Source organism: Salmo trutta, chromosome 28, assembly GCF_901001165.1.
Source record: "Salmo trutta chromosome 28, fSalTru1.1, whole genome shotgun sequence".
Taxonomy (NCBI): domain Eukaryota; kingdom Metazoa; phylum Chordata; class Actinopteri; order Salmoniformes; family Salmonidae; genus Salmo; species Salmo trutta.
The window spans coordinates 6,916,263-7,060,441 of record NC_042984.1 but is presented as its reverse complement, the minus strand read 5'-3'; the positions used below and the strand labels follow the sequence as shown (position 1 = coordinate 7,060,441).

General features: G+C 43.6%; 3 protein-coding genes and 1 long non-coding RNA gene across 6 annotated transcripts; 3 read left to right on the top strand and 1 right to left on the bottom strand.

Moving 5' to 3' along the window:
• Positions 1 to 5,972: 5,972 nt before the first annotated feature.
• Positions 5,973 to 11,412, bottom strand: LOC115165347 (pepsin A). The gene is made up of 9 exons (XM_029718418.1): positions 11,310 to 11,412; positions 11,036 to 11,177; positions 10,490 to 10,607; positions 10,011 to 10,129; positions 9,471 to 9,667; positions 9,150 to 9,266; positions 7,583 to 7,727; positions 6,500 to 6,598; positions 5,973 to 6,278 (listed from the first exon to the last, which is right to left on the bottom strand). Exons 1-9 carry the CDS (start codon positions 11,366 to 11,368, stop codon positions 6,141 to 6,143), a joined length of 1,134 nt encoding a protein of 377 aa, XP_029574278.1. The 5' UTR covers positions 11,369 to 11,412; the 3' UTR covers positions 5,973 to 6,140.
• Positions 11,413 to 54,386: 42,974 nt separating this feature from the next.
• On the top strand, positions 54,387 to 57,872 carry LOC115165346 (ragulator complex protein LAMTOR5-like). The gene is made up of 4 exons (XM_029718417.1): positions 54,387 to 54,536; positions 54,624 to 54,685; positions 56,294 to 56,411; positions 57,194 to 57,872. The coding sequence occupies exons 1-4, from the start codon at positions 54,502 to 54,504 to the stop codon at positions 57,252 to 57,254; spliced, it is 276 nt and encodes a 91-aa protein (XP_029574277.1). The 5' UTR covers positions 54,387 to 54,501; the 3' UTR covers positions 57,255 to 57,872.
• A 1,479-nt stretch (positions 57,873 to 59,351) lies between these two features.
• LOC115165345 (monocarboxylate transporter 5) lies at positions 59,352 to 136,676 on the top strand. 3 transcript variants are annotated; one of them, XM_029718415.1, is made up of 10 exons: positions 59,352 to 59,956; positions 76,147 to 76,286; positions 95,023 to 95,167; positions 95,515 to 95,647; positions 95,969 to 96,112; positions 98,095 to 98,256; positions 98,428 to 99,123; positions 126,089 to 126,300; positions 130,837 to 130,930; positions 135,991 to 136,676. In XM_029718415.1, exons 2-10 carry the CDS (start codon positions 76,264 to 76,266, stop codon positions 136,215 to 136,217), a joined length of 1,836 nt encoding a protein of 611 aa, XP_029574275.1. In that variant the 5' UTR covers positions 59,352 to 59,956; positions 76,147 to 76,263; the 3' UTR covers positions 136,218 to 136,676. The 3 variants fall into 3 exon arrangements, with proteins under 3 accessions (XP_029574275.1, XP_029574274.1, XP_029574276.1); XM_029718414.1 differs by lacking the exons at positions 59,352 to 59,956; positions 76,147 to 76,286 and having other exon boundaries at positions 94,904 to 95,167; XM_029718416.1 differs by lacking the exons at positions 59,352 to 59,956; positions 76,147 to 76,286; positions 135,991 to 136,676 and adding an exon at positions 131,176 to 131,636 and having other exon boundaries at positions 94,904 to 95,167.
• Positions 136,677 to 138,837: 2,161 nt separating this feature from the next.
• Positions 138,838 to 142,973, top strand: LOC115165344 (uncharacterized). Its single transcript, XR_003870133.1, has 2 exons — positions 138,838 to 141,633; positions 141,712 to 142,973. It is a non-coding gene; the product is annotated as an uncharacterized LOC115165344 (long non-coding RNA).
• Positions 142,974 to 144,179: the final 1,206 nt, after the last annotated feature.

Below are 144,179 nucleotides of genomic sequence, written 5' to 3'. Positions count from 1 at the left end.
ATCAAATCCACAAGCGGCTCCGGGCATTATACCTAAAGGTGGACATTGCCACGGAGTCGCAATAATAGAAATCTCACGCAGCTTTGTTTACAAGTTTGAACACTGCAATGTGAGATGTAATCTACACCTCAATTAGGCTGATAATTATTTTTAATTTGAGCGTCATTATTTCTGTTTATAAACTGGGTGGTTTGAGCCCTGAATGCTGATTGGCTGACAGCCGTGATATATCAGACAGTATTCCCCGGGTATGACAAAACATTTATTTTTACTGCTCTAATTACGTTGGTAACCAGTTTATAATAGCAATAAGGCACCTTGGGGGTTTGTGATATATGGCCAATATACCACGGCTAAGGGCTGTGTCCAGGCACTCCGCGTTGTGTCGTGCTTAGAACAGCCCTTAGCCGTGGTATATTGGCCATATACCACACCTCGCCGGGCCTTATTGCTTAAATAGCCTACATATTCTTGCTTTGAACTTCTAACAGGAGTGGGAGCGAGTGGGACGGGTGCGACTATTTGTTATGGGTGTAAGATGGCACAGTGATGCCATCTGTTGGTAAATGTTAATTACTGCAACTCCAGTGTTTTACCGGTGTGCTTGAAATACCCGGATGTATTGCAATATACTGAACAAGACTGGTTACTCGCATCCATGCCTCTGTCTCGTCATTTAACATTCAAACATGGTGTCAGAGTCGGATAACTAACCATGCTTTCCGCAAATTAGAGTCACCTGTTCTGGTTTACCCCCTAAAAATGCTTTTCTGAGGTAAACTTCGCCTGACGCCGGAATTGTCCTTAGCTAGAGTGAGTTTGCTAGTTAGCTTCAGTGTTGTTAGCACCGATTAGACATGGCAGCGAACATTCCCCCTCCCGCCGTTATGAAGCTTAGCGGAGACTGGAGCACAAACTGGGATACGTTTAGAGGTGAATGGGAGGACTATGCACTAGCAACGGGACTTCTGGAAAAGGACGATGAGGTAGTGGCTGCCACTTTGAGGACTATAATGGGAACAGAATGCCGACACGTATACAAACACAACCTGAACCTAACAGCAGCTCAGCAAGGTAACGCTACAGCTATTCTTGATGCTCTTGAACATTACTTCAAGCCAGCAAAAACGTTATCTACGAGCGTTATGTTTTCGGTTGTTGCAAACAGGAGGACGGGGAGTCCATTGACAGCTTTGTCACTAGGCTAAGGGAAAAGGCAGCTACATGTGACTATGGTGCTTTAAGAGATGAACTGATCAGAGATAAGCTAGTGCTTGGCATAACTGATGAGGGCACCCGCAGACGTTTGCTGAGAGAACGCGACCTGACGCTGGTCTTGGCGGTGGAGACATGCCGTGCAGCAGAGCTTACTGATATACGGGTAAGGTCCATGGAACTAGAAAGACAACATATGGACAATGTCAATGCTACATTCAGGCAGCCAGTAAGGAAATTCCCCTTTGCCACTGCTAAGGCTAATACTACAGCCAACTCTGCAGCAGACAACCCCAATACGTGCAGATATTGTGGCATTTCTCATGGACGAGGAAAAGAATACTGCCCAGCCTATGGAAAAATATGCAAATCCTGTGGTACAGCTAATCACTTCGCAAGGGTCTGCATGAAAAGCAAGAGAAAGGAGGGTAAAGTGCACTCCATTGAAACAAACACAGATGAAGGGAACAACAGCACAGAGGATGTATATGCTAGCGAGTGCATAGGGGCAGTGAGGGCAAAAGGACAAAAGTGGTTTGTCACTCTGCTACTTAATAATAAACCACAGCAATGCCAGCTAGATTCAGGGGCCACATGTAATGTTATGAGCCTTAGAGACAAAAGGAGGCTCGCGCCCAGAGACAAACTCACACAGAGTAGCACCAAGCTGAAACTGTATTCGGGACAGTTCATGACCTCTTTAGGCCTGTTTGTGACAGAGTGTGTTTTACGTGGCCAGAAACACACCCTTGAGTTTGAAATAGTTGAGGCTAGTCAACAGCCATTACTGTCAGGTTCTACATGCGAGCGCCTTGGACTCATTAACTTCACCATCCCAGCTGATCTTAACATTGTAGACAATGTCCAGGCTGGGCCCCTGAGCAAGGAGACACTCCTGAGCAAGTACCATGATGTCTTCAATGCACCGGTCGAGTCAGTTCCCGGCGAAGTCCACTTTGAGTTGGACGCAGCAATCCAGCCTGTCCAGTGTGTACCCCGCAATGTACCAGTGGCCATGAAAGCAGCTACAAAGGCTCAGCTTGACAAATACGAAGCAGATGGCCACATGATATCCGTCACCGAGCCTACAGACTGGATAAGTAATATGGTCATCGTCAAGAAACCAGACAAGCTACGGATATGCATTGATCCTAAACACCTCAACCGGGCTCTGAGACGCTCACATTACATTATGCCCACGTTGGAGGATGTTCTTTACAAGCTCCCAAAGGCCAGAGTCTTCACGCTCGTGGACGCCAGAGATGCCTTCCTGCAGTGCAAGCTCGACGAGCCCAGCAGCTACATGACCACCTTTTGGACACCCTGGGGCAGGAAGAGGTGGTTGAAGCTCCCGTTTGGTGTCTCCGTGGCTCCAGAGGTGTATCAGCGGAAACAGCATGAGCTGTTGATGGGACTCAGTGGCGTGGAACCCATAGCAGATGACATCCTCGTAGTGGGCTGTGGGGACAGTGATGAGGAGGCAGAATGTGACCATGATGCCAAGCTGCTGGCCCTGATGGTCAGATGCAGACAGGTCAAGCTAAGGCTAAGCATAAAAAAGCTTCAGTTTAAAGTGCCAGAGGTCCGCTTTCATGGGCACATCTTGTCCTCCACTGGATTGAAGGCGGATCCTGAAAAAAGTGAAGGCTGTCTTGGAAATGCCCCACCCATCTGACGTGAAGGCAGTGCAGCGCTTCGTCGGATTCGTCACCTACCTGGCCAAGTTCCTACCGCGGCTCTCTGAAGTGTGTGAGCCACTAAGGAGGCTCATGGACAAGGACACCATCTGGCATTGGCTCCCAAAACATGACGCAGCGGTGAGGGAAATAAAACAACTGGTCACCCAGACACCTGTACTGCGATACTACGATGTGTCAAAACCTGTCACGATTCAGAGTGACTCAAGCCAGTATGGACTTGGCTGTTGCCTCATGCAGGAGGGCCAGCCTGTGGCATTCGCTTCTAGGGCACTCACCCCAACAGAGCAGAACTATGCCCAGATAGAGAAGGAGTGCCTCAGCATTGTGTTTGCATGCCAACGCTTCCACCACTATCTGTACGGGCGCGACAATATTACCGCAGAGACAGATCACAAGCCCCTTATTGCTATATTCAGCAAGCCTCTCCTGAATGCCCCGAAACGACTGCAGAGCATGCTACTGGCCCTACAAAACTACAACCTCAAGGTGGTGTATAAGCCAGGGCCAGAGATGTATGTGAGTGACACGCTCAGCAGGGCTACTGCATCAGGCACTCACACACGCTCCATGCATGAACGACACGCAGTGTGCAGCTTGCAAACAGAGCAAGTGGATGTTGAACACATCAACCAGGCTGACTACCTCAATGTCACGGACCAGCGCCTGATACAAATCAGACAGCACACAGACAGGGACGAGCAACTCCAGGCATTGAGGTCTGTGATTCTGATGGGCTGGCCCGACTGCAAGGAAGAAACTGCTTTAGCCGTCAGAGATTATTGGCCAGTCAAAGAGGAGCTCAGTGTTCAAAACGGAGTAATATTCAAGGGTCAGAGAGTCGTTATTCCCCGGTCTCTGCGCCCTGAGATGTTGGCGCGCGTGCACTCAAGTCACATAGGAGGTGAGGCCTGTTACAGACAAGCACGTGACACACTGTATTGGCCAGGAATGCAGAGTGAAATCAAAGACTATGTCAGTAAATGCACAATCTGCAATGAATATGCCACTGAGCAACAGAGAGAGACGATGATGTCCCACGAGCTACCGATGCGCCCCTGGCAGATAGTAAGTCTAGATCTCTTCCAGCACAGTGGCAAAGACTTTCTGCTGGTAGTCGATCATTACTCAGACTTCTGGGAGATTGACCTCCTCCCCGACCTCTCAGCAGAGACAACAATCAAACGCTGCAAGGCTCAGTTTGCCCGCTATGGCCAGCCAGATAGGGTAATTTCAGACAATGGACCCCAATTCTCCGGGGTTGAGTTCCGAAAATTTGCTGCAGATTGGGAATTCGAGCACGTCACTTCATCACCACGACACCCAAAAGCTAATGGGAAGGCGGAGTCCGCAGTCAAAATCGCAAAGAACCTCTGCAAAAAAGCTCTGCGAGAGGGCAAAGATGCCTGGAAAGCAATCCTGCAGTGGCGCAATACCCCGACAGAAGGCATGGATAGCAGCCCGGCCCAGCGCCTCATGGCACGGCGCTTAAAAGCAGCTCTGCCAGTAGCCAGCACTCTCCTGGAGCCATGTGTGGTGACAGACGTGCTGGTGAAGCTACGTCACAGAAGACAGGTCTCCAAGTTCATCTATGACAAATCAGCAAAAGACTTACCTGAGCTCAGGGTGGGTGAAACGGTGCGGATGAAGCCACTACCAGGGGACCGGACTGGCCTCTGGAGACTCGGATCCTGTGTACAGAAAGTGGCACCACGCTCCTACTTGGTCGAGGTGAATGGATCACGGTACCGTCGTAACAGGGTTGACCTTCGGATTGCTGAGCCAGCACCTACTCAGAACCCTGATGGTCAAAGGGGTCGCATGACAAAAGACAGAACCCCAGCAAGTCACATGGGGCCTGAGGCACTGGGCGAAGAGCCAGGGGATCACAGGTCGGCCGCTCCCTCGCCCATCAATACTCCCCTTAGACAGTCAGGAGACACGCCTGTGCGGGAACCCGCAGTCCTCGCAGACAAGCCCCCTGTCTTTTCACGCTGTGGGCGTCTGTCCCAGCCACCAAAAAGACTTAATCTGTAGGTTTCCCATTAGGGATTGTTGACAGACAGAGATAAAAGTGAAGAGAGTATCAAAATGTGTTAAGTTGTTACCTGAAAAAAAAAAAAAATAATAAAAAATAAAAAAATACTAAACTGTTCATGTTGGAAATTATTACTAGGTTTGTTTTGTTAGTGAATTGACAGCTCCTGTCCTATTTTATAAAAGGAAAGATGTTATGGGTGTAAGATGGCACAGTGATGCCATCTGTTGGTAAATGTTAATTACTGCAACTCCAGTGTTTTACCGGTGTGCTTGAAATACCCGGATGTATTGCAATATACTGAACAAGACTGGTTACTCGCATCCATGCCTCTGTCTCGTCATTTAACATTCAAACACTATTGTCACGCAGGCACAACAGCAGCCTCTCACCGGTTTGACCGCTCCGACTAGGTTCCGACACCGCCAAAACATCAGCGCTGCGGGTGTCGGCTATCGCCAGTTGACGCTTGATTTGATTGAATCTAAGTTTTATGCCATCGTGTTGATATCATGGATGGTCCGTCGTTGCATCCACAGCTCTGTCTATTAATTTGAGAGGTTATATTTCTCCAGCTCCATCCGTCAGCTTTTTTATCGAAACAGAGGAGGGGTGACCACTTTGTTTCAGATAAAGATTCTAGCTTTAAGGTGATTGATTTATATCTATTTTGACTTATAAACCATACAAATAAAGGATTTTCTTTTGAGTTTGATATCAGACTGTCTTTTAACAAGCTGGTTCAGTTGACAGGCTGAGATATCTATCTGGACTTCAGGTTATCTGGCATCCAATCACCAGTCCTTATCCGTTTCCTCTGGAGAAAACCCTTACAGCCAGAGCGTTCTCGTACACCGAGTCCTATAGGAGATGGTTATCTATGGTTCTGGGCCTACCTGCCTTCACCATGTCCAGATCTATATTCTATAGTATTCTATTATTTTTCTCACATTAAGAGGTTCCACAAGAGGATAGTTTCACTTCAGGGAAAAAGAGCTACAGACAACCAAACACACACTATATTCCCAATGCTAAAATGTATTTTATTCTTTGGCAACTGTGCACATTTTCACAATCTACAACATTTCCCCAACCATGCCAATTCTAGTGCTACAATCACATATATAACATATTACTATTCATAACTGGAAGACTTAGATTCAATCCAGACTTATTTCACAGTAGATATCTTATGCGATCTGGGCCAGACCGACATTGTTGTTCTGTCTGTCAAAGATGGCATAGTACTGCCTTATGAAGACATCTCCAAGGATCCAGAGCTGCTGAGTTCCACCGTTACCAAAACCAGTCATACAGCCGTAGGAGTTCTACACAGAGAGAGAGAGGAGGAAAATCAGGCATGTGAGGCTCTTTGCTTCTAGGATCTAAAAGAAAGCTTAAGTCTCAGATGTACATGTGTTCTGATGAAGGTGCTCTGAAAGACAGCAGCATTAAAGATCAGATGGGTCATATAGATTGTATGTAACATGTGTTTCTGTAGACTACCTGGGAGGTGATAGGTTGTATGTAATGTGTTTCAGTAGACTACCTGGGAGGTGTAGGCAGAGGCAGGGATGGTGAAGGCGTTTCCGTTGAGGGTGAAGGTCACCTCGGGCATGTTGGGGATGTTGTTGCAGTTCACGGAGGCCTATGAGAGGAGTAATAACATGTTATCATTTATTCTGTGGTTCATCGAAGAGGAGGCGGCGATTGAGGGGGAAAAACATCAAGAACAGATTTACATCCTTTTCACACTACCACGCTGGTCCCAACCCAAATATTTTTACATTTACATTTAAGTCATTTAGCAGACGCTCTTATCCAGAGCGACTTACAAATTGGTGCATTCACCTATAATATCCAGTAGAACAAACACTTTACAATAGTGCATCTAAATCTTTTAGGGGGGGGGGGGGTTAGAAGGATTACTTTATCCTATCCCAGGTATTCCTTAAAGAGGTGGGGTTTCAGGTGTCTCCGGAAGGTGGTGATTGACTCCGCTGTCCTGGCGTCGTGAGGGAGCTTGTTCCACCATTGGGGTGCCAGAGCAGCGAACAGTTTTGACTGGGCTGAGCGGGAACTGTGCTTCCTCAGAGGTAGGGAGGCGAGCAGGCCAGAGGTGGATGAACGCAGTGCCCTTGTTTGGGTGTAGGGCCTGATCAGAGCCTGAAGGTACGGAGGTGCCGTTCCCCTCACAGCTCCGTAGGCAAGCACCATGGTCTTGTAGCGGATGCGAGCTTCAACTGGAAGCCAGTGGAGAGAGCGGAGGAGCGGGGTGACGTGAGAGAACTTGGGAAGGTTGAACACCAGACGGGCTGCGGCGTTCTGGATGAGTTGTAGGGGTTTGATGGCACAGGCAGGGAGCCCAGCCAACAGCGAGTTGCAGTAATCCAGACGGGAGATGACAAGTGCCTGGATTAGGACCTGCGCCGCTTCCTGTGTGAGGCAGGGTCGTACTCTGCGAATGTTGTAGCAACAATTTTTAGCAACAATACGGTCGTTTCAACAACTAACAAGGCCAGGCAGATTGGTTTGGCTTGGTTCCGCTGAGTAGTGTGAAAAGCCTTATAGTTGGACACGTGTGTGTGTGTGTGTGTGTGTGTGTGTGCGTGCGTGCGTGCGCATAACTCACATCTCCATACTGGTCAGTGGTGGCTCCGACCCAGCTGTTCATGTTGCTGATGTCAGTGGTTGGCCCAACGATCTGGGAGGTGCCAGTATCAATGATAGCCTGACACCCACCATTGCAAGCCACTGTGTTGCCGTTGATGGTAACGCTGGAAGGACAAATACTAGCTGAGTTTACCTGTTCTACCTCTATTTGGTTGTATGTATATTTCTTGACGTTTTTTTGTTTTTTTGTTGTGAGCAAATAAACTTGAAGTGCACAGCAACATTTAGTCATAGGCTCCAGACAGGAAGTAGGTATGTTCATTTGATGTACTAGTCCAATGTGTTCTGGGTGATGGCATGAAGGGATGATACAAAAGTTGATAACATGATGGACAGGGACATAATGCTCTGTGTAGAGGGAATATATATATATAGTGCATTCAGAAAGTATACAAACCCCTTGACTTTTTCCAAATTTTGTTACATTACAGCCTTATTCTAAATTGGATTAAATAAAACATCTTCCTCGTCAATCTACACACAATACCCCATAATGACATCACAATACCAAAAAATGACAAAGCGAAAAACCCCATGACAGCAGGTTTTTTTTTAAATTTTAGCAAATATATAAAAAATCTGCATCATTGAAGGTCCTCAAGAACCCAGTGGCCTCCATCATTCTTAAATGGAAGAAGTTTGGAACCACCGAGACTCTTCCTAGAACTGGCTGCCCGGCCAAACTGAGCAATTGGGGGAGAAGGGTCTTGGTCAAGGAGGTAACCAAGAGCCCGATGGTGACTCTGACAGAGCTCCAGAGTTCCTCTGTGGAGATGGGAGAATCTTCCAGAAGGACAACCATCTCTGCAGCCCTCCACCAATCAGGCCTATATAGTAGAGTGGCCAGACGGAAGCCACTCCTCAGTAAAAGGCACATGACAGCCCGCTTGGAGTTTGCCAAAAGGCACCTAAAGACTCTCCGACCATGAGAAACAAGATTCTCTGATCTGATGCAGCATTGAAGGAAACAAGATTCTCTGGTCTGATGAAACCAAGATTGAACTCTTTGGCCTGATTGCCAAGCGTCACGTCTGGAGGAAACCTGGCACCATCTCTACGGTGAAGCAGGTGGTGGCAGCATCATGCTGTGGGGATGTTTTTCAGCAGCAGGGACTGGGAGACTAATAAGGATCGAGTGAAAGATGAACGACACAAAGTACAGAGAAACTCCCCAAATACAGGTGTACCAAGCTTGTAGCGTCATACCCAAGAAGACTCAAGGCTGTAATCGCTGCCAAAGGTGCTTCAACAAAGTACTGAGTAAAGGGTCTGAATACTTATGTAAATGTCTAATAAATATATATATATATATATTATATATATATATATATATATATATATATATATACACACACATCAGGTTTCTAAAAACCTGTTTTTGCTTTGTCATTATGGAGCATTGTGTGTAGATGGATAAGGGGGAAAAAAACTAGGGGTCTGAATACTTTCCGAAGGCACTGTATAGACATGAATCTTGGTATGGATATGGACCAGGATATAGGCTCTATGTGGACTAGTGTACCTACCTGTCCATGTTGATCTGCCAGTAGGTCTCAGAGGACAGGGGGATCCAGGTGATCTGTCCAGTGTAGTAGTTAGACTCAATGTCTCCGAAAGACACCACACTACCCTCTGCTGAGTTTCTATTGGAGGAGAAAAAAGGTCAACAAGGTTGTTTAATCATCAACACATGTTGAAATGGATGTCACCTTTCCTTCAAAGACATTTAAAGCAGTTGTATAATTGTATTAAATATTAATTCACAGGTACATTCTTGCTTTATTAATATCACAGCTAAGATAAAAGGCCAACTCCCATCCAGTTGTATTTGTAAGTTACTATGTTACCCGCTCAGGTAGACAGAGAAGAGGTTCTGAGAAACGAGGCCCTGGGTCATCATGTTGTCAAAGACGGGTGTGGCCCCAGAGGCCGCCAGGTTGGGGAAAGCCAGGCCCAGGATACCGTCGGCAACCATGTTGGCCATGAAGGGAGCCTCGGTCTGACTGGCACCAAAGATCTGCTTAGTCACAGAGATACCGCCCACCTGGGAAAAACAAAACAGCATGCGTCAGTCACTGGGCACCTTAGAAATAGAATTACTGAATATGATTTACCCATTCAAGTGAATTGTTTGGGGACGTGTGGACCGGTGGCCATATTGAGTGTACCCAAAATAGTAATTATATTTCTTTGCTGACTGTGCTGGAGTCAGTTACTAATATACTTTTTAGCATGTGATGATATAAAACAGGACTGCTTTGGGATGGCGGGTGCTGAGTGGAAGATTATTTGAGGGGTTGCATTGTATGTAATGTACAGTATGTTGTAAATGAAAGTGTCAATTAAACATGAATCACAATAATGTGTAGCTAGCTACATTTACATACCGAAACAGTGTCGTATGCCAGCTGTCCAGTCATGCTGCCAGTTCCGTACTGAATGGAAACAGGCTTGTTGGCCCACGTGAAGGTGCTGGACTGTGCAGGATTGAATTTGGCATGATTCTCTATTTAAAAACATGAACATGTTCATTACAGACCAAGTACATACTGTGCCATTGCAAAACTGAACATTAATTTATTCATTGGTATTGATCTATTCTCTACCATTCACGCTCTTATGGGGACAATATAAAAAATGCATTCATGCTATTCTATTGTTTAATTGTGTTAAGCCAACCCTCTTATGCTGTACACCCTCAGCCCCTAACCTCAACCCACAACCAAGTCTCCCATTCTCTGGCTAAGTACTCAATATGAAACTGTATTTTGCAACTCTGTCACAAGAGACTACTAGTAAACAATTTTTGGAATATAGCTATTCTCCAATGCCACCAGTATTGTACAGACCCCTACAGTATACTCACGGCAGGCCTGGCTGGAGCAGTAGACAGAGGGAACCCACAGGTTAGAGGAGCCAGTGTCAAAGATGACGTTGAAGGACTGGGGAGGGGTTCCAATGGAAATCACTCCGTAGTAGGACAACTGCAGAGAGACGGTGAAACAGAGATGTACTGGAAGTCAGGGTCTCACACAAGTGAACATTTCAGAGTCCTATGAAGAAACAGACATTTGTCTAACAACGTAGCTAGTTACATGCTAAGAAGCATGGCTGGTTATATGCTCATCTGTAAGCTCATAATTAATCTGACCATGCCAGTGTACATTTCATTTAAGCAAGACATGAACACAAACTGTAGAGCCAATGGGTTCAAACTATACAGTCACAATATCCAACATGTAATGACGTTTTTGAAACAATAATCATATAGCCTATAGACTAGCCTGGTCCCAGGTCTGTTTGCGCTGTATAGACAACTCCCATGGCCATTAGCTATAGAGCAAAAACTGATCTGGGACCAGTCACCAGGCTAATACAGTATATCACCATACTGCTTCTGTCTGTGCCTTACGTCAGCGTCGTTGGTCATAGCCTCATCACCGGTCTGGTAGAACTTGGCCATCGGGTTGTAGGGGAACTTCAGCCTGGTCTCCTCCCATAAACCCTTCTCCATCAGGGTCTCTCTGGCAGTCTTCCCCTTGATCAGAGAGATCCTGAAAACACACAATCACAATCACAATCCCCTTTATTCGCCACAATTATATGTACCATGAATTGGACCTGGTGTCAGGTGCTGACAACAATAAACAGAATATGCAGACTGAGAAGAGAAGAACGGAACTTACTTGATATTACACTCGGACAGGGCCACTAGGGCACACAGGAGGACAGCCCAGTTCATCATGGTTGCTTCTGGTTCTTCTTGCACAGAGAGAGTGAAGTTAGGAGGAGAACCCAGACCTTATATACAGTCATCCTGGACACCAGGACCCAATCCCACAGCCAATCGACCAGGTTAATGCCCTCCTTCAGCACACAATGTCAAAGCTATGGGTTTGTCCCAAAATGGCATGCTATCCCCTATATAGTGCACTACTTTTGAACAGGGCCCATATACCTCTGGTCAGAAGTAGTGTCCTATGTAGGGAACACAGTGCCATTTGGAACTGATAACACAACTTCAGATAAGAAAAGTGTGAAGTGGTTACAATATAAAACGCCTATGTAGCAAAAGTAAATATGCTTCAGGAACAATGTTAATGAACAGTCTGGCATCTAATCTTGGAAAGCAAAATATATCTGGATACTAGTCTGTGCCACAGTGGGGTCAGTTCAGCTAAACCTAGAGTATGGGGGGGTCAATTCAGATAAACCTAGAGTATGGGGGGGTCAATTCAGATAAACCTAGGGTATGGGGGGTCAGTTCAGATAAACCAAGAGTATGGGGGGGGTCAGTTCAGATAAACCTAGTATGGGGGGTCAGTTCAGATAAACCTAGAGTATGGGGGGTCAATTCAGATAAACCTAGAGTATGGGGGGTCAGTTCAGATAAACCTAGAGTATGGGAGGTCAGTTCAGCTAAACCTAGAGTATGGGGGGTCAATTCAGATAAACCTAGGATATGGGGGGGGTCAGTTCAGATAAACAGGATATGGGGGGTCAGTTCAAATAAACCTAGAGTATGGGGGGTCAATTCAGATAAACCTAGGATATGGGGGGGGTCAGTTCAGATAAACCTAGAGTATGGGGGGTCAGTTCAGCTAAACCTAGAGTATGGGGGGTCAATTCAGATAAACCTAGGATATGGGGGGGGTCAGTTCAGATAAACCTAGAGTATGGGGGGTCAATTCAGATAAACCTAGGATATGGGGGGGTCAGTTCAGATAAACCTAGAGTATGGGGGGTCAATTCAGATAAACCTAGGATATGGGGGGGGGGGGTCAGTTCAGATAAACCTAGAGTATGGGGGGTCAGTTCAGATAAACCTAGAGTATGGGGGGTCAGTTCAGATAAATCTAGGATATGGAGGGTCAGTTCAGATAAACAGGATATGGGGGGTCAGTTCAGATAAACAGGATATGGGGGGGATCAGTTTAGATAAACCTAGAGTATGGGGGGGTCAGTTCAGATAAACCTAGAGTATGGGGGGGTCAGTTCAGATAAACCTAGAGTATGGGGGGGTCAGTTCAGATAAACCTAGAGTATGGGGGGGTCAGTTCAGATAAACCTAGAGTATGGGGGGTCAGTTCAGTTAAACAGGATATGACAAAGTGGGGACTTTTTGGAAAGTTGAAGCTCATTTACTGCATTTCTACACAGTTTAAAAACTCTAAAATACTATTTGGAGAACAGCAAAAACAAACAAAAATTACCCCAACCATTCATTATAACTGCAATATTAGGTTTAAAGGTCTGTGGACTGGCATATACACTGGGTTTACAAAACATTAGGGGCAACTACCTAATATTTTGTTTTTTTTGTAGGGTCATGGACTCTACAAGGTGTCGAAAGGGTTCCACAGGGATGCTGGCCCATGTTGACTCCAATGATTCCCACAGTTATGTCAAGTTGGCTGGATATCCTTTTGGTGGTCGACCATTATTGATACACAGGAAAAACTGTTGAGCATGAAAAAGCCAGCAGCACTGCAGTTCTTCACACACTCAGGTGCGTCTGGCACTTACTACCATGGCCCCGTTAAAAGGCACTTAAATATTTTATCTTGCCCATTCACCCTCTGAATGGCACACATACACAATCCATGTCTCATTTGTCTCAAGGCTTAAAAATCGTTCTTTAACCTGTCTCCTCCCCTTCATCTACACTGATTGAAGTGGATTTAACAAGAGACATCAATAAGGGATCATAGCTTCCACCTGGATTCACCTGGTTAGTCTGTCATGGAAAGAGCAGGTTTTCCTAATGTTTTGTAACTCGGTGTATAACGTCGACCACTACTCAACCTCATCATATACTGTCTCATTTACTTGTGGAACGACATATACAACGTCGACCACTACTCAACCTCATCGCATACTGTCTCATTTACTTGTGGAACGGCACATTCAGTGCAACATGAAATAGACTCATAATACACATGATCAAATCACAACATGGCCGACTTCAAATGCCGACATGCGTAGGTGGAGCGCGAGTTTCAAGTTTAGGGAGCTCTTTTCGTTCACCATAAAATGTAACCTTTATAAAAAAGGATATCATAGCAAAAAGTTATGTAAGATAGGCTACCATTCTTTATGTGATGAATAGATCGCATAGTCATAATTTAGGCTAATTACATAACTCAATCACTGTTTTGTGAAACGTGAGCCGACAAGGAGGAAAATCTGTCGTTAACCCTAATTTGCTCCTGGGGCGCCGTACTACTATGTCTGACCCTCAAAAACTACATATTTCACTGCACCTATATGGGACTAAGTAATGCTGAATGTACCTTTTCATAATCTTATCAAAATGTCCCAAGTTTCCATTTGGAAAGTAGACTAGCTTGCCATTGCAAAAGTTACTTGATAACAGCGTTCAACAACAACACAGCAATATATGAAGAAAAAGGTCAATGTCCTAGACAATACACAGAATATTGACTGACCAACACAAGTTTATCTACATCATTAATGAACAATTGGTCTGTAATCTGCCGTTGGTTATCAGCACATTAAACAGAATGTCTGAAGGTGTAGTAGAGGTAGTCTCTGACAAACCATTTAAAGATCAAATTTTAACCAGTTTAAAGATGAAAATGCTCATTTCTATTTCTAATTTAAAACAATAACATAAAGATGACGTGCAGGATACAATTCGAACTCTTGAAAGGATATATACTGCTTCGGTATGGCACCCTCCACAATATAAATAAAACGGTAATATTTTTTATTTAACTAGGCAAGTCAGTTAAGAACAAATTTTTATTTTACAATGACTGCCTACCCCGGCCAAACCCGGACGACGCTGGGACAATTGTGCGCTGCCCTATAGGACTCCCAATTACGGCCGGATGTGATACAGCCTGGATTCGATCCAGGGACTGTAGTGACGCCTCTTGCACTGAGATGCAGCACCTTAGACCGCTGCGCCACTCGGGAGCCAAATGATGATGATGATGATGATGATTATGAGGAATGTGTAAGGAACAGTACAGTGTTTAACTATGACGCTTTCTAATTGACTGATTGGCTGGGAAAACATAGTTTGTTAACAAACAGAATGCAACTATGAATATATAACTAAAAACTGTTTTCTGAGTCAGAGTCACGACTTGTTTTGACAATCGGATTGTTCCCAATTATGTTTCTATAGCCACAACATATGTTGAATACAACCTTAGTTACGGACTCATTTGACATTGAATCTCACGTGTCAGTCATAGGAAAGGCAAGGGCTCCAGGAGGGTTTTGAAGAGGCTGATTACGGCCACGTGATACTCAAGTAAAACAGAGGCATGGACTTTCACTAAGAGATAAGATATTACACTGAACAAAAAAACATGAACACAACATGGAAAGTGTTGGTCCCATGAGCTGAAATAAAAGATCCCCAGAAATGTTCCATACCGTACGCACAAAAAGCATATTTCTCTCAAATGTTGTGCACAAATGATTTTACATCCCAGTTAGTATTTCTCGTTTTCCAAGATAATCCATCCACCTGACAGATGTGGCATATCAAGAAACGGATTAAACAGGATGATCATTACACAGTAGCACTTTCTGCCACTCTAAAATGTGCAGTTTTGTCACACAACACAATGCCACACGTTTTGAGGGAGCGTGCAATTGGCATGCTGACTGCAGGTATGTCCACCAGAACTGTTGCCAGAGAATTTCATGTTAATTTCTCTACCATAAGCCACCTCCAATGTCGTTTTCGAGAATTTGGCATTACAGCCAACCGTCCTCACAACCGCTGCCCACGTGTAACCACTCCAGCCCAGGACCTCCACATGTGGTTTCGTCTGAGACCAGCCACCCGGACAGCTGATGAAACTGAGGAGTATTCTGTCTGTAATAAAACTAATTCTGATTGGCTGGGCCTGGCTCCCCAGTGGGTGGGTCTATGCCCTCCCAGGCCCACCCAGGGCCTAATTTATCTATTTAAATTGTCTGATTTCGTTATATGAACTGTAACTCAGTAGTCATTGAAATTGTTGCATGTTGAGTTTATATTTTTGTTCAGTATATATAACTTACATAATTACTTACATAACAACAACAGACACAACACACAGTGTAAGTACATGTTTTTCACAGTGGTATGATACAGTGGTATGATACAGTGGTATGATACAGTGGTATGATACAGTGGTATGATACAGTGGATTTAATTTGCAGAAATGTTGATAATAAATAAAAACATTACATTTGCATATGAATAAAACAGTAAATTATTCCGAGTTGCATCAAGCTTTTGACAGGCCTGTGTATTAAAACTACAGTCTGCAATTGGTACACACATAAAAAAAAGAAAACATTTAGCTATGTATCTTTCTTGGCACAGTTTAGCATGTATATATTGTCTTGGCATGTCTTTGGTGGCCAGTGGGGCACAGTGAGGTGTATTTACAGATGTTATAATCTCATGAAATATAACAGTTCCTATAGTACATAGAACAAAGACTAAGTAAGGGGAATAGAGTGAAGGTGGTGTGTGACTGAGGGACTAAGTAAGGGGAAGAGAGTGAAGGTGGTGTGTGACAGGAACTAAGTAAGGGGAAGAGAGTGAAGGTGGTGTGTGACTGAGGGACTAAGTAAGGGGAATAGAGTGAAGGTGGTGTGTGACTGAGAGACTAAGTAAGGGGAAGAGAGTGAAGGTGGTGTGTGACTGAGGGACTAAGTAAGGGGAAGAGAGTGAAGGTGGTGTGTGACTGAGAGACTAAGTAAGGGGAAGAGAGTGAAGGTGGTGTGTGACTGAGGGACTAAGTAAGGGGAATAGAGTGAAGGTGGTGTGTGACTGAGGGACTAAGTAAGGGGAAGAGAGTGAAGGTGGTGTGTGACTGAGGGACTAAGTAAGGGGAATAGAGTGAAGGTGGTGTGTGACTGAGGGACTAAGTAAGGGGAAGAGAGTGAAGGTGGTGTGTGACTGAGGGACTAAGTAAGGGGAAGAGAGTGAAGGTGGTGTGTGACTGAGGGACTAAGTAAGGGGAATAGAGTGAAGGTGGTGTGTGACTGAGGGACTAAGTAAGGGGAATAGAGTGAAGGTGGTGTGTGACTGAGGGACTAAGTAAGGGGAATAGAGTGAAGGTGGTGTGTGACTGAGGGACTAAGTAAGGGGAAGAGAGTGAAGGTGGTGTGTGACTGAGAGACTAAGTAAGGGGAATAGAGTGAAGGTGATGTGTGACTGAGAGACTAAGTAAGGGGAAGAGAGTGAAGGTGGTGTGTGACTGAGGGACTAAGTAAGGGGAATAGAGTGAAGGTGATGTGTGACTGAGGGTGCTGCTGTCATTGTTTCCCATCTTTCTCCTCTTCTTCTCTCTCCTCTTCTTCCTCCTCTGTCATCAAAAGTCTAGGTTTTTGAAGTCTTTGGTACACCTGTATGTGCTACCTGTGTAGCTGGTACAGACCAAATGAGGAAGACATGGACAGGTGTGATGCTGTCTTTTTCCTGGATAGGGCACCTGGAAGAAAGATACATTATCTACATTTGATTCAACTTTATTGATCTCCCTTAGGATCCATTAAATCACATTGAGCCAACAGCTCTAGGGCTAAATGAACAGACTTTGTCAAATGTCACCAGAGATTATCGAACTATTCCAGTGGGAAACGGAGAACCATGATGAAAGCAAGTCAATAACTTCTGAAGTTATCATACTAAGCAACAATTATGTGTTTGTGCATGTGTGTTTATCTGCACTTCTGTGTGTTTGTGTGTGCGCTTGTGTGTGTATTCCTGTGTGTGTGAGTGTTTGCGCATGTGTGAGTGCGTGTGCCAGGCAGTATGTGCCATCAAGCATATGCATGCGTGTTTGCGCGCGTGTGTGTGTGTGTGTGTGCCCGCGTGCGTGTGTGTTCCTCACCTTGTGACTGAAGGGGTGGCACTCATCCCCCTCTTCCCCTCGTGGTATACACATCCGCAGTCCCCTAAGCCACAGACTGACAGCACAGCATAGACCAAACCCACACTGAACATCTCTATCACACGCCTGACAGAGATGGGGGGAGAGAGAGAGAAAGAGAGAGAGAGAGAGAAAGAGAGAGAAAGTGAGAAAGATAGAGAGAGAAAGAGAGAGAAAGAGAGAAAGTGAGAAAGATAGAGAGAAAGAGAAAGTGAGAAAGAGCGAGAGAGAAAGAGAGAGAAAGAGAGAAAGTGAGAAAGAGAGAGAGAAAGAGAGAGAGAAAGAGAGAGAGACAAAGTGAGAAAGTGAAAAAGAGAGAGAGAGAAAAAAAGAGAAAGAGAGAGAGAGAGAGAGAGAGAGAGAGAGAGATGACCGTCACACATTTTTTTACTCAGTTTGGGTGCAGGTTTTCTGTAACGGTCTGGTGTTGTAGTAAAGCTCTGACTCTGGACCACACATACCCACTGGAAACAGGAAATACACCCACTGGAAACAGGAAATACACCCACTGGAAACAGGAAATACACCCACTGGAAATAGGAAATACACCCACTGGAAACAGGAAATACACCCACTGGAAACAGGAAATAAACACACTGGAAACAAGAAACACACCCACTTGAAATAGGAAATACACACACTGGAAATAAGAAACACACCCACTGGAAACAGAAAACACACCCCCTGGAAATAGAAAATACACCCACTGGAAACAGGAAACACACCCACTGGAAACAGGAAATACACCGACTGGAAACAGGAAACACATACCCACTGGAAACAGGAACACACCCACTGGAAACAGAAAACACACCCCCTGGAAATAGAAAATACACCCACTGGAAACAGGATACACACCCACTGGAAACAGGAACACATACCCACTGGAAACAGGAACACGTACCCACTGGAAACAGGAACACGTACCCACTGGAAACACGAACACGTACCCACTGGAAACAGGAACACGTACTCACTGGAAACAGGAACACGTACCCACTGGAAACAGGAACACGTACCCACTGTAAACAGGAAACACGTACCCACTGTAAACAGGAAACACGTACCCACTGGAAACAGGAACACGTACCCACTGGAAACAGGAACACGTACCCACTGGAAACAGGAACACGTACCCACTGTAAACAGGAAACACATACCAACTGGAAACAGAATACACACCCACTGGAAACAGGAACACGTACCCACTGGAAACAGGAACACGTACCCACTGGAAACAGGAAACACGTACCCACTGGAAACAGGAAACACATACCAACTGGAAACAGGAACACGTACCCACTGGAAACAGGAACACGTACCCACTGGAAACAGGAACACGTACCCACTGGAAACAGGAACACGTACCCACTGGAAACAGATACACACTGTAAACAGGAAACACGTACCCACTGGAAACAGGAACACGTAACCACTGTAAACAGGAAACACATACCCACTTGAAACAGCATTCACATAACCACTGGAAACAAGAAACACATACCGACTGGAAACAGGAACACATACCCACTGGAACCAGGAAACAGGATATTTTTGCAGAATTCTGCATGCTGTCGTGGACGAATCATAATTAGTTGGGTAACATAGATAATTAAGATGTTTTATTAGTATAATATGCTTATTTGAGGTACTTGTCATTAGAACGTGTCCATTGGACTCTGGTGTCTTTTCTGTTGCACATCTACCTTAACTGGGTCTCAGACACTTGGGGCCCAGAGAGGGGAGAGGTCAGATTTGTCTTCATATGTGAATGTGTCTTTACTTATTCTTAAACCATGTGAAGGGATGGCGTGATTAATGGGGAACCAATGACTTGTCTCCACAATGTCTGTGAGCAAGTCACTCCCACCTTTTCTTTATTGTGGGGAGGATTATGGCAGTAAATGGACCCTTGTATGTCCTCTCTTAGATCTCACACTTATCCTGGGATATTATATGGCCTAGAGGCTCACTCCCCTGTCCAGCAGTAGGGTCAAGAGGGGGTTTGCTTGAGATGGGAGTATCTAGAGTTGACAATTGATATATGCCATTGGATGAAATAGTTCTGTTCAATACCGTACCAGGGAGGGACAGTTCTAAGGGGACCAGATACTGGGCTATTCAATGAACCCTGTTGACATAGCAGTTACTGTCTGATGTGTTTTATGGATATCTGTCATACAAAACTTAACCATTGTGAACTGTTACTAAGTATCTGTGGTTTGTCAATGTACGTTGAAGGGGCTGTATCGTTGCTATAAAAGATCCCTGTAGCCATTCTGTAATCACCTCATACAATGATTCATTCGAGAGAGTGCATTATTGGGGGTCAAGAACTTTTGCAAAAGTATCTTAAGTATTAAAGATGTAGTTTAACTCGGACTGGTGTGTTTTGTAACTCCTCATTTGGTAATGCGGAAATTAGCCACCACAATGCAGAGTCTCAATTTGGTGTTTACTCTCTCTGTCTCTCTCTACCTTCCACCTGTCACTTCTAATGACCCCTACTCTCTCTATATCTGTCTCTCTCAGTGGTGTAAAGTACCTAAGTAAAAATATGTTTAAGATGTACTTAAGTCGTTTTTTGGGGTATCTGTACTTTACTATTTATATTTTTGACAACTTATACTCCACTACATTCCTGAAGAAAATAATGTACTTTTTACTCCTTACATTTTCCCTGGCACCCAAAAGTACTTGTTACATTTTGAATACTTAACAGGACAGGAAAATTGTCTAATTCACGCACTTATCAAGAGAAAATCCCTGGTCATCTACTGCCTCTGATCTGGCAGACTCACAAAACACAAATGATTCGTTTGTAAATTATGTCTGAGTGTTGAATTGTGCCGCTTGCTATCCGTAAATTAAAAAACAATAAAATCATGTCGTCCGGTTTGCTTAATATAAGACATTTTATATTATTTATACTTTTACTTTGATACCAAATACTTTTAGTAGTATTTTACTGGGTGAATTTTACTTTTATTTGAGTCATTTCCTTTTAAAGGTATCTTTACTTTTACTCGGGTATGAAAATTGGGTACATTTTCCACCACTGGTCTCTCTCGCTACCTTCCAACTGTTACTTCTAATGACCCCTACTCTATATCTGTCTCTCTCTACCTTCAATCGTACGTTTCACAATGACAACTCTATTAGTAAAAATGTCCACACAGTACATGAACGAAAGGTTTGTCACTCACCCCAGTAATGACAGCCCCCCTGGACCAGTTGAAAGAAATCATTAAGATGGAGAGAAGCAGGACCCTGGTCCCCATGGCCGTACCAGCAACAGTAGCACAGGATAGTGTAGGCTACCACTCTCTCTTCAACAGCAATACTGTAGCCCCCTTCAGCGCAGTAGCTACTTTCTGTTGTCAGTCTCTCCTCAACACAGTAATACTGTAGCCCCCTTCAGCGCAGTAGCTACTTTCTGTTGTCAGTCTCTCCTCAACACAGTAATACTGTAGCCCCCTTCAGCGCAGTAGCTACTTTCTGTTGTCAGTCTCTCCTCAACACAGTAATACTGTAGCCCCCTTCAGCGCAGTAGCTACTTTCTGTTGTCAGTCTCTCCTCAACACAGTAATATTATCGCCCCCTTCAGCGCAGTAGATACTTTCTGTTGTCACCCTCTCCTTCTTGTGCTGTCCGTCTGACTCACTGTGCCTGGTGTCATGTCCAAGCTCTCTCTCTCTTTTCATCCTCTCCCTCTCCGCTGCCCCCCCCCTTATTTACATAAGTATTCAGACCCTTTACTATGAGACTCGAAATTGAGCTCAGGTGTATCCTGTTTCGTTGATCATCCTTCAGATTTTTCTACAACTTGATTGGAGTCCACATATTGATTGGACATGATTTTGAAAGAAACACACACCTGTCTATATATGGTCCTACAGTTGACAGTGCATGTCAGAGCAAAAACCAAGCCATGACGTCGAAGGAATTGTCCGTAGAGTTCAGAGACAGGATTGTGTCGAGGCACAGACCTGAGGAAGGGTACCAAAACATTTCTGCAGCATCGAAGGCCCCCAAGTGCACAGTGGCCTCCATCATTCTTAAATGGAAGAAGTTTGGAACCACCGAGACTCTTCCTAGATTTGGCCGCCTGGCCAAACTGAGCAAATCGGCGGAGAAGGGCCTTGGTCAGGGAGGTGACCAAGAACCTGATGGTCACTCTGACAGAGCTCCAGAGTTCCTCTGTGGAGATGGGAGAACATTCCAGAAGGACAACCATCTCTGCAGCACTCCACCTATCAGGCCTATATGGCAGAGTGACCAGACGGAATCCAATCCTCAGTAAAAGGCACATGGCAGCCCGCTTGCAGTTTGCCAAAAGGCACCTAAAGACTCTCAGACCATGAGAAACAAGATTCTCTGGTCTGATGAAATCCAGATTGAGCTCTTTTCCCTGAATGCCAAGCGTCACGTCTGGAAGAAACCTGCCACCATCCCTACGGTGAAGCATGGTGGAGGCAGCATCATGCTGTGGGGATGTTTTTCAGTGGTAGGGACTGAGAGACTAGTCAGGATCAAAGGAAAGATGAACGGCGGAAAGTACAGAGAGATCCTTGATGAAAACCTGCTCCATAGCACTGAAGACCTCAGACTGGGGCGAAGGTTCATCTTCCAACAGGACAACGCCCGTAAGCACACAGTCAAGACAACGCAGGAATGGTTTTGGGGAATGTCCTTAAGTGGCCCAAAAAGAGCCAAGACTTGAACCCGACAGAACATCTCTGGAGAGACCTGAAAATAGCTGTGCAGCAATGCTCTGCATGCAACCTGATAGACCTTGAGAGGATCTGCAGGAAGGAATGGGAGAAATTCCCCAAATACAGGTGTGCCAAGCTTGTAGCATCATACCCAAGAAGACTCGGGCTGTAATCACTGCCAAAGGTGCTTCAACAAAGTACTGAGTAAAAGGTCTGAATACTTATGTAAATATGATATTTCAGTTTTTTAGTTGTAACAAATTTGCCAAAATGTATAAAAACCTGTTTTTGCTTCGTCATTATGGGGTATTGATGTAGATAGATGAGGGGGGGAAACAATTTAAACAAGTTTTGAATAAGGCTGTAACGTAAAAGAATGTGGAAAAATTAAAGGGGTCTGAATACTTTCCGAATGCACTCTTCCTGCTCTTCCTGCTCCAAGTATAGCTCCGTATTCTGAGTAAGTGACCAGACCAACAGTGGTGACTGACTGACCAGCATGTCTGTTGAATGGACTTTATGAATACACACTAATACAGTATGTCACGAGACTCGTCTGAAGGTAACCCGCTACTGGGCCAAAAAATGTATTGCCGTGAATAGGGCATTTCCACGTCGAAGGTATACGTGTCATTCCACTATAAATTATTATAAATATATAGAGAGATAAGAAAGCTTACAAAAATATATATATATATTTTTTTTATAAGCTTTCTTATCTCTCTCAGATACTTCAAAACGTTGTTTTGATATATTTTCTAATCTGTTTTTCCATATATGAATTTCTTATTCGATGTGTTTCTATGGGCTAATAGCAGTAAGGCCAAATTCAATGTTTCATCAAATATGTTTTTTTGATACCTACAAGGCTCCTAAAATCAAATAGGTAAATGATCCATGGTATGACCATCTTAAAACAATTCCATATGTTAGTTTAGTAGAAACCCAGCCAGGGGCCTTTAGACTGTAATGGGATTTATGTGACATCCTGGTCCCAAGGTGTCCATCTGTTTGTCTGGGCGGAGACAGGACCAGCCGTCATAGAAAACCCCAAAGTTATTGCCATAGAAATAGAATGTCATCGCAGCTCACTCTTCCAGTCGGTCCATCGTCTCATTCTAAGATGAGGCTTTCAGGTAAATCGCTACATATCGATCACAACTTTCTACTGAAGACAACGAGGCCTGGGAAAACACAGTAATCTGATCTCTTTTGTCATGCACCCATAAAATCATATACAGTTGAAGTCGGAAGTTTACATACACCTTTGCCAAATACATTTAAACTTAATTTTTCACAATTCCTGACATTTAATCCTAGTAAAAATTCCCTCTTATTCCCTGTATTTGGTAGCATTGCCTTCAAATTGTTTAACTTGGGTCATACGTTTCGGGTAGCCTTCCACAAGCCTCCCACAATAAGTTGGGTGAATTTATCCTGACAGAGCTGGTGGTAACTGAGTCAGGTTTGTAGGCCTCCGTGCTCCACACGCTTTTTCAGTTCTGCCCACAAATGTTCTATAGGATTGAGGTCAGGGCTTTGTGATGGCCACTCCAATACCTTGACTTCGTTGTCCTTAAGCCATTTTGACACAACTTTGGAAGTATGCTTGGGGTCATTGTCCATTTGGAAGACCCATTTGCGACCAAGCTTTAACTTCCTGACTGATATCTTGAGATGTTGCTTCAATATATCCACATAATTTTCCTCCTCATGATGCCATCTATTTTGTGAAGTGCACCAGTCCCTCCTGCAGCAAAGCACCCCCACAACATGATGCTGCCACCCCCGTGCTTCACGGTTGGGATGGTGTTCTTAGGCTTGCAAGCCTCCTCCCTTTTTCCTCCAAACATAACGATGGTCATTATGGCCAAACAGTTCTATTTTTGTTTCATCAGACCAGAGGACATTTCTCCAAAAAGTACAATCTTTGTCCCCATGTCCAGTTGCAAACCGTATTCTGGCTTTTTTTATGGAGTAACTGCTCATAGAGAGAAACAGAGAAAAATGACTTAAAAGTTATTTTTATTGTCCAGCCGAATGAGTTGTAGGCAGATCATTGGAGATGTGGTTATCTGTTGTCTTACTATGAGGTCATTTTTTAAAATTCATATCGACCAGTGACATGACCTTTGACCCAAAAAAGGCAGTTACTGCCTTCTTGCTTGGTACAGCCACTGGAAAACTTCTCCATTACGATTTAATTTAATTTTTTTAATTTTTACAAACTTGTGTTAGTATATTTCATTGTATGTGGCTGTCAGTGTCATATAGTTTGATACTTGTATTAGCAAATAACAATAAATAATATCAAAGTTTACCGTAGACACTGCAGCCCAAAGCTCAGTGAAACCAAGGTAAAAGGCAGTAAATGATGTGAGTAATGCCAGTGCATGCCTTTTTCCATGGTTTCACTTTAACTTCTTGCAGTTACTGCAAACATGACCCCCAATTTTCTCCATAATACAACACAATTGAGTCATGATATTTATCCACATGATAAAGCATGTATTTCAAGTATTAAATATTTTTTTGAACAACAAATTTTTGACCAAATGTGCAGTTACTGCTCTTTCACTTGGTAGGGCAGTATAGTGCACTAAATATAATAATAATAATAAATGTAATTTGAATAGCGCTTTTCATTACAGAGTTATTTCAAATCTCTGGTCAAAAGTAGTACACTAGGGTGCTATTTGGGAAGCAGCCCAGGATCTCTGTAGACTAGACTGCCCTTTAAATGGGACGCAGCCCAGGATCTCTGTAGACTAGACTGCCCTTTAAATGGGACGCAGCCAAGGATCTCTGTAGACTAGACTGCCCTTTAAATGGGACGCAGCCCAGGATCTCTGTAGACTAGACTGCCCTTTAAATGAGACGCAGCCCAGGATCTCTGTAGACTAGACTGCCCTTTAAATGGGACGCAGCCCAGGATCTCTGTAGACTAGACTGCCCTTTAAATGGGACGCAGCCCAGGATCTCTGTAGACTAGACTGCCCTTTAAATGGGACGCAGCCCAGGATCTCTGTAGACTAGACTGCCCTTTAAATGAGACGCAGCCCAGGATCTCTGTAGACTAGACTGCCCTTTAAATGGGACGCAGCCCAGGATCTCTGTAGACTAGACTGCCCTTTAAATGGGACGCAGCCCAGGATCTCTGTAGACTAGACTGCCCTTTAAATGAGACGCAGCCCAGGATCTCTGTAGACTAGACTGCCCTTTAAATGGGACGCAGCCCAGGATCTCTGTAGACTAGACTGCCCTTTAAATGAGACGCAGCCCAGGATCTCTGTAGACTAGACTGCCCTTTAAATGAGACGCAGCCCAGGATCTCTGTAGACTAGACTGCCCTTTAAATGAGACGCAGCCCAGGATCTCTGTAGACTAGACTGCCCTTTAAATGAGACGCAGCCCAGGATCTCTGTAGACTAGACTGCCCTTTAAATGGGATAGAGAGGTACAGTATAGCATGACAATTTTCATGACAAAATGCCATATTGTGTGACACATATCATATACTAGTGTGATGACTCATTGTGAGTTAAAGGTCAATCAAGGGACCGTCTGTAGACAGATAGGTGCAGTGCTGATTGATATACAGTAACTAATAGTAGTTAAGACACCTATTCCTTTTCACCAACTCCCTCTGGCCGTAATGTGGACGAGGATGGACTATCTGTGTGTGTGGGCGAAGGGGGTGAAGAGGGGTGTGTGTGTGATGGTAATGGACAGGGAGGTATCAATAGGATATGCAGGTTTCTGATTTAGGGACGTAGAGAGGGATGAGAGGCGAGGAAGTATACCCCATGGGTTAGTCAGCAACGCATTACCCAGAATGCTGTGTAGCAGGTGATGGATTTCTCTGAAGGACTCCTGGCTACATAATTACATTCCCTTGTTTCTGCCGTGTCAGCAGAAGAGAAGCAGCAGGCCTCTGCTTCTGAGGACCGATAGGACATAAATCATCCAAAGAGCCCTGTCCTCCCTGGCTTGGGTAAAGTACAGTCGTGGCCAAAAGTTTTGAGAATGACACAAATATTAATTTCCACAAAGTTGTGTCTTTAGATATTTTTGTCAGACGTTACTATGGAATACTGAGGAATAATTACAAGCATTTCATAAGTGTCAAAGGCTTTTATTGACAATTACATGAAGTTGATGCAAAGAGTCAATATTTGCAGTGTTGACCCTTCTTTTTCAAGACCTCTGCAAACCTCTGCCTCCCTCCAGACCTCTGCCCTGACATGCTGTCAATTAACTTCTGGGCCACATCCTGACTGATGGCAGGATTCTCGCATAATCAATGCTTGGAGTTTGTCAGAATTTGTGGGTTTTTGTTTGTCCACCCGCCTCTTGAGGATTGACCACAAGTTCTCAATGGGATTAAGGTCTGGGGAGTTTCCTGGCCATGGACCCAAAATATCGATGTTTTGTTCCCCGAGCCACTTAGCTATCACTTTTGCCTTATGGCAAGGTGCTCCATCATGCTGGAAAAGGCATTGTTCGGCACCAAACTGTTCCTGGATGGTTGGGAGAAGTTGCTCTCGGAGGATGTGTTGGTACCATTCTTTATTCATGGCTGTGTTCTTAGGCAAAATTGTGAGGGAGCCCACTCCCTTGGCTGAGAAGCAACCCCACACATGAATGGTCTCAGGATGCTTTACTGTTGGCATGACACAGGACTGATGGTAGCGCTCACCTTGTCTTCTCCGGACAAGCTTTTAACCGGATTCCCCAAACAATCGGAAAGGGGATTCATCAGAGAAAATGACTTTACCCCTAGTCCTCAGCAGTCCAATCCCTGTACCTTTTGCAGAATATCAGTCTGTCCCTGATGTTTTTCCTGGAGAGAAGTGGCTTCTTTGCTGCCCTTCTTGACACCAGGCCATCCTCCAAAAGTCTTCACCTCACTGTGCGTGCAGATGCACTCACACCTGCCTGCTGCCATTCCTGAGCAAGCTCTGTACTGGTGGTGTCCCGATCCCGCAGCTGAATCAACTTTAGGAGACGGTCCTGGCACTTGCTGGACTTTCTTGGGCGCCCAAGAAACATTTGAACCGCTCTCCTTGAAGTTCTTGATGATCCGATAAATGGTTGATTTAGGTGCAATCTTACTGGCAGCAATATCCTTGCCTGTGAAGCCCTTTTTGTGCAAAGCAATGATGACGGCACGTGTTTCCTTGCAGGTAAACATGGTTGACAGAGGAAGAACAATGATTCCAAGCACCACCCTCCTTTTGAAGCTTCCAATCTGTTATTTTAACTCAATCAGCATGACAGAGTGATCTCCAGCCTTGTCCTCGTCAGCAATCACATCTGTGTTAATGAGAGAATCACTGACATGATGTCAGCTGGTCCTTTTGTGGCAGGGCTGAAATGCAGTGGAAATGTTTTTGATGGATTCAGTTCATTTGTATGGCAAAGAGGGACTTTGCAATTAATTGCAACTCATCTGATCACTCTTCATAACATTCTGGAGTATATGCAAATTGCCATCATACAAACTGAGGCAGCAGACTTCGTGAAAATTAATATTTGTGTCATTCTCAAAACTTTTGTCCACGACTGTATACTAGACACCTTTATGGGGAAAAATGCAGCAATATGATGAGAGAAGACAAAATACTTCCACCTCTCCTATCAGAGTCATTAGTTCATTTATTTTGGTACTGTCCATATGTATCTTGTTTTTGGTCGCTGGTTCAGGAATGGTTGAAGAATTGCAACATTTACTCTGCAGATAACACTTCTGGGTGATCAGAAAAGTCATAGTCAATCGATCAATAATATAATAATACTTTTGGCAAAAATGTTTATCTTTACTTTACAATCTGTAGAAACTATCAGAATAGAAAGGTTCAGTACTTTTGTGAAACATCACAGCACCGTTGAAAAATATATGGCAAATAGAAATCCAACATGGATGGTGTTGAGACAGATTGGAGGGGTTGAATGGAGCAGAAGGTTGGGACTAATAACAACAAGATAACCAACGTAAAACATACAGGGTCTGTAAAATGTTTATAGGTTTAGAACTTTTGTGAAATAGCACAGTTACAAATAGAAATCAAACTGTATGGACATCAGAAATAGATGGGAGAGGTTGAGGAGGGCCAGGACTAAAAACAAACAAAATATAACTATTGTAAAATAGATTGTCGATAAATTATATATAAACTCAGCAAAAAAATAAACATACTCTCACTGTCAACTGCGTTTATTTTCAGCAAACTTAAAATGTGTAAATATTTTTATGAATATAACAAGATTCAACAACTGAGACATAAACTGAACAAGTTCCACAGACATGTGACTAACAGCAATGGAATAATGTGTCCCTGAACAAACGGGGGTCAAAATCAAAAGTAACAGTCAGTATCTGGTGTGGCCACCAGCTGCATTAAGTACTACAGTGCATCTCCTCCTCATGGACTGCACCAGACTTACCAGTTATTGCTGTGAGATGTTACCCCACTCTTCCACCAAGGCACCTGCAAGTTCCCAGACATTTCTGGGGGGAATGGCCCTAGCCCTCACCCTCCGATCCAACAGGTCCCAAACGTGCTCAATGGGATTGAGATCCGGGTTCTTCGCTGGCCACGGCAGAACACTGACATTCCTGTCTTGCAGGAAATCACGCACAGAACGAGCAGTATGGCTGGTGGCATTGTTACGCTGGAGGGTCATGTCATGATGAGCCTGCAGGAAGGGTACCACATGAGGGAGGAGGATGTCTTCCCTGTAATGCACAGCGTTGAGATTGCCTGCAATGACAACAAGCTCAGTCCGATGATGCTGTGACACACCGCCCCAGACCATGACGGACCCTCCACCTCCTCCATCAATCCCGCTCCAGTGTACAGGCCTTGGTGTAACGCTCATTCCTTTGACGATAAACACAGATCCGACCATCAACCCTGGTGAGACAAATCAGCGACTCGTCAGTGAAGAAAACTTTTTGCCAGTTCTGTCTGGTCCAGCGACGGTGGGTTTGTGCCAATGGGCAACGTCATTGGCGGTGATGTCTGGTGAGGACCTGCCTTACAACAGGACTACAAGCCCTCAGCCTATTGCGGACAGTCTGAGCACTGATGGAGGGATTATGCGTTCCTAGTGTAACTCGGGCAGTTGTTGTTGCCATCCTGTACCTGTCCCGCAGGTGTGATGTTCGGATGTACCGATCCTGTGCAGGTGTTGTTACACGTGGTCTGCCACGTCCTGTCTCCCTGTAGCACTGTCTTAGGCGTCTCACAGTGCGGACATTGCAATTTATTGCCCTGGCCACATCTGCAGTCCTCATGCCTCCTTGCAGCATGCCTAAGGCACGTTGACACAGATGAGCAGGGACCCTGGGCATCTTTCTTTTGGTGTTTTTCAGAGTCAGTAGAAAGGCCTCTTTAGTGTACAAAGTTTTCATAACTGTGACCTTAATTGCCTACCGTCTTTAAACTGTTAGTGTCTTAACGACCGTTCCACAGGTGCATGTTCATTAATTGTTTATGGTTCATTGAACAAGCATGGTGTAACGGTTGTCGTCGGGAATAGAAGACCAAAACGCAGCAGGAATGTGGATGCTCATCTTGATATTTATTTTAAATAAAGAGAACACCAAAACAACAAACGCACGAACAACAAAACAGTCTTGTCATGCTCACACAGGCAAAACAAGAAACAATCTCCCACAACACTACACCAAACAATTACCCATATATAGGACTCTCAATCAGAGGCAATGAGAAAGCACCTGCCTCCAATTGAGAGTCCAACCCCCCATTAACCTACACATAGAAATACCACAAACCAGAAAGAACATAGAAATACAAAACATAGAACATAGACCAAAACCCGGAAATAATAAATCAAACACCCTACTACATAAATCACCACCCCGAACCACAAACAAAATACCCTCTGCCACGTCCTGACCAAACTACAATAACAAATAACCCTTATACTGGTCAGGACGTGACACATGGGAAACAGTGTTTAAACCCTTTACAATGAAGATCTGTGAAGTTATTTAGATTTTTACGAATTATTTTTGAAAGACAGAGTCCTGAAAAAGGGACGTTTCTTTTTTTGCTGAGTATAGTCAGTATAAGCTTTAAGTAGAAGCCTAAGTGTTGTTGTTTATTTGTTTACTCAAATTAGGGGAGAGGTGGTAGGGTTTGCTGAAATAATAAAGGAAAATCTATTTTTAAAATATATGTATATATGTATGTGTATTTGTATGTATGTCTATGTATGTATATAAATATATTTACTCAAAAAACATATGGGGGATTGGAAATGATGCAGACAATTACATTGATGGAAACTACAATCTATTCGCAATAATAAAGCTGATCTATCCCCTAAAAAAAACAAAAGAGAGATAGATAGATTTTTTTGTATATACTTTATTGGCCCAATTGTTACAAACCTCTTGAATGATAGGGCAAAATGTAGATTTCTGCCTAAATAGACATACCCAAAAGAAAGTATGTTTCATGAGATGACCATAAACAATAACTAGCAATGCTGCATAGTTCTAGAAAGGTCTGGAACTAACCTTTCTGGTAAGAAATAGTTATAATTGCAGAGGTTTACTCACTTTTAAGGACACAAGCTCAAGTAGATATTATGAAAAACAATCTACAAAAGTGGGGCAATAGGGCTTGAAATGACTGAACTGCTTTCTAAATATAGTTACAATCAAATTATAAAACGACTTACGATAACATTTCACATTCCTTATAACTGTAAAATAAACATGATCATACTTATTGACAGTACAATATAGGCCCCATATTACTGACAAGAGACTTTTCTCCTAAATGTCCACTGAGCGGCACTGAGACGCCATTCAAATGTTTGCCCTAACCATAACCCTAAACCTAACCCTAACCCTAACCCTAACCCTAACCCTAACCCTTTACGCACAAAGTTATGTTGTCTTTCTGTGACCAGGAGAAAGTGGTCTTGTTTAAATTCAATGAAATTATTTACAATTTTTTTCATGTTGAGAGCTCTAAATCCGAACTGAGAATATCACAGTTGCTAAACTGTCCCCTTTAATATGCCGGTGGGCTGGGCTAGTCTGCTCAGAGGGAGAGCAAATCGATTCTTTGTCTGGATAGGCCAGAAAATGTGACACATCACTCCCTATGCAAATGAGGAGTCTGAAACCTGACACTTCAAGTCAGCTCTACTGAGAGAGTGGAAACAGAGAGCTGACAGATGGGTCTTTCTGACACTATAAGGCCCGGGACCCGACGATGTTCACAGAGAGCTTTGTACACCAAAATGTCACTCGGAACTGGTCCAGAACCACCCAATAGTCCCCCCATATAGGGGACTTAACATCTAATTAAAAGCACACACTTTACTTAATTTTAACGCAACTAGAAAGTTAGAACCAAGCACCCCTCCTCGTCCCCTGTACATAGAACCCCCCTAACGCTCCACACCCGTAAAAAGTCCCCCTAACAGTTCACCAGCCCCCAAATACAGGCTCCAGTGTGAACAAGCCTGCACCAACCCCAGCAGCACAGCTCTGGGTTCCATACACCCGCCCTCTGCATCTCATGTTTCCTGGTCTTCCACACTGCCGTTTTTGCCTGACCCAACAAGTAGTTTACTAGGCAGTCCCTTTGTCTTGTTGGCTACGCTCTACCTACTGTAGGCCCTCTAACACTTAGGTCCAGTCAGCCCCAACCCTAGGCCCACCCCGGACAGAATACAACCCGAACCAGCCTGGAACAAGAAAGAAAAAACAGATGCTGCATTGTCTCCTCCTCTCCACAGAACAGACCCAGTGATGGATCAAGGTGCGACGTGTATCTGTTGGAAGTGATAGCCCTGTGAACAGTCCTCTCCTCTAGATCAGCAATACGCTTCTCTGTGGGAGGCTTATACAGGGAGCTCCAATATCCTCTCAGAGAAGAGCCCGGTCCCAACCCCCTCCGGCCACCCCGTTGCCCTCAGCCCATGCAGATGGTATTTCTGAGCTACCTTCACAGCCACCCCATTCCCCTTAGCCCATGCAGATGGTATTTCTGAGCTACCTTCACAGCCACCCTATTGCCTTCAGCTCATGCAGATGGTATTTCTGAGCTACCTTCACAGCCACCCCATTCCCCTTAGCCCATGCAGATGGTATTTCTGAGCTACCTTCACAGCCACCCCATTCCCCTTAGCCCATGCAGATGGTATTTCTGAGCTACCTTCACAGCCACCCCATTCCCCTTAGCCCATGCAGATGGTATTTCTGAGCTACCTTCACAGCCACCCCATTCCCCTTAGCCCATGCAGATGGTATTTCTGAGCTACCTTCACAACCACCCTATTGCCTTCAGCTCATGCAGATGGTATTTCTGAGCTACCTTCACAGCCACCCCATTCCCCTTAGCCCATGCAGATGGTATTTCTGAGCTACCTTCACAGCCACCCTATTGCCTTCAGCTCATGCAGATGGTATTTCTGAGCTACCTTCACAGCCACCCCATTCCCCTTAGCCCATGCAGATGGTATTTCTGAGCTACCTTCACAGCCACCCCATTCCCCTTAGCCCATGCAGATGGTATTTCTGAGCTACCCACGTACAGAGTATTTTTGCTGGCTGTGCAAAAGGTCCCTAGCTCCGGAGTCTTGAACGTCACAATAATAACCTCACACTGCTGGTGTTCCCCTGCAGCAGCAATGGCTCCTCCATTATCAATGCTCCTAGCTGTGAAACGTCTCTGTGAGCGCCCAAAGCACAGCGCGGTAGAACGGAGTAATGGCTGACATATGGTCCTGCTCCAGATCCATCAGGAACAAGTGCCTGTCATATCCAAGGTCCCCTGCATTGTTGGTTAAGGGCTTGTAAGTAAGCATTTCATGGTAATACCTGTTGTATTCAGTGCATGTGACAAATACAATTTGATTTGATTTTGATTTGCTCTCCTCAGAACACACCAAGCAGTGTCTCTTCAGCACCCCCTTCTGGTACAGAAGTCTCTGTGCAGCTTATAGATGGAAAGCTGTCACTTTGGACCCAATGTCCACTGGTCCTTGCCCCCTTCCCATGCAAAAGGAAGTGTAATACTGCTTCGATTGTCCAGTGTTGACCAAAATAGATCCACCAGTAACCTCTGCAGTTGCTTGATGATACTCTGTGGGCAATCCAACACCATCAGCCAGTGCCTGAGCATTGAAGCAACCAAGTTGTTAGTGACCAGGACCTTAAAAAGGTCCAATATGCAGGAATCGATCAGCCATTTCCTGGTTGCTAAAATTCTAATAGTTTGCCTAATGTCAATTTATGTGGCAAAACAAGCAGTCATTGTGTAGAGAATCCTTGTATCATCTAAACCACTGTGAAATATATTTTCCATAACCCAAAATATTGTATTTTCAGGTGTTTGAAGCTGGTGTACAAAACTGAAAGTAAAAGATGCAAAACTGAATCTTAAGAACGGGAAGCATAGGAATAGCGCACATAGAACAGATATACCACTTCTTAGACTTGATTTCATTGAGAAGGATGGATCTATAACTTACATTTCTATGAATTTTGTCAGGTCACCAAAAAAAGTCACATATTGCAGCTTTAACTAAAAGACATCAATGGCAACAACCATTTAGACAACTTAGCTGTAACTTTGTCCACCAGACCCGCCCAGTTCCTCTCTTAAACTCTGAGGTCCCCAAGAACACCCCCAAAGAACTTCCTCCCTACTCTGCCCCACTGAACCCCCCCCCCCCCCCCCCCCCCCCCAGAAAGTCTAGGAGATCCTTCTCTGGCCCATCCCCATAAATCAGACCCTCACTCTTCTCCCAGTTCACCTTAGCTGATGCCAGTATATGCCAGTAAAACCCTGTTACAGCTCCAATTACTGACATAAAACCTACATAGCCTCGCTGCACTAATCCTCTTGCCTGGCTACCCAGACTTCTTGCTCCGGCCAAAATGCCCCCCCCCACCACCACAAATGGGAAGAGCTCCAAAACAAGGCCAACGAAGAACTTAACTCTTTCCCTGAACAAGGCAACCCTGATCAAGATAATGAAACTCTAGTAGACAGTTTAATGAGAGCAGCTGAAGAATCCATACCAAACTCTAAATCATTCGGAAAGGGCAAAGCTGTCCCCCGGGGGTCAAGTGAGTGCTATACAGCTGTCAAGGAGAGAAACCGAGCCTTTAAAGCCTTAAAAGAACTCACATAGGTTCACAGAGCTGATTGAGCATCAAAGAAAAAGAGCAATAGCAAGAATAATCATACGGTAAAACAGTCTTATTGGATAAAGTACTGTGACATCACACTTATTGGAGAAAGTATTGTGACATCACACTTATTGGAGAAAGTACTGTGACATCACACTTATTGGAGAAAGTATTGTGACATCACACTTATTGGAGAAAGTACTGTGACATCACACTTATTGGAGAAAGTATTGTGACATCACACTTATTGGAGAAAGTACTGTGACATCACACTTATTGGAGAAAGTACTGTGACATCACACTTATTGGAGAAAGTACTGTGACATCACACTTATTGGAGAAAGTACTGTGACATCACACTTATTGGAGAAAGTATTGTGACATCACACTTATTGGAGAAAGTATTGTGACATCACACTTATTGGAGAAAGTACTGTGACATCACACTTATTGGAGAAAGTACTCTGACATCACACTTATTGGAGAAAGTACTGTGACATCACACTTATAGGAGAAAGTACTCTGACATCACACTTATTGGAGAAAGTACTGTGACATCACACTTATTGGAGAAAGTACTCTGGCATCACACTTATTGGAGAAAGTACTGTGACATCACACTTATTGGAGAAAGTATTGTGACATCACACTTATTGGAGAAAGTACTGTGACATCACACTTATTGGAGAAAGTATTGTGACATCACACTTATAGGAGAAAGTACTCTGACATCACACTTATTGGAGAAAGTACTGTGACATCACACTTATTGGAGAAAGTACTCTGACATCACACTTATTGGAGAAAGTACTGTGACATCACACTTATAGGAGAAAGTACTCTGACATCACACTTATTGGAGAAAGTACTGTGACATCACACTTATTGGAGAAAGTACTGTGACATCACACTTATAGGAGAAAGTCCTGTGACATCACACTTATTGGAGAAAGTACTGTGACATCACACTTATTGGAGAAAGTACTGTGACATCACACTTATTGGAGAAAGTACTGTGACATCACACTTATTGGAGAAAGTACTGTGACATCACACTTATTGGAGAAAGTATTGTGACATCACACTTATTGGAGAAAGTATTGTGACATCACACTTATTGGAGAAAGTACTGTGACATCACACTTATTGGAGAAAGTACTCTGACATCACACTTATTGGAGAAAGTACTGTGACATCACACTTATAGGAGAAAGTACTCTGACATCACACTTATTGGAGAAAGTACTGTGACATCACACTTATTGGAGAAAGTACTCTGGCATCACACTTATTGGAGAAAGTACTGTGACATCACACTTATTGGAGAAAGTATTGTGACATCACACTTATTGGAGAAAGTACTGTGACATCACACTTATTGGAGAAAGTATTGTGACATCACACTTATAGGAGAAAGTACTCTGACATCACACTTATTGGAGAAAGTACTGTGACATCACACTTATTGGAGAAAGTACTCTGACATCACACTTATTGGAGAAAGTACTGTGACATCACACTTATTGGAGAAAGTACTCTGACATCACACTTATTGGAGAAAGTACTGTGACATCACACTTATAGGAGAAAGTACTCTGACATCACACTTATTGGAGAAAGTACTGTGACATCACACTTATTGGAGAAAGTACTCTGGCATCACACTTATTGGAGAAAGTACTGTGACATCACACTTATTGGAGAAAGTACTGTGACGTCATTGGCCAGGAGACAAACATAAGGGACAGGTTGGGAATGATCAGGAAAATGAACGGCATCAATAGAAGACGGGCCATCCCGGCACTAAAATCTGACGAAAAGACTGCAATTCACAGATGAGGAGCAATCAGACATGTTAGTGCAGGCCTTTGCAGGTACCTACAGCACTGCATCCCTAAGCCCTGAACAAGCTAAGAAGAAGAAGGGAGACCATGCTGGAGACAAACTGAACTACACACCAGAGGACGATCATTAACTTAAAACACCAACCCGCTGGACGCAGAATAACTGAGATAACGAAGGCGAGAAAAGCAGCTGGCTGACCCAATATGCTATGAAATGTTTCCCGACACCTATCAGACAATTTCATACAAATAATTCTCAATTAAAAATTTGTTTAAAATACAGATTATGGGAAACAGTAATATTACCAAAGCCCTGAAAAAACACGCTATAGCAGTCCCTATAGCTAAACCAGGAAAAGACCCATTATCTATCGCTCACCTCAAACACATATAAAGATATGGATTGTATAGTCAAAAACAGACTCTTGTGTGTCCTGTACAAACGGACTTTAATTGTTTTACTAGATCGGACAATACAGGTCCGGATCGGTTCTACTCTCTCAACCAGTCATGAAGTGGAGAATGGGACGGCCCAGGGAAGAGTGATCAACTGACATTTTCAACCTCTCCTTGATCGAGTCTGTAATACCTACATGTTTCAAGCAGACCACCATAGTCCCTGTGCCCAAGAAAGCAAAGGTAACCTGCCTAAATGACTACCGCCCGTAGCACTCACATCTGTAGCCATGAAGTGCTTTGAAAGGCTGGTCATCGCTCACATCAATACCATCATCCCATTAACCCTAGATCCACTCCAATTCGCATACCGCCCCAACAGATCCACGATTGACACAATCTCACTGCCCTTTCCCACCTGGACAAAAGGAACACCTATGTGAGAATTCTTCAAAAAGAAAGGAGGACCAAGGAATCTACATCTGAAGGCCTGGTACAAGCAAAACATCTCTCCAACTACAGACGCCAGTGTCTCAGGTCAGGCAGTTTCTGTTCCCTCAAAAACACCTTTTAAGCCCAAGTCCACCTTTTGTCCCATTGTCCAGAATGCCACACTAAATACATTTGCCAAGAAGGTGAATTTTGATGTGGAAAATCTGTTTAAGGGTAAAATTGACTCCAACCAATCACGACGTAACCTTTCTAAGATAGAGAGGGATGCAGTTGAATCATTGTCCAAAAATGAACGGGTTGTGGTTAAAAAAGCAGACAAAGGTGGCGCTACAGTAGTGTGGAGTAAAGACAAATATGTGACAGAAGCCTACCGTCAATTAGACAATGATGAATTCTACCAATCTCTTACCTTCAACCCTACAGAGGACCTAAAAACTGAGTTGAAAGGGATCCTCACAGAAGCTAAGGAGAATGGCTACATTTCAGACAATGACTTCAAATGTCTTTTCAATGGCAGTCCACGTATGGCTTCTTTTTACCTTCTTCCAAAAGTCCACAAAAATCTTGAAAATCCCCCAGGCAGGCCAGTCATTAGTGGTAATGAAAGTCTGACAGAACCCATCTCTAAGTACATTGACTACTTTATTAAGCCTTTTCTGACGTCACTCCCAGCCTATCTTCAAGATACCACAGATGTGTTGAACAAAATTAAGGAATTGAATAATATAGGTACAGCTTCCTTTTTAGTCACCATGGATGTGGAGTCTCTTTACACCACCATTGAACATGAACAAGGTTTGGCAGCTATGCACCATTTCTTGAGTACCCGACCTGAAACTGAGATGCCTCCTACATAATTCATTGTCTCACTGACTGAATGGACTCTTAATCATAACATCTTTATCTTTCAGGACCGTATTTTTAAACAGGTCAAAGGATGTGCCATGGGAGCTTGCTATAGCCCTTCCTATGCTGGTTTGTACTTAGGTAAATGGGAAAATGACTTCATTTTGGATCCTTCTAATAAGCATTTCTTTGACCGGATTATATGGTGGGGACGCTATATTGATGATGTTTGCCTTTTTTGGTCCGGCTCAGAAGATGAACTTATTTCCTTCCACCAATACCTTAACAGCATTAACCCTAACATCAAACTAACTATGGAGTATAGCAAGGATAACATTCATTTTTTGGACCTCGACATCAGTAAAAATGACAAAGGTTGTTTGCACACATCAATCTTTAGGAAGCCTACAGATGGGAATACCATTCTGAGGGCAGACAGCTTTCACCCCAAAAGGCTAAAAGAGAATATTCCATATGGCCAATTCCAAAGAGTCCGCAGAATTTGCGATCAGGAAACAGACTATGTTGTCAAATCTGCTGAATTGGAGAATCGTTTCTTGAATCGGGGCTACAGCGTCCAGGTCCTGAAAGATGCAGGTATAAGGGCTGGATTACTTGACAGAGAGAACTTGTTGCGAAGGGGAGTGCCTCGTGATGCATCAGAGAGAGTGTATTTTGTTACAAAATACAGCACTGAAGCAGAGAACATTAAAAGAATCATTAAAAATAATTGGGGAATCATCCAAAGTGATACGCTACTACGCCAAGTCTTTCCTGAGCCACCAGTCATAAGCTTTAAGAGATGTCCTACCCTAAAGGACAAATTAGTCCACAGTTATCTTCCGGGTGACTCTCAAAAAACTTGGCTTGGCCACAAACCCAAGGGCTCTTTTAAATGTAACCAGTGCAACCATTGCAGAAATATTGCACAGAAAAAGTATTTCGTTGAAACAGCTTCCAAAATGGAGTATTACGTCAAGCATTTCATTAACTACAAAACCACTCATGTCATCTATAGATTGGAATGTCCACAGTGCAAGGTGTTCTACATTGGACGGACAAAGAGACGCCTTCAAGATCGCCTAGCGGAACACAAGTACGCCATACGGGTAGGCAATGAAGACTACCCTATGGCAAGGCACTACAAGTCCTTACACCATGGCAACCCTGCCTCCCTACAAGCTATGGGTATTGATCATATCCCGGCCTCTATTAGAAAAGGGGACCGCCTTAAACAGTTAAACCAAATGGAAAGTTTTTGGATTTACAAACTACAGGCCACTAAATACCCGGGTTTAAATGAAGATATGGATTTCTCACCCTTCCTGTAGGGTTGTGATGGGTACATTTGCTGTCAACTAGTGGATATTTTTGCTCAATTGCCCTCAGCTATGTTTAGACTCTTGTTGTTCATGTTTTGCTGTGTTCTAGTGTACTATGGAATGTATTGCTTTCTTATTCTTGACACTTCGCCCAGACATATTTAAGGTTAGAACTACCTTTCTAAGTGTTCTGATACTTCTAGTTTGGAGTTATATTTTTATGATAACATAGCTACAGCATTTCACTTTAAAGTGTGTATACTATTGCTTACTAGGTGTGTCCAATCAATTTTAACCACTCCCTCTTCTAATTAGGGTTAATTGGAAAAGCTGTTAAACAGAGAACATTGTATTATTTCTTTGTACACCCTGATGAAGGCCATGCAGCCGAAACGCGTCGGTTTTTTAAAAACATTGTTTCTATTGAACATGCCATACTAATAAAGGCATTTTAATTAATTATATGAAGAGTGCCTTGGTCCTCCTTTCTTTTTGAAGACCAACTCAACCCTTTTACCAAAGAGCACCTTCTGTCTACCAACATTTACTATTGTGTACCTTAGTAGCGCTTCCCTTCCTCCTCTTTCTACCTATGTGAGAATGCTGTTCATTGACTACAGCTCAGCGTTCAACATCATAGTGCCCATAAAGCTCATCACTAAGCTAAGGACCCTTGGACTAAACACCTCCCTCTGCAACTGGATCCTGGACTTCCTGACGGGCCGTCCCCCAGGTGGTAAGGGAAGGCATCAACACATCTGCCACGCTGATCCTCAAAACCAGGGCCCCTCAGGGGAGCGTGCTTAGTCCCCTCCTGTACTCCCTGTTCACCCACGACTGCGTGGCCAAGCACGACTCCAACACCATCATTAAGTTTGCTGAACAGTGGTAGGCCTGATCACCAACAACGATGAGACAGCCTATAGGGAGGAGGTCAGAGACCTGGCTGTGTGGTGCCAGGACAACAACCTCTCCCTCAATGTGAGCAAGACAAAGGAGCTGATCGTGGACTACAGGGAAGGAGGGCCGAACAGGCCACCATTAACATTGACGGGTGGCCTCCCGAGTGGCGCAGTGGTCTAAGGCACTGCATCGCAGTTTCTAGCTGTGCCACTAGAGATCCTGGTTTGAGTCCAGGCTCTGTCGCAGCCTGGCCGTGACTGGGAGACCCATGGGGCGGCGCACAATTGGCCCAGTGTCGTCTGGGTTAGGGGAGGGTTTGGCCAGCAGGGATGTCCTTGTCCCATCGCGCTCTAGTGGCTCCTGTGGTGGGCCGGACGCATGCACGCTGACACAGTCGCCAGGTGTACGATGTTTCCTCCAACACATTGGTGCGGCTGGCTTCTGGGTTAAGCGGGCATTGTGTCAAGAAGCAGTGCGGCTTGGTGGGTCGTGTTTTGGAGGACGCATGGCTCTCGACCTTCGCCTCTCCCGAGTTCGTACGGGAGTTGCAGTGATGAGACAAGACTGTAACTACCATTTGGATACCACAAAATTTGGGGAGAATAAGGGGTAAAAGTAAAAAATATATATATAAAAAAAAAAAATAATATTGACGGAGCTGTAGTGGAGAGGGTGTCCACATCACCAACAAACTAACATGGTCCAGACACACCATGACAGGTGTGAAGTCGGCACAACAACACATTTTCCCCCTCAGGAGAATGAAAATATTTGGCATGGGTCCCCAGATTCTCAAAAAGTTATACAGCCGCACCATCGAGAGCATCCTGACCGGTTGCATCATACAGACTGAGGCAGCAGACTTTGTGAAAATTAATATTTGTGTCATTCTCAAAACTTTTGGCCACGACTGTACATTCATCTCTAGGAGACAGAATGCGTCTCCTTCCTGAGCGGTATGACGGCTGCGTGGTCCCATGGTGTTTATACTTGCGTACTGTTGTTTGTACAGATGGACATGGTACCTTCAGGCATTTGGAAATTGCTCCCAAGGATGAACCAGACTTGCGGAGGTCAACAATTGTTATTTTGAGGTCTTGCCTGATTTCTTTTGATTTTCCCATGATGTCAAGCAAAGAGGCACTGAGTTTGAAGGTAGGCCTTGAAATACATCCACAGGTACACCTCCAATTGACTAAAATAATGTCAATTAGCCTATTAGAAGCTTCTAAAGCCATGACATCATTTTCTGGAATGTTCCAAGCTGTTTAAAGGCACAGTCAACTTAGTGTATGTAATCTTCTGACCCACTGGAATTGTGATACTGTGAATTATAAGTGAAATAATCTGTCTGTAAACAATTGTTGGAAAAATTACTTGTGTCATGCACAAAGTAAACCGACTTGCCAAAACTATAGCTTGTTAACAAGAAACTTGTGGAGTGGTTGAAAAACGAGTTTTAATGACTCCAACCTAAGTGTATGTAAACTTCCGACTTCAACTGTATGTACACTAGGCGGTGTCAGAGGAAGGCCCAAAAAATTGTCAAAGACTCCAGTCACCCAAGTTATAGACTGTTCTCTCTGCTACCGCATGACAAGCGGTACCGGAGCGCCAAGTCTCGGTTCAAAAGGCTCCTTAACAGCTTCTATCCCCAAGCCATAAGACTGCTGAACAATTAATCAAGTGGCCACCAGACTATTTACATTGACCCCCCCCCCCATTTGTTTTTACACTGCTGCTACTCACTGTTTATTATCTATGCATAGTCACTTTACCCCAACCTACAAGCTACCTCGACTAACCTGTACCCCCGCACATTGACTCGGTACCGGTACCCCCTGTATAAATCCTCGGTCTTGTTACGTAATTTTGTGTTACTTTTTACTTTCGTTTATTTAGTAAATCTTTTCTTAACTCTATTTCATGAACTGCATTATTGGTTAAGGGCTTGTAACTAAGCATTTCACAGTAAGGTCTACGCCTGTTGTATTCTGCGCATGTGCCAAATAAAATTTGATTTGATTAAGTCCAACCCTTTTTAACATTATGATTAATTATATTTTTTTCACTCTATCGGTCATGGAATTAAGCCATCATTGTATGCTGACGACGGAGCAATATGGATGAGAAGCCGTAATTTTCCCCTTTTGTGACACCAAAAAATATATATAATTACAGGAAGAGATCACAGGAGTGGAAGAATGGTCCAAGAAGTCTAAGTCTTTTTCACCAGGAAGAGCATTACAGCAAACGTGACTGTCATTGTATGGACAGACCCTGGAGCAGGTTCCAGTAAGTCAATATTTGGGGATCTGGTTTGACACTAAAACGGCAACACCACATACAACAAATAATATTATAGTGTAAAAAAGCTCTAAACCGGGTACTCATGGGAGGCATCCTGATCGTCAGATGTAAATGTTATTGTGGATGCAGGGAATATGGCTCAGCGGCTACAGGGATATTTAAAAAAGTTGGACGTTATCCAAGCCGCCGCCCTAAGAATAAGCTGTGGTGTATTTAAATCATCCCTCATATTCTCCCTACAGGTGGAAATGAGTGAAATACCCTTAAGACTACAAATATAATCTCTCTATTGCTTTAAATGGGTATCACACCTCTACTCACACTGGGAAGTCTATCCAGGAAGGATTGCTGGGAACAGTCAACCCCCTTAAAAAAACGTCATTGGATGGAAGATAACAAAAATTTGTTCAGGTCCTAGGGCTTTAGGAGACCTAGAGTGGCTTCGGAAAGTATTCAGACCCCTTCACTTTTTCCACATTTTGCTACGTTGCAGCCTTATTCTAAAATGGATTAAATAAAAAACCTACACACAACACCCCATAATGACAAAGCGAAAACAGGTTTTTAGAAAATGAAATACCTTATTTACATAAGTATTCAGACTCTTTGCTATGAGACTCGAAATTGAGCTCACGTGCATCGTGTTTCCATTGATCATCCTTGAGTTGTTTCTACAACTTGGTAAATTCAATTAATTGGACATGATTTGGAAAAGCACACACCTGCCTATGTAAAGGTCCCACAGTTTACAGTTCATGTCAGAGCAAAAACCAAGCCATGAGGTTAAAGGAATTGTCCGTAGAGCCCTAACCACTAGGCTACCTGCCGCCCCATTTAAGGTCCCCAATAACACAGTGGCCTCCATCATTCTTAAATGGAAGAAGTTTCCAAGACTCCTCCTAGAGATGGCTGCCCGGCCAAACTGAGCAATCGGGGGAGTAGGGCCTTGGTCAGGGAGATGACCAAAAACCTGATGGTCACTCTGACAGAGCTCCAGAGTTCCTCTGTGGAGATGGGAGAATCTTCCAGAAGGACACCCATCTCTACAACACTCCACCAATCAGGCCTTTATGGTAGAGTGGCCAGATGGAAGCCACTCCTCAGTAAAAGGCACATGACAGCCCGCTTGGAGTTTGCCAAAAGGCACCTAAAGGACTCTCAGACCATGAGAAACAAGATTATTTGATCTGATGAAACCAAGGTTGAACTCTTTGGCCTGAATGCAAAACGTCACGTCTGGAGGAAACCAGGCCAATACCATCACTATGGTTAAGCATGGTGGTGGCAGCATCATGCTGTGGGGATGTTTTTCAGTGGCAGGGACTGGGAGACTAGTCAGGACAGAGAGATCCTTAAAACCTGTTTGGGATAGGGGGCAGTATTGAGAATTTTGGAAAAAATATGTGCCCATTTTTAACTGCCTCCTACACCAACTCAGAAGCTAGAATATGCATATTATTGTTCAGGTTTGGATAGAAAACACTCTGAACTTTCTAAAACTGTTTGAATGGTGTCTGTGAGTATAACAGAACTCTTATGGCAGGCCCAAACCTGAGAAGGTTTCAAGCAGGAAGTACCCTGTCTGACAAGGAGTGGTGCGTCTTGCATCTGTTTATTGAAAAGTAAGGATCTTAGCTGTAACGTGACAATTCCCAGGGCTCCGATAGGCTCTCAGAACCCGGGAAATACCTGAAGGTTGACGAGGGAGCCTCAGGCTGAAACACATTATCGGCTTTGGCAAGTGGCGGCTCAGAGGACCTTTGAATGAGGCGCGTGCACGATTCGCTCCTGAGGAGAAATTTAATTTGGCTGTTTAGGCTCAATGCATATTCCCGGTCGGAATATTATCACTTATCTACGAGATAAATGGCATAAAAATTGGTTTTAAACAGCGGTTGACATGCTTCGAAGTACGGTAATGGAATATTTAGACATTTTTGTCACGCCAATGCGCCATGCGCGACACCGTGATGAAGCATTCTGATAGTGTCTAGAACTCACGAACAAAACGTCGCTGTTTGGATATAACGATGGATTATTTGGGACCAAACCAACATTTGTTATTGAAGTAGAAGTCCTGGCAGTGTATTCTGACGAAGAACAAGCAAGGTAAGAACATTTTTCTTATAGGAAATGTGATTTTGGTGGAGGCTGACCTGGGTGAAATAGCTAGCCCTGTGATGCCGGGCTATGTACTTAGATTATTGCAAAATGTGCTTCATCCGAAAAGCTATTTTAAAATCGGACATATCGAGTGCATAGAGGAGTAATGTATCTATAATTCTTAAAATAATTGTTATGCTTTTTGTGAACGTTTATCGTGAGTAATTTAGCAAACTGTTAGTAAATTCCCCGGAAGTTTGCGGGGTTATGCTTTTTCTGAACGTCACATGCTAATGTAAAAAGCTGTTTTTTGATATAAATATGAACTTGATTGAACAGACATGCATGTATTGTATAACATAATGTCCTAGGTGTGTCATCTGATGAAGATCATAAAAGGTTAGTGCTGCATTTAGCTATGGTTTGGGTTTATGTGACATTATATGCTAGCTTGAAAAATGGGTGTCTGATTATTTCTGGCTGGGCACTCTGCTGACATAATCTAATGTTTTGCTTTCGTTGTAAAGCCTTTTTTGAAATCGGACAGTGGGGTTAGATTAACGAGATCCTTGTCTTTAAATAGCTGTAAAATAGTCATATGTTTGAGAAATTGAAGTAATAGTATTTCTAACGATTCAAAAATCGCGCCACTGGATTTCAGTGGCTGTTACGTAGGTGGGACGAGTTCGTCCCACATGCGCCAGAGAGGTTAATGAAAACCTGCTCCAGAGCGCTCAGGACCTCAGACTGTGTCCAAGGTTGAACTTCTAACCGGACAACGACCCTAATCTCACAGCCAAGACAACGCAGGAGTGGCTTCAGGAAAAGTCTCTGAATGTCTTTGAGTGGCCGAGCCAGAGCCCAGACTTGAACCCGATCGAACATCTCTGGAGAGACCTGAAAAAAGCTGTGCAGCGACGCTCCCCATCCAACCTGACAGAGCTTGAGAGGATCTCCAGAGAAGAACGGGAGAAACTCTCCAAATACAGGTGCGCCAAGTTTGTAGTGTCATACCCAAGAAGACTCAATGCTGTAATCGCTGCCAAAGGTGCTTCAACAAAGTACTGAGTAAAGTGTCTGAATACTTATGTAAATTTGATATTTACCTTTTTTTATTTGATACATTTGTAAAAATGTATAAAAACCTGTTTTTCTTTTGTCATTATGTGATATTGTGAAGATTGATGAGAAAAAAACAACAATTGAATCATTTTTAGAATAAGGCTGTAACGTAACAAAAGGTGGATAAAGGGAAGGGGTCTGAACACCTTCTCAACGTCCTGTAAACATTGTTAAAGCTACCTGTGTTCAGTGTCTCTATATGTAAAGGGCAGCAGCTTCTAAGGTGCAGGGCAGAGTACCAGGTGGTAGCCGGCTAGTGATGGCTCTTCAACAGTCTGATGGCCTGGAGATAGAAGCTGTTTTTCAGTCACTCGGTACACCTGTACTGTCTCCGATGGTAGCAGGGTGACTAGGCCACAGTTCAGGTGGCTTAGGGAGGCTCACAACCAGCTCCCGCAAGAAAGAGAGAGAGAACATCCAGCGAGGTGAGTCCTGTCATACTTTAACTGACCTGGCTACTAGGTAAAATGATCATGTTTGTATACCTTTAGGAATAACACAGCAGTAACAGAACAGAAACGTGAGCCCTGTCATCATGTCCTGGTTACTGGGTCAAGGATACTGTTTACCTTCATTGGGAAAAACACATGAAATATGAGCATAGGGTGAAATAACAGGAGGGATAGAGATCGCCATAACCAAATCATTGCCTAAAGGCTACTGGCTGCCTTGATAGCAACAACAACACAGTGATATGATTAGACAAAACAAAATGATTTACACACTGAGTCATGAGGAATAATCTGCTTTAAACTCGACACTATAGACTGCTGTAGGCTCTACACTATAGACCCTACACTATAAACTGCTGTAGGCTATACACTATAGACCCTACACTATAGACTGCTGTAGGCTCTACACTATAGACCCTACACTATAGACTGCTGTAGGCTCTACACTATAGACCCTACACTGTAGACTGCTGTAGGCTATACACTATAGACTGCTGTAGGCTATACACTATAGATCATACACTATAGACCCTACAATATAGACTGCTGTAGGTTATACACTATAGACCCTACACTATAAACTGCTGTAGGCTATACATTATAGACGCTAAACTATAGACTGCTGTAGGCTCTACACTATAGACCTTACACTATAGACCATACACTATAGACCCTACAATATAGACTGCTGTAGGTTATACATTATAGACCTTACACTATAGACCATACACTATAGACTGCTGTAGGCTCTACACTATAGACTGCTGTAGGCTCTACACTATAGACCCCACACTATAGACTGCTGTAGGCTCTACACTATAGACTGCTGTAGGCTATACACTACAGACCCTACACTATAGACTGCTGTAGGCTCTACACCACAGACTGCTGTAGGCTCTACACTATAGACTGCTGTAGGCTCTACACCACAGACTGCTATCTACAATATAGACTGTAAGGGCTCTACACTATAGACTTCTGTAGACTATACACTATGGACTGCTGTAGGCTCTACACTATAGACTGCTGTAGGCTCTACACCACAGACTGCTGTAGGCTCTACAATATAGACTGTAAGGGCTCTACACTATAGACTTCTGTAGACTATACACTATGGACTGCTGTAGGCTCTACAATATAGACTGTAAGGGCTCTACACTATAGACTTCTGTAGACTATACACTATGGACTGCTGTAGACTCTACACTATAGACTGCTGTAGGCTCTACATTATAGACTGCTGTAGGCTCTAATTTATAGACTGCCTTAGGCTCTACACTATAGACTGCTGTAGGCTCTACACTATAGACTAAGGGCTACACACTATAGACTGTAAGGGCTATACACTATAGACTGCTGTAGTCTCTACACTATAGACTGCTGTAGGTTGTACACTATAGACTGATGTAGACTATACACTATAGACTGTAAGGGCTACACACTATATACTGATGTAGACTATACACTATAGACTGTAAGGGCTATACACTATAGACTGTAAGGGCTATACACTATAGACTGTAAGGGCTATACACTGCTGTAGGCTCTACACTATAGACTGCTGTAGGTTGTACACTATAGACTGCTGTAGGCTCTACACTATAGACTAAGGGCTACACACTATAGACTGCAAGGGCTATACACTATGGACTGCTGTAGGCTATACACTATAGACCCTACACTATAGACTGTTGTAGGCTCTACACCACAGACTGCTGTAGGCTCTACACTATAGACCCTACACTATTGTCACGCCCTGACCAGGTGAACTCTTCTATTTTGGTCAGGGTGTGGCATTTCTATAGTTTATTTTCTATGTTTTGGTATAGCCTTGCTTTAGGGCGTATTTCTGTGTTGGGTTATGTCGATTCCCAATCAGAGACAGCTGTCGCTAGTTGCCTCTGATTGGGGAATCATATTTAAGTTCCTTTCCCCCCACGATGTTTGTGGGTTGTTGTCTCTTTTTGTTGGAGCAGTAACGATACGTTTATGCTCTGTTTTGACCGTGTTATTTCAGTCTGTAATAAATAACATGTGTTCGCTCCCAGCTGCGCCTTGGTCCACTTCTTCCTTCCTGCACAACGATCGTTACAACTATAGACTGTTGTAGGCTCTACACTATAGACTGCTGTAGGCTCTACACTATAGACCCTACACTATAGACTGTTGTAGGCTCTACACTATAGACCCTACACTATAGACTGTTGTAGGCTCTACACTATAGACTGCTGTAGGCTCTACACTATAGACTGCTTTAGGCTCTACACTATAGACTGCAAGGGCTATACACTGTAGGCCAAACACATCCATTTAGGGGATAGAGAATAGTTAGATAAAATGTGTTGATAGGAACATTTTCAGCAATGTTATGAGACTTTATGTCCTGACTAGGGTTGCAAAGGGTCGGAAACTTTCTGGTAAATATTCCAGAATTTTCCTATTTTGGGAGAGAGTGGTAAGCACTCCTGAAACCTATAGCAGTAGCCATTGCACAGATTGAGGGAGACAATGCCATCCTGTCTGGTGTTCAGACTCTGCTTGCAGATGTAAGAGAAGAAATCCGTACTGCCCTGCCCACTTCACTGTTGCTCCAAGCAGAGGAAACTGCAGTTCTGAAATACATCAAAAAGCGTGAAGACTTCTGCCTGAAGCGGCAGGTAGACTAGTGGTTAGAGTGTTGGACTAGTAACCGAAAGGTTGCAAGATCGAATCCCCTAGCTGACAAGGTAAAAATCTGTTGTTCTGCCCCTGAACAAGGCAGTTAACCCACTGTTCCTAGGCCGTCATTGAAAATAAGAATTTGTTCTTAACAGACTTGCCTAGTTAAATAAAGGTTACATTAAAAAAAGCCCATACACACTGCAGTGTACATGTTGGACCCCAAGTATGCTGGCAAGAGCATCCTGTCTGGTGCAGAGATCAACAAGACCTATGGTGTCATCACTACTGTGTCTCGCTGCCTGGATGAGGGCAAGGTTCTTGGCAGTCTGGTGTACACTTCCAAGAAAGGGCTTTGGGATGGAGATGCAATATGGCAGTCGTGCCAACATATCTCATTAGCCACCTGGTGGAAGGGACTTTGTGGATCTGAGGCTCTTTCCCCTGTTGCCTCCATCATCCTCCAAATCCCACCAACATCAGCTGCCTCAGAGTGCAACTGGTCCTTGTTTGGGAACACGCACACCAAAGCACACAACAGACTGACCAATACAAAAGTTGGTGGCCATCTGGGCAAATTTTAGGCTTTTTGAACCTGACAACAAGCCATCCTCAACAAGGTTGGAAAGTGACAGTGAAGATGAGGCCTCAGAGTCTGATGTTCAAGAGGTGGACATTGAGGAGGTCCAGGGAGAAGACATGGAAGCCTGAGAGGAAGACAACCAAAGCTTTAGTTTCTAGACTATCATTTTACAGATGTATGTTGAAAAAGTTTTTAGGAGATGCGATGGATCATTGGGGATCATTCAATATTCCCTTTATTTTGTTGTTCAGTGAAATCATCCCATGTGAAGAGTCAATTCATAACTAAATAGTTTTTTTTGTTTCTATTGGAAGTATTTAATAATTTGCAATTATGTCTACTTATGGTAAAATGTTTATGTTCCTGTCTCCATATCATATGGTAAATATATCCAATGCAAAAAACATCTACATTTAAATTGAATTAATATTAATTTGCATATATTTCTGTTAATTCCCATATATTCCCGTGAATTCCCATATATTCCCGTTAATTCCCACGGAAAGTTTCCATCTCTGAATATTCCCCAAAATGTTGCAACCCTAGTCCAGACTGAAACCTAGTGACTCATCCTCTGGTGTCTTGGCTATGTGATGGGAGAGTGTGCAACATGCTGACATTTTGCTGGAGGTCAAAGTCTATTTCCTTTTGTGACACTTCTTTCAAATCGCCATTCATTCCTGCTGCCAATCATCACTCTGTATTCCTGCGAGACAGTTGATGTCGGCCTGCCTGAAAAGAATCTGGTTCAACTTGGGTTACGGTCAGTTTTCTTAGGAACTTGTCTAGGTGACATAATGGGTGATCTCTAAGAAACTGATAAAGACCCAACCTGCCAATGGATATGCACGCATGAACAAAGAATTGGTGATGAATGTATTATTATTATTATATGAAGCTTCTAGGGGTTAATGTTTAGTCGTAATCTCACAGGACACAGGAGAGGAAGACATTATCATAGCTTATTCAAGTTATTCATCAAATAGACGGGGAGAAATGTGTATACTATATACGGTTAATCTCAATAAAATGACACTTTCTAAATAGGAAGAATCATATGATTTGGTATTTATTTTAAACCTTGTATTAGTACGTATTGTAGGCTTCTCATTAATGCATGAATCAATGTGCGAAGTAGGGCCTACATGAATATTGTCTTCATAAATGACATTCTATTTCCATGATTTTATAGAGGTTAAAACTGAACCCTGAGATCAGAGTTCATAACAACACAAAGAGAGAGAGAGAGACATTGTTGCCGTGGCAACAGCAGGAAGTTAGCTTGGCCGGCCTGCTGCTTTTGTCCAGATAACGATCAACATCCCTTTTCAAATATTTGCCAGACACTTCTGTTAAGCTGAATAGAGTAGGTGTTTTTATAGCACCGTGATAAGGACACAGATTGGTGGTGGCTCAGATATGATCCTATCATAGAGGATATACCTAACAGCCTGGCCATCACCTGTTGAGAGTCAAGACATCACTGTCAGATGCGAGACGGCCTTAATACGAAATGTTTGTAAAATTACAAATATGGTGATGATTGTGGTAGAAGAAGCAGACTGTAGCATACACCGGGTTAATTGTTTATACTGTAAAACATACACACATACGAAACATTAAGAAGTCAATATTAGGAAGGTGTTCCTAATTATTTTGTTTTTAAATTCACCTTTTATTTAACAAAGAAAGTAAGTTAAGAACAAATTCTTATTTACAATGACGGCCTACCCTGGCCAAACCTGGATGACGCTGGGCCAATTGTGTGCCCACCCCTTGGGACTCCCAATTACGGACGGATGTGATACAGCCTGGAATCGAACCAGGGACTGTAGTGACACCTCTTGCACTGAGATGCAGTGCCTTAGACCGCTGTGCCACTCGGAAGCCCATGTTTGGTATACTCATTGTCCGTTTCATATATACGTCAAAACACTTCTTTCATGTTAAGAGATTGATTTGTTAAAGTTGAGATGCTGAGAGGAGACTTTAAAACGTTGCAAATGCACTAAACAAGTGATGGGATTTCAGTCCTGGCCCGCAACAGGTAACCCTCATTGACTCTTGTTTTAAGTCACGTCCTCGTTAGAGGTATAGGCGTGGATCAGAAAACCAGTCAGTATCTGGTGTGACCAACACTTGCCTCATGCAGCGCGACACATCTCCTTCTCATAGAGTTGATCAGGCTGTTGATTGTGGCCTTTGGAATGTTGTCCCACTCCTCTTCAATGGCTGTGTGAAGTTGCTGGATATTGTTGTGAATTGGAACACACTGTCATACACGTCGATCCAGAGCATCCCAAACATGCTCAATGGGTGACATGTCTGAGTATGCAGGCCATGGAAGAACTGGGACATTTTCAGCTTCCAGGTATTGTGTACAGATCCTTGTACATCATCTTGCTGAAACATGAGGTGATGGTGGTGGATGAATGGCATGACAATGGGCCTCAGGATCTCGTCACGGTATCTCTGTGCATTCAAATTGCCATCGATAAAATGAAATTGTGTTTGTTGTCTGTATCTTATACCTGCCCATACCATAACCCCACCGCCAACCATAGGGCACTCTGTTCACTCTGTTCACAACGTTGACATCAGCAAACCGCTCGCCAACAAGACGCCACACACGTCGTCTGCGGTTGTGAGGCCGGGTTAGACGTTCTGACAACTTCTCTAAAACGACGTTGGAGGCGGCTTATGGTAGAGAAATTAACATTCAATTCTCTGGCAACAGCTCCGGTGGACATTCCTGCAGTCATCATGCCAATTGCACGCTCCCTCAAAACTTGAGAACTCTGTGGCATTGAGTTGTGTGACAAAACTACACATTTTAGAGTGGCCTTTTATTGTCCCCCTGCACAAGGTGCACTTTTGTAATGATCATGCTGTTTAATCAGCTTCTTAATAAGCCACACCTGTCAGGTAGATGGATTATCTTGGCAAAGGAGAAATGCTTACTAACAGGGATGTAACAGGCTATGTTAGAGATGCAATTTAATTTTGTTGCCTAACAGAATTCCCTGGTTGGTTTAAAACTTGCACTAAATACATGTTGTTCTCTAATTCCCGCAATAATTATTGGTTGATCAATTGGTTTCCCGTCTATAAATATCTGGACATTTGGATTGAGAAGCGTTGAATGTTTAAAAAAACATACAGATGAGGTTAAAAAAAATACGATTAAAATAAAAAAAAAGATCTTACCTCTCCCTAAATAGTAGGAAGCAGATTGTACAGTCAACTTTCCTGCCAGTTCTTGACTATGGTGTCAACATTTATCAGATTGCAGCAGCCACTGCTCTTTTTAACCCTTTGGATGCTGTCTACCATAGCGCCCTTAGCTTTATCACAGGTGACTGTTTTTGTACTCACCACTGCATCCTGTATCAAACGGTTGGCTGTTCCACATTAAAGTCCAGTAGATCACTTCACTATTCCCTTTTTATTTACAAAGCTCTACTACACAAGCTTCTGACTTACCTAACTTCACTGTTAAAATATAAAAACATGAGATATCAAACCTGTTCACAAGGTTAGTTAACTCTTGAGGTCCCTCAGGTTTCCAAACTAGGGAAGTCCTCTTTTAGTTTTAAAGCCCCTCATTGCTGGAACCAACTACAAAATACATTACAATTGGATGTTCTGGTGCCGCTCGGGCAATTTAAAAAATTGATTGGGGACCTTCTTATTGAGGACTGTAATTGTTTTTTCTAGAATATTTATGTTGTGCTGTATTTTACTGATTTTATATTTGATTTGATTTTTGAAATTGTATATGCAGGACTCCCTTTTGAAAGAGACCCTGGTCTCAATGCTGACTCCCTGCTTAAATAACGGTAAAATGGAGTGTAAATTAAATCTGTTATGTAGGCTGCAGTCAATCCGTCAGGGTGGTTGATGGCACTGCAATCCCAGAGAGCTCTTCTCGTTTCGCTTACTGTAGCTAAATGCACAGTGGCAGCCAGGCTGTAATTCAGGGTGGGACATACACAGTAACCTATTTATAGAAAAGGGTAAAATATGAGTTTGGAATCATTTTCACCAGGTGAATCACTCTGGGATGTAGGCCTATTTTGTTTATTTATCAATTGCTGAAGGCCTAGTTCAGGGGTATTCAACCTTAGGTCTGCGATACTCCAGGGGGTCAGCAATTTTTATTTATTTATTTATTTAAAGTGGGAAATGTTTTTATTTTATTTCAATGTTTTTATGAATATCAATAGCAGAATAAATGCATTTTGAATGACATACCAACAGTAGAAAAATATGAGAATATCTTCTTTAAACTATATTCTTTCAACTATTTATAAATTCCTTTTGAGCAAATTACACTCAGTGTAGCTAATTACACTCACTGGCCTACCAGTAACAGGAAAAATGCTGCTGGCTGCTGGTCAGCTTTCTTGTCTTGGACATACATTTTTACCAACACATGGCTAACCTTTGTTTAACCAGCTAAACAGCTGCTATTTGCAAAAATGCTTTTGGAGTTACCTTTCCAGCAATAGGCTATGTTAGAGTTTACACTTCCTCTTCCAATTATAAATTGGAGACTACCAAATCTATACATTTGTTAAATGTTCATTATGTCTACTTTTCCTTGACACCATCATTCACCTGATAATAAGACAAGATATGCGATCAACATTTTTCTTGCTAAAATGAGGCGGGTCCCTGGGTCATCAGTTTGCTTGGATGGTGGTCCCTAAACTAGAAAAGTTTGAAGACCCCTGGCATTGTTGGTAAAGGATAGCCACTTACCAAAAAGATAGTAAATTGTTGACATTGTATATCTATTGCTTTTGGGAGAAAAAAGACAACTGTTCTTGCGTTGCTTTACCACCGATGTCTGTTGAAATGTTGGTAACATTGTGTTATTTCTCCCCCTCCTTTCCCACTACAGAAAAACCAGAAGGAATCGCGGTTGGTGTAATTTAGCCTTCGCGAGTTTCCGTAGGAATGCGTATCACGTGAGTTCGAGAAAAGTCAGGAAGCAGACAATCACAAACATTTTCTTGCAAAATATCAAATGTGTTAACTGCAGTTAACTCGATTTAGGCTTTTGTTATCATGGAGTCGACCCTCGAGCAACATCTTGATGATACGTAAGTGATTATTTGATCGAGACTCGTACAAAACCGTTTCATTTTGTGTAAACATTCCTGAAATGTGTATCCGTGTCGTTTTGATAGCATGAAGAATCCAGCATTTGTCGGAGTTCTCTGCACGGACCAACAGGGACATATTCTAGGCTGTAAGTAAAGTTAGACCAATTTCTTGTTGTTTTCATTATTTATCTTATTATTCAGCAGGCAAACATTTGACTGACGACCGCACACAGTCGTGATCATCATAGTGGGTGTTTGAAAAGTGTGACAATGTCCCCTTGAAATGGCAGTAGCTACAAATATTATTGTAATAAGTAAAATGAAGAGCAGTAATAGCCCTGTTCTCTGGTAGAGGGTAAATCCATTTGAATTCAATCACTTTTTTGACAGCACCCCTCTTTGATTTGAATGAAACCTTCCATACATAATTTACCATTGTAGAATTGCTAATAAAGTGACTTTTTGGACCTGAATAACAAAACATTCAAGAGAACTGTGTACAAAGTAGACCTATTTTGCATACCCCACCATAGCCCAATAATGTACTCCTAAAGATGTGTAGGCGAGCAAAACATTACTCCTTAAAGGTAGACTCAGCGACATGAAATAGATGCAGAAGGTAAACAGCATAGTGTGGAAATTTCCACAACTAGGAGTGTGTGGCTCAACTTCTCCCCTATTTTGGTGCCCTGGCCACCACGCTGTGAACGAAGTCATGCATCTCAATAGCTGCTCGTTGTAATGTCATTTCATAAAGTCTACCTTGGACCTTGTTATTTTCAGAGGTAGACTGGCTCTAGCAGCCAAAACATCAAAATACTCAATCTAAATGTGAATCAATTCTCAATACTGATACTGTTCTATAAACATAAAGCCCTCTTTCATATCACGTCAAAATAATTTCACAAATGCAAAATACACACTGTTTTAACCGTCTTTATCACAGTTGCAGCCGACTGTATTTTTCTATTCCAACACGTTTCTGGCGGCATTCTTCTGTTAGACACACATGTCAGGAGTATGCTATAGATAATTAGCCTCTCTTCTGTCTGTCTTCCGTAAACATATTCCGTAACATGGAGATATGGCCGTGTGGGAACACTAGCCCTATGAAGGTGTGTAGTAATTGAACCTTTTTAGTTAAAAAAATATATATTTCTCGCTGATATGATAGATATGTTCCTTTTGTTTTGAAAAACCGCACAGCAAGCGATGTGTGTTCACGTTTAGACCGAGCGTCAGGTTTATTAACGAAAACCACCTGGGAAGAAGATACCTTCATCCATAGGCACTAAAGGTAGTCAGCGTCTATCAGAGGGGTAACCCCACCATACCATGAGGTATTCATGTCTTTATCACTGGAAAAGATAAATGGTTGAGATTGATATCATTTAAACGTTTATAAACAGGGTTGTCAAACTATTTCATACATTTTTTTACAAACTATTTTTTTTGTTTGTAAACATGTCATTTTTTTTTACCTTAAATGTAAATGTTCTAAAAACATGTAAAATCTCGCCAAAAATTGTTCATATTCGCTGGTATGTTGAAGCTTAGACCCTATTTTATATCATCTGAGGTTTTTGTGTTGTGCCCGCAATCAGTTGAGACATGCTATTGAATACAGGGCCTAGCTAATGTATCAGGCCCACTTTCAATACTAGTGATCTTACCACAAGATCACCCTACATTTTGCTCTGTTCTTCCATATGACTGAATCTGAGTCTACTTTTGTCTTCTTGTGTTTATTTCAGGTCGTGGCTCTCTGTCTGATGAGCATGGTGGGGTGGTGTCTGTACTGGCCAGACAGGTAGCCTCTCTCACCAGAGACCCTACAGACAGCCCCACAGTGTGTCTGGAGTCAGATTCAGGGTGAGGAACCGCATCCAATCAGGAGTCAATATTAGGGGCGAGTTCCTTTTGCATCGTTTGGTGCGCCGGGTTGGTAGAGATTTCAAATGATTTCACCTTAGAGATTTCACCTTAGTTATATAACCAGTTTAACTGGTCCAGTTACTATTTACATATAGAGTTTCTAGCACCTTCCTCTTTGCCAATTGTATGGATTGTAAACTATTGGATAGATAATGATGCAAAGTCTGCCCAGCCTTTCCATCAGAGGGAAAGGCCTGACATATTATCATGTTGCTGATACCTTTGCAAGTCTACATGGCGGGCATAGGTAGGAACTAGGGGTGGATTTGGGACTCGACTGGGAGCTTATCTGCAAAGTGCATGTCTTGTTGTCTAGTTAGGTTTTCTTTGACTGTGCTGCCACCTTGTGGACATCATAGGTATGTGCATGGTTTCATACAGTTCCCTGAACTTCACCTTTACATTGCACTGTGCATATCTGAGCAGTCAAAACAACTAATTTGAAACTATGTTCAAGACATAGGCATAAAACACTGATCCCCAGCAGGCAACATGCTATATTTATAATGATGGACAGCTTAAATGGGAAAAGATCATATGGCAGCATCCTGTAGATGCAAATTACACCATGACATGCTGCCTATGGTATTTAATGGCATGTCGAGCAGAGCCAGAGTTGGTCAGTTTCTGCTGATCTAGGATCAGTTTTGTAGTTTAGTAATGTCTTGATTGAAATGCAATTGATTGGCCACGGGCCATATTGTTTGTTTTTCCCACAGGAATATTCTAGTGAGGGCACATGGAACCATCACAGTAGCTGTTCATAAGATGTCGTCATGAAGTCGCCTGATGAAGACGGAGGAGTCTGTTTCTGTTTGTAAAGCTGTTTGTTCACTAATGCTAAATAATCCCACACAATACTGCCCTACCAAGCAAAAAGGCAGTAACTGCTTGGAACTGAGAAAAATGGCTTTTATTTACCTTGGTTTAGCAGTTACTGCTAACATGACCCCTATTTTCTCTAAAACGCAATACAATGGAGGCAGGATACTTGTCTACATGATTTAAGCATGTATTTAATGTAGCAAAAATGACTGACTCATTTTGGACCAAATGAGCAGTTACTGCCGTTTTGCTTGGTAGGGCAGAATACCTGGTCTGTATCTAGGAGGTCACATTCAGGTGTTAGAAGATTCCATTTCTTCCTCTTCAACTGTCTGTTTGGCTAAGAGTCATATTTTATCTGTCCGTTCGGCCAAGAGTCATATTTAAAAGTCGAGTCCATACTATTTGAGTTATGTTTTGTGTATGTTAATAGGTCTGATCAGTTTTTGTAGCGAATATTTGTTGACCTGGCAATTCCTTTTTGGGACATTTTTAATCTGCTATCATGTCTGATTTCAAATTCCTGTAGAGATATTGTAATTGTATTCATATTAAAAGCAATGTAACATCCAATATGACATTTTTCACTTTTGTTATGGCGTCTGTTCTGTATTAAAATGCATACTACCATGTCAGGGGGGACTTAGTTATGTCACACTGTACTGGCTGGACTGATGTCCTAGTTTTTAGTGCAATTGTGAAGTATGCCAAATGAATGTACCACTTGTTGGGATACTTGACCTGAGACAGATGAACATTGAATCCTCATCACAGTTCACTCTCTTAAGTGCTGTCTGTTTTGAAATGAGTGGTATGACACATTTCCCTGTTGTGGGATGAGTAAGTAAACTTGACCTACAAGCCTACAGGAGTTGAACATTGAGTCTGGGCCACCTCTCACAGTCTCCATAACAGCCTGAAGGTCACCACTAAATCAAAATCAAATCACATTTTATTAGTCACATACACATTTAGCAGATGTTATTGTGGGTGTAGCGAAATGCTTGTGTTTCTAGCTCCAACAGTGTAGTAATATCTTAAGAATTCACAACAATACAAACAAATCTGAAAGTAAAATAATGGAATAAAGAAATACATAAACATTAGATCGAGCGATGTTGGAATGGCATTGACTAAAATACAGTAGAATAGAATACAGTATATTCATATGAGATGAGTAAAGCAGTATGTAAACATTATTAAAGTGACTAGTGTTCCATTATTAAAGTGGCCAGTGATTCCATGTCTACGTATATAGGGCAGCAGGGTTGCGTAACGAGGTGGAAGCCGTCTAGTGATGGCTGTTTAACAGTCTGATGGCCTTGGGATAGAAGCTGTTTTTCAACGGCATCCTATTCCCAATTAACTATAGTTAAGTAATTAGTGCATTAAATAGGGAATAGGGTGCTATTTGGGACGCATATGCATTCTGTGTGTTCATGACCAGTACAGTGCTCACTCAAGTATCTCAAGTGTGTAACATGTATCACAGCCCCCCAGTTTGATCTATGTGTATCCTGAAAATATTTATTTGAGTGATGAGTTAATCCACAGATATGGAATTTAAAAAAAAATTGTTGTATGAGCCTCTGAATGTGTTTTATGTATTGTTCAGCTGCTCTCTCTCTCTTTCTCTCCCTTATAATTGTTATATGTGTTTTCCTTTTGTAAACATTCACAATTCACATGTCCCAACAGGTGTCCATGCTTCCAGCGAATGCATTTCCAGTTCAATGCATTTATTTCTAGGGCGTTACAGGTGGATAAACTTTAACTGGAATATGGATTCATCTTCTGACCTCCATGTCAAGTCTTTTATTTTCTCCTTTAGATGGTTCAGCATTTCTCTTAGCAAGCGCGTCCTGCAGAGGTAATTCTGTGCAAATAATAGGCCTAGGTGTGGTAGGTGGTATTCGTGTCAAAACCTAGAAAAATTATATGGTTTTATACCATTATATCATCTCTCATTATTACACAATTGGAGTTCAGGTCACCCAGATAAGATCTTGCGCTAATGTTCCTCTGCAGTGGATGGGATGTCCCGTTAGCTGCAGAGAGAACACCGCAGTCAGCGATTCCGCCTGGGCTGGCTGGCTGGCTGTCTGGCTGTCTGTGTCAACCTGCAGAAAGACTCACCCCAATCTCCGACTCTGTAATGCTTCTCAGCTTATAGCCTAGCTCTACATTAACCTACTGGCCAAGTCTTTTAGCATGATGTTTTGACAGCAGAGCAGACGTTGTTTTTCTACGTTGGGAAGTTTCCAGAGAGAGCTCCACGTTTCAATCACGTGTCAGTCCCTGTGGAGGGCGGCTTTGGTTCACGCGACCTCTCTCACTTCATCGCCAAAGTGCTGTTGACTGTTGAGGTGCTGGAGTTTGAGTCGCAACTCCGAGGACGGAATTCACACGCTGAACTCAGCTTATTATGGCGCCTTCACCCGCAGTGCCATCAAGTGAACGGGTCCTGTTGTGTAGAATTATATGCAAAGGAAACTTCTCCAAGTAGGCCTCATTTCAAGTGCACTATCAAAAGGATGAATCGCGCACCTCAAGTGTAGGAATCTCCATCTCCTCGGGCGCAGAACACCACCTTTGTTTACTGAAGTTCCTATGTAAAATCAACAGGGAAATTGGTTAGAATCTGATTGAAAATTAAGGTATGTATATAAATATACTAAATAGATTGTATTTCAGTCATAATTAATCAATAGTTATTGTTCTAGACAAGTGTTTTTGCAGGTATGTATTTATTTTATATAGGGTTTTAGTGATATGCTTTAATATATATATATTTTTTACTCACAAATACACAACAATTTAGTGTTTTCCCACCGGGCACAAATTGATTGCATCAACGTTGTTTACACGTCATTTCAACGACTCAAAATGCAATGGGGTTACGTTTAATCAACGTGAAAAACTGATTGGATTAGCGAAAAGTAATCGATGTAAAGGAATTTTGGGAATGTTGGTGTTCTTTTTACCCGACTTTTAACCTACGGTGAGCTCCAAAAGTATTGGGAGAGTGACATATTTTTGGGGGTTTGGCTCTGTATTCCAGCACTTTGGATTTAAAATGATACAATGACTATGGGGTTTAAAGTGCATACTGTCAACTTTAATTTCAGGTTATTTTCATCCATATTGGCTGAACCGTTTAGAAATTATAGCACTTTTTTTGAGGACAAAAAGTATTGGGACAAATTCACTTATACTGTATGTGTATTAAAGTAGTCAAAAGTTTAGTATTTGGTCCCATATTCCTAGCACGCAATGATTACATCAAGCTTGTGAAGCTCAAACATCATACCACCAAGACCTGCTAACCTCTCACCCTTACAATAGGGAGGTTAAGATATTTGTGTGTCTGTAACTTTTTCAATCATCATTATTCATGGTTCATTCAGGACTATCCGTAATCATGGTAGGATCCACATTAATGTCGAAGTGTTAAGAAACATATTATAATCTTATTTACAATAAAAGTGACTCTAAAATTACATTATTTACCATTCATTTATTATAGGCACAAAATAATCTGAAACCAAAACAAACAGCAAATGCATCCAACAAGTTTGTAGAGTCACAAGCTTGATGTAGTCATTGCGTGCTAAGAATATAGGACCAAATACTAAACTTTTGACTACTTTAATACACAAGTTAATTTGTCCCAGTACTTTTGGTCCCCTAAAATGGGGGGACTATGTACAAAAAGTGCTGTAATTTCTAAATGGGTTAGCCAATATGGATGAAAATACCCTCAAATTAAAGCAGACAGTCTGCACTTTAACCTCAGTCATTGTTTCATTTTAAATGCAAAGTGCTGGATTACAGAGCCAAATGTTTTTTTTTTAAATGTCTCACTGTCCCAATAGTTTTGGAACTCACTATAAATCCAATGATATGGTTCACATTTTGAAAAGCATTCCATGTGAAGCTGGTTGAAAGAATGCCAAGAGTGTGCAAAGCTGTCATCAAGGCAAAGGGTGGCTAATTTAAAGAATCTCAAATATAAAATATATTTTGATTTGTTTAACACTTTTTTTGGTTACTCCATGATTCCATATGTGTTATTTCATAGTGTTGACGTCTTCACTATTATTCTACAATGTAGAAAATAGTAAAAAATAAAGAAAAACCCTGGAATGTGTAGGTGTATCCAAACTTTTGACTGGGACTGTAGGTTGTAATCTCATTGATCATCGTCTCAACCAAATACTACCCAATTATCCACGTTGAAATGACGTAGGGTGCCCAGTGGGATATTTGTTCCTCTAACTAAATCCAAACAGATAGTGGGTAGTGATGATCTGTTTGTTCCAAACAGAGTTGTATGATGTCAGGTGAGTGAAGGGGCAGTAATGCAGCAAGAAAACTCTGATCTGAAGAGAGCAACTGGTCCAACATAATTACATTTACATTTTAGTAATTTAGCAGAGAATTTATCCAGAGCAACTTACAGTAGTGAGTGCATACATTTCATACATTTACATTTTTTTCTCCGTACTGGTCCCCCGTGGGAATCAAACCCACAACCCTGGCATTGCAAACACGATGCTCTACCAACTGAGCCACACGGGACCAAAACAGAGTTTTATACAGTACAAGACCTCTCTATGAGTTCAAATTTACAATACTGTGGTGTTGTATGGTCCAGATCTGGGTTCAAATAATATTTGAAATCATTTCAAAAATGTAAGCTGTGCTTGATTGCCTGGGCATACAGATCTGTCCACTACCTCCACTGACCACATGGCTATGAGCTTCCAGATCTTGTCTAGACTGCGGCTGCCCATCCGGAGGCTTCAAGAAGTACTCGAGCTGACTTGGATCTATCTGATCTAGCTACTGTTGTAGCCTACACTTCTTTTTACATGACTTCTGGTTGTTTATTTAGCTTAACAAGCGCTTTGAGATTCTGTCTGTAATGAAAGCGCCATAAAAGTTTAATTTATTATTATTATTGTTGATTGAACTCTCCCTGTTGCAATGGAACTAATAGAAACGTCCCAAAAGTGCAAACCCTGTGCATTTGGCACTCCAGACGAGCTAATGCAAACACTCAAAGTATGTGGAAGATTTAAAATAGTACTTGAACCCTTTTGAATACTGTGGTGTATGGTCGTTCCGTTCTCTTTTTCAGGGATAATAAACTAAGCCAAAAGCTTTTCAACTAACCACCAAGCAGCTTTTTAGCGACGTAATCTCACCATTCCTCATGACTAATGTATTTTGCTTTTCTTATTAACACCGAAAGAGAACGTGAGAATGTCGGATTGACTTTTAGTATGGTATTGTATTACTGTAACATGGAGTCCACTGGGGAGGCAGAGCTTCAGTAATTGTAGCTATGGAGCCGTGGTCACAAATCTTGTTCGTACAGTAATGCCAATTGAAGTAAACTGATACAGTATCTCATTGTATTCAACACTTAATAATGTCTTAAGGTCTTCATTTCAGTTATTTGCTCTCACATAATGAAATAATTGAACTTTCGTATCGCCTGATGACCAAAAACCCTCTTTTCCAACCCGGTCTACTCAGGCACAAACTAATCTACATGCTTAGTTCATTGTAATGGATTGCCCTAGTTGACAAAACACTACAGAAGAAGTTGGATGTTGTAACTGTAGGTAACTGAACCCACTGGCCATAGCCAACGTCAATTCAACGTCTATGTGAATTCAAGTTAAATCAATACAAATTTGAATCATGTCTTTGGATTTAGGTAAAAAGTTGAATGAGAAAGAAATACCCAAATTCTCTAAATTCGTTTACGTCGATGGCTTTTTGGTAAATCCAATTAGTTTCCCATTTTGATTCAATGTCATGAGAAGGAAAAACTGAATTTTTGCTGAAATGACGTGGAAACAACAGTGATTTATCCAGTTTGTGCCCATTGAGAAAGCTTCTAACCACAGGAGGTTGGTGGCACCTTAATTGGGGAGGACTGGCTCGTGGTAATGGTTGGAACGGAATATTTTAGCTATTTTTACTATTACAATTCTAGGCGCACTTGTTGGCCTTGGCGTGAAAGGGCTCGGTTTTGATGAATAAACAAGTTGTGGGTGTGTCGAGGCTTGGCCCCTCACTGGCCAATCAGTGCTCCATGGCGAAATATGTAGCTGCTTCAACTTTTTTTTTAATGTATTGCCTTGGAATCAACTCCAATTCCAATGTTAGTCCGTTATAGTTTGTTAAATGGCTTACAGAAACGAAATTACAAAATGTAGACCTATATTTGCAAAATACGTTAACTTGAATCCATTTGCAGTCCACATTGTTCTAAGCAATTGCATGGCTTCAATAGCATTCACACTGATATAGGGGCTAGACCTACTGTAAATTACATAATGGCTGAGCATGGACATGCCAAACATTGTCAGTAAGCAAGATTAAATTAATTATTGATAAGGCCTAAAAAGAGAACAAATATTTATAATCAAATTCTTATCTAAACAGCTTGTTTTAAATAGGCTATGTCACACTTACAGGCACCATCATTTCTCCCCATGGGCATATAATATTAAAAACGCAGACTATGGCGGCTTTTCACAGTAGCTGGACCAATGTTCAATATAAAGAGAAAGGGAGAATGTCCACTCACCGTTATACTGCTCCCAAATAGGCCTGTGTTTTATGAATATAATCGGAACCGTTTTACAGATCAGATCGTATTCACACATCTCTAGAAGTTGCATTGTAAGTGTGAAAAACAAGCAATCATTTAAAAAAACAACAACAATAAATAAATGTAATGATGTGTCATGACGTTGGCCTGTGGGTAAGGTTTATGACCCCCCCATAAATACCTTTCTCCCTTCCCCTCTCTCTCTGATCCTACTGAAGGACTTTTGAATAGCCGTTGTTAAATATAGAGAGTCTGGGAACATCAAACAAGTGGGGGGAAAGGAACCATATTTCGGTAATAGAACCAGTTGAAAATATGCGTTGGAACTTAATGAGTATGGATGTCAGTTCGGTTGTCATCTGAGACATTATGACTGATGACAGGACGACATAAACTGTACCTGGGAAAGTCCACACATTCTAGTTATCAGATTCACATGGAAATGTTGTGCAATTTAAGTGTTTGATATTGAAACTGTTTGTTAGAAGATTAAATGTAATTTTAGCTTCCAAATGAGAGAATTGGGTTTTCATAAGGAAAGTGCCCTGCTTAATCAGTGGCCCACCCCTGCGAAGAGACAGGGGTTATAAACGATGAAACACACCCTTCTCCCCTCGCCACTATATAAGACAATGACACAATGTAACCAGCAGTTCCGGTACGTGAGGTCTGCAGCCTCTGCGTTAAAAGGACACACATGTCAAGTACAGAACTAAGTCAACCTCAGCGTGAGCTTTGGTTGCGAATGGTATGAACTTTGAACTCTCATTCACTACAGAAGTGATATTTCCTAGCCGTTGAGTTAGCAGCGGCCACTGTAGACGTGGGCTAGAAAAGGACGGATGGCGTATCCAGTCTAACACACGACGAAGATACTACAACGTATCATTTTACCACCAGTGACATTCTTCCGAGGATAGAAAGATCTCTGTTGGCCAACCCGGCCAGCGTCTACGACCAACCTACCGAAGCGCAGGTCAGAGTAAATATTTATTGCATTTTCCTTTTCCAAATGGGCGGTGATTTAGAATGCATATGATTCTGTATTTACGATGGCATAGCTGCAGTCTTGGTATCACAGTCTTCCCGCTCTTTCATTCAAGCCCTTTCTTTGTGTAACAAGCCGCCATGCCGGTTTAGCCCACTAGGGCACATTCTATCATTTCCTTGTAACCATATCTGTTTGTTTTGCATTTCTGTGAATTATTTAGTTAATAAAATGTTGTATTGCTGATTCAACTTGTTAGCCAGGGTTCATGAAGATAACCAACAATTTACGACGTTTGGAATGAGACTGGCGTGAGGTAAACTAACATATCATTAATCAGAGGACTCATGGATCAGATATTATAATATCTGAAAGTTATATTAGGAAAATTATAACTTTGTAATCTGAATATTTTCCTTGGTGCCCCGACCTTGGTGCTCCGATGTCATAAAATCTCCGGGATAAAAAAGACAGGCGTTGCTGTTGAACCAGCCTTCATTATAGTAGACCTAAGGGACTGTCACGTTCACTGTCCTCAAACTCCCTGTCATAGATCAGCCAAGGCGCAGCGTGCCAGTAATTCCACATACTTTATTAGTGAAACTGAACAAAACAAAAAACAGGTAAAACAGAAACTAACGTGACACAACTGAGGCGCACACAAAACACTCACAGAAAGAATAATTACCCACAGCTACAGGTGGGGAAAAGGCTGCCTAAGTATGATTCCTAATCAGAGACAACGATAGCCAGCTGCCTCTGATTAGGAACCATACTCGGCTCAACACAAAGAAATAGACAAACTAGATTGCCCACCCCACATCACACCCTGACCTAACCAAACTAGAGGAAAATAAACGTCTCTCTAAGGTCAGGGCGTGACAGTACCCCCCCAAAGGTGCAGACTCCCGGCCGCAAACCTGAACCTGGCTGGGCATCTATACTTGGCGGCGGCTCTGGTTCGGGGCGTAGCCCCCACTCCGCCCGCTGATCCCCCCGCTTCTGTGTCGCCGGAGGAACCAGACCGTGGATCATCGCCGGAGGCTCTGAACTGTTGACTGCCGCTGAAGACTGGGCTGCAGGTCGCCGCTAAAGACTCTGGGCTGCAGGTCGCCGCTAAAGACTCTGGGCTGCAGGCTGCCGCTGAAGACTCTGGGCTGCAGGCCGCCGCTGAAGACTCTGGCCTGCAGGCCGCCGCTGAAGACTCTGGGCTGCAGGCCGTCTCAGGAGGTTCCGGACTGTAGGCCGTCTCAGGAGGTTCCGGACTGTAGGCCGTCTCAGGAGGTTCTGGACTGTAGGCCGTCGCTACAGGCTCCATGCCATGGATCATCACTGGAGGCTTCGTGCCATGGATCATCCCTACAGGCTCCGGGCTGGAACAGGTCTCACCGGACTGCGGAGACGCACTAGAGACTGGGTGCGCAGAGCAGGCACAGGGTATACTGGGCCGTGGAGGCGCACTGGAGGTCTGGAGCTTAGGGCTGGCACAACCCGTCCTGGCTGTACGCTTACTTTAGCCCGGCAAGGGCGAAGCACTGGCACAGGACGAACTGGGCTGTGCAGGTGCACTGGAGACATCCTGCGCCAGTTCTACGCACTGTATACTGGGCCGTGGAGGCGCACTGGAGGTCTGGAGCATATGGCTGGCACAACCCGTCCTGGCTGGACGCTTACTTTAGCCCGGCAAGGGCGGAGCGCTGGTACAGGATGAACTGGGCTGTGCAGGCGCACTGGCGACACAGTGCGTAGAACTGGCGCAGGATATACTGGGCCGTGGAGGCGCACTGGAGGTCTGGAGCGTATGGCTGGCACAACCCGTCCTGGCTGGACGCTTACTTTATCCCGGGAAGTGCGGGGCGCGGGCACAGGACGAACTGGGCTGTGCAGGCGCACTGGCAGAAACCGTGTGAATCACCGCATAACACGGTGCCTGACCAGTCCTACTTTCCCCACGGTAAGCACGGGGAGTTGGCTCAGGTCTGAACCCTGACTTAGCCAATCTCCCCGTGTGCCCCCCCCCCCCCAATTTTTTTGGGGGGGGGATGCCTCTTGGGCTTCCGTTGTTGGGCTAGCTCCTCGTAATGTCGCCGTTCCGCTTGCGCCGTCTCTACCTGCTTCCATGGCAGGGTCTTGTCCCCTGCCATTACCTCCTCCCAGGTCCAGGACGTCCTCCACTCTCTCTTCTCCCTAGCCCAGGATCCCTGCTCCTCCTGGGCACGCTGCTAGGCTTTCTTGTGGTGGGTAATTCTGTCACGTTCACTGTCCTCAAACTCCCTGTCATAGATCAGCCAAGGCGCAGCATGCCGGTAATTCCACATACTTTATTAGTGAAACTGAACAAAACAAGAAACAGGTAAAACAGAAACTATCGTGACACAACTGAGGCGCACACAAAACACTCGCAGAAGGAATAATTACCCACAGCTACAGGTGGGGAAAAGGCTGCCTAAGTATGATTCCTAACCAGAGACAACGATAGCCAGCTGCCTCTGATTAGGAACCATACTCGGCTCAACACAAAGAAATAGACAAACTAGATTGCCCACCCCACATCACACCCTAACCAAACTAGAGGAAAATAAACGTCTCTCTAAGGTCAGGGCGTGACAGAGAGGGCTTGGGTTTTGAACATATGAATCGGAAAACAAGCAATTTTTTACAGGTTACAGATAACTTATAAATATGAGGTTCACCTTTATCTTTCGTTTCATAATGGGCATGGATTTATTGGTCTAAAGGAGACAAATAAGAAAAAAAGACTTGCTTGGGCCACACTCTTTCCAAGATGGCATAGCAGTCAGACGTCCGTTGTCCTCCTCTTGTCGTGTCCCGTGTATATATATATATATATACACTGCTCAAAAAAATAAAGGGAACACTTAAACAACACAATGTAACTCCAAGTCAATCACACTTCTGTGAAATGAAACTGTCCACTTAGGAAGCAACACTGATTGACAATAAATTTCACATGCTGTTGTGCAAATGGAATAGACAATAGGTGGAAATTATAGGCAATTAGCAAGACACCCCCAATAAAGGAGTGGTTCTGCAGGTGGGGACCACAGACCACTTCTCAGTTCTTATGCTTCCTGGCTGATGTTTTGGTCACTTTTGAATGCTGGCGGTGCTTTCACTCTAGTGGTAGCATGAGACGGAGCCTACAACCCACACAAGTGGCTCAGGTAGTGCAGCTCATCCAGGATGGCACATCAATGCGAGCTGTGGCAAGAAGGTTTGCTGTGTCTGTCAGCGTAGTGTCCAGAGCATGGAGGCGCTACCAGGAGACAGGCCAGTACATCAGGAGACGTGGAGGAGGCCGTAGGAGGGCAACAACCCAGCAGCAGGACCGCTACCTCCGCTTTTGTGCAAGGAGGAGCAGGAGGAGCACTGCCAGAGCCCTGCAAAATGACCTCCAGCAGGCCACAAATGTGCATGTGTCTGCTCAAACGGTCAGAAACAGACTCCATGAGGGTGGTATGAGGGCCTGACGTCCACAGGTGGGGGTTGTGCTTACAGCCCAACACCGTGCAGGACGTTGGCATTTGCCAGAGAACACCCAGATTGGCAAATTCGCCACTGGCGCCCTGTGCTCTTCACAGATGAAAGCAGGTTCACACTGAGCACATGTGACAGATGTGACAGAGTCTGGAGACGCCGTGGAGAACGTTCTGCTGCCTGCAACATCCTCCAGCATGACCGGTTTGGCGGTGGGTCAGTCATGGTGTGGGGTGGCATTTCTTTGGGGGGCCGCACAGCCCTCCATGTGCTCGCCAGAGGTAGCCTGGCTGCCATTAGGTACCGAGATGAGATCCTCAGACCTCTTGTGAGACCATATGCTGGTGCGGTTGGCCCTGGATTCCTCCTAATGCAAACAATGCTAGACCTCATGTGGCTGGAGTGTGTCAGCAGTTCCTGCAAGAGGAAGGCATTGATGCTATGGACTGGCCCGCCCGTTCCCCAGACCTGAATCCAATTGAGCACATCTGGGACATCATGTCTCGCTCCATCCACCAATGCCACGTTGCACCACAGACTGTCCAGGAGTTGGCGGATGCTTTAGTCCAGGTCTGGGAGGAGATCCCTCAGGAGACCATCCGCCACCTCATCAGGAGCATGCCCAGGCGTTGTAGGGAGGTCATACAGGCACGTGGAGGCCACACACACTACTGAGCCTCATTTTGACTTGTTTTAAGGACATTACATCAAAGTTGGATCAGCCTGTAGTGTGGTTTTCCACTTTAATTTTGAGTGTGACTCCAAATCCAGACCTCCATGGGTTGATAAATTGGATTTCCATTGATTCTTTTTGTGTGATTTTGTTGTCAGCACATTCAACTATGTAAAGAAAAAAGTATTTAATAAGATTATTTCTTTCATTCAGATCTAGGATGTGTTATTTTAGTGTTCCCTTTATTTTTTGAGCAGTGTGTGTATATATATATATATATATATATATATATATATATACACACACACACACACATCTTTTCTTCGCATATCTTTTTATATATTTTTTTTCTAAAAACTGAACCTCAAAACACTCTCCTGAAACCGCCTCACCAATTAAAAAAAAAAAATGATTTATTTACTTCAAATCTGAAATCCACAACAGAAGCTAGCTAGAGGTTAGCCAGAGGCTGGCCAGTTCACTGGCTAACGTTGGAGTTCAGCTAGCCACGGTTGGCGGTCATCAGCTATCCCTTAGCTCGAAAAGCTATCGTCAGTTCTGTACAGCGCGACTCAGACCAGAGCATACCGGACCTATTTTTCTCTCCATATCTCTGGATTTCTACCGCAGGCTCTGGACATTTACACCTGGATCTTGCAGCTAGCTAGCTGCTACCCGCGTGACTATTGGCTAACGTCGGTCCCGGAGCTAACATCAATTATTCCGGAGCTAGCCAGCTGAAGAGTTCCATCAGCCACTCCTGGGCTACAATCACCAATCTGGACCCGTTTTACTGCCGATGCGGAGCCCCATCGGGCCTTCATGACTGGACTACCGACGTTATCTGCCCGAGGGAGTTATCCAACTTGCCCCTCCATCGCGACGTAACCTGAACGCCCATCTGCGGCCCGCTAATCGTTAGCTGTCTTATCGGCTGCTGTCTTAATAGGTCTATCGGACAATTTTCTTGGGCCACTATAACTATAACTATTTTGCCAATTGGACTGGTCCCCCTACCACACGGAACCCCACTAATCTACAGATGAAAACGCACGAGGTGGCTAAAAACAGACCTCCCTCCATCTTCTGCCAACTTGCTACCTATGGCCCGGCTAGCTGTCTGAATCTCACTTGGACATTTATGATCATTGGGCTAAGCGTGCCTCTCCTTAATGTCAATATGCCTTGTCCATTGCTCTTCTGGTTAGTGTGTATTGGCTTATTTCACTGTAGAGGCTCTAGCCCTGCTCATTATACCTTATCCAACCTTTCAGTTCCACCACCCACACATGCTATGACATCTTATGGTTTCAATTATGTTTCTAGAGACAATATCTCTCTCATCATCACTCAATACCTAGGTTTACCTCCACTGTATTCACATCCTACCATACCTTTGTCTGTACATTATACCTTGAAGCTATTTTATCGCCCCCAGAAACCTGCTCCTTTTACTCTCTATTCTGGACGTCATAAACGACCAATTCTCATGGTTTTTAGCCGTACCCTTATCCTACTCCTCCTCTGTTCCTCTGGTGATGTAGAGGTGAATCCAGGCCCTGCAGTGCCTAGCTCCACTCCTATTCCCCGGGCGCTCTCTTTTGATGACTTCTGTAACCGTAATAGCCTTGGTTTCATGCATGTTAACATTAGAAGCCTCCTCCCTAAGTTTGTTTTATTCACTTCTTTAGCACACTCTGCCAACCCGGATGTCCTAGCCGTGTCTGAATCCTGGCTTAGGAAGTCCACCAAAAACTCTGAAATCTTCATCCCTAACTACAACATTTTCAGACAAGATAGAACGGCCAAAGGGGGCGGTGTTGCAATCTACTGCAGAGATAGCCTGCAGAGTTCTGTCCTACTATCCAGGTCTGTACACAAACAATTTTAACTTCTGCTTTTAAAAATTAATCTAGCCACAGTGTCTGATTTCAAAAAGGCTTTACGGCGAAAGCATACCATATGATTATGTTAGGTCAGCGCCTTGTCACAAAAAAACAGCCCTTTTCCAGCCAAAGAGAGGAGTCACAAAAAGCATAAATAGAGATAAATTTAATCACTAACCTTTGATGATCTTCATCAGATGGTACTCATAGGACTTCATGTTACACAATACATGTATGTTTTATTCGATAAAGTTCAAATTTATATCCAAAAATCTCAGTTTACATTGGCGCATTATGTTCAGAAATGTTTTGCCTCTAAAAAACATCCGGTGATTTTTCAGACAGCCACATCAATTTACAGAAATACTCATCATAAACTTTGATGAAAGATACAAGTGTTATGCATAGGATTATAGATACACTTCTCCTTAAAAAAAGAGTTGCATAACAGTTTGTAGAAACATGTCAAACGATGTATAGAATCAATCTTTAGGATGTTTTTATCATAAATCTTCAATAATATTCCAACCGGGCAATTCCTTTGTCTTTAGAAATGAAAAGGAACGCAGCTCACGCTCACGGCCGCGCACGTGACTTAGCTCATTGCATTCTGCCAGACACCTGGTTCAAACAGCTCTTATTCGCTCCCCATTCACAGTAGAAGCATGCAACAACGTTCTAAAGACTGTTGACATCTAGTGGAAGCCTTAGGAAGTGCAATCTGACCCCACAGACACTGAATATTGGATAGGCAATCACTTGAAAAACTACAAACCTCAGATTTCCCACTTCCTGGTTGGATTTTTCTCAGGTTTTCGCCTGCCAAATGAGTTCTGTTATACTCACAGACATCATTCAAACAGTTTTAGAAACTTCAGAGTGTTTTCTATCCAAATCTACTAATAATATACATATCCTAGCTTCTGGGCCTGAGTAGTAGGCAGTTTACTCTGGGCACACTTTTCATCCGGACGTGAAAATACTGCCCCCTACCCCAAAGAAGTTAAACAGCATAATCATTACACAGGTGCACCTTGTGCTGGGGACAATTAAAGTCCACTCTAAAATGTATAGTTTTGTCACAAAACTCAATGCCACAAATGTTTCAAGTTTTGAGGGAGTGTGCAATTAGCATGCTGACTGCAGGAATGTCCACCAGAGCTGTTGCCAGAGAATTTAATGTATAATTTTCTACCATAAGCCACCTCCAACTTTGTTTTAAAGAATTTTGCAGTACGTCCAACCAGCCTCACAACCGCAGACCACGTGTAACCACGCCAGCCTAGGACCTCCACATCCGGTTTCTTCACCTGCGAGATTGTCTGAGACCAGCCACCTGGACAGCTGATGAAACCGTGGGTTTGCACAACTGAAGAATTTCTGCACAAACTGTCAGAAACCGTATCTGGGAAACTCATCTGCGTGCTTGTTGTCCTCACCAGGGTCTTGACCTGACTGCAGTTTGGCGTCGTAACCGACTTCAGTGGGCAAGTGCTCACCGGTTTCAACTTTCAACTGTATGGCGTTGTGTGGGCGAACGGTTTGCTGTTTGTGAACAGAGTGCCCCATGGTGGCGGTGAGTGGTATGGGCAGACATAAGCTACGGACAGCGAATACAATGGCATTTTATCAATGGCAATTTGAATATACAAAGATACTGTGACGAGATCCTGAGGCCCATTGTCGTACCATTCATCCGCCGCCATCACCTCATGTTTCAACATGATAATGCACGGCCCCATGTCGCAAGGATCTGTACACAATTCCTGGAAGTTGAAAATGTCCCAGTTCTTCCATGGCCTGCATACTCAGACATGTCACCCATTGAGCATATTTGGAATGCTCTGGATCGACGTGTACGACAGTGTGTTCCAGTTCCCACCAATATCCAGCAACTTCGCACAGCCATTGAAGAGGAGTGGGAGAACATTCAACAATCAACAGCCTGATCAACTCTATGAGAAGGAGATGTGTTGCGCTGAATGAGACAAGTGGTGGTCACACCAGATACTGACTGGTTTTATGATCCACGCCCCTACCTTTGTTTTAAGGTATCTGTGACCAATCGATGCATATTTGTATTCCCAGTCATGTGAAATCCATAGATTAGGGCCTATTGAATGTATTTCAATTGACAATTTCCTTATATGAACTGTAACTCAGTAAAATCTTTTAAATTGTTGCATGTTGCGTTTATATTTTTGTTCAGTGTAGATACATGCAGCTTCTCTTCTGTCTAATGTTATCCTAGAAGACTAAATAAATCCTTGCTCATCAAAATAATGTCATAAATCGATAGAATGAAATGCTTCAATCTAGTTGACATCTGTAAAGTTCTCTGTCATCTCTGCTTCTTTCGCAACGCAAAGATGTTTAGGGACCGGGGAGAAAATGCAATCACCCCCAAAAAATTGTGAACAATATTCTGTGTAAAATGTCCAAATGACATCAGTTTGACCAGTTGTAAGGAAATAGAAAGCTGTGAAAACGACCCAACATTTTTCTGATAAGATTTCAATTTGGCTTGGATATGTGATTGAAGTAATATCAGCTTTAATGATGCTGATAAAGACAGCACTTCTACAGACGATCCCTTAACTGCACATTTGCATTCTCTGAAGACGCTGAAAGCAATAAATCATATTTCTCCACTCCTGTTCCAAAGTCCAAATTTTGCCTACATTAGGTGTATCATTATGCTCGATTCTGCAGGAGTTAATATTAAGGCTATGTGAGAGGGTAGACCAACAGTCAGTCCACATTGTCCTTTTTGTCTCCGCAGATTGACATGATCTTTTTCTGCCCATTCCCTAAAGCAATTGGCGGGTAGGCTATTTGGCGTACAGTTATAGGCCTTGAGGCCACGGGTTAGCAATGAACCCTGAGACGGGATTGCTAGCAAGGCTGGAAATTCAAAACATCAAAAATCTAATAATTTCAATTTCTCAAACAATCAACTATTTTACACCATTTAAAAGATAAACATCTCCTTAATCTAACCACATTGTCCGATTTTCAAAGAGGCTTTACGGCAAAAGCATAAAGTTAGATTATGTTAGGACAGTACATAGCCACAAAAGTACAAACATCCATTTTCACTTCAAGGTCAGGCGTCACCAAAAGCAGAAACCAGCTAAAATTATGCACCAACCTTTGACAATCTCCATCAGATGACACTCCTAGGACATTATGTTATACAATACATGCATTTTTTGTTCCATCAAGTTCATATTTATATCCAAAAACCGCATTTTACAGTAGCTGTGAAATTCTGATTTTTTTCTTCTCTGAAATGCTTCCGGTGAACAACGTTACAATTTTCAAAATTACTATTCGAAAACATTGGTAAATTATAATATTGTCATTCAAATAATTATAGTTTAACATTTCGTAAATGATACTGTCTTGCCAGATTTCAAAATAACTTTACTGGGAAATCACAAGTTGCAATAAACCAGGTGCTGTGCTTAGAACAATAAGCTAGCCTAATTAGCTTAGCATCATCTTGTAACCATGTAATATCAATAATACTATTGTCAATAATCCATTACCTTTGATTATCTTCATCCATTGGCAGTTCCAGGAATTCCAGGTCCACAACAAATGTGGTTTCTTTTGACAAAGTTCATAATTGATGTCCAAAGAACTCCAAGTTGTTCCATGTTGTTAGCGCTTCGGTGGCTACTAAAAAGTAGCGCGGGGGGGTGTGTGAAGTCACGGCAAAAAGTTAAAAAAGTTACAAAAATAATCTATTTATGTTTGTTCAAACATGTCAAACGTTGTTTAGCATCAATCTTTAGAGCCATTTTTAACGTGAAACATCAGTAATGTTTCAACCCGACCTCACCTGTGTCTAGAAAAACGTTTTTGAAAAATGTCCCGTGTCTCATGATTGCGCAGGTGCAGGCCATAATGGAAGTGACGACATCCCACGGACGTCAACTTCAATGCATTCTTATTTGCTCCCTGTTAATCATGGAAGCTTCAAACAACTTTATAAAGATCGCTGACATCTAGTGGAATCCGTAGGAGTTGCGAACTGAATCCTTTCTCACTATGGTATCTAATAAACAATGACACTAAATAGTACAGCCACAAAATTCTCATTTTTTTAAAATCTATTTTTCTCAGGTTTTTGCCTGCAATATGAGTTTTGTTATACTTACAGACACCATTCAAACTGTTTTAGAAAATTCAGAGTGTTTTCTATCCGAATGTGTTAATAATATGCATATCCTAGCTTCTGAGTTGGTGTAGGAGGCAGTTAAAAATGGGCACGTATTTTTTTCAAAATTCTCAATACTGCCACCGTGGCCCGTAGAGGTTAAATCATATGCACTAATGCCAGATAGCCTAAAATAATTCAATCAAAACTTTCATGTAGCCTGTAGATATAAATTCCACAAGAATTATACATTTATGGATTTTTTAAAGGTATTGTTTTCACCTTTATGCAACCCGCTTGTCACCCACCCGCCCTTCATCCACACAATATGTCATGAACTTAAACCCGCTCGCCCTGTGGATTAAACACACATATAAACACACCCACACAATACCTCATCCTCTTGCACTATGGGCTCTGTACCTGGCTGGTTTAACCCTACAGATTGCAGCACCAGGGTTGTGGTGGTTCAGTGCATGTCATGCATGCCAGAGGTAACATTTAGCTTACCTTGTAGGAAGGAAAGGATCTAGTTTGAACCAGCTTTGCTCTTAAGGCAAAATGTGGAGTTACATTAGATGCAGTGCGATGAGTTGACAGTACTTGTGGGACAACTTCCACATTTTTTCTTACATTTTTAAATTATTTTTATTTTATTATCTGAGGACTATATATAGTTCATCCTGAGTGATCTTTTAGGCCTATGATAACTCTGGGAAGACATTAAGAACGTTTACCCATCCTGTCATGATGTGTGGTTATGTGTGGTTATTTTAGTATGAAACTGTCTTCAGTCAGGGAAAAACTTCTGTAAAGACAAGTCACACTGTTGCCATGATTTTCAATTTTACCTAAACTTTATCTAACTTGCCTAGTTAAATAAAGGTTAAATAAAAAATATAAATAAATTGTCGAACCAGAAAAGTCCCTTGAGGTTAAAAACCTGTTATGCAAAGGGAGATTTTCATGTTCTTTCTAACTTGTGTGTGCCTGTTTGTCGTTGCAGGTTAACCTTGAGACAGCTGTAGATTTATCACCCTATCCACACACCAGAGGAAGACGCTACAATACACAGTAGACAGTTTTCAATTCTCTGCTGCTGCTTCACAGCCCACCTTTCACCATGCTATCTAAAGAGCACAACAGGTATAGCACCGTACACCCACACCTGTCTTTCACCTGTCTTTCACGTGTCCTTCCCCCTACCCGTTCTACCTGTCCTAATACCTATCCGTTCCCCCTGTCATTTTCCCTGTCCTCCCTGTCCTTCCACCTATCCGTTCTACCTGTCCTTCTACCTGTCCCATGTCCTCCCTGTCCTTCCACCTATCCGTTCTACCTGTCCTTCTACCTATCCTTTTCCTCCCTGTCCTTCTCCCTGTCCTCCCTGTCCTTCCACCTATCCGTTCTACCTATCCTTCCACCTATCCTTTCCTCTGACCTTCTACCTGTCCTTTTACCTAACCCTCTACCTGTCCTTACCCCTGTCCACCCTCCTGTTCTTCTGCCTGTCCTTCTCCCGGGGCTTCTACCTATCCTTCTACCTATCCTCCCACCTGTCCTGCCCCCTGTGCTTTTCCCTGTCCTTCTCCCTGTCCTTCTACCTATCCTCCCACTTGTCCTTTCCCCCTGTCCTCGCACCTGTCCTTCTACCTGTACTCCTCTTGTGCTTCCCCCTGCCCTTCTATCTATCCTATTACCTGTCCTCCCCCTGTCCTTCTCCTGTCCTTCACCCTCCTGTACTTCACCCTCCTGTACTTCACCCTTGTGTCTTTAGCTACTTTTTGAAGAAATGACTGATGGCTAACTAGTGTAAATCTGTCACGTCTGTTGATGTGTTTATGGTAATGTTCTCTGTAGTGTTTTCTCATCATCCCAGTACTTAGTGTCTCTGTGTCCACTCATAGTGATTCATATTCCTTCAGCACTTTAACCTTTAGAAGCTGTATATGTTCTGTCTCATTCCTAACTCATGCACACACACACTCATACACATTCCCTACCATTGAACTAACCAGCATCATGTTCTAACGAGTCTGTTCCAAACATTCACAGATCTAATGTTTATGTGGATAGTAGTAGCACGGCGACGGTAGACTTGAAATAATACTTTTTGTTGGTGGCCCACTCTTTGAAGGTATGCACAAATTAAGGAGTGTGGCTTTAATGCTTTGTCTACAGCAGTGGTAGATGGTGAACATTTCTTAAAGAGGAAAAGTCTCTCTCTCTCTCTCTCTCTCTCTCTCTCTCTCTCTCTCTCTCTCTCTCTCTCTCTCTCTCTGTCTCTGTCTCTGTCTCTGTCTCTGTCTCTGTCTCTGTGTGTGTGTGTTTCCTGATCATCGTTCATTAAATGCCTGGGCTTGCTTGTGTTCAAACTAAGCTATTGGCTCACTGATGATGATATCGCCTGCTCGCCCCCTCTCAACGTTTGAGTGATGGAATTCATCCAAACAGAGTTGCGGTTTGCAACGCTGATGCAATCTGGTATAAGTGGCGCTGAAAATAATCTCACTCCGGTGTGAGCAGTAGCCTCGGTTATTGTGCTGTAGGTACATATGTAGGATCTTAATTTGAGCCAGTTTGCTACAGCAGGAAAATAATCCCGCAGTAACAGGAAACGTTAATTATTATGTGGATTATAATTAAATGGACATTTTTGAATGGTTTATAGGGGCAAATCAAGCCTGACATTTCAGAGTGGAAATTCCAAACATTAGAAGCCTTTTGAAAACTCGAATACATTGTCAGCAACACAAGAGTGATCAAATCAAGATCCGACATCTGTAGGCTACAATTGTTAATGCAGAATCACTCTGTAGTAGGTCTGAAACACTTTGAGTCCCACCGTCACGTCGGCGTGATTTATGGCTTCTAACCCCTTTTAAACATTGTGTGTTTGAGCTACAGACTGCTGGGTTGTTGCATTGGATTAGTCTATTTCTTCTGCATAGATACCAGACAGTAGTCTGTTATTAACAGGAGCTGAGTTAGAGCGGTGTCTGTGAGACAAGGGCGGATCCCGAAAATGGTTCTTCTCACAAAAACGGCTGTATAGTCCGGACAGTTTGAGCTACAAACTATTATGGCCCATCTATGAAGATCTGAGACTCTCACGAACACGCACTGTTTTGCCCTATGATGCTCACAAGCTACACAAGAGTCTTTAGAAGGTAAAGGGTTATTCTACATAGATCATAGTAAATCCCAGGACATAGTGTCTATAATACTGTAAGGGGTTCTTCTACATAGACCATAGTAAATCCCAGGACATAGTGTGTATAATACTGTAAGGGGTTCTTCTACCTAGAAGATCATAGGAAATCCCAGGAAATGGTGTCTATAATACTGTAATGGTGTCTATAATACTGTAATTAGCTCACATAGTTGCTGTCAAAATTACAAACTCACTGACTTGTTGGATATTAATTTCCCACTGAGCAAACAATTTATGTACTTACAGCATTCTTTAGATTTATTTGTATCAGGTTTTTGCTTGGTGAACCAGCTACAGGACTGTTTCGCTAGCACAGACTGGAATATCTTTCGGGATTCATCCGATGGCATTGAGGACTTTAGTCTCAATTCATTAATAAGTGCATCGACAACGTCGTCCCTACAGTGACCGTATGTACTTATCCCAATCAGAAGCCATGGATTAAAGGCAACATCTGCACTAAGCTAAAGGCTAGAGCTGCCGCTTCCAAGGAGCGGGATACTAATCCGGACGCTTATAAGAAATCCCGTAACCTCCTCCGAACCATCAAACAGGCAGTGTCAATACAGGACTAAGAACGAATCCTACTACACCGACTCTGACACAGATGTGGCAGGGCTTGCAAACTATCACAGAGTGCAAAGGGAAACCCAACCGTGAGCTGCATAGTGACGCGAGCCTACCAGATGAGCTAAATGCCTTCTATGCTCGCTTCGAGGCAAGCAACACTGAGCCATGCATGAAAGCACCAGCTGTTCCGGATGACTGTATGGTCACGCTCTCTGTAGCCAATGTAAGACCTTTAAACAGGTTAACGTTCATACTGATTACCAGGATGTGTACTCAGAGCATGCGCTGACCAGCTGGCTAGTGTCTTCACTGACATTTTCAACCTCTCCCTGACCCAGTCTGTAATACCTACATGTTTCAAGCTGACCACCATAGTCCCTGTGCCCAAGAACGCCAAGGTAACCTGTCTAAATGACTACCGCCCCGTAGCACTCACATCTGTAGCCATGCAATGCTTTGAAAGGCTGGTCATGACTCACATTACCACCCTCATCCCGGAAACTCTAGACCCACTCCAATTCCCATACCGCCCCAACAGATCTAACGATGACGCATTCTCAATCACACTCCACACTGCCCTTTCCCACCTGGACAAAAGGAACACATATGTGAGAATGATGTTCATTGACTACAGCTCAGTGTTCAACAAAGCATACCTGGTAGTAGTTGTAGTTTTTTAAACAGTACCCCCAAGACCAATTTGTGAGTTAATTTGACCATTGAAAAAAGAAATACTGCATAAATACTGTATCACATTTCAGGTAAGACCAAAGTACAGACTGTGTTGAAGTAATAATGTATATTACAACAACAGGGGTAGGCAAACGACAGGTCAAGGCAGGCAGAGGTCGTAATCCAGAGTAGGGGCAAAGTCACCAGATGGCAGGTAGGCACAGGCTCAGGGGCAGGCAGAGTGGTCAGGCGGCGGGGCTTAGAGTCAGGACAGGCAATGGTCTAAACCAGGAGGGCGAGAAAAAGAGAGACTGGGGGAAAAGCAGGAGCTGAGAAACACAACGCTGGTTGACTTGACAAACAAGACGAACTGGCAACAGACAAACAGACAAACAGACAACACAGGTATAAGTTCCCAGGAGATAATGGGGAAGATGGGCGACACCTGGAGGGGGTGGAGACAAGCATAAGGACAGGTGAAACAGGTCAGGGCGTGACGCACTGTAATGCAGGTTGGATTGAATTGAGCTCTAATCAAAGTTTTCAAGGTGATGATTGCACTTTTCTTCCCAACACAATACTGCAATAAATGTGAGTCCACGTTACAAAAATGGGTTTTGTGCTACATGTGGGATTCGAGTTTACACTGCAAGTTGGCAATAGATGTCAGGAACTCAGTGCCTTACCACTGTGGGCTAACTGTCCAGAGCCTTACCACTGTGAGCTAACTGTCCAGAGCCTTACCACTATGAGCTAACTGTCCAGAGCCTTACCACTATGAGCTAACTGTCCAGAGCCTTACCACTATGAGCTAACTGTCCAGAGCCTTACCACTATGAGCTAACTGTCCAGAGCCTTACCACTATGAGCTAACTGTCCAGAGCCTTACCACTGTGGGCTAACTGTCCAGAACCTTACCACTGTGGGCTAACTGTCCAGAGCCTTACCACTGTGGGCTAACTGTCCAGAACCTTACCACTGTGGGCTAACTGTCCAGAACCTTACCACTGTGGGCTAACTGTCCAGAACCTTACCACTGTGGGCTAACTGTCCAGAGCCTTACCACTATGAGCTAACTGTCCAGAGCCTTACCACTGTGGGCTAACTGTCCAGAACCTTACCACTGTGGGCTAACTGTCCAGAGCCTTACCACTGTGGGCTAACTGTCCAGAGCATTACCACTGTGAGCTAACTGTCCAGAACCTTACCACTGTGGGCTAACTGTCCAGAGCCTTACCACTGTGAGCTAACTGTCCAGAACCATATATATGCTTATGATGCGCGTCATTTTATTATCACAGCGCCAGGATAAAGTGACTAAGTGGGCAGTTGAAGTCAGCGAGGAGGCAAATATTTGTGGGGTTCTTGCATTGGAATTGTATTGAATTCTGCTTATATCATGCTACACCATTATAAACACAAAGTTCAAATGTTCAAATTTCCGAGATTGTGAGTGCTTTTGAAGTGACAGGTTGCCGCGAAATCTGTAGCCCATCTCTGTAGCCTTCTAGTAGTGGTGAGGACAAAGATTCAGCAGGAGGCAGGCAGGTAGAGGTGGAAATGAGTGTTTACACAGTGCTGTTGTTTCAAAGATGATGTTAATATTTACAAGTGCATATATATACGAAGTTCTGTCTTTAAAATGTCAGCATTCAAAAGAAAAAGTCTCTCATCAGGCAAAACCTGTCTGAACCAATAAAGCACAGGCTCAGATACAGCCTCTCCATGAGTTACCCAACCCTGAACTAAAGTAACAGCAGCAACCGTAAACAGGAACTTAAATACATTTGGCCACACCTATTCTTGGCGTACAGGCCAGATACTGTATATCTATGCATGCTAAAGCCTGTGTTCAGACAACATTAAACAGACACATACTCCCCAAAGAAACACAATGAAGAAATTGACAGCAAACAGACAGCAAACAGACAGCAAACAGACAGTAAACTGACAGTAAACCGACAGTAATTTGACAGTAAACCGACAGTAATTTGACAGTAAACTGACAGTAATTTGACAGTAAACCGATAGTAATTAGATAGTAATTTGACAGTAAATTGACAGTAAACTGACAGTAAATTGACATTAAACTGGTAAATTCAATTAAATAAACCAAAAGTTGTGCTGTTTGTGAGCTCTCCAAACAACATTCCCACTTGGAGAATGAGAATGGTATGAATGTATATTATATTTAATGAATTATAAACATTTCCGTAACTAAACATTATAAATGAATGGGGGAATATGTTGCAAGAGGACAAGTACATTAGAGTGTCTAGTTTGAGAAACAGACGCCTCACAAGTCCTCAACTGGTAGCTTCATCAAATAGTACCAACAAAACACCAGTCTCAACGTCAACAGTGAAGAGGCGACTCCGGGATGTTGGCCTTTTAGGCAGAGTTCCTCTGTCCAGTGTCTGTGTTCTTTTGCCCGTCTTAATCTTTTTCTTTTTATTGGCCAGTCGGAGATATGTCTTTTTCTTTGCAACTCTGCCTAAAAAGCCAGCATCCTGGAGTCACCTCTTCACTGTTGACGTTGAGACTGGTGTTTTGCAGGTACAATTTAATGAAGCTGCCAGTTGAGGACTTGTGAGGCATCTGTTTATCAAACTAGACACTCCAATGTACTTGTCATCTTGCTCAGTTGTGCACCGGGGCCTCCTACACCTCTTTCTATTCTGGTTAGAGCCAGTTTGCGCTGTTCTGTGAAGGGAGTAGTGCACAGCGTTGTATGAGATCGTCAGTTTCTTGGAAATTTCTCGCATGGAATAGCCTTTATTTTTCAGAACAAGATTAGACTGACGAGTTTCAGAAGAAAGTCTTTGTTTCTGGCCATTTTGAGCCTGTAATCGAATCCACAAATGCTGATGCTCCAGATACTCAACTACATTTCAACTAGTCTAAAGAAGACCAGTTTTATTGCTTCTTTAATCAGCCCAACAGTTTTCAGCTGTGCTAACATAATTGCAAAATGGTTTTCTAATGATCAATTAGCTTTTTAAAATGATAAACTTGGATTAGCTAACACATCGTGCCATTGGAACACAGGAGTGATGGTTGCTGATAATGGGCCTCTGTATGCCTATGTAGATATACCATAACAAATCAGCTGTTTCCAGCTACAATTGTCATTTACAACGTTAACAATGTCTACACTGTATTTCTTATTCATTTGATGTTATTTTAATGGACAAAAGATGTGCTTTTCTTTCAAAAACAAGGACATTTCTAAGTGACCCCAAACTTTTGAACGGTAGTGTATGTTTAGGTATAATATCAAGGATATGTATTTTCATGAATATAGAGGACATGTATCTTCATATTGAGAGATTATGTACATACAGTGCCTAGTCAAAGTCGACCACTCAACACCTCTTGGAAAGCTATTCTGGTGTGTCTTTGGCATAAGCATTTGTGTAATTGTCTCGCTGAAAAAATAAAACTCTATTCCAGGGTTAGGTTTTCAAAAGACTGAGATGTGTTTTACTTTACATTTTTACCTGGACTTCACTCCTTTCATATTTATTTTGATCCTGACAATCTCCCCAGTCCCTGCCGATGACAAGCATACCCATGACATGATGCTGCCACCACAATAATTGAAAATACAGAGGGTTTCACGGATTTGACCCAAACCTGTAGTTTTTAAATTAGGCCGAAAAGTTGGTCTTAATTATCCCAGTAAGGACATTTGGTTTGCTGCTCTGTGCATACATCAAAACACATCGTCAAGCATAGACAAGGACATTTACAGACAATGAACAAAGATAGAAAAAGTGCAGTTCATGAGTGATTCAGTGATAATCAGTACACTATATACACATCAGTACACTATACACATCAGTACACTATATACACTATACACATCAGTGCACTATATACACTATACACATCAGTACGCTATTCACATCAGTACACTATATACACTATACACATCAGTACATTATATACACTATACACATCAGTACATTATATACACTATACACATCAATACACTATACACATCAGTACATTATATACACATCAGTACACTATATACACTATACACACCAGTACACTATACACATCAGTACACTATATACACTATACACATCAGTACACTATACACATCAGTACACAATACAGATCCGTCCACAATACACATTAGTACACTATATACACATCAGTACACTATATACACTATACACCTTAGTACTCTATATACACTATACACATTAGTACACTATATACACAATACACCTTAGTACTCTATATACACTATACACATCAGTACACTATACACATTAGTACACTATATACACTATACACCTTAGTACTCTATATACACTATACACATTAGTACACTATATACACAATACACCTTAGTACTCTATATACACTATACACATCAGTACACTATACACATTAGTACACTATATACACTATACACCTTAGTACTCTATATACTCTACATACATCAGTGCACTATATACACTATACACATAGGTAAGTTATATACAGTTCTGTACACTATACACACTATATACACTATACCCAATAGTACAATATATACACTATACACATCAGTACACTATGCACATCAGTACACTATATACACTGTAAACATCACTACACTGTCAACTACAATAGATAGACAGAGGTCGTGCACCTTTCCACTGAGACTCACGTCCAACTCTCACTGAATTTCCTCACAGATAAACAGATAATCCCCTCTAACTGAACTGTTGACCCTGAAGCCAGTTCCACTGCGTGTTTTCAATGTTCCCCTCTAATCAGGGACTGATTTAGACCTGGGACACCAGGTGTGTGCAAATTCATTATTAGGTAAAACAGAAAACCAGCCCCCTCTGGAACTCGTAGGGTAATATTTTAATACCCCTGAGATAAACCATTGGTCTTTAGCATGATCTTTACGCTGCAATACCATTCAATGCATTTAGAACCTATTGTCATTTATGGCCTTGTATGTCTGGCTGTTCGTTCGTCTACCTTTGTGGAAAATATTTCAGTGTTGCACGATGTAAAGTATCATCCGAGGACAGCAGAGGAATTCCGGTGAGTCATAGGGGAGCAGAAACTTGGGTAACTGCCCGAAAATGGCCGTGTTTTCCAGTCTACCTCCTGGCCATAAGGATTCTGGAGTTCCTGTACATTCCCTTGTGATTCCGGGACTCTTCCAACTGGGATTCTCTGGAAACCTGGGAATTTTGTGGAAGTTACTGCAATTTTGCACCCCGGTCAGTCAGCATTCAACCCCTATGAGTGTACTGATTTGAATGTCCCTCTTTGACCTCTGTCCTTAGTCCTTTGCTGTATCAGCAGTCAATGAAGTATGGAATATGTTGCAACGTGTTGGTGGTTGTATGAGAGGATATATATTTTACTTGAAGACATGCAGACTCAGCACTTACAGAGAGAATTGTTTATTGATGATACGGGATCTGCAGGCAATGTCTAACAGAGATGTCTAACAGAGATGTCTAACAGAAAAAAATAAGCATGTGTAGCTACCAGTCAATGTAGTTGCTGGGAACTAGGATAGGCTGGCAATATTCTTGGAAATTGTGTTTTTTCTTCAAATGCTTTCAAATCAAATTGTATTTGTCACATGCGCCGAATACAACAGGTGTAGACCTTACAGTGAAATGCTTACTTACAAGCCCTTAACCAACAATGCAAAGAATAATAATTAACAAATAAGTAGTAAAGTAACAATAGTGAGGCTATATACAGGGGTACTGGTACAGAGTCAATGTGGAGGCTATATACAGGGGGTACTGGTACAGAGTCAATGTGGAGGCTATATACAGGGTGTACTGGTCCAGAGTCAATGTGGAGGCTATATACAGGGGGTACTGGTACAGAGTCAATGTGGAGGCTATATACAGGGGGTACTGGTACAGAGTCAATGTGGAGGCTATATACAGGGTGTACTGGTACAGAGTCAATGTGGAGGCTATATACAGGGTGTACTGGTCCAGAGTCAATGTGGAGGCTATATACAGGGGGTACTGGTACAGAGTCAATGTGGAGGCTATATACAGGGTGTACTGGTCCAGAGTCAATGTGGAGGCTATATACAGGGGGTACTGGTACAGAGTCAATGTGGAGGCTATATACAGGGGGTACTGGTACAGAGTCAATGTGGAGGCTATATACAGGGTGTACTGGTACAGAGTCAATGTGGAGGCTATATACAGGGTGTACTGGTACAGAGTCAATGTGGAGGCTATATACAGGGGGTACTGGTACAGAGTCAATGTGGAGGCTATATACAGGGGGTACTGGTACAGAGTCAATGTGGAGGCTATATACAGGGTGTTACGGTACAGAGTCAATGTGGAGACTATATACAGGGTGTACTGGTACAGAGTCAATGTGGAGGCTATATACAGGGTGTACTGGTACAGAGTCAATGTGGAGGCTATATACAGGGTGTACTGGTACAGAGTCAATGTGGAGGCTATATACAGGGGGTACCGGTACAGAGTCAATGTGGAGGCTATATACAGGGTGTACTGGTACAGAGTCAATGTGGAGGCTATATACAGGGGGTACTGGTACAGAGTCAATGTGGAGACTATATACAGGGAGTACCGGTACAGAGTCAATGTGGAGGCTATATACAGGGTGTACTGGTACAGAGTCAATGTGGAGGCTATATACAGGGTGTTACGGTACAGAGTCAATGTGGAGGCTATATACAGGGGGTACTGGTACAGAGTCAATGTGGAGGCTATATACAGGGTGTACTGGTACAGAGTCAATGTGGAGGCTATATACAGGGTGTACTGGTACAGAGTCAATGTGGAGGCTATATACAGGGGGTACTGGTACAGAGTCAATGTGGAGGCTATATACAGGGGGTACTGGTACAGAGTCAATGTGGAGGCTATATACAGGGTGTACTGGTACAGAGTCAATGTGGAGGCTATATACAGGGTGTACTGGTACAGAGTCAATGTGGAGGCTATATACAGGGTGTACTGGTACAGAGTCAATGTGGAGGCTATATACAGGGTGTACTGGTACAGAGTCAATGTGGAGGCTATATACAGGGTGTACTGGTACAGAGTCAATGTGGAGGCTATATACAGGGTGTACTGGTACAGAGTCAATGTGGAGGCTATATACAGGGTGGTACTGGTACAGAGTCATGTGGAGGCTATATACAGGGGGTACTGGTACAGAGTCAATGTGGAGGCTCTATACAGGGGGTACTGGTACAGAGTCAATGTGGAGGCTATATACAGGGGGTACTGGTACAGAGTCAATGTGGAGGCTATATACAGGGGGTACTGGTACAGAGTCAATGTGGAGGCTATATACAGGGGGTACTGGTACAGAGTCAATGTGGAGGCTATATACAGGGGGTACTGGTACAGAGTCAATGTGGAGGCTATATACAGGGGGTACTGGTACAGAGTCAATGTGGAGGCTATATACAGGGGGTACTGGTACAGAGTCAATGTGGAGGCTATATACAGGGGGTACTGGTCCAGAGTCAATGTGGAGGCTATATACAGGGGGTACTGGTCCAGAGTCAATGTGGAGGCTATATACAGGGTGTACTGGTACAGAGTCAATGTGGAGGCTATATACAGGGTGTACTGGTACAGAGTCAATGTGGAGGCTATATACAGGGTGTACTGGTACAGAGTCAATGTGGAGGCTATATACAGGGGGTACTGGTCCAGAGTCAATGTGGAGGCTATATACAGGGTGTACTGGTCCAGAGTCAATGTGGAGGCTATATACAGGGTGTACTGGTCCAGAGTCAATGTGGAGGCTATATACAGGGTGTACTGGTACAGAGTCAATGTGGAGGCTATATACAGGGTGTACTGGTACAGAGTCAATGTGGAGGCTATATACAGGGTGTACTGGTACAGAGTCAATGTGGAGGCTATATACAGGGGGTACTGGTACAGAGTCAATGTGGAGGCTATATACAGGGGGTACTGGTACAGAGTCAATGTGGAGGCTATATACAGGGGGTACTGGTACAGAGTCAATGTGGAGGCTATATACAGGGTGTACTGGTACAGAGTCAATGTGGAGGCTATATACAGGGGGTACTGGTCCAGAGTCAATGTGGAGGCTATATACAGGGGGTACTGGTCCAGAGTCAATGTGGAGGCTATATACAGGGTGTACTGGTGCAGAGTCAATGTGGAGGCTATATACAGGGTGTACTGGTACAGAGTCAATGTGGAGGCTATATACAGGGTGTACTGGTACAGAGTCAATGTGGAGGCTATATACAGGGGGTACTGGTCCAGAGTCAATGTGGAGGCTATATACAGGGTGTACTGGTCCAGAGTCAATGTGGAGGCTATATACAGGGTGTACTGGTACAGAGTCAATGTGGAGGCTATATACAGGGTGTACTGGTACAGAGTCAATGTGGAGGCTATATACAGGGTGTACTGGTACAGAGTCAATGTGGAGGCTATATACAGGGTGTACTGGTACAGAGTCAATGTGGAGGCTATATACAGGGTGTACTGGTCCAGAGTCAATGTGGAGGCTATATACAGGGTGTACTGGTACAGAGTCAATGTGGAGGCTATATACAGGGTGTACTGGTACAGAGTCAATGTGGAGGCTATATACAGGGGGTACTGGTACAGAGTCAATGTGGAGGTTATATACAGGGTGTACTGGTACAGAGTCAATGTGGAGGTTATATACAGGGTGTACTGGTCCAGAGTCAATGTGGAGGCTATATACAGGGTGTACTGGTCCAGAGTCAATGTGGAGGCTATATACAGGGTGTACTGGTCCAGAGTCAATGTGGAGGCTATATACAGGGTGTACTGGTCCAGAGTCAATGTGGAGGCTATATACAGGGGGTACTGGTACAGAGTCAATGTGGAGGCTATATACAGGGGGGTACTGGTACAGAGTCAATGTGGAGGATATATGCAGGGTGTACTGGTCCAGAGTCAATGTGGAGGCTATATACAGGGGGGTACTGGTACAGAGTCAATGTGGAGGCTATATACAGGGTGTACTGGTCCAGAGTCAATGTGGAGGCTATATACAGGGTGTACTGGTACAGAGTCAATGTGGAGGCTATATACAGGGTGTACTGGTACAGAGTCAATGTGGAGGCTATATACAGGGGGTACTGGTACAGAGTCAATGTGGAGGCTATATACAGGGTGTACTGGTCCAGAGTCAATGTGGAGGCTATATACAGGGGGTACTGGTACAGAGTCAATGTGGAGGCTATATACAGGGGGGTAGTGGTACAGAGTCAATGTGGAGGATATATACAGGGTGTACTGGTCCAGAGTCAATGTGGAGGCTATATACAGGGGGGTACTGGTACAGAGTCAATGTGGAGGCTATATACAGGGTGTACTGGTCCAGAGTCAATGTGGAGGCTATATACAGGGTGTACTGGTACAGAGTCAATGTGGAGGCTATATACAGGGTGTACTGGTACAGAGTCAATGTGCGGGGGCACCGGTTAGTCGAGGTAATTGAGGTAATATGTACATGTAGGTAGAGTTATTAAAGTGACTATGCATAGATAATAACAGAGTGTCATGGGTGTCGTAAGGATTGGACCAAGGCGCAGCGGGTAAAGTGCTCATCTTCTTAGTTTATTAGAATTAACACTTGAACAAAAGAAACAAATGACGAAACAGTCCCATAAAGTGCACAGACTATACAGGAAATAACCACCCACAAAACAACAACAACCAGCTGCTTCTAATTAGAGGTCCTACCAAAACCCCAACGTAGAAATAGAAAACTAGATTTAAACATAGAAATAGAAAACATAGAACCTAAACCAAAAACACCGAAACACACAATACAAACACCCCCTGCCACGCCCTGACCAAACTACAATGACAAATAACCCCTTTTACTGGTCAGGACGTGACACAGAGAGTAGCAGCAGCGTTAAAGAGTGTGGGGGGGGGGGAATGCAAATAGTCTGGGTAGCTATTTGATTAGATGTTAAGGAGTCTTATAGCTTGGGGGTAGAATCTGTTTAGAAGCCTCTTTGACCTAGACTTGGCGCTCTGGTACCGCTTGCCATGCGGTAGCAGAGAGAACAGTCTATGACTAGGGTGGCTGGAGTCTTTGACAATTTTTAGGGCCTTCCTCTGACTTCCTCTGACATAGATGTCCTGGATGGCAGGAGGCTTGGCCCTAGTGATGTACTGGGCCGTACGTAGTGCCTGTAGTGCTTTTTGGGTTAATCTACAGAGTTTCACCAACACAAAACATTGGCCATGTTCCAGTTGATGTTTAATATAACCCGACTGTGCAGTCAATGACGTGGCACAGAACCATTGGTTGATCTAATGGAACATCTGCAATGTAGTCGGCCTGGAACCAATACCTTCCAAGTCTGTCTCCATATGACTGCGTTTTTACACGGAACACAAATATAAACTCAACATGTAAAGTGTTGGCCCCATGTTTCATGAGCTGGAATAAAATATCCCCATATGCACAAAGCTTATTTCTCTCAAATGTTGTGCACAAATGTGTTTACATCCCTGTCAGTGAGCATTTCTCCTTTGCCAAAATAATCCATCCACCTGACAGGTGTGGCATATCAAGAAGCTGCACAAACAACATGATCATTACACAGGTGCACCATCTGCTGGGGACAATAAAAGGCCACTCTAAAAGGTGCAATTTTGTCACACAACACAATGCCTCAGATGTCTCAAGTTTTTGAGGAAGCGGGCAATTGGTATGCTGACTACAGGAATCTCCACCAAAGCTGTTGCAAGAGAACTGAATGTCCATTCCTCTATCATAAGCCGCCGCCAGTACATCCAACCGGCCTCACAACCACAGACCACGTGTAACCACTCCAGCCCAGGACGTCCACATCCGGCTTCTTCCCCTTTGGGATCGTCTGGGACCAGCCACCCGGACAGCTGATGAAACTGTGGGTTTGCACAACTGAAGAATTTCTGCACATACTGTCAGGAACTGTCTCGGGGAAGCTCATCTGCGTGCTGGTTGTTCTCACAAGATTCTTGACCTGACTGCAGTTTGGCATCGTAACCGACATCAAATGAAATTAAATGTTATTGGTCACATACACATTGTTAGCAGATGTTATTGCGAGTGTAGCGAAATGCTTGTGCTTCTAGTTCCAACAGTGGAGTAATATCTAACAAGTAATCTAACAATTCAACAGCAACTACCTAATGCACACAGATCTAAGGGATGGAATAAGAATATGTACATATAAATATATGGATGAGCGATTACCGAGTGGCATAAGCAAGATGCAATAGATGGTATAAAACTCAGTATATACATATGGGATGAGTAATGCAAGATATGTAAACATTATTAAAGTGGCCAATGATTTCAAGTCTGTATGTAGGCAGCAGCCTCTCTGTGTTAGTGACGGCTGTTTAACAGTCTGATGGCCTTGAGATAGAAGCTATTTTTCAGTCTCTCGGTCCCAGTTTTGATGCACCTGTACTGACCAAGCCTTTTGGATGGTAGCGGGGTGAACAGGCAGGGGCTCGGGTGGTTGTTGTTCTTGATGATCTTTTTGGCCTTCCTGTGACAACGGGTGCTGTAGGTGGCCTGGAGGGCAGGTAGTTTGCCCCCGGTGATGCGTTGTGCAGACCGCACCACCCTCTGGAGAGCCCTGCGGTTGTGGGCGGTGCAGTTGCCGTACCAGGCGGTGATACAGCCCGACAGGACGCTCTCAATTGTGCATCTATAAAAGTTTGTGAGGGTTTTAGGTGACAAGCCAAATTTCTTCAGCCTCCTGAGGTTGAAGAGGCGCTGCTGCGCCTTCTTCCCCACACTGTCTGTGTGGGTAGACCATTTCAGTTTGTCCGTGATGTGTACGCCGAGGAACTTAAAACTTTCCACCTTCTCCACTGCTGTCCCGTCGATGTGGATAGGGGGGTGCTCCCTCTGCTGTTTCCTGAAGTCCACGATCATCTCCTTTGTTTTATTGAAGTTGAGTGAGAGGTTGTTTTCTTGACACCACACTCCGAGTGCCCTCACCTCCTCCCTATAGGCTGTCTTGTCGTTGTTGGTGATCAAGCCTACTACTGTTATGTCATCTGCAAACTTGATGATTGAGTTGGAGGCGTGCATGGCCACGCAGTCGTGGGTGAACAGGAGGAGGCTGTGCACGCATCCTTGTGGGGGCCCCAGTGTTAAGGATCAGCGAAGTGGAGATGTTGTTTCCTACCTTCACCACCTCAGGGCAGCTCGTCAGGAAGTCCAGGACCCAATTGCACAGGGCGGGGTTGAGACCCAGGGCCTCAAACTTAATGATGAGCTTGGAGGGTACTAATAGTGTTGAATGCTGAGTTGTAGTCTATGAACAGCATTTTTACATAGGTATTCGTCTTGTCCAGATGGGATTGTGCAGTGTGATGGCGATTGCATCAGTGGGCAAATGCTCACCTTCGATGGCTACTGGCACGCTGGAGAAGTGTGCTCTTCACGGATGAATCCTGGTTTCAAGGCAGACAGTGTGTATGGTGTCGTGTGCGTGAGTGGTTTGCTGATGTCAACGTTGTGAACAGAGTGCCCCATGGTGGCGGTGGGGTTGTGGTATGGGCAGGCATAAGCTATGGACAATGAACACAATTGCATTTTGAATTCACAAAGATACCGTGACGAGATCCTGAGACCCATTGTCGTGCCGTTCATCCGCCACCATCACCTCATGTTTCAGCATGGTAATGCACTGCCCCATGTCACAAGGATCTGTACACAATTCCTGGAAGCTGAAAATGTCCCAGTTCTTCCATGGCCTGCAAACTCACCAGGCATGTCACCCATTGAGCATGTTTGGGATGCTCTGGATTGACGTGTGCGACAGCGTGTTCTGGTTCCTGCCAATATCCAGCAACTTTGCACAGCCATTGAAGAGGAGTGGGACAACATTCCACAGGCCAAAATCAATATCCGATCAACTCCATGAGTATGAGGCAAGTGGTGGTCACACCAGATACTGACTGGTTGTCTGATCCACGCCCCTGCTTTTTTTTTTATAGTTATCTGTGACCAACCGATACATGTCTGTATTCCCAGTCATGTGAAATCAATAGATTAGGGCTTAATGAATTTATTTCAATTGACTGATTTCCTTATATAAACTGTAATTCGGTAATATCAGTGTAGTATACACGTCAAAAGTCCCAATGCAAAGTTATGCCGGAAAATGTTATTTTGCGGGGTGTGACATAATACGGTGGACCCGGCAAGCCAGCCTATTCCCAATCATTTAAACGCCAACTGAAATAACTTCAAATGTATAACTTCAAATTATACCAAATCGTTTGCACTCATGATTATTGCTTTCAATTACATTTTCTGCCAACTTACAAGCAAAAACTTTACGAATGTATTGTTACAAATCAACTTACAAGGTTGCTCACCAACTAGCCTGCTAACATTAGCCCTACCAGCCTGCTAACATTACCTTAGCACTACATGAGTCAGCCAGTTGCTATCAACATCTAGCTTACAGCAACATTAAAGTAAATCAATGTTTTAGAAATGCATAACGCCATTTAACCAGTTATAAAAGTATGTTAGTTATATGCAGTTATCTTAGCCAGCAAGCTAGCCAGCCAGCTAGCTAATGTTAGTTATTTAGCCATTAAGCTTGCCAGCCATCTAACATGAGCTATTTAGCCAACTAGCTATTAGCATAGCCAGCCTAGCCAACCACCATGGTTATGGTCGGTAAGCCAGAGCCAAACAGCTGGAGACCAGCTAGAACACAACTAACACAACACAGCTAAAACATAACGGCAGAGCAAAAGCAAAGAGAGAGCAGAGACTTACAGATTGATGGCTGGGACTCATCTGATAGTAAAACTTTTATAAGAGCACAGGCTGAGTTAGCTACCAAAGCGAGGGGAAGGCAGGCGCTTCACCGGGCTAGGGGAGAGTCAGGGAAATACAATAGCTATATAGCGAAAAAAATCTCAAATAGATACACTACATGACCAAAAGTATGTGGACACCTGCTCGTCCAACATCTCATTCCAAAATCATGGGCATTAATATGGAGTTGGTCCTTCCTTTGCTGCTATAACAACTTCCACTCTCCTGGGAAGGCTTTCCACTAGATGTTGGAACATTGTTGCAGGGACTTGCTTCCTTTCAGCCACAAGCATTAGTGAGGTTGGGCACTGATGGTGGGCGATTAGGCCTGGCTTACAGTCGGCGTTCCAATTCATCCTAAAGGTGTTCAATGGGGTTGAGGTCAGGGCTCTGTGCAGACCAGTCAAGTTCTTCCACACCGATCTCGACAAATAATTTCTGTATGGACCTTGCTTAGTGCACGGGGCATTGTAATACTGAAACAGGAAAGGGCCTTCCCCAAACTGTTGCCACAGAGTTGGAAGCACAGAATCATCCAGAATGTCATTATGCTGTAGTGTTAAGATTTCCATTCACTGGAACTAAGGGGCCAGAACCATGAAAAACAGCCCCAGACCATTATTCCTCCTCCATCACTTTACAGTTGGCGCTATGCATTCGGGCAGGTAGCGCTCTCCTGGCATCCGCCAAACCCAGATTTGTCCGTTGGACTGCCTGATGGTGAAGCGTGATTCATCACTCCACTGCTCCAGAGTCCAATGGCGTCGAGCTTTATGCCACTCGAGCCGACACTTGGCATTGCACATGGTGATCATGAAGCTCCCGACTAACAGTTCTTGTGCTGACGTTGCTTCCAGAGGCAGTTTGGAACTCAGTAGTGAGTGTTGCAACCGAGGACAGATGATTTTTATGCGCTTTACGCTTCAGCACACAGCGATCCCGTTCTGTGAGCTTGTGTGGCCTAAAGTATAACATATGGATACGGTTTACTTTGAAAGTGTGGCCATGTTACAGTTTACTTTAACAGTGTTGTCATGTTACGGTTTACTTTGACAGTGTTGCCATGTTACGGTTTACTTTGACATTGTTGCCATGTTACGGTTTACTTTGACAGTGTTGCCTAACATGTACACAGCCCATCTGTAAATAGCACACCCAACTACCTCATCCCATATTGTTATTTATCCTCTTGCTCTTTTGCACCCCCGTATTTCTACTTGCACATCATCATCTGCACATTATCACTCCAGTGTTAATGCTAAATTGTAATTATTCTGCCTCTATGGCCTATTTATTGCCTTACATCCCTACTTTTCTGCTTTTGCACACACTGTACATAGATGTTTCTATTGTGCTATTGACTGTACGTTTGTTTATGTGTAACTCTGTGTTTTTGTCACACTGCTTTGCTTTATCTTGGCCAGGTTGCAGTTGTAAGTGAGAACTTGTTCTCAACTGGCCAACCTGGTTAAATAAAGGTGAAATAAAAAACATGTTACAGTTTACTTTGACAGTATTACATATGGATATGGTGTACTTTGAAAGTGTTGCATTGTTGTGGTTTGTTTGCAGCGAGCCCAAGGCTGCCAAGGTTAACCTGTTCAGGAGAAGTAATACCTGTATGAAGACTGAGGATGAGAAGAAAGAGAAGGAGATCCAATATGAAGACCCCCCGGATGGTGGCTGGGGCTGGATGGTCGTACTTCACTGCTTCCTGGTACGGCTTCTTCTTTCCTCATCTTTGGGTGTTTTTGGGAGGTTTACGAGATGTTTATCTATTAGTCACGCTTCTAGCATTTCTTGAAATAATTGTTGATATGTTATGCAATTACACAGGGTTGTGGTCAATTTGGAAAGTAAACCAAAGTCCAATTCCAGCATTGAAGTGAATTAGAATTGTAGTGTACTGTACTTCCTGAATTGAAAAGGAATTGACCTTAACCCTGCATGGTTGTAGTGTGGCAGACCATGTTGGTTTGTGCTTGTGTGTGTGTTTGTGCCTGCGTGAGTGCGTCTGTCTGCCTGCCTATCTGTGTTCCTCCCTCCTTTTGCCTATGCCTCCAGGTGAATGTGCTGGTGATGGGGACCCTAAAAAGCTTTGGGATCTTCTTCGTGGCGTTCCAGGATGAGTTCGGAGGGTCAGCAGAGAGTATCAGCTGGATCGGCTCCATCATGTCTAGCCTGCGGCTCTCAGGAGGTCAGAGTTCACATGACAGGAAAACATTCAGACTTCTACTGATGTGTGTGTGTGTGTGTGTGTGTGTGTGTGGAAGTCATATTTGTTTGTGTGTTTGTGTGTCTCGCTCAAGGTCAGAGTTCACATGAAACCAAAGTCTGACCACATCACTCATCCCTCTGGGGTCTGGCTCTTGTGTTGCATCGCCTTAACCGCTGACAACATCTGACACCTGTCTTTCTAACTAAGAAGTTAGTGGATGGATGGATGAATGAATGAATGAATGAATTATCAAATTATGGGACACATTTTCAAGTTTATCTGTTTGTTTATCCTGTGCAGGTCCCCTGGCCTCTGTAGCTTGTGCGAAGCTGGGTAACAGAGTGACCTCTATAGCCGGGGCTGTGCTGGTCAGTGTTGGCTTCCTCATGAGTATCTTTGCCACCAGCGTGGTATTCCTCTATATCAGCATGGGGCTGATTGTAGGTAAGCTAACAAGTTAAAAGCTCAACCTTTAACCTCTTTTAACTGTTTAACTTCTATGGGCTACGTGGGACGCTACCTGCGGGACACAGCCAGTGAAATATCAGGGCGGCAAATTCAAAAACAACAAAATGTCAAAATTCAACTTTCTCAAACATACAACTATTTTACACCATTTTAAAGATACACTTCTCCTTGATGTAACCACATTGTCCGATTTCAAAAAGGCTTTACAGCGAAAGCAAAACATTAGATTATGTTATGAGAGCACATAGACACAAATAATCACACAGCCATTTTCCAAGCAAGGACATGTGTCAATAAAACCCAAAACGCAGCTAAATGAAGCACTAACTTTTGACGATCTTCATCAGATGACACTCCTAGGACATTATGTTACACAATACATGTATGTTTTGTTCGATAAAGTTCATATTTATATCCAAAAACAGCATTTTACATTGGCGCGTGATGTTCAGAAAATGTATTCCCACCAAATCTTCCGGTGAATGTGCACATCAATTTACAAAAATACTCATCAATGACATTGACAAAATATATAACAATTATTTAAAGAATTATAGATAGACTACTCCTGGATGCAACCGCTTTGTCAGATTTTAAAATAGCTTTACGGAGAAAGCACATTTTTCAATATTCTGAGTACATAGCTCAGCCATCACAGAGAGCTATACAGACACCCGCCAAGTTCGGGGCAACCTAAACTCAGAATTAGTATTAGAAATATTCTCTTACCTTTGCTGATCTTCGTCAGAATGCACTCCCAGGACTGCTACTTCCACAAGAAATGTGTTTTTTGTTCGAAATAATACATATTTATGTCCAAATAGCTCCGTTTTGTTCGTGCGTTCAGAGCACTATCCAAAGGCATAACGCGCGAGCGCGGTACCAGAGACGAAAAGTCAAAATGTTCCATTACCGTACTTAGAAGCATGTCAAACGCTGTTTAAAATCAATCTTTATGGTATTTTTTACGTAAAATTGCGATAATATTCCAACCGGACAATAGCGTATTCATTCAAGGAGAAAAAGAAGGAACGGCGCGCGTCACTGCGCATATCCAATCCCTTTGTCCACAGGCAGTCCACTCAGAAACTGAACTCCTATTATCTGCCCAGTAACAGGAGAAGGCTGAAACAACTTTCTGAAGGCTTTTGACAGCCAATGGAAGCCTTAGGAAGTGCAACGTAACCCCACAGATACTGTAGTTTCGAAAGGGACTAGAAAGAAGAACTACAATTCTCAGATCCTCCACTTCCTGGTTGACTTTTTCTCAAGTTTTTGCCTGCCATATGAGTTCTGTTATACTCACAGACACCATTCAAACAGTTTTAGAAACTTCAGAGTGTTTCTATCCAAATCTACTAATAATATGCATATTCTAGTTTCTGGGCCAGAGTAGTAACCTGTTTAAATTGGGTACGTTTTTCATCCGGCCGTGAAAATACTGCCCCCTAGCCCAGACAGGTTAAAGTGCAGCCGCTAGCCGTGCTACAAAGCAAAGTAGCCCTGGTTCCTAATTCTTAATAGTATACTTGCAAATATTTGTCTTGAGATATTTGATATACTAGAACTGAGGGGTTTTTCTGTCTAGCGTTTGTATTTTGGTGACAAATCACAGGTTTCTAATGAAGAATTTTGAATCATAAGTATATGATTAAGCAATAAGGACTGGGGGGGTGATATATGGCCAATATACCATGGCTAAGGGCTGTTTTTATGCAGGACGCAACGCGGAGTGTCTGAACACAGCCCTTAGCCGTGGTATATTGGCCATATGTCACAAACCCCGAAGTGCCTTATTGCTATTATAAACTGTTTACCACCGTAATTGAGCAGTAAAAATACATATTTTGTCATACCTGTGATATATAGTCTGATATACCACGGCTTTCAGCCAATCAGCATTCAGGGCTCGAACCACCCAGTTTATGATCATAAACATATCATGTATCCCCTCTCAGGCCTTGGTTTTGCGCTCCTGTACCAAGCCACCTCAGTTGTCACGGCAACATATTTCCGTAAGAGGTTAGCGACGGCATACTCCATCGGAAGGTCTGGGATGGGCTTGACCTTCGCCCTTGCCCCCTTCACTCAGCTGCTGCTGGAAAAGTACGCCTGGCAAGGTACACACAGACACACACACTATGCCTGTTGGGGTGTGGGAAGTATTTAATGATTCATTATTTAATGATGTGAATATTATGCATATCTCTGTGTCTGTCACACGTCTACTGTATGATTATTATAGATTGAACCTGTAAAGAGCCTGTAGCACGCCTTTGTTCTTTCCACAGGAGCTCTGCTGATCCTGGGAGGCCTGATGTTGAACCTGGTGGCCTCTGGGATGCTGCTAAGACCCATCCACGTGAAGCCTGCACCACCCCCTTCCTTATCCTCATCTTCATCCATCCAAAAAAGCCCTCTGATAGGTCCAGAGAAGGAGAAGGACCGCCCTCAGAATGGATGCTGCCTTAACGGATGCACGCCGTTAACCAATGGCATCGCCAAATCAGACTCTTCTCGTTCAATTCCTCCACCCCTCCACTGGGACGCTGAGACCCAAGAGAAGGCCACGACCCCTGGGCTGGGTCAGAGCAACCACGGCCACCCACCTCCACCAAACCCTGAACTGACCAAACGTGTCCAGAACAGGCAGGTGAACGGGAACGTTCAGGAGCAGTCCCCCACCACGCCACTCACAGACACCTCCAGTCCTGTGGAACAGAACGGTACCATTAGCATAAACGGTTCCGCTGTGGTTGGGTTCTCCTCGCCGAACAGCACCACCACCGTGGATGACCCCATCCCACCATTCGTGAAAAACCGAGTCCTGGACTTCTCCCTGTTAAAGAACCCCTTCTTCTGCATATATACCTGGTCCCTGGTGTTTAGCCAGCTGGCTTACTTCATCCCCTACTTCCACCTGTCTGCCCGGGCAAGGAACCTGGGCATCGACGCCATGGACGCTTCCTTCATCATCTCTGTGGCAGGTTAGTTTCACCTGGTCAAATTTATAAATCAACCAACAGGCAGAATCTTGTGTAACATTTGTATTTTGAGAGTCCCACATCGGTGTTGAGTTTTAGTAGATGAGACAGGAATATTGTATTTTATTTGAACCAGACCCTCATTTGTCAATAAAATATATAAATCCAAATGAACACCATCAAGCAATCAATTGACAATCAGTCTGGAAAGCTACACTGTTAGAAAAAAGGTTATTTGGCTGTCCCCTTAGGAGAACCCTTTTTGTTTCCCTCTGTCTAAATGGGTCTACCTGGAACCAAAAGGGTTCTACCTGGAACCAAAAGGGTTCTACCTGGAACCAAAAGGGTTCTACCTGGAACCAAAAGGGTTCTACCTGGAACCAAACTACCTGGAACCAAAAGGGTTCTACCTGGAACCAAAAGGGTTCTACTTGGAACCACCAAAAAGGGTTATTCAAATGCTTCTCCTAGGGCGACAGCCAAAGAACCTCTATAGGTTATAGTTAACTCCTTTTTTTCATAGAGTGCAGTAATAGAATCATGGGCAGGGGGTTCGACTATTCCTCTTCGGAATGTAACCTACTGTAGCTTAACATGTATTCTTTTCAGTCTACTTAGTCAGAGGTAGAACCAGGCAACTTACTTTTCTTTGCAGTGCTGTGGTAGGACAGATTTTGTTTTAGAAGTGATGAAAAAAAGTCCTAATTTAGCCTTAGCTAGGGTATGAATTATGTATGAGTTATGTAGCAGCTCAGACCCTGCAGTAGTCTTACAGCTCAGACTCAGACCCTGCAGTAGTCTTACAGCTCAGACTCAGACCCTGCAGTAGTTGTACAGCTCAGACTCAGACCCTGCAGTAGTCTTACAGCTCAGACTCAGACCCTGCAGTAGTTTTACAGCTCAGACTCAGACCCTGCAGTAGTTTTACAGCAGACTCAGACCCTGCAGTAGTTTTACAGCAGACTCAGACCCTAACTGAAGTAGTTTTACAGCTCAGACTCAGACCCTGCAGTAGTTTTACAGCAGACTCAGACCCTGCAGTAGTTTTACAGCAGACTCAGACCCTGCATTAGTTTTACAGCAGACTCAGACCCTGCAGTAGTTTTACAGCTCAGACTCAGACCCTGCAGTAGTCTTACAGCTCAGACTCAGACCCTGCAGTAGTCTTACAGCTCAGACTCAGACCCTGCAGTAGTTTTACAGCTCAGACTCAGACCCTAGCTGAAGTAGTCTTACAGCTCAGACTCAGACCCTGCAGTAGTTGTACAGCTCAGACTCAGACCCTGCAGTAGTTTTACAGCAGACTCAGACCCTGCAGTAGTTTTACAGCAGACTCAGACCCTGCAGTAGTTTTACAGCTCAGACTCAGACCCTGCAGTAGTTTTACAGCTCAGACTCAGACCCTGCAGTAGTCTTACAGCTCAGACTCAGACCCTAGCTGCAGTGGTCTTACGTAACACATGCCATTATATAAAACCTGAACTTTGGCCCAGTGGCCCGAGCCGTGGGGTTCAGCTCAGTAGTATTCCCATTGATGAGGCTGAGGCCACTCTGTATGAAAACCAGGTATGCATCCCCAATAGCACCCTATTCCCTATATACGTCCCTGGTAAAAAAAACTAGTGCACTAAATAGGTAATAGTGTACCATTTAGGGAGCACTCCAATAATAACATGTCTCTCGGCCAGCCCAGACCGTCCGCTTGTACACACATGCATACTGTAGTTAAAACAGGGTGGTTAAACGTACTTCATGAATTATCGAATTACACACCGGTGGTGAATGGAGTACTGAGTTGTGGAGTGGTGAATGGGGTACTGAGTGGTGGAGTGGTGAATGGGGTACAGCGTTATGGAGTGGTGAATGGGGTACAGCGTTATGGAGTGGTGAATGGGGTACTGAGTTATGGAGTGGTGAATGGGGTACTGAGTGGTGAATGCGGTACTGAGTTGTGGAGTGGTGAATGGGGTACTGAGTGGTGAATGCAGTACTGAGTTATGGAGTGGTGAATGGGGTACTGAGTTATGGAGTGGTGAATGGGGTACTGAGTGGTGAATGCGGTACTGAGTTGTGGAGTGGTGAATGGGGTACTCAGTGGTGAATGGGGTACTGAGTTATGGAGTGGTGAATGGGGTACTGAGTTGTGGAGTGGTGAATGGGGTACTGAGTTATGGAGTTGTGAATGGGGTACTGAGTGGTGAATGCGGTACTGAGTTGTGGAGTGGTGAACGCTTTACTGAGTTGTGGAGTGGTGAATGGGGTACTGAGTTGTGGAGTGGTGAATGGGGTACTGAGTGGTGAAGTGGTGAATGGGGTACTGAGTTGTGGAGTGGTGAATGGGGTACTGAGTGGTGAAGTGGTGAATGGGGTACTGAGTGGTGAAGTGGTGAATGGGGTACTGAGTGGTGAAAGGGGTACAGCGTTATGGAGTGGTGAATGGGGTACAGCGTTATGGAGTGGTGAATGGGGTACAGCGTTATGGTTGTCAGTTACTAGTTCTGCCAAATGGTTTCCAAGATAATGTCTGTTGCCACAGTCTGCTCCGTGTGTAGTAATGGAGGGAATGTAATGATAAGAGATGTGTAGTGTGTTGTGACAGACTGTCACGTCGAGTAGCTAGCTAGCTAGTGCACAAGCTTTGAGTTCTGGGTTCTGAGATCAGGAATGGGAGTGTTAGGATGGGTGCTGGTACGTGTATTAATGTAGGTCTAACACAGACGTTTATGTGCCGGGGTCCAGTAGAGTCAGTGAGTGCCAGCCAGACAAAGCCAACAGTGGGTATGGATGTCTCTATTTTCATCTTGACCCCTGAGTACTCCTATAAAAAAAAAAAGCAGAGGGCTGACGATCCGGGTGCCGCAGAGATCATTAGTGGATGGCCTGTCCTCTGAGTTAACCCTATCGGTCCTTAGATCACATCTAAAATTGGCTTTTCATTTAATCTGACTTTCATTTATCTGCACATCCAGCCCTTATATTTAGCCTCACAATGAAGTGTTTTACCATTTTATTTTCAGGATAACCAGGGCACAAAACAATTTGACATAAACAGTTGCATTAATGAGTTTTATTGACAAATGTCAAATAGAAAAATAAGGTCCATATGAATTCATATGAATGCTTTAAGTACAGAACTTGTTTGCTCAGTGGGAAATACATTTCCAACTAGTCAGAGAACACTGTGTGGAGTTTGTGACAGCAACTATGTGAGTTTGTTACAGTATTATAGACACTATGACCTGGGATTTACTATGGTCTATGTAGAAGAACCCCTTACAGTATTATAGACACTATGTCCTGGGATTTACTATGGTCTATGTAGAAGGACCCCTTACAGTATTATAGACACTATGTCCTGGGATTTACTATGATCTATGTAGAAGAACCCCTTACAGTATTATAGACACTATGTCCTGGGATTTACTATGATCTATGTAGAATAACTCCTTACAGTATTATAGACACTATGACCTGGGATTTACTATGATCTATGTAGAAGGACCCCTTACAGTATTATAGACACTATGTCCTGGGATTTACTATGGTCTATGTAGAAGGACCCCTTACAGTATTATAGACACTATGACCTGGGATTTACTATGATCTATGTAGAAGAACCCCTTACAGTATTATAGACACTATGTCCTGGGATTTACTATGGTCTATGTAGAAGAACCCCTTACAGTATTATAGACACTATGACCTGGGATTTACTATGATCTATGTAGAAGAACCCCTTACAGTATTATAGACACTATGACCTGGGATTTACTATGATCTATGTAGAATAACTCCTTACAGTATTATAGACACTATGTCCTGGGATTTACTATGATCTATGTAGAAGAACAACTTACAGTATTATAGACACTATGTCCTGGGATTTACTATGATCTTCTATGTAGAAGAACCCCTTACAGTATTATAGACACTATGACCTGGGATTTACTATGATCTATGTAGAAGGACCCCTTACAGTATTATAGACACTATGACCTGGGATTTACTATGATCTATGTAGAATAACTCCTTACAGTATTATAGACACTATGACCTGGGATTTACTATGGTCTATGTAGAAGGACCCCTTACAGTATTATAGACACTATGTCCTGGGATTTACTATGATCTATGTAGAAGGACCCCTTACAGTATTATAGACACTATGTCCTGGGATTTACTATGATCTATGTAGAAGAACCCCTTACAGTATTATAGACACTATGTCCTGGGATTTACTATGATCTATGTAGAAGAACCCCTTACAGTATTATAGACACTATGACCTGGGATTTACTATGATCTATGTAGAATAACTCCTTACCGTATTATAGACACTATGACCTGGGATTTACTATGATCTATGTAGAAGAACCCCTTACAGTATTATAGACACTATGACCTGGGATTTACTATGATCTATGTAGAAGAACCTTTTACAGTATTATAGACACTATGTCCTGGGATTTACTATGATCTATGTAGAAGAACCTTTTACAGTATTATAGACACTATGTCCTGGGATTTACTATGATCTATGTAGAAGAACCCCTTACAGTATTATAGACACTGTGACTCTTGTGTAGCTTATGACTGTGTTCATGAGTCTCAGCTTTTCATAGATACATTTTAGTAGTTTATAGCTCAAACCATTCGGACACAACAGAAGTTTTTGTGAAAATACCTGGCACCAGGCCCCTTCAGGATCCGCCCCTTGTCTCAGAAACACAACTCTAGCTCAGCCCCTGTTAATCACACAGACTAGTGGCTGGTATCTACGGATGCAGAAGTATATAATGGTACAACCCAGAAGTCTGTAGCTCAAATGCACGTTTAAAGGGGGTTAGAAGTCCAAAACACGCAAGCGTTATGGTGAAACTCATTGGGATAAAGGGTTTAACACAGTGAGGTGGAGAACATTAGAGGATGGTCTATGCTCCTCATGGAGTTAAAGGGTTTTAATAAGTAGGTCTGTGATTAGGGGGGATGATGGCATTAGGGTATTCTCAGCACACATTTGTTCTGTCTCACATTCTGCTGTCATGTCATTCCCAGAGACAGAGACAGAGACAGAGAGAGAGACAGAGAGAGAGACAGAGAGAGAGACAGAGAGAGAGACAGAGAGAGAGAGACAGAGCCACCCACAACAAACCCAACATATCCCCAATGTCCCCCAGCCTCCGCCCTCCCTCCCTCTCCTCCCCACATCAATTGAAAGAGGCCCTTTCAGCTAGCTGAGCTCAGACAGAGAGGAGGGCCACCATAGTCCAGACCATAGAAATTGAATTACTAGAACGCACATTCCAATTCCAGTCCATGTTCATTCATTCTATTATTTCTATTTCTATGCTCCAGACAAGGCCTCATGTCAGGCCATCGTCGCTGCTCCACTGGGGTTGCTAGGCAACGGCTTACTGAGTAAAAGTGGCTGCCGTGGCGACAGGAGGGCATCCCGATTATCATTTTTTTGTCCAATGTTGAAGTGGCTGGTTGATATTGTTCCCTCAGAATCGCTGAGGCGGAGATGTGTACAAATGGAGAGGCGAGATGAGCCAACAGAGCTTGTTTAGTAATGAGAAAGACTGGGGGAAAGAGGAAGGACTAACATGTGTTTTAAAACCCTGCTTTAACAAGGGGACCTCACTAAGGGAATCATGTGTTTTATAACCCTGCTTTAACAGGGGGACCTCACTAGGGGAATCATGTGTTTTAAAACCCTGCTTTAACAGAGACCTCACTAGGGGAATCATGTGTTTTATAACCCTGCTTTAACATGGGGACCTCACTAGGGGAATCATGTGTTTTATAACCCTGCTTTAACAGGGGGACCTCACTAGGGGAATCATGTGTTTTATAACCCTGCTTTAACAGGGGACCTCACTAGGGGAATCATGTGTTTTATAACCCTGCTTTAACAAGGGGACCTCACTAGGGGAACCATGTGGTTTAAAACCCTGCTTTAACAAGGGGGACCTCACTAGGGGAATCATGTGTTTTACAACCCTGCTTTAACAGGGGGACCTCACTAGGGGAATCATGTGTTTTATAACCCTGCTTTAACAAGGGGGACCTCACTAGGGGAATCATGTGTTTTATAACCCTGCTTTAACAGGGGGACCTCACTAGGGGAATCATGTGTTTTATAACCCTGCTTTAACAGGGGGACCTCACTAGGGGAATCATGTGTTTTATAACCCTGCTTTAACAGGGGACCTCACATAATGCCAAGATGGCGTAGCAGTGCAGACCTTGTTTGTCGTTCTCCCGTGTAAATTTGTTATTTTTTGTCTTTTTTGTATATATTTAAATACATTTTCAATCTCTTTTTCCATTATTAAATTCAATATACCTTCCGGCAACCCGCCTCACCCAATGTGATACGGATCTGCTATTTCTAGACCTTATCGCCAGAACTTCCATCAGCAGCTAGCTACTAGCTATTTAGTCATTGTTAGCCACTGTTAGCGGCCTTTAATTTTATCACAGACACCAGCCGCTTTTAGCCTGGATAATACTTGCCAGCCTGCCAGTCGGCTCAGCCCGTTATCAACCCTGAGCACATCGGACTGTTTTTCTCCACGACAACACCGGATTTCTGCCACAAGTCCTGGACCATTACTCCAGATCATCGCAGCAAGCTAGCTGCCACCGAGTGGCCCAGCCCCGAAGCTAGCCTTGAGCCAGGCCCATCTCCCGGCCTGCTCAGTGGACCCTATGATCACTCGGCTACACAGCTGATGCCACAGCTGACACACTCTTCACTAACACGACTAGAATCCACTACACCACCGGATTCTTGCCGTAAGCTCAGGACCTTTGCATCGGATCATCGCTGCTAGCTAGCTGCTACCGAGTGGCTATAGTGGCTAACGCCCTTGTCTCAAAGCTAGCACCAGTTAGCCGCGAGCCAGGCGCATCTCCCGGCTAGCAAATGAAATTACTCCAGCTGCAAAACCTCTTTTTCCAACTGGCCTGGACCCTTTGTCAACACGGAGCCCCGCCGTTCCGTCACGACTGGTCTGCCGACGTAATACGATCCGCTGTGCCCTCAACCGGCCTTTTCCGGGCGTCGGAGCAGACGCTTCTACTAGCCCCGGCCTGCTAACTTTCTTTTTTAACTCTGTGTCTCCCGCTTGCTAGCGTAATAACGACTACCCCGCAGCTTCCCTGTTTCATCTATTGCTGTTCACTGGACCCTATGATCACTTGGCTACATAGCTGATGCCTGCTGGACTGTTCATTAATCACGGTACTCCATTTAGTTTATTTAGTTTATCTGTCGGCCCCAACTCAGGCCCTGTTTGTAGTTAACTGACACTCTCTGCCCATTCATCGCCATTTTACCTGTTGTTGTTGTCTTAGCTGATTAGCTGCTGTTGTCTTACCCATTGTTGTCTTAGCTAGCTCTCCCAATCAACACCTGTGATTGCTTTATACCTCGCTTTGTCTCTCTCTAATGTCAATATGCCTTGTATACTGTTGTTTATCATTGTTTTAGTTCACTGCGGAGCCCCCAGTCCCACTCAACATTTACATTTAATTTACATTTCAGTCATTTAGCAGACGCTCTTATCCAGAGCGACTTACAGTAGTGAATGCATACATTTCATACATTTTTTTCCCCGTACTGGTCCCCCGTGGGAATCGAACCCACAACCCTGGCGTTGCACACACCATGCTGGCGTTGCAAACACCATGCTCTACCAACTGAGACACAGGGAAGACCTGTGGCTCAGATACCTCAGATACCTCTTTTGTCCCACCTCCCACACATGCGGTGACCTCACCCAGTATAACTAGTGTGTCCAGAGATGCAACCTCTCTTATCGTCACTCAATGCCTAGGTTTACCTCCACCCTACCCGCACCCTACCATACCCCTGTCTGTACATTATGCCCTGAATCTATCCTACCACGCCCAGAAATCTGCTCCTTTTATTCTCTGTCCCCAACGCACGAGACGACCAGTTTTGATAGCCTTTAACCGTACCCTCATCCTACTCCTCCTCTGTTCCTCAGGTGATGTGGAGGTTAACCCAGGCCCTGCATGTCCCGAGGCGCTCTCATTTGTTGACTTCTGTAACCGTAAAAGCCTTGGTTTCATGCATATTAACATCAGAAGCCCCCTCCCTAAGTTTGTTTTACTCACTGCTTTGGCACACTCCGCCAACCCTGATGTCCTTGCCGTGTCTGAATCCTGGCTTAGGAAGGCCACCAGAAATTCTGAGATTTCCATCCCCAACTACGACATTTTCCGTCAAGATAGAACTTCCAAAGGGGGAGGAGTTAGCCTGCAGATTTGTGTCTTACTTTCCAGGTCTATGCCCAAACAGTTCGAGCTTCTAATTAAAAAAATTAATCTCTCCAGAAATAAGTCTCTCACTGTTGCCGCCTGTTATAGACTCCCCTCAGCTCCCAGCTGTGCCCTGGACACCATATGAATTAATTGCCCCCCATATATCTAAAGAGTTTGTTCTGTTAGGTGACCTAAACTGGGATATGCTTAACACTCCGGCAGTCCTACAATCTAAACTAGATTCCCTCAATCTCTCACAAATTATCAAGGAACCCACCAGGTACAACCCTAAATCCGTAAACATGGGCACCCTCATAGATATTATCCTGACCAACTTGCCCTCCAAATACACCTCTGCTGTTTTAAATCAGGATCTCAGTGATCACTGCCTGATTGCTGTGTGCGTAATGGGTCCGCGGGCAAACGACCACCCCTCATCACTGTCAAACGCTCCCTGAAACACTTCTGCAAGCAGGCCTTTCTAATCGACCTGGCCCGGGTATCCTGGAAGGATATTGACCTCATCCCGTCAGTAGAGGATGCCTGGTCGTTCTTTAAAAGTAATTTCCTCACCATCTTAAATAAGCATGCCCCTTTCAAAAAATGTAGAACTAAGAACAGATATAGCCCTTGGTTCACTCCAGACCTGACTGCCCTCGACCAGCACAAAAGCATCCTGTGGTGGACTGCACTAGCATCGAATAGTCCCTGCGATATGCAACTTTTCAGGGAAGTCAGGAACCAATACACGCAGTCAGTTAGGAAAGCAAAGGCTATTGTTTTCAAGCAGAAATTTGCATTCTGTAGCTCTAACTCCAAAAGTTTTGGGACACTAAAGTCCATGGAGAATAAGAGCACCCCCTCCCAGCTGCCCACTGCACTGAGGGTAGGAAACACTGTCACCACCGATAAATCCACAATAATCGAGAATTTAAAAAGCATTTCTCTATTGCTGGCCATGCTTTCCTCCTGGCTACCCCAACCCCGGCCAACAGCTCCGCACCCCCCGCAGATACTTTCCCAAGGCCCCCCAGCTTCTCCTTCACCCAAATCCAGATCGCAGATGTTCTGAAAGAGCTGCAAAACATGAACCCGTACAAATCAGCTGAGCTAGACAATCTGGACCCTTTCTTCCTAAAATTATCCACCGCCATTGTTATAACCCTTATTACCAGTCTGTTTAACCTCTCTTCCGTATCATCTGAGATCCCAAAAGATTGGAAAACTGCCGCGGTCATCCCCCTCTTCAAAGGGGGTGACACTCTAGACCCAAACTGTTATAGACCTATATCCATCCTGCCCTGCCTTTCTAAAGTCTTCGAAAGCCAAGTTAACAAACAGATCACTGACCATTTCGAATCCCATTGTACCTTCTCCGCTGTGCAATCCGGTTTCCGAGCTGGTCACGGGTGCACTTCAGCCACACTTAAGGTACTAAACGATATCATAACCGCCATCTATGAAAGACAGTACTGTGCAGCCGTCTTCATCGACCTGGCCAAGGCTTTCGACTCTGTCAATCACCGTATTCTTATCGGCAGACTCAACAGCCTTGGTTTCTCAAGTGACTGCCTTGCCTGGTTCACCAACTACTTCTCAGACAGAGTTCAGTGTGTCAAATCGGAGGGCCTGTTGTCCGGACCTCTGGCAGTCTCTATGGGGGTGCCACAGGGTTCAATTCTCGGGCCGACACTTTTCTCTGTATATATCAACGATGTCACTCTTGCTGCGGGTGATTCCCTGATCCACCTCTACGCAGACGACACCATTCTGTATACATCTGGCCCTTCTTTGCACACTGTATTAACAAACCTCCAAATGAGCTTCAATGCCATACAACACTCCTTCCGTGGCCTCCAACTGCTCTTGAACGCTAGTAAAACTAAATGTATGCTTTTCAACCGATCGCTACTCGCACGTTCGACTAGCATCACTACTCTGGACGGTTCTGACTTAGAATATGTGGACAACTACAAATACCTAGGTGTCTGGCTAGACTGTAAACTCTCCTTCCAGACTCATATTAAACATCTCCAATCCAAAATTAAATCTTGAGTCGGCTTCCTATTTCGCAAAAAAAGCCTTGTTCTCAACTGGCCTACCTGGTTAAATAAATGTGAAATAAAAATGTTGAAATAAATAAAAGGGGAACCATGTGGTTTAAAACTCTGCTTTAACAGGGGGACCTCACTAAGGGAATCATGTGGTTTAAAACTCTGCTTTAACAGGGGGACCTCACTAAGGGAACCATGTGGTTTAAAACCCTGCTTTAACAGGGGGACCTCACTAAGGGAATCATGTGGTTTAAAACTCTGCTTTAACAGGGGGACCTCACTAAGGGAATCATGTGGTTTAAAACCCTGCTTTAACAGGGGGACCTCACTAAGGGAATCATGTGGTTTAAAACTCTGCTTTAACAGGGGGACCTCACTAAGGGAATCATGTGGTTTAAAACTCTGCTTTAACAGTGACTTCACTAAGGGAATCATGCGGTTTTAAACCCTTTAACTCTATGAGGAGCATAGTTCATCCACTTCTCCACATCACTGTGGGAGCTTGCTCAGTCTGATACTCTTTGTTTATGACAGTTTGCGGTGGAACACATGAACATGTACTTTCAGAATTGGGCTGCGACCTGTTGGAGACGCCTGATTTACACACACACACACACACACACACACACACACACACACACACACATATATATATACATACAAAGGTATGTGGACACCTCTTAAAATGAGTGGATTCGGTTGCTGACAGGTGTATAAAATCGAGCACACAGCCATGCAATCTCCATAGACAAACATTGGCCATACTGAAGAACTCGGTGACTTTCAACGTGGCACTGTAATACGATTCCACCTTTCCAACAATATGTAATAAAATGTCTGCACTGCTAGAGCTGCCCCGGTCAACTGTAAGTGCTGTTATAGTGAAGTGTAAACGTCTAGGAGCTACAATGGCTCAGCCGCTAAGTGGTAGACCACACAAGCTCACAGAGCGGGAACGCCGAATGTTGAAGCGCCTAAAAATCGTCGGCCCTCGGTTGCAACACTCACTTCCGAGTTCCAAACTGCCTCTGGAAGCAACGTCAGCACAAGAAGTGTTTGTCGGGATCTTCATGAAATGGGTTTCCATGGCCGAGCAGCAGCACACAAGCCTAAGATCACCATGTGCAATGCACAAGTGTTGGCTATAGTGGTGTATAGCTTAATGCCATTGGACTCTGGAGCAGTGGAAACGCGTTCTCTGGAGTGATGAATCACGCTTCACCATCTGGCAGTCCGAAGGACAAATCTGGGAATGCTACCTGCTCCAATGCATAGTGCCAACTGTGAAGTTTGGTGATGGAGCAATGATGATTCGGGCTCCTTAGTTCCTGTGAAGGGAAATCTTAACGCTACAGCATACAATGACATTCTAAACGATTCTGTGCTTCCAACTTTGTGGCAAATGTTTGGGGAAGGCCCTTTCCTGTTTCAGCATGAAAATGTCACCGTGCACAAAGCGAGCTCCATACAGAGATCGGTGTGGAAGAACTTGACTGGCCTGCACAGAGCCCTGACCTCAACCCCATCGAACACCTTTGGTATGAATTGGATAGCTGACTGCAAGCCAGACCTAATTGCCCAACATCAGTGCCCGACCACACTAATGCTCTTGTGGTTGAATGGAAGCAAGTCCCCGTAGCGATGTTCCAACATCTATTGGAAAGCCTTCCCAGAAGAGTGGAGGTTGTTATAGCAGCAAAGGGGGACCAACTCCATATTAATGCCCATGATTTTGGAATGAGATGTTCGATGAGCAGGTGTCCACATACTTTTGGTCATGTAGTGTACATGTAGCTAAATAATCTGATTCTACCCCCCCACTTCGCAAAGAAATCACATTAGACGTCAAAGTCCATCATAAATACCTTCCAAACACACTGCTCTGGCCTCCCATTACCCCGACAGTCCTTGTAATGACTTTCTCTGCACAATTTTTCTGCTAACTTATTTCAGTAGGCTAATATTTACCAATGTATTTTGTTATTTCATATTGAAATTCAGGAAGTAGATTAGTGTGCGCCATGATTCGGGACCTAGGTCTGGACTGCTTATCAGTATTACGAGTAATGGAAAAGGGAATTGAATCACAAAGCAAAATAAAAACAAAATAGTCAGTAGGATTATGTTACCATTACAGTAGCAAGCCAAATACAACACGAGCAAAGAAATAACGTTAGAAATTACTTTGTAGTGACAACAGGTTTTAGCAATTTAACTTGCAATCTACCTCGAATGGTTGGAGCTTTCCCGTTTATGGTGGAAAGACGGTGGGAATAGAAGCCGGTTTCAACCGGTCCCAAAGTGATCACTTTAATCCCAAAGTGATGAAAGTGATCACTGCAAACGGACAACCGCCGCTGGTGAGTCACTTGAGGCTTTGTATCGACACCATAAATCAGGATGTCAGATGGACTGCAGCCATGCCCGACACATAGTTCTATCGTGGACAGGAAAAGAGTGAAAATGTGCAATTTATTTGTATCTGACAGGGACATTATTGCACCCGGGTACAATGCCCCCGAATTCTGGACAGATATTCTGTCTACTTACTACTTACTTCCCTTCAGCTACTCGAGTATGATTCGCCTGCAACTTTACTTCAGAGATTGGAAACCACTACTAACCACTAGCCTAGCTAATTTGTTTACTTCTCTTTGTTTATTTCCTGTCGTCCTTACTTCCTTTCTTGAAGACCAATAGTAACATGCTCCTTCATCCTGCCTCGTGTAATTATCAATCTTAAAACTACGAAGAAGAAAATGAACGGATTACAGACGATACGGAAGACCTTCGCGCTAGCATAAAGTCTTATTTTAAAAAAACTACTTTTTACATATAAAACACATTTATTTGGCAAGTCAATGCCGAGTCACCAATTGTTGTTTATGTAACGATAAATACACATTGTTTTTAATGCATATTTAGGTAATTTTTTTAAAGTAGCATGTTTGTATAAAAATACAGAAATCTGCGTACTCAAGCAATGTACCTAGAAACTGTCTGGGGTACTGACAAACTTCCAGGCAAGTGTTATAAAGGGCCCAGAAGTGTTTTTGGATGAACTTCCCCTTTAAGGTTTATCGTTGAGCGGCATGGTGCACTAACACCTGCCTGTCTTATCTGTCTGTGTGACTGTCAGAGGTGAGAGCCCCACAAACATCAAGGCCACAGACAAAGCCTTGTGACTTCCCATTCCCAAGCGTTTGACTTCCAGGAAGAGTAGAGTGGAGAGATCTGTTTGTGCTGTCTTGAGTTGGCAAGTCTGTTCTGGGTTGGCAAGACAGCACAAACAGATCTGGGACCAGGCTAGAGAGAGCGAGGCAGCTTTATTGAAAGCCATTGTGCTGCGTTTCTACAGAAACAGCTGTTGAACAACTTCCACCAACCTGCTGCGAGTAAAACACACAAACAACCTCAGGGCTAGTCTGTTCTCCGGAGGGGGACCGTGGGGGGGGGAACGCTCTCTGGTCACTAGGAGAGGACAGATAAACAGGAACAGGGGAAAGACAGCTGTCTGGACTCGTGGCATGTCTTTAATCATTACTGTGGAATATTCCACAGTAGAGATAGTAATGTTCTGTTACAAGACATAGAGCTCGCTAGCTTGTAGTCCTAAAAAACGTAAATGAGTTAGCCATGGCTCGTTGGTCAAAGCTTACGGGGAAATGAATAGGGGTTTTGTTAGGTTTTTGGATAAACGCTGAAAATAAGGTCTGTGGTAAACACAGGTTTAGGAGATGTTATACGTTCTATGAGATAATATCGGTCAGTTAACATGACCTTCATGAATTATGAACCCTTTATGTGCTTTGAATACATCAATTCTTCAAAAGGCACAAAAAGTGACGTTAACTGATGAAGATTATCTCATAGAACAAAACGTATTAGATATCCTAAGCCTGTGTTTACCACATACCTTATTTTCAGCATTTATCCAAAACTCCTCCAAAAAAAAAACGACTTTTATTTCCCCGTAGGCTTTGACCAACGAACCATGGCGGCGCTAGCCTCAGTTAGTGCCGTCAAAAAGACGCCATTACTATTGCTCTGTAGTTTTAGTCATGTTTTTATGATGGTCTTTCTTCAGCAAGAAAAAAAGACCATCACACAGCTGCAATCACATCCTGGTATAAAAGCTGTTGACGTTTTTACCCAATAAAGACTTAGAAAAGTCTAGCAGCTTTAAAATCTATAATGCTGCAGAGTATCTGAACTGAAGTCCGTAGTAGATTCAAGTCACTAAATGTAGCGTGTCCCAGCACTGCACCTTTATCACTGCAGTACTGGATTTATAGAGGAAATCACTATGGCTGTATCCCATAGGTCACCCCCATGTGTGCCCTGGTCAAAAGTAGTGAACTATATAGAGAATAGGCTGCCATTTGGGATGCAGCCTAGTAATGGTCAGACTGCATTTCGTTGATCAATGGGATGATGATGCTGCCCGTCTGTCTGCCCTGAGCTATTCCTGAACCCAGGATCAATACAGCCACTGCAGCGGCGGCGGCTATCACATTCACATTGACCTCAGAAAGATAGGGGAGGTCACGTCCAAAATGGCACCCTTTTCCCTATATAGTGGACTACTCTTACCCAGGGGCCATAGAGCTGTGTTCGAAAGGAGTGCACTTTATAGGAAATAGGCTGGCATTTTTTGATGTACCGTCATCATCGGCCACTAGAAGCAATCAATTAAAAACGTAATCAATAGATTGTGGTGTGACAGATGATCGTGAATACAGTACTTGATGCAGATCTTATCTACTCATTAGATGTTGCTGTTATCTACTGATTGTCTCTATCGTGTTCAGCTGTTGGAGTAAGCTGTTGTCAGTCATGGCATTATGAATGAACACCCTGTTGCTTATGATAAGCCACTGCGCTAATCAACCTCTGTGTCCCATTGAGTAGGCAAACGGTGTGTAACCCTGTAGATTAAAAACATCACAAATAGAACTGATGTGATTCCCGAATTCTATATAGTTTGTTTGTAGCCTGTTCAAAGATCTTTGTGGTCATGCCAACTCCATGGCTGTCATTGTCAAGCCAAACATTACAATGAGTGACAAGGAGTTGGGATGATAGCAGAAACAGACTGGCACTCAGGCATGATAGTGTTCCACAACGTGGTGCCCTGCAGAACGCAGCCACATCCACTGGACATTCTCTTCAACGTGACAGGGAACACAGGACTCCAGATGGGAACTCTGTGGGAGCTGAGTGGGAGGAGACTGAGTGGGAGGAGACTGAGTGGGAGGAGACTAATACATCCTCATCATTCACCAGATGTCACACATCATGTTTTAGCACAGTGTGAAGACTGCTGCTGCTATGTCTCTATCTCTCCATCTCAGATAGAGGTTGGTCTATCTCTCTTTCTATCTCTCTTAGTCCGGGTCTCGCTCACCCACTCGTGCATGCATGGGTTATTCTATACTTCAGAAAGATTAAGGCATGACGATTGATTTACTGATTAATTGAAACCAGGTCTGCATTCGGTACGTTTATTTTTTGTTCTGGAACATTCAATTGAACGGAAAGGGTTCAGTTATTGAACCAACAGTTGAAAAATGGGGAGGGGTTGGATTGTGGGTTGGGGAACGCTGTCACCATGGCCACTCCCCTTAAAATACATCACTCATTGCATTAAGCCACACCCATCAAATGGGAGTGAATGTACATCAAAGTCTGTTCAAGAACGTACAATCAATCGAATGTATTTATAAAGCCGTTTTACATCAGCAGATGTCACAAAGTGTTATACAGAAACCCAGCCTAAAACCTCTAAGCGCAAGCAATGCAGATGTAGAAGCACAGTGGCTAGGAACAACTCCCTAGAAGGGAACCTAGGAAGAAACCTAGAGAGAAACCGGGCTCTGAGGGGTGGCCAGACCTCTTCTAGCTGTGCCGGGTACATTGCCATTAAAGCCAGATTGTTCTTCAAGATGTTTAAATGTTTATAGATGACCAGCAGGGTCATTCAGAGGTTGAGACAGCAGGTGCGGTAGAAAGAGAGACAAGGTAGCGCGTCCGGTGAACAGGTCAGGGTTCCATGGCCGCAGGCAGAACAGTTGAAACCGGAGAAGCAGCATGACCAGGTGGACTAGGGACAGCCAGGAGTCATCAGGCCAGGTAGTCCTGAGGCATGGACCTAGGCCTCAGATCCTCCGGAGAGTGGGAGAGAGAAAATTAGAGGGAGCATACTTAAATTCACACAGGACACCAGATAAAACAGGAGAATTACACCAGATAGAACAGACTGACCCTAGCCTCCCACACATAGATTATTGCATCGTAGATACTGGAGGCTGAGACACAGGGGGGTCGGGAGACACTGTGGCCCCATCTGACGATACCCTCAGACAGGGCCAACTAGGCAGATTATAACCCCACCACCATGCCAAAGCACAGCCCCACACCACTAGAGGGATATCAACAGACCACCAACTTACTACCCTGAGACAAGGCTGAGTATAGCCCACAAAGATCTCCTCCACCGCACAAGCCGGAGGGGGACGCAGAACCGGACAGGAAGATCACGTCTGTGACTCAGCCCCCATGACAATAACTTTTTGGGGAAACGTATTGTTCAGTACAAACTGTTAAGCAACGTAGCAAACGTTCAAGCGAACTGAATGCACTTCTGGACAGATGTCAGCACACCTACCTTTGCATTCCTAAGAGGTGTGTGCCAAAAAGTTGACAAAAATGCACATTGGTTTGACATTTTTCTAGTATTGGGGAGTTGTAAACTACATGTAGTTCAACTAGCAGCTAATTAAACTACATTTTGCAGTACCTTGGTGGTAGTTGAACTAAATTCAAACCTTGGTAGTGTTCCCTTTCAGTCGGTCATTCGTAAATAACATATTATGAGGAGTCAAAGACCAGTCCTATTCACTTGAAGCAAACTGAAATCATGCCCAACGGGCCAATGGATGCAGACTCGGAAGCTCCGCCTTCCTGGCTATAAAACGTGGTCTCAGAGCATTTTGTATTATTCTGTATGTGGACTACATGACCAACAGTATGTGGACACCTGCTCATCGAACATCTTATTCCAAAGTCATGGGCATTAATATGGAGTTGGTCCCCATTTGCTGTTATAACAGCTTCCACCCTTCTGGGAAGGCTTTACACTCGATGTTGGAACATTGCTGCGTAGACTTGCTTCCATTCAGCCACAAGAGCATTAGTGAGGTCGGGCACTGATGGTGGGCGATTAGGTCTGGCTCTCAGTAGGCATTCTAATTCATCCCAAAGGTGTTCGATGGGCTTGAGGTCAGGGCTCGAGGTCAGGGCTCTGTGCAGGCCAGTCAAGTTCTTCCACACCGATTTTGACAAACCATTTCTGTATGGATCTCGCTTTGTGCACGGGGAATTGTCATGCTGAAACAGTAAAGGGCCTTTCCCAAACTGTCCTTCCCCAGAAGTTGGAAGCACAGAATCATCTAGAATAATGGCGCCGGAGGGGATAATGGCACCGTTTTACGGGCTCTTAACCAATTGAGCTATTTTGTGTGTTTTTTCGCATTGTTTAACTTATTTTGTACATAATGTTGCTGCTACCGTCTCTTATGACCGAAAAGAGCTTTGTATATCAGAACAGTGGTTACTCAACTCAAACTGAACAAAGATTTTTTCTTTAATGAGTCCAACATGAATGATATACTGCTTCTCCGAGACCAGGCCCAAATCCCCGTCATTCGCAGGAAGAGAAGACAGAAATACAGGGAGATCGGGGTGGCTTGTGAGAATTCGTCAGGGAGTGGGTAACCCGCTTCTACCATCCGTTCTATTGGCCAACGTGCAATCACTGGAAAATAAACTGGAATCTCCGCTCGAGAATATCCTAACAACGGGACATTAAAAATATATATTTTGTTTCACAGAGTCGTGGTTGAACGACGATAAGGATAATATTCAGCTGGCTGGCTTCTCTGTGTTTTGGCAGGACAGAACAGCTACGTCTGGTAAGACGAGGGGTGGTGGTGTGTGTCTGTTTGTCAATATTAAGGAGTCTCGAGGTATTGCTCGCCTGAGGTAGAGTACCTCATGATAAACTGTAGATCACACTATCTACCAAGAGAGATTTCATCTACATTTTTCGTAGCCGTCTATAGACCACCACAAACCAATGCTGTCACTAAGCCTGCACTCAACGAGTTGTATAAGGCCATAAGCAAACAAGAAAATGCTCATCCAGAAGTGGCGCTCCTAGTGGCCGGGGACTTTAATGCAGGTAAACTTAAATCAGTTTTACCAAATTTTTACCAGCATGTCACATGTGCAACCAGATGAAAAACAATCCTAGACCACCTTAACTCCACACACAGAGATGCATACAAAGCTCTCCCTCGCCCTCCATTTGGCAAATATGACCATAATTCTATCTCCCTGATTCCTGCCTACAAGTAAAAACTAAAGCAGGAAGTACCAGTGACTCGCTCAATACAGAAGTGACACGGATGCTACACTACAGGACTGTTTTGCTAGCACAGAATGGGATATGTTCCGGGATTCATCCAATGGCATTGAGGAGTACACCACCTCAGTCATCAGCTTCATCAATAAGTGCATCGACGACGTCATCCCCACAGTGACCGTACGTACATATCCCAACTAGAAGCCATGGATTACAGGCAACATCCGCATCGAGCTAAAGGCTAGAGCTGCCGCTTTCAGGGAGCGGGAGACTAATCCGGGCATTTATAAGAAATCCAGCTATGCCCTCAGACAAACCATTAAACAAGCAAAGCGTCAATGAAGGATTAAGATTGAATCCTTCTACACTGGCTCTGACGCTCGTCAGATGTGGCAGGGCTTAAAAACTATTACGGACTTTAAAGGGAAACTCAGATGCGAGCTGCCCAGTGACGCGAGCCTACCAGATGAGCTAAATGCCTTTTATACTCGCTTCGAGGCAAGCAACACTGAAGCATGCACGAGAGCACCAGTTGTTCTGGACAAGGTAGCCGATGTGAACAAAACCTTTAAACAGGTCAACATTCACAAAGCCGCTGGGCCGCCCCCAGGTGGTAAGAAAAGGCAACAACACGTCTGCCACGCTGATCCTTAACACTGGGGCCCCTCAGGGGTGTGTAATTTGTCCCCTCCTGTACTCCCTGTTCACCGACAACTGCATGACCAAATACAACCTCGACACCATCATTAAGTTTGCTGACGACACAACAGCGGTAGGCCTGGTCACCGACAACAATGAGACTGCCTATAGGGAGGAGGTCAGAGAACTGGCCGTGTGGTGCCAGGACAGCAACCTCTCCCTCAATGTGAGCAAGACAAAGGAGCTGATCGTGGACTAAGGAAAAAGCGGGCCGAACAGGTCCCCATTAACATCGACAGGGCTTTAGAGGAGGCGGTCGAGAGTTTCAAGTTCCTTGGTGTCCACATCACCAACGCACTATCATGGTCCAAACATACCAAGACAGTTGTGAAGAGGGCACGACAACACCTTTTCCCCTCAGGAGACTGAAAAAATTTGGCATGGGTCCCCAGATCCTCAAAAGGTTCTACAGCTGCACCATCGAGAGCATCTTGACCGGTTGCATCACCGCCTGGTATGGCAACTGCTCGGCATCTGACCGTAAGGCGCTACAGAGGGTAGTGCGTACAGCCTAGTACATCACTGGGGCCAAGCTTCCGGCCATCCAGGACCTATATAATAGGCAATGTCAGAGGAAAGCCCATAAAATTGTCAGAGACTCCAGTCACCCGAGTCAAAGACTGTCCTCTCTGCTTCCGCAAGTCAAGTGGTACCGGAGTGCCAAATCTAGGACCAAAAGGCTCCTCAACAGCTTCTACCCCCAAGCCATAAGACTGCTGAACAATTAATGAAATCGCCACCGGACTATTTGCATTGACCCCCCCCCCCCCCCTCCCTTTTGTACACTGCTGCTACTCGCTGTTTATTATCTATGCTTAGTCACTTCACCCCTACCTACATATACAAATGACCTCAACTAACCTGTACCCCCGCACACTGACTCGGTACCGGTACCCCCTGTATATAACCTCGATATTGTTATTCTTATTGTGTTACATGTGATAAGTAAAATTTGATTTTAACTCGGCGAGACAAAACGAACCAGTGTGCCCCCTTAAAAGACCTTTGGTTGAAAAACCCCAAAAAAGGGTCAATATTAGTGTTTGTCCATTTTGAGACGCCGTAGCCAGTATACCCTTCCTCAAAATAGTCTGCCTTAATCTAAGATAACTCAAAATATCTGTAATTAATGCAATTTTACATCTAACTAAGATGTTTGGTGCAGTATTTCTCAAGTGAAAACATTTGCATAAATTATATGTCTCTCGTTGAATGAGAAAAAACACTTCATTGAAGAACTGTTTCGGCTGGGAATAATGTGGACGCCTTTATGGGAAGGGTTAGCTAACATGCTAAGTAGTTGCAAAGTTGCTAATTAGCTAAAATGCTAATGATGACATTCGAACACGCAATCTTTGAGTTGCTAGACATTCGCGTTATGTAAAGTCCTCTGTTTAGGGGAACTGTGTGGTTCTGGTACCAGTTCCGAACAACATTTCCACTTCTAAATCAATCTGTGGACACCATAGATGGAAATAGCTTGCAATGAGCGGTAACCCTGACTCTCACGGACACAGGAGTATTTATCTTATGCCTGTGTGAAGCAGGATGTGAACTCTGACACCACTTGAAGCTGGGATGTCCCTCCTGCCATTTAATTCGCTCTTCCAACTGTCCATCAACTCCAGCCACTAACAATGCATATGCCTGGAGTCCATATAACGTAATGCAGCAGGGGAGAGTGGTTTTGTTGCTGTAGCACATTCAGAGATCAATTTATAGTCTGCAGTTCGCTGTGCGTCCTCCTCCTTTTCGTGGCATCTTTGTCATTTGTCCCCGATGTTCTAGCGCCTGTCTTGAGAGAGGAGATTTCCTCTCGCCTTTAAAAGCAGGCTATTCGGGTGGTCTCAGTGTCAGAAGTACAGAGCGGTTGGTACAGCCGGTACTTCTTATTTCCCAAGAGCAATGGAACGTTGCGTCCCATCCTGGACAAGCACCTCAAGGTTGCAAGTTTTAAAGGCTCACACTTTGCCGGCTATTGCATTCGGTACGTCCCAGCGATTGGTTCACATATATCTGAAGGATGCGTATTTTCATGTGCTATACATCCTCCCCTTCTCCCTATCGGCATGGGTGGCTTTGGCACCGATGCGGTGCCAGAGGATCAGAGTATTGTCCTATCTGGATGATTGGCTGGTTGTAGTGGAGTTGAGGGAACGCTGCCGTATAGATTTCCCTTATTCAGTCAATGGGAATAGTGAATGGCAACAAAAGTTGTTTGTCTACAACTCGGCGAATTCAGTTTCTGGGTCTCGTTCTGGACTCAGTACTGAATCATGCATTTTGTCCCAACAGAGGAGGGTCACATAGCGGCTCTGTCTGGCACGGTTTTAGCTGGGGCACTCTGTGCCTTTTTTTTGCTTGTGCCTGAGGTTATTGGTCTGTGCCTGAGGTTATTGGTCTGTGCCTGAGGTTATTGGTCTGTGCCTGAGGTTATTGGTCTGTGCCTGAGGTTATTGGTCTGTGCCTGAGGTTATTGCTCTGTGCCTGAGGTTATTGGTCTGTGCCTGAGGTTATTGGTCTGTGCCTGAGGTTATTGGTCTGTGCCTGAGGTTATTGGTCTGTGCCTGAGGTTATTGGTCTGTGCCTGAGGTTATTTGGTCTGTGCCTGAGGTTATTTGGTCTGTGCCTGAGGTTATTTGGTCTGTGCCTGAGGTTATTGCTCTGTGCCTGAGGTTATTTGCTCTGTGCCTGAGGTTATTGCTCTGTGCCTGAGGTTATTGCTCTGTGCCTGAGGTTATTGCTCTGTGCCTGAGGTTATTGCTCTGTGCCTGAGGTTATTGCTCTGTGCCTGAGGTTATTGCTCTGTGCCTGAGGTTATTGCTCTGTGCCTGAGGTTATTGCTCTGTGCCTGAGGTTATTGGTCTGTGCCTGAGGTTATTGGTCTGTGCCTGAGGTTATTTGGTCTGTGCCTGAGGTTATTTGGTCTGTGCCTGAGGTTATTTGGTCTGTGCCTGAGGTTATTTGGTCTGTGCCTGAGGTTATTTGGTCTGTGCCTGAGGTTATTTGGTCTGTGCCTGAGGTTATTGCTCTGTGCCTGAGGTTATTGCTCTGTGCCTGAGGTTATTGCTCTGTGCCTGAGGTTATTGCTCTGTGCCTGAGGTTATTGCTCTGTGCCTGAGGTTATTGCTCTGTGCCTGAGGTTATTGCTCTGTGCCTGAGGTTATTGGTCTGTGCCTGAGGTTATTTGGTCTGTGCCTGAGGTTATTTGGTCTGTGCCTGAGGTTATTTGGTCTGTGCCTGAGGTTATTGCTCTGTGCCTGAGGTTATTGCTCTGTGCCTGAGGTTATTGCTCTGTGCCTGAGGTTATTGCTCTGTGCCTGAGGTTATTGGGTCTGATAGACAACAGGACGGTGGTAGCGTACATCAACAGGCAGGGAGGGACACGGCCTCTCTCTCTGCTAAACCTGACACGTTATTTGCTTGTATGGAAAAGTGTGCGTTCCCTGTCGCTCAGGGTGACGTATTTACCCAGATCTCTCAACATGGGTGCGGGTCTACTTTCCAGGAGGGGGGGGGGGGGGGTCCGGTGTAGATATTACGCATTGTGAATTATCGTGCGGTCTTCTCAGTAAGGAATCTTGGCGCTCCGTTGGGGACGGATGCGTCAGCATATCAGTGGCCTCAGACCCTGCTCTATGCATTCCTCCGGTGGACGTTATCCCATGTGCACGGGAGGCTTTGGCACCAATGTCCGCAGATATGGGATCTGTGAGTTTGACCCCTGAAAGGTTGAATTTGAAGGCTAGGGGTTTACCCTCGAACGTGATTACGCCTATACAGTCGATGCGTGCGCCCTCTACCAGAGGGTTGTATACATGTACAGTAAGTGGCGTTTGAGGGAGTTCCTCCTTTTCAGAACTCTTTTGTGGACATTTTGATGTTCTTGCAATAGTTTTTCAAGCAGGGCCCTTCTTTATATGGCAGCCATTTTGCTGTGTCATGTAGGTTTGGACGGCTCTACCCCAGGGTCTCAATCCTCTTGTGGTGCGGTTCATGAAATGGGTGCATCGGCTCGGACCAGGGTCTAAACCTATGGCACTGACCTGGGACCTGGCGTTGGTCCTGGACGCTCTGTGTGAGTTTCCAAGGTTAAGCCTATGTCTTACAGCTTTTATGGCTTTCCAGCTGTTCCCTTTCTCACGTCTTCTGTTTCCTTCCAGTGAACAACGGAGGTTGCATAGCCTGTGTCCGGTGCAGACTTTACGCACATATGTGGATAGGAACAAGGATCTCCCCGTTGTGACCAGCTGTCTGTTTCGCTAATCCAGCTCGGAGGGCACTTTCTAACTTTTCTTGTTGGATTGTGGAGGCTCCCGAGTGGCGCAGCGGTCTAAGGCACTGCATCTCAGTGCAAGAGCAGGTTGTGTATTTATCCGGATTACCACAGTTTCCCTGTGAGTTTGAGCCTATGGCTGCTATGATGAGGCGTGCTAATGCGCATTATCAAGTCACAGTAGGTGCCCTGTGGTTTTGGACTTGTGGTTCCTTGTACGAGTTATGACTTTTCACGCTCGCAAGGTAAGTATTGTTCTTGGAACCGTGTGGTCTATGGACTTGGGTCACCATGGTCTATGTCAGGCAGCGTTTTGTCCGGGTTACCACAGTTTCCTGTGTGTTTGAGAATTGGACTGCCTTGATGGGCGGCAGCACAGAGTGCATATTATCAGGGTTACCACAGTTTCCTGCCTTAGGTGTATGTCCCCATAATATGTTTTACAGAATGACCGACTACTGTTCCCTATTTTGGCCCTGTGCCGTAAGGGGGTTTGAGCTCGCTGAAGAGTGGTACTGAAATGAGGAAATGGATGCAAGCCCTGGTATTATAGCCAGGAAGGCAGGGCTTCTGAGGGCGGGCTCGGCATCCATTGGCCCGTTGGGTGTGATTTCAGTTTGCTTTAGGTGAATAGGATTGGTCGTTGACTCGCCCATACTGCTCTACCAAGCAAAAAGGCAGTAACTGCTCATTTGATCGAAAAATGAGTTAATGTCATTTTTGCTACATTAAATACATGCTTAATCATGTCGACAAGTATCCTGCCTCTATTGTATTGCGTTTTGGAGAAAATGGGGTTCATGTTAAAAGTAACAACATAAAGTTTTTCTCAGTTCCACGCCAAGAGCAGTTACTGCCTTTTTGCTTGGTAGGGCAGCATAGTAAGTTAAACCTCGTTCCCTCCTTCAGAGAACAGTAGTTATATTCATAACTACGTTTTAATTAATTAAAAAAAAAAAATGTACCATGTAGCGGTGTAGCTAACTACATGAACTACACACTACTGTTTTAGCATGTAGCGGTGTAGCTAACTACTGAAACTACACACTACTGTTTTACCATGTAGTGGTAAATTTCAGATTTACATATAATAATTTTTCACTCAACAAAAATATAAACGTAACATGTAAAGTTTTGATCCCATGTTTCATGAGCTGAAATAAAAGATCCCAAGAATGTTCCATACACGCAAAAAGATTATTTCTCCCCCCAAAAATTGCACACATTTGTTTAGTGAGCATTTCTCCTTTGCCTAGATAATCTATCCACCTGACAGGTGTGGCATATCAAGAAGCTGATTAAACAGCATGATCACTACAGAGTTACACCTTGTGCTGGGGAGAATAAAATGCAACTCTAAAATGTGCAGTTTTGTCACACAACACAATGCCACAGAGTTCTCAAGCTTTGAGGGAGTGTGCAATTGGCATGTTGACTGCAGGAATGTCCACCAGAGCTGTTGCCAGATAATTTAATGTTCATTTATCTACCATAAGCTGCCTTCAATGTCATTTTAGAGAACTTGGTAGTATGTCCAAGTGGCCTCACAACCGCAGACCACGTGTAACCACGCCAGCCAAGGACCTCCACATCCGGCTTCTTCACCTGCGGGATTGTCTGAGACCAGCCACCTGGACAGCTGATGAAACACAAGCAAATAATTTTTGCACAAATCTCAGGGAAGCTCGTCTGCATGCTCATCGTCCTAACCAGGGTCTTGACCTGACTCCAGTTCGGCGTCGTAGCTGACTTCAGTGGGAAAATGCTCACCTTCGATGACCACTGGCATGCTGGATAAGTGAGCTCTTCACAGATGAATCCCGATTTCAACTATTAATGGGCAGAAGGCAGACAGTGTGTATGCCATCGTGTGAACGAGCGGTTTGCTGATGTCAACGTTGTGAACAGAGTGCCCCATGGTGGAGGTGGGGTTATGGTATGGGCAGGCATAAGCTACAGACAACAAACACAATTTCATTTTATCGATGGAAATTTGAATGCACAGAGATACTGTGATGAGATCCTGAGGTCCATTGTCGTGCCGTTCATCCGCCACCATCACCTCATGTTTCAACATGATAACGCACGGCCCCATGTTGCAAGGATCTGTACACAATTCCTGGAAGCTGAAAATGTCTCAGTTCTTCCATGGCCTGCATTCTCACCAGACATGTCACCCATTGAGCATGTTTGGGATGCTGTGGATCGACGTGTACGACAGCGTGTTCCAGTTCCATTGAAGAGGAGGAAGACAACATTCCACAGGCCACAATCAACAGCCTCTATGCGAAGGAGATGTCGTACTGCATGAGGCAAATGCTGGTCACACCAGATACTGACTGGTCATCTAATCCACGCCCCTAACTATTTAAAAAGTATATGTGACCAACAGATGCACATCTGTATTCCCACTCATGTGAAATCCATAGATGATTATTATTCTTATACCTTTATTTAACCAGGCAAGTCAGTTAAGAACAAATTCTTATTTACAATGACACCGGCCAAACCCTAACGACCCTGGGCCAATTGTGTGCCGCCCTATGGGACTCCCAATCACAGCCAGTTGTGATACAGCCTGGATTCAAACCAGGGTGTCTGTAGTGACGCCTCCAGCACTGAGATGCAGTGCCTTAGATCCCTGCGCCACTCGGGAGCTTAATGATGAATGAATTTATTTCAATTGACTGATTTCCTTATATGAAATGTAAATAACATCTTTGAAATTGTTCCATGTTGCGTTTATTTTTTGTTCACTGTAGTTTGGATGTAGTGAACTACGTTTTCAAAGTAACTTTAGCTAAGTAAACTATATGTTTCTTAAAGGTAGCTTTAGTGTAGCTTAACTTCTTCCAGTGAGAAGTATTTGGTAGCTTGGTAAATTATATTTTCAGAGTGGCTTCCCCAACTCTGCATTTTGCTGAAGCGACTTGTTATGTCTGTGCCTCTCCCTCTCTCCCACCTCTCCTTCTCCCTCCTTCTCCCTCTCCTTCTCCCTCTTCTCCCTCCTTCTCCCTCTCCCTCTCCTTCTCCCCCTCTCCCGCTCTCCTTTCTTTCTCTCTCTCTCTACCTCCCCTTCTCCCTCTCCTTCTCCCTCTCTCCCACCTCTCCTTCCCCCTCTCCCGCTCTCCTTTCTTTCTCTCTCTACCTCCCCTTTTCCCTCTCCCTCTCCTTCTCCCTCTTCTTCTCCCCCTCCTTTTCCCTATCCTCTCCCTCCAGGTATCACAGAGACTATAGCCCAGCTTGGCTCTGGTTGGCTAGCGGATAAGAACCTGTTCCATAAGTACCACTACCACAAGGCCTACCTGATCCTGTGTGGAGTGGTCAACCTGTTTGCCCCGCTGGCTAACACCTACATCCTGCTCATGGTCTATGCTGTTTTCTTTGCCATCTTCTGCGGTGGTTACATGGCACTGCTACTGCCTGTCCTGGTAAGAATCACACACCACACAAAGCACAAGCCTGAACATATACCAGTGTTTTGTCTATTAAGCCATGTTCTGCGGTGGTTACATGGCACAGCTACTGCGGGTCCTAGGTTGGGATCGAGTCGAAGAATTTCAGTCAGTCAATTCAGGAAGTTAACTGAAATTCCAATTCAATAATTGGAAAAAAAAGGGCATCAATTTTCTATTTCTAGCTGAGTAATTCGATGATTTATTTTAAGAAAAGAAAACTTACAGACTACGTGTGAGTTTACATATCAGCAGCCGAGAGACAAGGCCATACTTAATAATCTAGTGATACTGGCAAAGCGTGCAAATTCTTATTTTCTTTCCAGGTAACTTAGATACCACTCACCAATCAATGATGATAAATAAAATAACCATTTAGGGGAGATAAGAGAGAGATTTCTTGAGAGGAATTGCTAGTAACATTTGTTACGTGTTAATAAAGTTTTCTGATTCGGATTAGAATGCAGCACTAGTGATATCTATTGAGAGAGATAACAGTCTTTTTAAAATAGCTGACCAACCATTCGGAACAGGGTCTTTGAAGGATCTGATCACTTTTTTGCTGATCTATGCCGTTTCACACAATCCAGCCATTGAGCGGAGTTTGTGTGTGTGTGTGTGTGTGTGTGTGTGTGTGTGTGTCTTTGTGGCCTTGGACATGCGGAGTGATATGAGATGGAGAATGTGTGTGTGGACTGATACCAGTCTAGGACATCTGCAGATGGGGTCTGTTATCTCACCTCACTCCCAGTCGAACACACTCAGACAAAGCAAAAAAAGCAAGTGTATGAAACACACAAGTCAGCCAACAGCCATCATGTTCTTGTACGTCTTAACACGTCCTTCAAACTTCCTTCAAACCAGTTCAGAATAGAAGTCATGACACTTTCATGCCTCTTGTCTTCGATGCCGCTAGTCTTTAATCCCTCTAGTCTTTAATCCCTCTAGTCTTTAATCCCTCTAGTCTTTAATCCCTCTAGTCTTTAATCCCGCTAGTCTTTAATGCCTCTAGTCTTTAATCCCTCTAGTCTTTAATCCCTCTAGTCTTTAATCCCGCTAGTCTTTAATCCCTCTAGTCTTTAATCCCTCTAGTCTTTAATGCCTCTAGTCTTTAATCCCTCTAGTCTTTAATCCCTCTAGTCTTTAATCCCGCTAGTCTTTAATCCCTCTAGTCTTTAATCCCTCTAGTCTTTAATCCCGCTAGTCTTTAATCCCTCTAGTCTTTAATCCCTCTAGTCTTTAATCCCTCTAGTCTTTAATCCCTCTAGTCTTTAATCCCTCTAGTCTTTAATCCCTCTAGTCTTTAATCCCTCTAGTCTTTAATCCCGCTAGTCTTTAATCCCTCTAGTCTTTAATCCCGCTAGTCTTTAATCCCTCTAGTCTTTAATCCCTCTAGTCTTTAATGCCTCTAGTCATATTGTGTGATTTAACAGATTATTGTAGGTAATATATGATTATTGTAGGTAATATATGATGGGAAATAGAGACTAGAGGACTGTAAGTTGTTTTCGATAAAAGCGTCCGAGGTGTGTGTGTGAACTAAGTGGTGTAGTGGAAGGAGGTTAGCTACCATGGGTACTCACCTCAAGCAGTGGCATGGTCCCTTGTGGTTCAGTTGGTAGAGCATGGGTTTGATGGGGGACTAATCTCAAAATGTATGCATTCACTACTGTAGGTCGCACTGGATAAGAGTGTCTGCTAAATGACTAAAATATAAATGCATGGACCCACTCTTCTTATCGCTGTGACAGTACACCACATACCAGGGTTTTTCCAACCCTGTTCCTGGAGAGCTACCCTGCTGTAGGTTTTTACTCCAACCCTATTCCTGGAGAGCTACCCTGCTGTAGGTTTTTACTCCAACCTTGTTCCTGGAGAGCTACCCTGCTGTAGGGTTTTACTCCAACCCCAGTTGTAACTAACCTGATTCAGTTTATCAACCAGCTAATTATTTAAATCAGGTGCGCTAGATTGTGGTTGGAGCAAAAATCTACAGGACGGTAGCTCTCCAGGAACAGGGTTGGAGTAAAAACCTACAGCAGGGTATATTAGTTATTTATTTTTATTTCCCCTTTATTTAACCAGGTAGGCCAGTTGAGAACAAGTTCTCACTTACAACTTCGACCTGGCCAAGATAAAGCAAAGCAGTGTGACAAAAACACAGAGTTACACATAAACAAATGTACAGTCAATAACACAATAGAAAAATCGATGTACAGTGTGTGCAAATGCAGAAGAGTAGGGATGTAAGGCAATAAATAGGCCATAGAGGCAGAATAATTACAATTTAGCAATAACACTGGAGTGATAATGTGCAGATGATGATGTGCAAGTAGAGATACTGGGGTGCAAAAGAGCAAGAGGATAAATAACAATATGGATGAGGTAGTTGGGTGTGCTGTTTACAGATTGGCTGTGTACAGGTACAGTGATTGGTAAGTTGCTCTGACAGCTGATGCTTAAAGTTAGAGAGGAAGATATGACTCCAGCTTCAGTGATTTTTGCAATTCGTTCCAGTCATTGGCAGCAGAGAACTGGAAGGAAAGGCGGCCAAAGGGGGCGACCAGTGAAATATACCTGCTGGAGCGCATGCTACGGGTGGGTGCTGCTATGGTGACCAATAAGCTGAGATAAGACGGGGCTTTACCTAGCATAGACTTAAGATGACCTGGAGCCAGTGGGTTTGGCAACGAATTTGTAGTGAGGGCCAGCCAACGAGAGCATACAGGTCGCAGTAGTGGGTAGTATATAGGGCTTTGGTGACAAAACGGATGGCACTGTGATAGACTACATCCAGTTTGCTGAGTAGAGTGTTGAAGGCTATTTTGTAATTGACATCGCCAAGTCAAGGATCGGTAGGATGGTCAGTTTTACGAGGGTATGTTTGGCAGCATGAGTGAAGGATGCTTTGTTGCGAAATAGGAAGCCGATATTAGATTTCATTTTGGATTGGAGATGCTTTATGTGAGTCTGGAAGGAGAGTTTACAGTCTGACCAGACACCCAGGTATTTGTAGTTGTCCACATATTCTAGGTCAGAACCGTCCAGAGTAGTGATGCTGGACGGGCGGGCAGGTGTGGGCAGCGATCGGTTGAAGAGCATGCACTTAGTTTTACTGGCATTTAAAAGCAGTTGGAGGCCACGGAAGGAGAGTTGTATGACATTGAAGCTCGTTTGGAGGTTTGTTAGCACAGTGTCCAAAGAAGGGCCAGATGTATGCAGAATGGTGTCGTCTGCGTAGAGGTGGATCAGAGAATCACCAGCCGCAAGAGTGACATCATTTATAAATACAGAGAAAAGAGTCGGCCCGAGAATTGAACCCTGTGGCACCCCCATAGAGACTCCCAGAGGTCCGGACAACAGGCCCTCCGATTTTACACACTGAACTCTATCTGAGAAGTAGTTGGTGAACCAGGCGAGGCAGTCATTTGAGAAGCCAAGGCTATTGAGTCTGCCGATAAGAATGCGATGATTGACAGAGTCGAAAGCCTTGGCCAGGTCGATGAAGACGGCTGCACAGTACTGTCTTTTATCGATGGCAGTTATGATATCATTTAGGACCTTGAGCGTGGCTGAGGTGCACCCATGACCAGCTCGGAAACCAGATTGCATAGTGGAGAAGGTACGGTGGGATTCGAAATGGTCGGTGATCTGTTTGTTAACTTGGCTTTCGAAGACCTTAGAGATGCAGGGTAGGATAGATATAGGTCTGTAGCAATTTGGGTCTAGAGTCTCTCACCCTTTGAAGAGGGGGGTGACCACAGCAGCTTTCCATTCTTTGGGGATCTCAGACGATACGAAAGAGAGGTTGAATAGGCTAGTAATAGGGGTTGCAACAATTTCGGCAGATAATTTTAGAAAGAGAGGGTCCAGATTGTCTAGCCCAGCTGATTTGTAGGGATCCAGATTTTGCAGCTCTTTCAGAACAGCAGCTGTCTGGATTTGGGTGAAGGAGAAGTGGAGGGGCTTGGGTAAGTTGCTGCGGGGGGTGCTGAGATGTTGGCCCGGGGTAGGGGTAGCCAGGTGGAAAGCATGGCCAGCCAATAAAAAATGCTTATTGAAATGATCGATTATCGTAGATTTATTGGTGGTGACAGTGTTTCCTAGCCTCAGTGCAGTGGGCAGCTGAGAAGAGGTGGTCTTTTTCTCCATGGACTTTACAGTGTCCCAAAACTTTTTGGAATTAGTGCTGCAGGAAGCAAATTTCTGTTTTAAAAAGCTAACCTTAGCTTTCCTAACTGACTGCGTGTATTGGTTCCTGACTTCCCTGAAAAGGTGCATATCGCGGGGGCTATTTGATGCTAATGCAGTACGCCACAGCCTAAATTCAGGCTGTAACACAACAAAATGTGGAAAGTAAAAAGTAAAGAAATGGTAAAAAAAAAAGATAGGTTCGATCCATAATGCAAATTTGTTTTGATGTACATGTTCTGTGTTGTGTTCCTACATAGTTAGTTTAGTAACACAGACTATTTAGTCAGACCAATGTTTCTGGGTTCATTTTCTCCTCAGGTGGACCTGGTAGGACAAGAAAAACTCAACAACTCCATGGGATTCTCTATGTTCTTCGTAGGCCTCGGCTGTCTGACAGGACCTCCTCTCGCAGGTGAGGGAATCTTACACACACACACACACACACACACACACACACACACACACACACACACACACACACACACACACACACACACACACACACACACAAACATTCTTGTATAACTCAATCATCTGTGTGTGTGTGTGTGTGTGTGCGTGTGTGCGTGTGTGCGTGTGTGCGTGTGTGCGTGTGTGCGTGTGTGCGTGTGTGCGTGTGTGTGTGTGTGTGTGTGTGTGTGTGTTCTTGTTTCGAAGACAGAAACAGCCAGGTGAGAAATAACCTATAGTTCAGCTGTTTGGAGGTTGATTGGAGAAGAAATGCATGCTCACGTTTCATCAATCAAATGTATTTATAAAGCCTTTCTTACATCAGCTGATGTCACAAAGTGCTGTACAGAAACCCAGCCTAAAACCCCTGTCACGTCCTGACCAGCAGAGGGAGCAATTGTATTAGTTTTGGTCAGGATGTGGCAGGGTTTTTGTGTGTGTTAAGTGTTGTGTTGGTGATTGGACTCCCAATTGAAGGCAGGTGTGTTGAGTTGCCTTTGATTGGGAGTCCTATATAGTAGTGTGTGTTTTTCTTTGGGGTTGTGGGTAGTTGTTTTTGCACTGCGTTTGTTAGCCTGCAAAACTGTTCTTGTCGTGAGTCTCATTTATTGTTTTTTCACTGTGTATGCTTTGCGTGTTATTTCATTAAAAAAAGATGAGTATCCACATTCCCGCTGCGCCTTGGTCTTCTCTCCAGTACGACAACTGTGACAACCCCAAACAGCAAGCAATGCAGATGTAGAAGCGTCCAACCTTCTAGGCCAGCATAGCCTTAGAAAAACAATGTTGTGTTCATTCATAATTTGGTTCCAGTCCAGACTGTTTCAACTTAAAAAAATAAATAATTGGCTTTCAATCAACAGAACAGGTTTGTGCTTTGAGTGTTATATAAGGTAATGTTTATGTCCAAAAGTCTGTGTCTCTGGGTAGGAGTGCTGGTCTAGGATCAGGTCCCCCCTTATCCATGTAATCTTATTCATTATGATCCAAAAATAACTAAACTGATCCTAGATCAGAACTCCTACTCTGATATGTTGATGAATGGCCCAGGTTACTGTAGGTGATTATGGGTTTCTCAATGCCAACACCAGCCGAGGTATTCTCAGAGGGCTTCCCTCTTTTCTCTCCCATTGATAAACTAGTATTTCATTATCATAAACTATACTGAACAAAAATATAAACGCAACATGTAAAGTGTTGGTCCCATGTTTCATGAGCTGAAATAAAAGATCCCAGACATTTTCCATATGCACAAGAAGCATATTTCTCTGAAATGTTGTGCATACATTTGTTTAGATCCCTGTTATTGAGCATTTCTCCTTTGTCAAGACAATCCAGGTGTGGCATATCAACAAGCTGATTAAACAGCATGATCTTTACGTAGGTGCACCTTCTGCTGGGGACAATAAAAGGCCGCTCTAAAATGTGCAGTTTTGTCACACAACACAATGCCACAGATGTCTCAAGTTTTAGGGAGCATGCAATTGGCATGCTGACTGCAGGAAAGCCTACCAAAGTTGTTGCTAGAGAATTTAATGTTAATTTCTCTACCATATGCCTCCTCCAATGTTGTAGCCACTCCAGCCCAGGACCTCTACATCCTGCTTCTTCACCTGCAGGGATCATCTGAGACCAGCCACTCGGACAGCTGATGAAACTGTGGGTTTGCACAACTGAATAATTTCTCCACAAACTGTCAGAAACCGAGGGAAGATCATCTTTGTGCTCCTCGTTCTCATCAGGGTCTTGACCTGACTGCAGTTTGGCATCGTAACCAACTTCAGTGGGCAAATGCTCACCGTCGATGGCCACTGGCACGCTGGAGAAGTGTGCTCTTCATGGATGAATCTGGGTTTCAACTGTACCGAGCAGATGGCAGACAGCATGTATGGTGTCGTGTAGGCGAACGGTTTGCTAATGTTAACGTTGTGAACAGAGTGCCCCATGGTGGCGGTGGGGTTATGATATGGGCAGGCATAAGCTACGGACAACAAATACAATTGCCTTTATCAACGGCAATTTGAATGCACAGAGATACTGTGATGAGATCCTGAGGCCCATTGTCGTGCCGTTCATCCGCCACCATCACCTCATGTTTCAGCATGGTAATGCACGGCCCGATGTTGCAAGGATCTGTACACAATTCCTGGAAGCTGAAAATGTCTTAGTTCTTACATGGCCTGCATACTCACCAGACATGTAACCCATTGAGCATGTTTGGGATGCTCTGGATCGACGTGTACGACAGCGTGTTCCAGTTCCAGCCAATATCCAGTAACTTCACACAGCCATTGAAGAGGGGTGGGACAACATTCCACAGGCCACAATCAACAGCCTGATCCACTCTATGCGAAGGAGATGTGTCGTGCTGCATGAGGCAAATGGTGGTCACACCAGATAGACTGATTTTCTGATCCACGCCCCAACTTTATTTTTAAAGTGTCTATGATACATGTCTGTATTCCCAGTGATGTGAAATCCATAGATTAAGGCCTAATTTATTTATTTCAATTGACTGATTTCATTATATGAACTGTAACTCAGTAAAATCTTTGAAATTGTTGCATGTTATGTTTATATTTTTTTTCAGTGTAGTATAAACTAGCATAAACAAATCTACATATGATCTAATCCAAATACAGACCTAGCTATGTAAAAAACATGTTTTTTGCAATGCATCTACTATAATAGATATGTCACATCTTATAAATACCTTCACATCTTGTAAACACCACATCTGGTAAACACCTTCACATCTTGTAAAAAACATCTTGTAAACACCTCCACATCTTGTAAAAACCTTCACATCTTGTAAAAACCTTCACATCTTGTAAACACCTCCACATCTTGGAAACACCTCCACATCTTGTAAACACCTTCACATCTTGTAAACACCTTCCCATCTTGGGAACTGTGGTCTATGAACAGATGTAAGCCTATTTCCAGGAGAAAAAAAGCTGCATTCCCCTTACGTCAAAACTTCAACCACCTTGAACTCAATGACCTACTGTAGAGAGGGGGATTAGAGTGGGGTAGGAGAGTCTTGAGAGCTGAGAGGGGATCTACATTGACAAACTGGTATTTTATCACCTAGTATAAATAAGTATAAACCAGTCCAAATGTAACTCTGCAGAGACCTAGCTATATCCAGGTGTCTACTAGATATAAATGGCAAACTGAAACATCTTGTAAATACTTTCCCATCTTGAAACGGTGGTCTACGAACACTGATGTAAGCCTATTTCCAGGAAAAATAACGCTACATTCCTCTTACGGGTGACTTTTGACTTCAAAACCTGTAGAAGAGGTACCCTTGAATTTATTGACACAGAGAGGGGGGTTGGTTTTGGGGAGGGGTGGGAGGGTCTCCCAATTGGTCAGGCCATCCTGAGAGGGGATCTACAGTCCAGGGTCAAAACGTGACTATTGGTGACCCCTTACAGGGTTTGGGGTCAGGAAATACCGTGCTGCTATGTTAACCGTCCATGCTGCTAGTCCTGCAGGATGAACTTAACTCACCGCAGTCCACCATGACACCGACACACAACCCCCACCCCCCCACCTACAACCAGCTAGCTATACAGGCTGTGTGTTAGCATTCCACCCTGACTCCCACCTGCACAACCTGCTAGCTATAGAGGCTGTGTGTTAGCATTCCACCCAGACCCCCCCTCCCCCCCCACCCACCCACAACCAGCTAGCTATACAGGCTGTGTGTTAGCATTCCACCCAGACCCCCCCCCCACCCACCCACCCACCCACAACCAGCTAGCTATACAGGCTGTGTGTTAGCATTCCACCCAGACCCCCCCCACAACTAGCTAGCTATACAGGCTGTGTGTTAGCATTCCACCCAGACCCCCTCCCCACAACCAGCTAGCTATACAGGCTGTGTGTTAGCATTCTACCCAGACCCCCCCCCCCCCCCCCCCCCCCCACAACTAGCTAGCTATACAGGCTGTGTGTTAGCATTCCACCCAGACACCCCCCACCCCCCCACCCACAACCAGCTAGCTATACAGGCTGTGTGTTAGCATTCCACCCAGACCCCCCCCCCAACCAGCTAGCTATACAGGCTGTGTGTTAGCATTCCACCCAGACCCCCCCCCCACCCACAACCAGCTAGCTATACAGGCTGTGTGTTAGCATTCCGCCCAGACCCCCCCACAACTAGCTAGCTATACAGGCTGTGTGTTAGCATTTCACCCAGACCTCCCCACCCCACCCACCCACAACTAGCTAGCTATACAGGCTGTGTGTTAGCATTCCACCCAGACACCCCCCACCCCCCCACCCACAACCAGCTAGCTATACAGACTGTGTGTTAGCATTCCACCCAGACCCCCCCCACAACTAGCTAGCTATACAGGCTGTGTGTTAGCATACCACCCAGAGAGTAGCCTTGTGCAGATTGTTTTTCAGTTCTAGACCAGAAGATTCTCGAAGTTGTATGATGTTCTGTCTGTAAGTATGTACGCCAGATGTTATTGTTAGTTATGTTTACCCCCCCACGTTTTGAGTACAGTTAACTCTGACATTGTGAGTGAGAAGTCTGTTGACGTTACTAATGGTCTCCATTTGCTGTGGTGTCATTTGTCACTATAACGTGTAGTGTCCAGGGGGATGTCAGTTTCTCTCTGTTCGATATTGCTAACGTTATTAACGGTCTCTGTGTGTGTCTTCATAAAAATAGAATCTAAAATTTCAAGTAATTCTATATCTACAGTGTGTATCCATTGCTTCTCTCATTGAGTCAACAAGTGACGTTATTTGCCTGAATGGCGTTATTAACGGTCATCTCCCTTTGTGGCGGTGTCTTCTGTCATAATGTGTGGTGTCGGAGATGTCAGTTTCTTTCCGTTTGAATGACGTTATTTGCCTGAATGACGTTATTAACGGTCATCTCCCTTTGTGGCGGTGTCTTCTGTCATTTGTGGTGTCATGGGAAGGATGTCCGTTTCTCTCTTTTTAGCATTGAATGACGTCTCCCCTTTTTCGCTTCCTTTGTCTTCCATCCTCTAGGTTTCCTGTATGACTACACCCAGACCTATGACTGCTCCTTCTACCTGGCGGGGGGGTGTTACCTGCTGTCCTCTGTGTCTCTCTTCCTGGAGCCAGTGGCGAGGAGGTGGCAGAGCAGGAGGAAGAGACGCGAGGCCCGGAACGCAGACACCAGCTGGAAAACCAACGGCTGCTTCTGCCCCGAACCAGAGCTTCCTGTCCTGAAGAACAACAACGGCGTTGTCTAGATGGTGGTTTCATCACAGCTTTCACATTTGGTTCCTTGGAAGTTCTGAGAATATTGTATGCAAAATAACCATAGGGCAATCACCATGCCTTAACAATCACTACGGTCCTTAGAACGTTTTGATCTAGCTGGGACATTATCGCACTCCCTAAGTCTACTTCATCAAGCCTGGAATCAAGGCTATCTAGATGGAGGGAGGGCAGGGTTGGCTTCCTGCTCTTAATAAATGCTAGACGCTTGACGATTATCCAAAGTGACTTACAGTACAGTGAGTACAGACAATATTAGTATTTGGGATCCCAGCGGGAATTGAACCCGCGACCTTGCTAGAGCCATTGCTCTTATTAACTGAGCCACACAGAATTGTGTAGAGGGAAGAAGGGCAGAGTTGGCTGCTTCCACCCTTTCTCTCACTCTCCTTAATAAAACAAGCATGGATCTCCATGTGCCGACTTTGCCAGTTGGACCTCCATGTGCCGACTGTGCCAGTTGGACCTAAGTTACCCAGCTTTTGGATGGGCTGAAATGACCGTGCTCCTTTGGAGAAAGCCAAGGAATACCCAACTGACTGACTGGCAGGATGGCTGGCTAGCTGACTGACGGACTGGATGACTGGCTAGCTGACTGACGGACTGGATGACTGGCTAGCTGACTGATGGACTGGATGACTGGCTAGCTGACTGACGGACTGGATGACTGGCTAGCTGACTCATGGACTGGATGACTGGCTAGCTGACTGACGGACTGGATGACTGGCTAGCTGACTGACTGGCTGGATGACTGGCTAGCTGACTGACTGGCTGGATGACTGGCTAGCTGACTGACGGACTGGATGACTGGCTAGCTGACTGACAGACTGGATGACTGGCTAGCTGACTGACTGGCTGGATGACTGGCTAGCTGACTGACGGACTGGATGACTGGCTAGCTGACTCACGGACTGGATGACTGGCTAGCTGGCTGACTGGCTGGATGACTGGCTAGCTGACTGACTGGCTGGATGACTGGCTAGCTGACTGACGAACTGGATGACTGGCTAGCTGACTGACTGGCTGGATGACTGGCTAGCTGACTGACGAACTGGATGACTAGCTAGCTGACTGACTGGCTGGATGACTGGCTAGCTGACTGACGGACTGGGGAGATGATGACCACAGCTATATGAATAGTCTAATAATGGTTGTGGATATAATGAAGCCGTTTCATTCAGTCCATAAAGAGAGACAGCAAACAGATAATCCTGTTTTGTAACTTTGAATATAAACCAAATTTACACTTATTCTGTTAGGACATATATATTATCCCTCGTGTTCTCATGGAATCGCCTGACGCCTGCGACACCAATCTCATTGTAGTGTTGAGTAATGTGGCTGGAACACTTTTCTTTCGGTATGAGGAGGAATTGAACAAGGCAACAACCTGACACAAAACAGTCACTGTAGTCTCTACAATCACATCCATATTAATCAAAAACCGTACACCCCTGTGTGTCATACAGTACAACATACAGTACACCATGAATATGAAGTACACCATGAATATGAAGTACACCATGAAAGTCTTGGGATGGGTCCCAATTGGTACCATATTCCCTATATAGTTTACTACTTTTGAGCAGGGCTCCCATACAGCTTCCATAGGGCTCCCATACAGCTTCCATAGGGCTCCCATACAGCTTCAATAGGGCTCCCATACAGCTTCCATAGGGCTCCCATACAGCTTCCATAAGGCTCCAGTCAAAAGTAGTGCACTGAATAGGGAATATAGCACGCAGTCCTGTTCAACAAATGTCTTTGTATACCTCTTTATTGATACCTGGACACGGAAACATGCATTTTGACACTTGCTCTTTTCATGACATAGACTGACCAGGTGAATCCAGGTGAAAGCTATGATCTCTTACTGATGTCACTTGTTAAATCCACTTCAATCAGTGCAGATGAAGGGGGAGGAGACAGGTTAAAGAAGGATTTTTAAGCCTTGAGTCATGGATTGTGTATGTGTGCCATTCAGAGGGTAAATGGGCATGACAAAATATTGAAGTGCCTTTGAACGGGGTATGGTAGTAGGTGCCAGGCGCACCGGTTTATGTCAAGAACTACAACGCTGCTGGGTTTTTCACGCTCAACACTGTCCCATGTGTGTCAAGCACAGGAGGTTAGTAGCACCTTAATTGGGGAGGACAGGCTTGTGGTAATGGCTGGAGTGGAATAGGTGGAATGGTATCAAATACATCAAACACATGGTTTGATGGCGTTCCATTTGCTCCGTTCCAGCCATTATTATGAGCCGTCCTCTCCTCAACAGCCTCCACTGGTATCAAGAACGGTCCACCACCCAAAGGACATCCAACCAACTTCACACACCTGTGGGAAGCATTGGAGTCAACATGGGCCCGCATCCCTGTGAAACGCTTTTGACACCTTGTAGAGTCCCATGCCCTGACGAATTGAGGCTGTTCTGAGGGTAAAAGGGGGTGCAACTGCGTATTAGGAAGGTGTTCCTAATGTTTGTCCACTCAGTGTATATACCGTATGGTATACAGTAACCAGTCAAAAGTTTGGACACACCTACTCATTCAAGGGTTTTTCTTTACTTTTACTATTTTCTACATGCATCAAAACTATGAAATAACACATACTGGATTGAAATGTTGTGGAAACAACGTTGATTCAACCAGTTTTTGCCCAGTGGGATTTCAGTATGTACGGTATACAACTGAGGGGAGATGACTTTGTACACAGACCCTAATTTAGGTTAGCCTGGTCCCAGATCGGTTTGTGCTGTCTTGCCTATTTGGCGTGACCACCACACCATAGAAGTTGGCAAGGACCAAGCTACATACATGTAGGTAAATTAAATTGGATGAAATACCTGGCTTTACTTCGTATGTACTCGGTGGACAGCAGGGTAAATTGGGTTGGTGCTGTTTTACTGTGTAAACTACTGACCAAGTGCCTTTACAGACACTTTATTTGCTTAGCCTGCATGCCAGTCTGTTTGTGCTGTATTGACCATAATTGAGCGACAAGGAGTTGGCAATAGAGAACAAACAGATTGGCACTCAGGCTATTATTGACTTATAGCCCAGATAATATATATTCTTTAGATGTTACTACCCCATATACTGTAGTAGAACTGGTAAAATGAGGAAATGAAATGCTGTTGTAGGCTACTTCAGTGTCACAACTCCAGGCATACAGAATGACAATGCAATGTATTATATATGGGAGTCTAGTCTATCGGTTGTTTTTTATGTTGTTGTTTTTTTAAATGTTTTGTCAGTCTACTGGTTCACTGTTTATCACCACTATTTGCCTTTATTATAAATAACGGTATGTTTACTAACCCTCCTGTATACTGTGAGCCAAAGACACATCCATAATCTACACCTAAAACTCTCTCAGAAACACTAGGTTCAAACGTAGTAATGCAGTACTAGCTAGCCCAATACTAGCTCAACATGTTTAATACTAGCTCAACATGTTTAATACTAGTAATACTAGGTCAGCATGTTAAATACTAGTAATACTAGCTCAACATGTTTAATACTAGCTCAACATGTTTAATACTAGTTCAACATGTTTAATACTAGTAATACTAGCTCAACATGTTTAATACTAGTAATACTAGCTCAACATGTTGAATACTAGTAATACTAGCTCAACATGTTTAATACTAGTAATACTATCTCAGCATGTTTAATACTAGCTCACCATGTTTAATACTAGTAATACTAGGTCAGCATGTTTAATACTAGTAATACTAGGTCAGCGTGTTTAATACTAGTAATACTAGCTCAACGTGTTTAATACTAGTAATACTAGCTCAGCATGTTTAATACCAGTAATACTAGCTCAACATGTTTAATACTAGTAATACTAGGTCAACATGTTTAATACCAGTAATACTAGCTCAGCATGTTTAATACCAGTAATACTAGCTCAACATGTTTAATACTAGTAATACTAGGTCAGCATGTTAAATACTAGTAATACTAGGTCAGCATGTTTAATACTAGTAATACTAGCTCAACGTGTTTAATACTAGTAATACTAGGTCAGCATGTTTAATACTAGTAATACTAGGTCAGCATGTTTAATACTAGTAATACTAGCTCAACATGTTTAATACCAGTAATACTAGCTCAACATGTTAAATACTAGTAATACTAGGTCAACATGTTTGATACTAGTAATACTAGCTCAGCATGTTAAATACTAGTAATACTAGCTCAACGTGTTTAATACTAGTAATACTAGCTCAACGTGTTTAATACTAGTAATACTAGCTCAACATGTTAAATACTAGTAATACTAGTTCAACATGTTAAATACTAGTAATACTAGCTCAGCATGTTTAATACTAGTAATACTAGCTGAGCATGTTTAATACCAGTAATACTAGCTCAGCATGTTTAATACCAGTAATACTAGTTCAACATGTTAAATACTAGTAATACTAGCTCAACGTGTTTAATACTAGTAATACTAGCTCAACATGTTTAATACTAGTAATACTAGTTGAACATGTTAAATACTAGTAATACTAGCTCAACGTGTTTAATACTAGTAATACTAGCTCAACGTATTTAATACCAGTAATACTAGCTCAGCATGTTTAATACTAGTAATACTAGTTGAACATGTTAAATACTAGTAATACTAGCTCAACATGTTGAATACTAGTAATACTAGCTCAACATCTTTAATACTAGCTCAGCATGTTTAATACCAGTAATACTAGCTCAACGTGTTTAATACTAGCTCAACATGTTGAATACTAGTAATACTAGCTCAACATGTTTAATACCAGTAATACTAGCTCAACATGTTCAATACTAGTAATACTAGCTCAACATGTTTAATACTAGCTCAGCATGTTTAATACCAGTAATACTAGCTCAACATGTTTAATACTAGCTCAGCATGTTTAATACTAGTAATACTAGGTCAGCATGTTTAATACTAGTAATACGAGCTCAACATGTTTAAAACTAGCTCAGCATGTTTAATACCAGTAATACTAGCTCAACATGTTTAATACTAGCTCAGCATGTTTAATACTAGTAGTACTAGGTCAGCATGTTTAATACCAGTAATACTAGCTCAGCATGTTTAAAACTAGTAATACTAGCTCAGCATGTTGAATACTAGTAATACTAGGTCAACATGTTTAATACTAGTAATACTAGCTCAACATGTTTAATACTAGTAATACTAGGTCAACATGTTTAATACTAGCTCAACATGTTTAATACCAGTAATACTAGCTCAGCATGTTTAATACTAGTAATACTAGCTCAGCATGTTTAATACTAGTAATACTAGCTCAACGTGTTTAATACTAGTAATACTAGCTCAGCATGTTTAATACTAGTAATACTAGCTCAACGTGTTTAATACTAGTAATACTAGGTCAGCATGTTTAATACTAGTAATACTAGCTCAGCATGTTTAATACTAGCTCAACGTGTTTAATACTAGTAATACTAGCTCAGCATGTTTAATACTAGCTCAACATGTTTAATACTAGCTCAACGTGTTGAATACTAGTAATACTAGCTCAACATGTTGAATACTAGTAATACTAGCTCAAAACAAGTAATACTAGCTCAACATGTTGAATACTAGTAATACTAGCTCAACATGTTGAATACTAGTAATACTAGCTCAAAACAAGTAATACTAGCTCAACATATGTAATATTAGTAATACTAGCTCAAAACAAGTAATTACTAGCTCAACATGTTTAATACTAGCTCAATATTAGATCAAATTGTTTGACAGCTACAATGGTTTCCCATTATTCACTAAATGTTCCTAAGTACTGTATACTGTATGTACATAGTTCAGTGTTTTTCAACCCCTGTACATGTGCCGGTCCGTGAGATACTGCTGACCAGTCCCCGGTCCTTGGTACAAAAAAAGTTTGAGGAACACTAACCAGTTTGGTTCAAAATTAAGTGATGAACATTTCATTTTTGTTTTCTACCGCCCTCTAGTGGCGCTAAAAAGCTTCAACTCAAAGAACGCTGCATCATTAACTAGTACCAAATCTCTCTTCCCCCTCAGCTCACTCTCACAAAGCTCATCAGCGTCCTGCCTGCCCAGCTCTTTGTATTGTTTTAACACATTCTCCCATTAACCGTGATGCACACGCAGTAGCTCTGCTCGCTCCTAAAATGGATGCCAAGAGAGCTCAGTGTTGTAAGTCCCAAATGGCACCCTGTTCTCTATATAATGCGCTTTTAACCAGAGCCCTATAGGTTCTGATAAAACATAGTGCTCCTATATATGGAATAGGGTGCCATTTGGGACTTAACTGTTTGTTCACTTCCAGTGTGATTTCCAAGAAGTGATTGTGGGCCCACTGAATGTTAATGTTAAATCGTGTGTAAAAAGGATATTTTGATGCTTTAAAAGTAGATGTGTTTATGGTATTATTATATTATTTACTGTCTGAACCCAGTGTGGTGTATTATAAAGAAACCATGGTTTAAGCAATATCCTGAAAAATAAATTTTGTCCAACAATTGTTTTCAAGAAAACAAGAACAAATGCAACCCTTAAAAAGTCAAGTTCTTAAATGTATATTGGTAACACCTAGAAATGTATTTGATGTTGATATTGTATTCAGATTGCAATAATTTCTTGTCAGACAAGATGATGACTTGACATTTTACATACTAGAAAACATGCTTAACCAATCATATTCATAATAGTTACTATTGCAATAAAGTGACAGGTGACATGGATGGTGAGGTTTGTTAGGGTCATTTCTGCTTCTATTCAGACACCTGGAGAAAATCATTCTCACACACAAACAAATTGCACCAAAATCACTTTTTATTAAGAGAATGACCAATACAAAACAATGTATATCAGACCAGATATGATGAGTCAAATTTAAACAATCATCTTATAAGCAAATTAAATCGCTTCAAAATACAAAAATATATATATATATTTGGAAAATGTTATGAGAAGTAAAGAGGTGAACAGAATGTGGATTGTTCATTTCAACAGCACTGAGTTTGTAATAGTATAGATGCCATTATGTAGAGAGTAACATATTACATGAATTGGGTAGTACTTACATTCTGAGGTGTCTGACAGTGTCTTGGAAGTTCCAGAGTCCAGTATATCCTCTAGAAGTGATGATACTCTATAAGGAACAGAGAAATCGACTAGAACAGAATAGATATTTTGTTATCCATTTTGTGAGAAACATAAATGAATCTTCTGACATTCAGATCCCTCCCATACAGACACGTAGCGAGGCACAAGGTCAGCGCCTTGCACAAGGGAACAACGGCAGGTGATGGTCTGGGGGTCTTCACCAGGAGCCATTTTGTTGACAGCAACCCTCCATCTGCCTTATTGATATGCCTGACACACGATGTATCTTTATCCGGAACTTACCATCTCAGCCTTGGGGCAATCCGTTGTCACATCTGTTTTGATCTAAAACTGGAAACACTGTCAGACGCTAGTGAGTGATAATACCATGGTGGTCATCTCCAAGTATAATATACTGCTCCAACTGGAGGACAGTTTGATGGAGCCTGCCTGGAGTGTCAAATGGGTGGGGTTTGAACTTTGGGGACTATTACATTCGTTCCATTGTGCAAGGCTAAATAAAGTGCACCTAATGTATTACATAATAGGATGTCCTTTCAGCCACAGAGTACTACAACACAGTTACTGTTAGCAGGTGGTACTACAACACAGTTACTGTTAGCAGGTGGTACTACAACACAGTTACTGTTAGCAGGTGGTACTACAACACAGTTACTGTTAGCAGGTGGTACTACAACACAGTTACTGTTAGCAGGTGCTACTACAACACAGTTACTGTTAGCAGGTGGTACTACAACACGGTTACTGTTAGCAGGTGCTACTACAACACAGTTACTGTTAGCAGGTGGTACTACAACACAGTTACTGTTAGCAGGTGGTAC

Bases quoted from the DNA above. Each gene is read 5' to 3' on its own strand.
- LOC115165347 (XM_029718418.1), bottom strand. From the start codon at position 11,368: ATGATGAACTGGGCTGTCCTCCTGTGTGCCCTAGTGGCCCTGTCCGAG. The intron at 11,178-11,309 runs GTAAGTTCCGTT...GTGTGTTTTCAG, and splicing joins CTGTCCGAGTGTAATATCAA to GATCTCTCTGATCAAGGGGA. The intron at 6,599-7,582 runs GTGAGTTATGCG...CTCCTCTCATAG, and splicing joins CCACTGACCAGTATGGAGAT to GCCTCCGTGAACTGCAACAA.
- LOC115165346 (XM_029718417.1), top strand. From the start codon at position 54,502: ATGGAGTCGACCCTCGAGCAACATCTTGATGATAC. The intron at 54,537-54,623 runs GTAAGTGATTAT...TCGTTTTGATAG, and splicing joins GAGCAACATCTTGATGATAC to CATGAAGAATCCAGCATTTG. The intron at 54,686-56,293 runs GTAAGTAAAGTT...TGTTTATTTCAG, and splicing joins ACAGGGACATATTCTAGGCT to GTCGTGGCTCTCTGTCTGAT.
- LOC115165345 (XM_029718414.1), top strand. From the start codon at position 94,943: ATGTTACAGTTTACTTTGACAGTATTACATATGGATATGGTGTACTTT. The intron at 95,168-95,514 runs GTACGGCTTCTT...CTATGCCTCCAG, and splicing joins TCGTACTTCACTGCTTCCTG to GTGAATGTGCTGGTGATGGG. The intron at 95,648-95,968 runs GTCAGAGTTCAC...TATCCTGTGCAG, and splicing joins TAGCCTGCGGCTCTCAGGAG to GTCCCCTGGCCTCTGTAGCT.